This window comes from Elephas maximus, chromosome X, assembly GCF_024166365.1.
Source record: "Elephas maximus indicus isolate mEleMax1 chromosome X, mEleMax1 primary haplotype, whole genome shotgun sequence".
NCBI lineage: Eukaryota > Metazoa > Chordata > Mammalia > Proboscidea > Elephantidae > Elephas > Elephas maximus.
The window spans coordinates 26,579,739-26,696,372 of record NC_064846.1 but is presented as its reverse complement, the minus strand read 5'-3'; the positions used below and the strand labels follow the sequence as shown (position 1 = coordinate 26,696,372).

The window sequence follows — 116,634 nt, the reverse complement described above, 5'->3', positions numbered from 1 at the left end:
AGTGCTGCCACTTGGACCTCTACTACCACCGGGTCCAATCAGCCCCATTGTAGTTAGGTGTCTTAATTCAGTCAGGGCAGTTCCCACTATCAAATCTGACTTACATAAAATAGCAATCACAGCAGTCTTCCAGGATGCTGGGGCTCCTTTCACAAGTTTTCTTCCTCAGCCTTGTGGTAGAAGGGTGTCTTCTGGGCACTCCATGTGTGGGTCTCTGGGTCTAACCTGATAAATCCACTCTAGCATGTCAATTTCCCTAAGTTTTTGGATAATTTCTTCTACAGTGTACCAAGGCAGGTCTGGCACTTCAATTTGATTTAGTGTAGGCCACGCAGTAACCCATGCTTCACTGACTCAACCAAATAAACTATTAGATCCTTTCCTAATTTTCTGAGTTGAAAGATTGAATGAAGAATCTGTGCTTAAACTCAGACTGATCCATCTTTATGTTCCTTGCACCATTATCCCACACCCTTAATAGCCACTCCCACACAAATCCCCAGGTTTCTGTTTGTACATGTTAGAAAAATTAAGCAGTTCTTTTGGAGTGTAGTGTACCCCCTCCTGGGTCACACTTGGTACTTCACCTTTTGGGGCTCGCTGGAACTTAAGTCTAGTTATAGGTCTAGAAGTGAAAATTGGTGGTGGGCAAGTGTTTTGAGAATATTCAGCATTGTCTTTTAAAGCATCTGCCTCAGGCGATGCCCCAGGCAATGACTCAGGCAAAGGTTTTTTAGACACAGCTGGGTTAATCTCCTTAGATGGGGGTGGAGGGGCTAATGGTTTTAATGCGGAGGTTGGTTCAGCAGACAAACATGAAGTAATCTCCTCAAATGGGAGTGCAAGGGTTGGTTTTGTTGGCAGGATTGATTCAACGGAATTTAGGGGCTCAACGTCTCCAGCTTCCTGATTATCTGCCCATATGTCCCCATCCCAAGTTTCAAGATTCCAATTCTTTCTAGTCAATGCCCTCACTTTAACATCAGATACCTAAGACTCTGGGTTTGGTTTTCAGCAATAACAGCTCTGTCACTACAAGAAATAAGGCTTTCTTTCAAGGCACAAGTGGAAACTTTGAGGCCATTTACACAGCACTTGAGCTTTGACTTGGAAGCCTTGAGCTCATCTCTTTCTTTCACCAGTTTTTCTAGCAAAAGTGGGACCAATCAGCCAGCTTCCTTATACTTCTCATTATGACAAAATTGTAGAAAGTTATCACACATGCAATTACCCAGAGCCTCGCCTTTCACCAATCCCTGATCTATTGGTGGTGATATTTTGCGTATTTGAATTGCCACCTCAGGCCATGGATTAGCAGTGCCCTCTTTACTACTGGAAGCAGAGTCATCAACATCTTTAAGATTAACCAGACTTGAGAACCAATTTAGAAAACTCATCCATATTATTTTGTTTCTCTAGACCCCACTCTAGGTACCAAATGTCTTTGGTTGGGTTCTTTAGAGAAGCAAAGCCATGGGTCAGGATAGAGGTTTCTCTGGATTCACGTAGCCACAGGAGCTGGCAAACCCAAGATCAGCAGGTCAGACAGCAGGGCTCTTGCTCACAGGCTTCGAAGATCGATGAATCCCAACATCGGCAGGCAAGACCACAGGTTAGCTCCTAGCTCAAGTCCCAAGAACTGGACAGCAGAAAAACAGGAGCCAGCTGCAGGATCCAGAGTGAGAAAAAGCCCACGAGCCTTGCCAGAGTGTCCACTTATATTCAGTGTAGGCCAGATGCCCAAGGAAACTCCGTTTCGACTGATTAGCTACTCACAGCAGATCCCATCATGAAGGTGATCACATTATATCAGTCTCATCATGGAAGTGATCACAACATCATACAACTGCCAAACTACCTCACAACTGCCAAACCACTGAGAATCATGGCCCAGCCAAGTTGACACACAACCTTAACCATCACAGTATCATACTGTATTAGGGTGGGCCCTAAAACCAAAGACTGGTGTCTTTATTAATAGGCCATGTGATGAGACACAGACATACGGAGGTAAGAAGCCTATGTGAAGACGAAGGCAGAGATTGAAGTGATGCAGCTACAAACCAAGGAACATCAAGGACTGCTGGCAGCCACCAAAAGCTGGAAGAGGAAAGGAAGTATCCTTTCCTACAGCCTAAAGAAGGAACATGGCCCTGCCAACACCTTGATTTTGTACTTCTAGCCTCCGGAGCCGTGAGACAATAAATTTCTGTTGTTTTAAGTCACCTGGTTTGTGGATAATTTATTATGGAAGCTCTAGGAAACTAATACAGCCCCCTTTCCATCTTTGATGCACAGTTAAGTGCTCTACTACTAACCAAAATGTTGGCAGTCCAAACCCACCCAGTGGTGTTGTGGAAGGAAGGCCTGGCTATCTACGTCTGAAAGGTTGCAGCCATTGATAACCCTATGGAGCACAGTTCTACTCTGAAAGATATGGGGTCGCTTGACTTGGAATCAACTCAAGGATACCTGGTTTGGTTTTTACTGTCTTTAAAATGGTCTATTTTATCATATTTAGATGGATTGTAGAAAGCTGCCTTAAACTTGTTGTGGACAAAAGCAGAGTGTAAATACATTAAAAATAAAATCAAAATGAGTGGGTGGTTTCCCTCTGGGACCTACCAGGCTAGGTGAATCTCCATCATTGAGTCTGTGTGTCTCTGAGAAGCACTCCTCTCTGGAATATTCCCTCCCTTGAGCCCAAAGGCCTAGAGTTTTAGAGGACATTTAATAGGCGCCGCTTTGGTGCTGCAGCAGCTCTACCCTCTCATGCAGTGGGTATGGAGACAGCTTCTCTAATCTTGATTGAGGAGTGACCCACACTGCAAATCCCTGTCCTAAAAGCTATGGCAGCAAGGGCATTTCCATACAACCCATTGTGACCCTATAGGACAGAGTAGAGCTGTCCCATAGCCAGTGGTGTCACTAGGAGGGTATGGGGGATTCAAAATGCACCGGGTGATATTTTCAGAGAAGGTGACACTAAAATGACTGTCTATAAAATTTGTGTGCAGTGTTGCAGCAGCAATTTATTATTTTTTTATAAAAATATCCCTGCAGTTAGTTATAACAACAAAAAATTTTTTCATAAGCCCAGCTTACATGTATCAATATACTCACAAGGCTAAAAACTCCATGCTAATTTACTTTTTGAACCTTCTAATATACTTTTGTCAAAGCTATCATTACCCAGTTACAATGACGTTTCAAATCATGTGGTTTCATCTGTACATGCTGTTGTTTTTGTTGTTGCTGGTCTTTTTATAGTTGCTGATTTTATCAAGTTTTCTTGTGTTTTAGCTACAATATTGTTATAATTAGCATGGGGGGTGACAACATGAGTTACTGCACAGGGTGACACCAACCCTCGTGACGCCACTGCCCATAGTGTTTCCAAGACTGTAATCTTCATGGAAGCTGGCTGCCACGTCTTTCTCTGACGGAGGAGCTGGTGGGTTCAAACCTTTCAGTTAGCAGCCGAGTGCTTAACCACTGTGCCACCAGAGTTCCTTAGGGCATTTCTAGTTAACCAAATTTGTCTTCTGGGAGGCCCAAACTCCCCTTTCTGGATCTTCTTCCCTCTTCAGTGACATCCCCTGGTCCTTCCAAATAAAGGGACTTTCAGGCCTTCATTCCCTCTCACGTGCAAACGGGTTATAACAGCTTGGGTTTGCCAGAGTGCAGAACGTGCAGCTGAACAGGGCTTGAGAGCCTCCAAAGGAAGGGCAGCCTTGCCCTCTGTCAGTGGCTGGCAGCACTTTGACACCGTGGGCTCTCCTGAGGAGCCTCAAGGAGTTAACTCTCCAGTTATGATGAAGTTCCCCCAGGGGGTGCAGTGGGGCTTCTCAGGCCCTAGGGAGAGAGAGGACACAGGCTTTTCCTGAAACAGGCCAGCTTAGAGGAGAGGGAAGAGCAAACATCCATCCTGAGACACAAGCAGGGCTGTAGCCAGAGCCCTGGGTGGGGGAGCTAATGGGAAACAGCTTGCTGGGGGGAGGGGGACAGAATTCAGGAATGGCTGGAGGCTGGCTGCTGAAGAGGGGGCTGGGACAAGCAGGCTGATTGAGACCAGCTGTTGCTCCTGTGTCTCAGAGATCTTTGGACTCTGCCCTGGGCGGGCTCACACCCTATTCTGGCGACAAGGAGCCAGCAGAGACAGCCTGGGGCAGCCCATCGCTCCTCTGCCTGCCCTGACTCACGGAGCCCTCAGAAAGAAAGGACCTGAGGGGGGCCGCTCCATCTACCAGCTGGACACCTCCTTTTCAGCCAGTCCCACCCCCTGGCTGCTCCTGCCCAGGAAAGGTCTGGAGGAAGAGGCCAGGGAAGCAGCCCTGCCCACTCTCCCCAGCCCCTCCATCCACCAGCGCCTGCATCTGGAGACCCTATGGCCCAGGCTCGTTGTGGCTGCTGTCCCTGGCTTGTCCTCCTCTGTGGTATGTGCATCCCTGCCTCTCCCTCCCACTCTGGGAAGGGCAGGCCCAGCTGGAGAGCAGCTCTGGCCTCTCCCCTCTGGGCTCAGGGAGGGTTGGAGTGAGGGCTGGGGCCCAGGTTGTCTCTTCCTCTTGGTTCCCCTCTCTGTCTTGAGGAAGACGCATCCCAGGGCCATCTCTTTGGGGCCGTATGACTTGGATCAAGCCTGGCTTGGCATCTTTCCATTTCCCCCTACGGTGCTCTGTTAGTCCCCTTTGGTCACAACTAGGTGCCCAGCTCAGCGTCCCTCACACCCACCCCACCCCCAGCCTTAGGGAGGCCTCCCTTCCCTTTGCTCTCTGTCAGCAGAATCCTGCTCATTCATTCAGCACTAAGTTCCTGAGCACCTCCCTAGTGCCAGTGCCTCCGGTGTCCAGAGGGACATGGATTGGCCGTGTCCTGCTTCTTGTGTTGGCATCTTAAAAAAAAACAGTGTCTTAGTGCCACCATTTTGCCAGAGATGTATTCCTACAGAGATGGGTGTTCTTTTTCTTAAACCAACAGTAGTGGTCTCATCTCCCACCAAGAGAGACAGGTAGAATATTCAAGGTGTTAGACCCCAGCCACCTTTCTTCCCTCTGTAGCTCAACCCACTGGGAAGGTCAAAGCATATATAGGATCTCCCCATCCTCATGCCCTCATTACCCCCTGAGGAAATACCCCTTAAAAGGCAGAGGGTGGGGAGGAGGAAAGGACTATCAGAGACCCCGGACTTTCAGAGCAGTAAGGGACTTTATCTAACCCAACCCCCTCTTTTCACAGAGGCCTGGGGCCTGTGGAACTCTCAGCCCAGTGCTTGGTGCAGAATAGGCACTTAGAAAATGTTCACTCAATGAATATTGGGTGACACTCCTTGGGTCAGGTGCTCTGGTGGCACAGTGGTTAAGCACTTGGCTGCTAGCTGAAAGGTGGGAGGTTCGAACCCACCAGCCACTCCTAGGGAGAAAAGTCTGCTTCCATAAAGATTGATTACAGCCTTCTAAACCCTGTGGTGCAGTTCTAATCAGTTCTACAGCATCGCTATGAATTGGAATTGACTCAACGGCAACGGATTTGGTTTTATGGTCTCCTTGGGTCACACCGAATTTGGGGCAGAGCCCAAATTGGAAACTAGATCTCCAAACACTCCGTCCCTTCTGTGGCATCACCGTTCCAGGCCCACCTCCTTTGGCTGGCAGAGTGGGAGGATGGAAAGGGCACCCCCCCCTTTTGTACTCAGATGGTCTGGGCTCAAGTTCCTGTTCTACCACAGACTCACTGTGGCAGAGCTTGAACAAGTTACCAAACCTATCTGGGCCTCAGTTTCTCCTCTGTAGAAAGTGAATAATAATGTCCACCTCATAGGGTTACTGCAAGTATCATATAAGATTCTACGCATGAATTGCTGAGTTCAGTGTCTGGCATATAGCTGTGGTAGCGCCGTAGAGTCAGCCCCCAACTCATGGCTACCTCATGTACAACAAAACCATGACTGGTTGCAGATTTGACCCTTGTGATCCCTAGGGTTTTCATTGGTTGATTTTCAGAAGTAGATCACCAGTTCAGCATCGTAGAAACACACAAGCATCCATTGACAAACACGTGGTGGCTGTGCATGAGATACATTGGTCAGGAATCAAACCTGGATCTCCCACATGGAAGGCAAAAAAAGAAAAAAAAAACATTAGGAGAGGGGGAGTGGATACTGACCCATCCCTTTAAATGCTAACCCACCTTTCCCTACAAGGCACCTACTGCAGGCTGGGCTAACTTGTCTTACATATTCAAAATGAGCCTGGAATGATAGGCTGAGATTTGGGCTGTAAGAAATGGTACAAGTGGACCTTTAATTTAAGCCAATATATACAAAATTTGATTTATGAAAGGCTAAAACGAAGGTAGGGGGTGATGACTTAGTGAGCTCCTCTAGAGCATTTCAAAGAAATTTTGATTACAAAAATGTAATTTACACACAACTTTTCCAGTTTGGTAGACCCTGAAAAGACCCAATTAGATCAGAAGAAAAAAATTGATTTAATGAGCATGAAAACCTATCCAAAAGTGGCAATCACTAGTCGATGAAAGAGGTTTCTTTGATTGTGACCTAGCGTGCCATCCAATTCAGCCTGATTTCCTATGAAATGTGATTATTTTGATCCTTAAGTAGAGTTGGGCAACATCCTGTGCGTCTCAAAAGACGGAGGCCAGGGGAAGAGGGGGACCTGTGGAGCAGGAGGTGGCTAAGCCGCTCTCTAAGAGTTAGCTGGTCTCCAAGTGACCCTGGATTTTTCTCCGTTTCTAGCTTGTGCCTGGGGCCACCCAAAAGCAGCGGACCTTGGAGGACAGGATGTGAGAAACTGTTCCACTATCCCTCCGGTGAGGCCCTGGCTCCACCCCACACAAGCCTCCCCGCAGCTCCCAGCGCCCTCCCCATTCCCCATTGCTTCCCTCTCCCTCTCCCTCCCTCCCTCCCTCCCTCCCTCCCTCCCTCCCTCCCTCCCTCCCTCCCTCCCTCCCTCCCTCTCTTTCTCGCTCAGCCTTTCTCTGGATTTCCCCTGGCCTCGGGGCGGGGGGGTCCTGTTTCTGAATAACACCCCTTGGGGCAGGCACACCTTCTCAGGTGTCTAACATCCTCCCCTCCCTCCTATACACCCCATCTGTGCCCTCACATCCCTCCCACCCATTACCAAGTAGGTTACCTACTTCTGCTGCCCCCCAGGCAGGGCCAGGGCAGCCCTGCTCAGGGAGGGAGGAGGGGTGGAGGAGGGCGGGGAGGCTGCTAGCTGGCCTTTGCTGAGGCTAGGCAGAGGGGAGGGCAAGGATGGGAGGAGAGAAAACAAAAATCCTAGAGGCACAGGAAAGAAGGGGGCACAGAAGGGAGGAAGGAGGAAGCCAGAGGGCTAGAAGAGCCTAGAGAAGAGGCTTAGCAGGAGAAGACAGGCCCAGCAGATTGGAACTGAAGAGGATCAGCCAGTCAGCTTCCTAGCTGGAGACCTGAGTGACTTCCAAACCAGTGGTTGTTAGGTGCCACTGAGTCATTTTCAACTCATAGTGACCCCATGTGACAGACTAGAATGGTCCCATGGTTTTCTTAGCTGTATTTACGGAAGCAGATCACCAGGTCTTTCACGGAGTTACTCGGTGGATTGGAACTGCCAACCTTGGGGTTAGCAGCTGAGCATTTAATAGTTTGCACCACCAGGGCTCCTTTCCCAAACCAGAGTAGGGCTAAAGAGCTCCAGGCTGGGGTGGGCCAGGAGGTGTGAGGTGGTGTGTATGCCAGCAGCACACTAAGCCACAGGACAAAAGTGGTACATCTGTTTGTGATGTCAACTTTATGGGACAGCTGGGGCAGACAAGTGGGTGGGCAAACCACATTGCTTTTATATTAAAAAACAAACATGGGTATACATACTTGACTAGAAGGCAACACGAAGCAAAACCAAAACAAAAAAATCATGAATTTCATTTTAAAGATAATACAGCCTGCAAAGAAATGTCCAGCTTAGAGAAGATCTTTTTGGGCAATGTCCCAAATGGCTAGGGCTATTTGTTCACTCTGCCGTTTGGGTAGAAACCTGAAAAAGCCTCCAAGTTAGGGTTGCTAGATAAGATCCCGGAGAGCCAGTCACATTTGAATTTCAGATAAGCAATGGATAATATTTTAGAATTTCAGATAAACAATGAAGGATGTTTTAGTATAAGTATGTCCCAAGAATTGATGCTTTTGAATTATGGTGCTGGCAAAGAATATGGAATTTACCATGGACTGCCAGAAGAATGAACAAATCTGTCTTAGAAGAAGTAAGTACAGCCAGAATGCTCCTTAGAAATGAGGATGGCGAGACTTCGTCTCACATACTTTGGACAGGTTACCAGGAGGTGCCAGTCCCTGGAAAAGGACATCATGCTTGGTAAATTGGAGGGTGAGTGAAAAAGAGGAAGACCCTCAACGAGATGAATTGACACAGTAGCTGCAAAGAAGGGCTCACGCATAGCAACAATTGTGAGGATGGCACAGGATCAGGCAATGTTTCCTGCTGTTGTATATAGGGTCACTGTGAATCGGAACTGACTTGACGGCGCCTAACAACAACGATGTCCTAAATATTGCATGAAGCATACTAAAACATTTTTTGTCATTTATTTGAAATTCAAATGTAACTGGGCGTATTATAATTTGCTAAATCTGCCAACCCTACCCCAAGATATCCAAAGAGGAACTGTCTGCCTGCCCTGGACCAGTGTCAATGCTCAAGTCCCTGCAGCTCTCGCCCACACCCCAAACTCAGGGCCAACTACTGCACAAGGGGTCCCTCTCCTAGCTTTTCAGCACCTCCACTCAGCCCAGGCATCTTACTCTAGACTAAACCACAACACCAGAAGTCCCCCCAAAACCCCCATCAGGACATCCTAACCACCCCACCCCACTCACCTGCTGCCTCAGGAGAGGCTGGGGCCCCAGGCGCCATTTCCCCTAAGTAACATGTATATCTCTGTGTGTGTGTCATCGTGTCTTCCTGTCATCTGTCAGTACCTCCCGGTGACTGCAGTCAACACCACAGTGCAGCTTGCAGCCCTCCGCCAGCAGATGCAGACCCAGAATCTCACCGCTTACATCATCCCAGACACAGATGCCCACATGGTGAGGGACAGCTCCTTTCCCGCTTCCCCGGCTCGGCCTATGAGAACAAGCCGCCAACAGGAGGCTAAGACTCAGAAGACGACGGCAGAGAAAGGATCTGACAGACCAAGGGAGGGAAGTGGGGAGCTTGGACACGGTCGGTCGGTAGTTTGAGGGCAACTGAAAGAAAGTATCCTTTTACATAAGAGGGAAGCCACTGCCAAATCTCCTTGAACTCAAGAATATAAAAAACTTCAGAATTGATTTGGATCAGTTGCTAGATGGCAGTCAGATCCAGAAAGAATATTTGGTCCTTCCCTGCCCCAGAAGGTTAGAATGTGGGCTGGGGATTAGGCTGGAAGAATTCTAAACTCTAAGAACCTTCCAGCCCAGGCCTTCAGGTAACATGCTTTGACAAAGGTCTCAATGAACAGGTTGGATGGGGTGGGTCCTGAACTATATGAGCTTGGAGGTATAGGTTAGGGAGAGACAGACAGGAAACAAAGTGGCCTGAAGAAGAACTACTTTTCCCAAAGCAGCCCCCTACCCATGCAGCCCAGCCTTTCTCACCACTGGCTTCACCTCCACCCTGCCCAACTTCCCAACAACACTGGCCCAGTTAGAAGAGAAGGCATTTTCAGGTTCAGTAAGACTGCTTGAATTAGTCTTCCTACCTGCTGGGAAGAGCTAAGAACCTTGGGTAAGTGTCTGAACCTCTCTGAATCTCAGTTTCTTCTTCTGCAAAATGGGAATAATGAGATCTGTCTTCAAGGGTTATGAGGATTAAAAGATGATAATGTAGAAACCCAGACCGCTGGAGGGGAGGACCCCAAAGAACCAAAAGACAAGAGTCCAGACTGCACAGAATTTGCTTTCTGGCTAGGAGACAAGGCTGCTTTAGGGAATAGTGCAGTGTAACATTGAGTCCAGTGCTGGACTGTGGGATTTAGACTCCAAGAGATACAGTTGTTCAAAGAAAGGAAAGATACTGAGAGCTAGGGGGATTACAGAGGGCTTCTTGGAAGAGGTGCCAAGCATGCTTGGCCTTGTAGACTGGTTGGATCTGACCAGACAGAAGGAACTGGAATGTGGCCAGGGGTCTTCCAAGTGGGAACTAGCTCCATGAAAAAGGCTAATGATGGTGTTGATTTCCTAGAGTGAGTACATCGGCAAACATGATGAGAGGCGTGCGTGGATTACAGGCTTTACAGGATCTGCAGGTGACAGCCGTTACCCAGCCCCCATTGCTTCTGTTGGTAGAACCAGAGGCCCTGGCGTAGCTGGCTCTCAGTAGCCCAGACCCTAAGACCTACCGTCCAGAGGCCAAGCCACTTTCTCTCTCTGCCTCCCTCTGCTGCCCCCAAAAGGGTCACCCCTTCAGGTCCTCCGGGGCACACATCTCATAGCCCCAGGCTACAGTTTTGCATGGGGCAGATAGCCCTGCTGGCTTCCTTCCAGCGCTCACTGCCTCTGCCACAGCCTGGCCCAGCCCAGCACTCCCTGGGCTCCATTTCTGGGACAATTGCTACTTCCACATCTAGTCACTAGGGGCTCACTGAGTCCCTTGCCATGATGGCTTACTTGCGGACCAAGTTTTACTTGGTCAGTCCTTTTATAAGTAACATCACCTTACATGGCCAAATGAAACCCAAACATAGAGGTCAGTTTCTGAAGGAGCCCCCCACCCTGATCCTGGAGCCTTGAAAGAAATGCAAGCTCCCCTTGCTGTTCCTCAAACATTCCTGCCCCGGACTTTAAGTTCACCTGCCTTGCGCATCGTGGGCCCTTCATCTCTTTGCCAAATTTGCTAGGTTCGCTTCTCCACTTGTCTTCAACTAAGCCTCTGGCTTAGTGGCCCTATCAGCCACCGAGTCTTGACACCAAGTGCCATTTTTCCTGAGAGCACCTATATGTGGCATTGGCTCTTTCGGACTGCCAAAAGCAGACCTCCCCTTCTTTTCCTGCTAAAAGTCTTAATGACCCCCTCCAGAGGCCCTCAACACACCTGTAAAACAGAGATGCCTGCCTGACCCAGGACGCCTGTTCTGCCCACTTCCCCCCCCCCAAAAAAAAAACTTCCCCCAAGGCTCTCTTTAACATCTCTTGCCTCACTTCCTTCCAGTGAAGGCATGGAACTCTTTCCAGAAGCCCCTTGTGATATTCACACACTCACTAACTAAAGCCACAGTTCTCTGCCTTCACCATCACCTCCAAGCTTCTCTGTTCTGCCCCAGGAATCGCAGTGGTGACCCTGGTGAAAGCAGCTCTCTGGACCGACAGTCGCTACTGGACTCAGGCTGAGCGGCAGATGGACTGCAACTGGGAGCTCCATAAGGAAGGTAGAGAGCTCACAGAGTTGTGTCCCCCAAGCCCTGGAACTGGGACTAGGTTCCAGAAGGTTTAGGTGAGGCATACATACAAGACCATATGGGAAGCTCAAGGAAATGTGAGGCTACCATTAAACTTTGAGGTTGATATCTAAGAGGACACACATGGCCGGACCATCACAGACAGATGTGTGGCTAGAGGGCCTGAGGCTGCCCCAAAAGTGACCTCTGACTTTCCTTCCTGTCTTTCTCATAGTTGGCACCACTCCCATTGTCACCTGGCTCCTCACTGAGATTCCAGCTGGAGGGCGTGTGGGCTTCGACCCCTTCCTCTTCTCCGTGGGTATGTTCTTCCCTCAGTCCCTGAATTTGTCCGTGCCAATGAGGGTGACTGGGCTTCCCTGGGAAGAAAAGAAACCTACATTAGTAGAAGGAGAGGCAGTGTGACTATAAGGATGGAGTGTTTGACGTTGTGGTTGCAGAAGATTTTGCAACAAGAACGTATTCATAGATTGTGCAATTAAAATACGTTTTAAAGAATGAATACAATTTTTGTTCAAGTCATGGGTGCACAGACCCGACCTAGAAGACTCAGGGAATCATTACGATTTAGCAGATGAACAGGCCAGGATGTCCTTGAACCCAGAATCACTCTCTAGGCCCTGGAAATCTGCCAGTTATGACCCTAAAATCACTTGGTAGCCTCCTTCTGGAAAGTGGATTAGAAGGATCAAAGGAGTTGGGAGAGCCTCTAAGTAGAGAAGCACGGCCCTTTAGGGAATCCAACTCCCTGAGCTCTGGGGTTCCAGCTCAATAGCCAGTTCATGCTCCCCAAGGTGGAGTCCTCATGAATATGTACTGAAGAGCTCCTACTTCAGAACTGGCTTCTTTGCCAGCCTGTCCAATGGCCTGAACATCACATTGAAGCACTGTTAGAATGGTTAGTGCCCAAACTTGGCCAATTGGCTGTGGACAGCGCTGGGGTGGGCTCAGGGCAATTAGGCTTTGAAAGCAAAAAAGGAGATGGTGGGAGGACCCACCCCAGGCTAGGGCAAGCACTCCAGGAGGGCCAGACTCTTTGGGCAGGATCTGGGCTGCTGGGGCTGCAGGAGCGTGACAGGAGGCAGCGCGGACAGGACTAACTTTGCCGGAATCACAATTTTCCCTAAGGTATTAAATAAAAAAAAAAAATTTTTTTTCTAAACATGGACAGAGCACAAATGACTCCTTCCTGTTTCTGCAGGCTCCTGGGAGAGTTATGACCTGGCTCTCCAAGATTCTGACAGACAGCTAGTGTCCGTCACAGACAACCTTGTGGACCTGGTGTGGGGAGCAGACAGGCCTCCTGTTCCAAGTCAGCCCATTTATGCCCTGCAAGAGGCATTCACAGGTAGTTCCATTCTCCTTTCCAACATGTAGTAACATGGGTCCCCGCTGCTGCTCCTTGGGGCTGGAAAAATCTTCATAAGAGGGACCAGAGCAATGGCCCTCCAGCCTTAGTGGGCACCAGAATAGCTGGGATGCTTGTTTCAAACGCAGATTTCTGGGCTCCTCCCCTCAGAGTCTAAGTCAAAAGGTCCTCAGATTATATTTAGAAACATGCTGGGAAAAAAAAAAGAGTGTTAGGATTTGAAACGATAGGGAACAGGAAGGGAGGAAGCAAGGGAGTCAGAGAGAGATGAAAAAAAAATCTCTTTAAAGAGAGAAGAAACATAATATGAGTTGCTTCTCTGGTAGTGGAGACTGGTTTGTAGTGAATCACTCGAATCTTAACTTCTGGTCCCTCCTGTAACAAGGAATTCAGATTCCTGAGATTACAGAGGTCACGTAGGCCAGGGGTGGCCAGAGGGAGTAGACTGTTCGGGTCAACAGTCTGTGGCGCTGATTAAGGGTCAGATTTTGATTGGACAACAAAGGAACGTTAATCAACGCAGAAAAATCTAATATAAACAACCTTGATCTCATTGGCATCATCTAAATACTTCATAAAAGAACCTTCTGCTCTATGATTCTTGTAAGTAGTAACTAAAATTCTGACGGAGACCAGGCTACAGATTCTGAATCAGTGTCTTGGCTGTCACCACCCCTCCCTCCCCGGGAACTCTAAAGGAGCCAATGGTCTTAGATTCCTAGTAATATCCTTGGGCAATCAGAGGTCCCTTTCCACAGTAGGGTTCCATGCACATTTCTTGTTTGAAAAGGAGTCGAAAAGGCAGGAGGGAAATTTCAAAATAGCAAGTATGATGAAACATGTTAAAATAGCTTTATCGGTTCTGATGTAACAGGATCATTCCCTCTGTAACTTACCAAAGCAATTAAAGAAACTTGCTATCCAAGACTGTTAAATCAGAGACACACACACACACACACACACACACACGCAAACCTCATTTCATCCAGATAAAAAGGTCAGAGTTATGCCCGGAAGGGGAGGGGATGAAAGGGAAAAACCTTCCAGGGACTGGGAGAGAGTCAGTGTGGGTTGTCACTTCCCACAAGAGGAGGGATGCTGAGCAGTCATAGGCTGCAAATCAAGGAAAAGTCATCCGGAGCCAGAACTGGGCCTGGAAGCCCAAGAACAGAGTTCAGCTTAAATAAGTGTATAAAGACAAGCGAGCTTTTCTCTCCAGCCAGCCACTCACAGGTTTTAAAGGGGTTAAAGGACCAAAGGAAGGACGTGGAAAGTTAGTTACTCAAAAATACCTGTATACATCAGACAATTGAAATTCGGCTCCATTTGTTTTCTTGAAAGTGTATCACACCCATGAACACTGAAAGCATTATGCTAAGTGAAGGAAGCCAGACACAAAAGATCCCATATTGTATAATTTCATTTATATGAAATGCCCAGAATTGGCAAATCCAGAGAGACAGAAAGGAGATTAATGGTTGCTAGGGAGGGGGAAATGGGGCTTGACTACTAATGGGCACAGGGTTTCCTTATAGGATGATAAAAAAAAAAAGTTCTGGAACTAGATAGTGGTGATGTTTGCACAACTTTGTGAATATATTTAAAAAAAATAAAGGAGCACCGAACTGTACATTTTAAAATAGTAAGTTTTTTTTTATGTGTATTATACCACAATAAAAAAATGAAACAAAATCAACCTAAAAAGACATGTATCATACCCAAAGCTTTGGTTCTTGTTAAATAGTTTTATCTGTTTGCATAAAGTTACTTTTAAATAGTATTAAATTATTATTTATGCTAATCTATTGGCCCAATTAGGTCCCTGAGTAGTAAAAGGAGTTAAGTGTTTGGCTGCTAACCAAAAGCCTGGAGGTTTGAGTCCATCCAGAGGCACCTTGGAAGAAAGGCCTGGTGATCTACTTTCCAAAAATCAGCCATTGAAAACCCTGTGGAGCACAGTTCTACCATGACACACATGGAGTCGCCATGAGTCAGAATCCACTCGATGGCAGTTGTTTTCTTGCTTTAATGGATCCAACTAGGACCCTTAATGCTTATGGCCTCCTGCCAGCAAATTCCTAGCCCTGCCTAGGGGCAGACTATTTATATGCATTGCAGGGGGCAGGGATAAAAGATGAAAATCAAAGTCCTAGAACTGGAATGCAAGCATCCCAGAAAGAACAACTCTGTGACACAAAGGTTAAGGACAGATTTGGGGACTGACAATGTTATGAAGAGAGTGCGGTGTCTGTGCACATTGAGTGTGAGCCATTCAGTCAGACAGGCCTGGATGAAAAGCCCAGTTCTACCTCTTGCCAGCCGTGAAACCCTGGATAAGTCCTTGACCTCCCTGAAGTCTCTGTTTCTCACCTGTAAAATGGTACAAAAAACCAAAACCAAGCCCAGTGCCGTCGAGTCGATTCCGATTCAGAGTGACCCTATAGGACAGAGTAGAACTGCCCCATAGAGTTTCCGAGGAGCGCCTGGTGGATTTGAACTGCCGACCCTTTGGTTAGCAGCTGTAGCACTTAACCACTACGCCACCAGGGTTTCCAAAATGGTACAAGTAAGGATTAAAACAGTGTACACGAAGTGCTTAGCCCAGTACCCTTGGCTTAGTAAGCACTGGAATTACTGCAGGGCAGAGGCTTATCATGCATGGTCTCAGCCCTATCCTTTTGCCCTTGAACTTGAACTGCTCTCTTGATAACTGTTTCACATGCTTGTTTATTGATCAAAAAGTTATACCAAACTTACTATATGCCCAGGAGTCACTGGGTGGCGCAAACGGTTAAATACTCGACTACTAGCTGAAAGGTTGGCTGTTCAAACTCACCCAGAGGCACCTTGGAAGACAGTCCTGGAGATCTGCTTCTGAAAGTTCAGTGCCTTAAAAATCCTATGGAGCAGCCAGCCTCCTTTGCCATGAGACCAGAAGAACTGGATGGTGCCCAACTATCATTACGGAACATTTTGATCAAAGATTCTACAGAAGAATCCTGATCAAAAGGGGGAAAATGCAGACCAGAATTTCAAATTTTCATGGAATCCAGAATTTCTGGAGCCATGGAGGCTGGATGAATCCCTGAAACTGTTGTCCTGAGATAATCTTTAAACCTTAAACCAAAAATATCCCCTGAAGTCTTCTTAAAACCAAAGAATATTTTAGCTTAACTAGTAAAGAATGTCTGCTTTGAGCATTATGCTCTTTTAAGAACTATCTATACGGGATCAAATTGACAACAGCAACTGGAAGGATTAGACAGGATGCTTAGGGAAGAACAACTCAAAAAAGAAGAGTGAGAATGGTTGCACAACTTGAAGAATGTAATCAATGTCATTGAATTGTACATGTAGGAACTGTTGGATTGGTGTATGTTCTGCTGTGTCTATTCTCAATGACAGCAACGACAAAACAAAAATTTTTTTTAAAATGCTGTGGAGCAATTCTACTCTGCACACATGGGGTCGCCATGAGTTGGAATCGATTCGACAGCAATTAACAACAACTATATGCCCAAAATAACATTCTTCGTGTTTGTCAAGTATTTTTGCATTTGAGTCTCATAACAACCCAGTTGAGGTAAATACTATTATTATAATCCATCTCCACTTTACAGATGAGCAAAATGAGACAGAATGGTTGTACAACATTGTGCATATAAAAATGGCAACATTTATGTTAGATATATTTTACCACGATAAAAAAGAGGGGGAAAGGGAGAAGAAAATATACAATGCGTTTGCTTATAAGAAGAGCGCATTAAAGAACTTTGGAAGCTTGAACCAGAACCGTTAATGTTGGCTGCCTCTGAGGAGAGAGGCTGGCTGACTTGAGGTCAGAGAAGGAAGATTTTTCCTGTGCGCTCTTCTGTACCTTTAGAATCTTGAACCAGGTGAACTACCCAAAAATAAATAAAAATTTACATTAAAAAAAGAAAAAAAAAGTGAGACATAGAGGAGTTAAGTAACTTGCTCAAGGTCACCCAGCTAATAATGGCAGAGCCTGGAGTTGAACCTAGTCTGGCTTCAGAGCCCATGCCCTTAATAATCACACAAGCAAAGGGTTTGTTTGAAGAAACGGTTCCACTGCTTAAAAACACTATTGCCCTAAGGGAGCCCTCCTAGGTTTGCTCCTAGGTGGGGCAAACAGATTGCAGCTCAAATGCTAACCCAAAGGTTGGCAGTTCAAACACATCCAACAGTACCTCGGAAGAAAAGCCTGGTGATCTGCCTGATTACAGCCAAGAAAACCCTATGGAGCAGTTCTGCTCTGTAATTCTAACACAAGGGGTCGCCGTGAGTCAGAATTGACTTGATGGCAGCTAACAACAACAACCAGGGAGCCCTCCTAGGAACAGAATGCCAAAGGAAAGATGTAGAGGGTATATCACTGACACATTCTTTGGTCTCCTTTGCTTCTAGGGAGCACCTGGCAGGAGAAAGTCTCTGGCATCCGAAGCCAAATGCAGGAGCATCCCAAAGCCCCGACGGCCGTCCTTCTGTCGGCACTTGATGAGACAGCTTGTGAGTATGGATACGTGGACATGGGTGGCTGCCTGGGTCCCCCAGCCCCCAAGTGTCCTGTGCTCCCCTCAAATCAGCCATGTACCCACGTATTTCTGAGAGCTGTGCGGCCTTGGCCTGTGGAAACTGAGAAGGCCTAAGGGGGCAGCAGCTAGGGGGAGATAGTTATGCAGAATAAGAAAACCAGGGTACCTAGGGCAAGCTGCGGCCAGCCCATAGGCCACCAGAGAATGGACTGACCATGGTGACAAAGTGCCTCTGTCTCATTAAGGGTGAGCGGACCTGCAAATACCTCCCAACAGCCTAACCACTATCCCAAGCACTCACACGCCCAGCTTATCACCCAACGCAGCCCTACATGCCTCAGGGCTTCTTACCTGGCCCCCATGGCTGGGCTTTGGGAATTCTAGGAGCCCGTTGAGACTTGTGTGCTACCTTCTGGCTGGGTATTTGCATTTTTCTGGGGGCAAAATGTCCGCAACTCTCATCAGATCCTCAAAGACCCCCCCAAAAAAAAAAGAGACTGAAAAACACTCATGGGCGGAGGATGCAGGTGGGCTGCTGGGGAGTTTTTGGAGCCAAAGCAAAGGTATTAGAAATGCTGGATCAGGCAGATCAACCTCCAATAGCCAGTCAATCCTCCTCTCCAGGGCTCTTCAACCTGCGCAGCAGCGACATCCCGTACAATCCCTTCTTCTATTCCTACGTGCTGCTCACCGACTCTACCATCAGGTATGGCTTTGCCTTGGCTTGCTGCCACAGACTTCAACTTCTACCTCGTCACTGCCTGGCCGCTTACCCCTCCCCATCTGCAGCCTTGGGGCTGCCCCTGAGCTTGGTGCCTGCCCCAGCACCACCCTCTAAGGAGCCTCCAATTGACTTTTCCTGACTTCTTGACCTCTGTTCCAATTGTATCCCAAGTCTGGTCTGCTTGACTCCCTGGTGCTGGCTTCCTCTGGCCTCCAGGAATAAGGGGTCTATGCGCCTCCTGGTCTGCCTCTGGCCCTTTGTGTTGCCCTTACACATCCTCAGGACCCTTCTGGTCTTCCCTCCCCGCCTAGGTTGTTTACAAACAAGAGCCGCTTTAGTTCTGACACGCTGAGGTATCTGAACTCCAGTTGCACAGGCGCCATGTGTGTGCAAATCGAGGACTACAGCCAAGTCCGAGACAGTGTCCAGGCCTACGCCTCAGGAGATGTGAGGATCTGGATTGGGACCAGCTATACTACTTATGGGGTCTTTGAAGTGATACCCAAGGTGAGCTGCCCCAGTCCAAGCCAGGTACTCCCCTTTAGCCCTAATAAGTCTCAACCTGAAGTGGGGCTTTGGCCATTCAGTCAACATGAATCAAGGAAGCCTTCCTGGAGAATGGGAGGGTGGGCTAAGCTGAACCTGGAAGACGGGAAAAGACCTAAAGAGTCAGAAAGCACAGAAGGAGTGGGCATTGCTACAATAGGGAATGAGCAGACTCCCCTCGCTGGGACTTCCTGTCCGTCCTTTTAAAATATCACTGTGCCTGGGAGGGTTCTTCTATATCTCCTTTTTTGTCCTCCCACCCTCCTCTCTGTCCCCTGACAGGAGAAACTTGTGGCAGACACCTACTCCCCAGTGATGGTGACCAAGGCAGTGAAAAACAGCAAGGAGCAGGCCCTCCTCAAGGCCAGCCATGTAAGTCCACGTGCAGACAGACAGAGCTTTGGGGAGCTCTCTGTCTGATGGGCAAGGGAAGAAAATCCTTCCGAAGGAGCCTGGAGAACACCTGCAATGAAACAAAGACATGGACACCAAACTCCTGGCCACCTCTTACCCACAGTACCACAGTACATTGTTTTAGCGCCTGGACCCTGGAGCTGGGGTGTCTGAGTTAAAACCCCAGCTCCACTCACTAGCTAGCTGGGTGACCTTGGGCAAGTCAAGCTCACCTCTCTGGGCCTCAGTGAACTCATCTGTAGAATGGGGATCATAACATTAATGTGTAGCACAGGGTTGTTGTGAGGAGTAAATGACCTAGTATACACAAAGTGATTTAAGCACCGCCCGGCAAGTTCTAAGTGTTAAATTAGATGATTTACTCACTGTACCGATTTCCTCATCCCACCTAGAGGATGGCTCAGGCTCTTTGATATTCCTGTGAAAATCGGGATTGTTGTTGTTATGTGCTGTCAATTCCAATTCATGGCGACCCCATGTGTTTCAGGATAGAACTGCTCCATAGGGTTTTCAAGCCTGTAATCTTTACGGAAGTGGATCGCCAGGCCCGTCTTCCTTCCAAGGCACCTCTGGGTGGCTTCGAACTGCCAACCTTTCAGCTAGTAGTTAAGCACCACCCAGGGACTCCTTGAAGATCGGGATAAACCTCATGTTTAAAAACTTTGTCTTACGGAAATTCTAAAACATATGAGAAGGTACAAAAAATAGCATAATGAATGCCCAAGTACCCATCACCCAGATTCAACAGCCAACTCAGAGCCAACTTGTTTCATCTTTAATCCCACATTTATCACTTTCACCCTCACCCTCCACTGCTGGATTATTTCAAATCGTAGATATCATTTCTTCCTCAGTACTTCAGTAGGTACTGCAGTAAGTATCTCTAAAGATAAGAACTCTTTTAAAAACATAACCACAATGCTATGATCATAAATACAAGCATTAACAATAATCCCTTCGTGTCATCGAATAGACAGTCGAGCCCTCATGGTTTTAGAGCTGCAGATCCCAGACCCTCATCATCCCTGATCTCCTTCACCCCTGAGCCCGTGGCTGAGCCCACACCTTAGCCTGCTTCTCTGCTTCCCCTGCTCCAGGTGCGGGACGCTGTGGCTGTGATCCGGTACTTGGTCTGGCTGGAGAAGAATGTGCCCAAAGGCACAGTAGACGAGTTCTCTGGAGCAGAGCTTGTGAACAAGTTGCGAGGGTGAAGGACCACCGCCATCTTTTTAGTGTGGGAATCTGGGGGCAGGGATGGGACCCCTTGGGTGGTGAAACAGTAATGTGCTCAGCGGCTAACTTAAAGGTTGGAGGGTTGAGTTTCACCCAGGGGCACCTCGGAAGAAAGGTTTGGCGATCTATTTCCGAAAAATCAATCAATGAAAACACTATGGAGTGCAGTTCTCCTCTGACACTCATGAGGTTGCCAGGAGTCAGCCAATTCGACAGCAACTGAGTTTTTTGTTTTGTTTTGCGGAGGAGAGGAGGAAGGGTGGGAGGAAGGGAGGAGGAATTGATTTTCTTCGGTTTTCCTACTTAAGAGGGAAGATCTTCCTCGTATTTGGGGGATGTCTCTGGAACACGGAGTTACAAGTTCTTACGTGGTGTGGGAGCTGGGCAGGGAATGTTGGATGACATTCCCCAGTCCCTGCTCAAGGTGGGACAACTTAAAGGGCCACAACCCAACAGCGCCCCCTAGTGTCAGCTTCAGGCCTGGGCTCGCTCTCCTTGGTAAGGCTGGCTTAGGGTTGCCAGGGCCAAATCTGCCCCTGAACCACCGGAAAATACCAAGTTCGGGAGAGGGCACACTTGGCCCAGGCTGTGGAGCGGACTGCAGGTTCGAGGTGCAGGACGCTGCTGTAGGGCTAGGGACGTTTTCAGATACAGAGAGCTAGGGTTCTTCACTCTTGCTTAACCACTAACTCACTTTGGGGTGTGTAGCCCTTGGTTTTCCCATCTGTGAAACGGAGGTGAAGGCGGAATAATTGATGCCTATTTTTTTTTTTATGGTCCTTTCTCTGACTTTGACGGGATGGGGCTGGGGGAGATGGAACCAGGAGGTGGGGCTGGGGGAGTTAAATGGAGTCAGCCCCAGACTGCGGCAGCTGTGCTTTCATTTTGTTCTGGTTGGATATGCTGGGCCCAGCCTAGCCCCGGGCCCACTCATTGTTGTTGTTAGGTGCCGTCGAGTCGGTTCCAACTCACAGCCACCCTGTGTACAACAGAATGAAACAATGCCCAGTCCTGCACCATCCTCGCAATTGTTGTTAGGCTTGAGCCCATTGTTGCAGCCACTGTGTCAATCCAGGCTGTCAGTGAGTGGGCCCACCCCTTGATTACTCCTTATTCCTGCCTTGTGACTTCCAGAGAAGAAGAGTTCTCCTCAGGACCCAGTTTTGAAACCATCTCTGCTAGTGGCCTGAATGCTGCCCTGGCCCACTACAGGTACCTCAGGAGAAAGAATTTTCTAGGGTCCTGTAGGGGGCTCCTGATGGGAAGGTCAGGGAAGGGAATGCTCTGGGACCATTTCTGATTTCAGGCCTTCAGCACTGTGGGGGCTGGGGGATGGGTGGAGCTCAGTCCGGGGTTGGAAGTCTCTTTGGAATTAAAAGGTTTGAGAGATCTCTCCCCCTAACAACCTGGGACTCTGTGAGTACTCAGGGCTAAGGAATCTGGAAGGGAGGCAGGGATATACTTGGATGTTTTTCCTCAGCATCCTATTAGTTATTTATGTTAGCTAATTCTTAAAGCTCGTGAGCAACTGTAGAGAAAGGCCTATTTATTCAGCCCGAACCAACCATAATGGGCCCACGATGTAGGCTAGCCAGCTCTTTGGCCTCATAGAAAACTAACACCTGCAGGCCTGATGAAATTTTGGGGGGCAAGCTGACCAGATGCCTCAGCCTGATATGGGCACAGCAGGGAGAGGTCAGATACTCCTCCAAGGGATGACCTGGCATGTCCCAGAATTCTCTCCCAAGCCTTTTACTGCTCTGCCCCAGCCCTTTCTGCCTGGTAGAGTGGGAGGGTAGGTGCTCCTCCGCCCTACCAACTCTTGCTCCTCGGCCCCACCCTCAAGGGACCCTCCCTTCCTGTGGCCTGGCTTCTCAGGGCCTTTCTGCTCTCAGAGGCAGTTAGCAGGAAGTTCTAGAAAGAACACTAGCCTGAGCCTCTGGGACCTGTGTCCAGGCCCCACTCTGTCATTGTTCTACTGCAGGTCTTGTGAATGTCCCTTTGGCTCTGTAGGCTTGTCCCTCATTACGTAAAAGATGGCCAGGCCGGAGCCTACTAGCAGGATAAATGGGCATGAGCTGAGGACATTGGCAGCAGAAGCGGAGTACCCTCCCAGAGCCCTCTGGGAGATACTGACTTCCCCAAAGGAGTTAGCCTGGAAGCCCAACCCCAGGGGTGGGGGGGCTCCTCTCCTGTCACTCAGTACCCCCTCCCCACCCAGGGCAGGGTCAGGCTGCTCCTTTCTCAGCCTTGTCTCCCCTCTCCAGCCCAACCAAGGAGGTGCATCGCAAGCTGTCCTCGGATGAAATGTACCTGCTGGATTCTGGGGGACAATACTGGTATGTTCTCCCCACCCTCTCCCTGCCTAGCTGCCTCAGCTCAGACACCCTGGGTGCCAACCCCACCTGGCTGGGCCAAGAAAGGCCAAGAGCCTGCCCAGTCTTTCCCATCCTGAGCCACAGGTTGCTCACCTGAGAAAGGTGAGGCCTGTATTGAATGAACGCTGAGCAGCCCTCCCATTTCCACACTGGTGGATCCCTGCATCAGAGTCTCCGGGTGATGCAAATGGTTAAGTGCTCAGGTGCTAACCAAAAGGTTGGTAGTTTGAGTCCACCCAGAGGTGCCTCGGAAGAAAGGCCTGGTGATCTACTTTTGAAAAATCAGCCACTGAAAACTCTATGGAGCACAGTTCTACTCTGACACACGTGGGGTCACTGTGAGTCGAAACCAATGGCAACTGGTTTGAGTCCCTGCATAGCGGGAAACACGCAGAGACCATAACAGCAGGGCTGCCCATGCTGTACCTTCATGAGAAGGAAAATGGTTTTCTAAGTTTGCATATTATTACTCAGTCTGAACAACCGGGCTACACGGGCACCCATCTTCTCATCCACTCATGCACGCCCTGAACACGGCCCATGCACCACCAGCACCATGCACCCTCCTCCACCCCCTCCCACCCTGCAAGTGAGGCGACTACGTCAGGTTGGGGGAGCAGGATCAGGCCTGTAAGAGCATCAGGCCAGTGAGAGAAGCAATCTCAGGGGGCGCCCAGGGCATGGTTCGGACAAGGCACACCTATTAGCATGGGTGTGTGTCTGTGAGTAGATATATGTGGGTACTCCTCTGAGTGTGTGCATACCCATGGGTGGGGTTATGGAGAAGGGTGCTCTCCCCTGCACCAGGACTCCACAATCTGTGTGTCCACCTAAGTACACTCCTTCATATGAGTATATAACCATGAAGTGAACGACACCCCTTTAGATGTGTTACCAGGGCCGGATTGCCCAATAAGCGAGGTACGCCCAGGCCCAATTGTGCCTTCCCACCAATCCACAGTGCACAGTTTCACATGTCCCCCCACCACATCGATTGTGTGGTGAAACCGTGTGAAATTGCTCACCACAGATTAGCAAGTAAATACAATTAAACCCGTGCATATCCAGGGCATACCGTGCTTACTGGTTAACCCGCCCCTGGGTGTTGCCTTCATACCATGCACAGCCTGAATACTTGAACATGACCACCTTGCAGAACAAGCTAACCCTGTTCCTTACAAATGTGTGGTCAATCATTCACACTGGAGCTGAGCTGACCTGAAAGATTTTCTCTTATCGTCTAAGAAGCAAGTGGACCATGAGAAGCTTGGGGTGGGAGGAAGGCAGGGGCTTGCTGAACTGATGGAGTAGCAAGCAGTAGTAGTGGACAATTTCCCAGCCTCTACCCTATGGAAGGAGTCCCTGAGTGGTGCAAACGGTTAACATTCTTGGCTGCTAACTAAAAGGTTGGCGGTTCAAGTCCACCCAGAGATGCCTCGGAAGAAAGGCCTGGTGACTTACTTCCCAAAAATCAGCCATTGAAAACCCAGTGGAGCACAGTTCTACTCTGACACACATGAGGTTGCTGTGAGTCGGAGTTGACTCCACAGCAACCCTAAGCCCTATGGAAATGGCGAATGTGCTAAACGACAAAGGCTGTTTGCGTGGCGCTGCCCAGGAGCCAGCATGGCGGCGCTCCATTTAGCAACCTTCGCTCGGCATCACTTCGGTGCTGTGTGACTGAGAAGGCCGATGCACAAAGGGGAAGTAAACTTGTGGGGGCGTTGCTGGATCTGGGGCGTGTTCAGAACAGGGTGAGGCCGGGGAAATGGTCACCTCGCTTCCTCTTCTCTCCTTCTGAAGAAGGCGCTGTGCCCTGTGACCTGCTCCCGGTGAGGAGCCACAGGCCCTGGGGCCATTTCTCCTACCCCCTCAGGTGGCCACAGGGGTTCTCCTGGTGAAGAGCTGCAGCCACAGTGGTTGGGAGTCAGACCTTTTGGCTTTGACTCACTGTGACTCTGAGCAAATCAATCACTGGGTCAGATCCATGTTCACAGTGGAGAAAACTGCGTGGAAGCCAGGCCTGGCTTCACTAATGCTCAAAGAGGGAACTGGTCTCCTGACCTCAATTGCCTCATCTGTGAAATGGGAATAATAAGGCCTGTTCTGCTACCCTTCTGGGGGGGGGGTGGGCTGCAAAAGTGTCTATAAGTAGTAAATAGCTATCTGAATGAGTGAGAGTGTTAGGATCATGTAATCTCTCTGGACCTCAGTTTCCCTACCTGCAAAAAGGGGACAGTCCCTTCTGCCTCCCAGGGAGCCTGTGAGAAGCCTTGCTTTTAGAACCAGCTTGACTCAAGGACACCTGGGTTTACAAAACAGCTAAAATGGGTGGGATATGTATGGAGGGGATCGGAACTGTCAGACAGCATGGTGGTTTTTAACTTGATAGCAGGTGAGATTTTGATGATGGTAGCTAGCTTTTCCCTTCTGCCTCCTACGCCACCCCCATTCCGGCCTTGCCAGGAAACCACATGGCTGGGATCCCTACCCCCAAATGTTCGTCAGAGCTGGACATAGTGACTTTCCTTCTTCACAGGGATGGAACCAGATATCACCAGAACAGTCCACTGGGGCACCCCCTCTGCTTTCCAAAAGGTAGGCATTGGATCCCCGACGTCCCCTACCCACCTTCACCCAAGGAGTACCCAAGCAATCACTCTGCCCAAAGCCCTTTCATTTTACAGAGGCTAAAGCTGGGGCCCCAAACCAAAAGCAAACCTGTTGCCATCGAGTGGGTTCCGACTCATAGCGACCCTATAGGACAGAGTAGAACTGCCCCGTAGGGTTTCCAAGGCTGTAAATCTTTTTACAGAAGCAGGCTGTCACATCTTTCTTCCGAGGAGCGGCCGGTGAGCTCAAACCACCAACCTTTTGGTTTGCAGCAAAGCACTTTAACCACTGTGCCACCAGGGTGCCCTAAACTGGGGCCCAAACCCAACCCAAAACTAAACCTGTTGCTGTCCACTCATAGCGACCCTATTAGGACAGAGTAGAACTGCCCCATACGGTTTCCAAAGAGTGCGTGGTGAATTCAAACTGCTGACCTTCTGGTTAGCAGCTGTAGTTCTTAACCACTGCACCACCAGGGTTTCCAACTGGGGCCCAGAGATGGGTGAATCATTTGCCCAAGGTCCTGTTGCTGTTGTTAGTTGCCTTTGAGTCAATTCTCATGTGACCCCATGTGTGCAGAGCAGAACTGTTCCCTAGTTTCCAAGGCTGTGACCTTTCGGAAGCAGATTGTCAGGCCTTAGTTCCGAGGCACCTCTGAGTGGGTTCAATCATTCAGTAGCTCAGAGCTTAATCATGTGCACCACCCGGGGACTCCTGCTCAATGTCCTAGTGCCAGAAAACTCAGCACTCCCTGTACTTTCCCTGAGACATTTCATGTCACCAACAGTGCCTTGGAAACGTGGTGGTGTAGTGGTTAAGTGCTCTGGCTGTTAACCAAAAGGTCAGCAGTTCAAATCCACCAGGTGCTCCTTGGAAACTGTATGGAGCAGTTCTACTCTGTCCTGTAGGGTCGCTGTGAGTTGGAATCGCCTCGACAGCAATGAGTTTCGAGAGTTAACAGTGCCTCAGCCCAGCTTATCCTTCTCCCATTTTAATAAATCCATGAACACATCTTTGTTCAGTGCTGTCCATGTGCCTAGTCCTCTGCTAGGTGCTGAGGGGGCAAAAAGAGAAAACGACAGCTGAGCAGGAAGGAGGAAGAAGAACATTCCAGGTAGAGAAAACGTATGAGCAGAGGCTCAGGGGTGGAAAGGGGCTGGAGATTTGTAGGAAACAGTGAGGGCAGGTCAGCCCAGGGCAGAGGCCAGGCCGTTATCTGGATGCAGTAGGGAGCATCTGAGGGTGAGGCAGGTCCTTGGGTGGTTCAAACGGTTTTGTGCTCAACTACTAACCAGAAGGTTGGCAGTTTAAACTCACCCAGTAGTGTGGGTGGAAGAAAGGCCTGGCGATCGGCTTCCATAAAGATTATAGCCAAGAAAACCGTACGGAGCAGTTCTACTGTGTAACACATGGAGTTGCCGTGAGTCAGAATCCACTCTGCGACAATGGGTTTTGTTTGGCGGGGAGAGGGGGGTGGTGGTGAAGCAGGGGCTGCATTTATGTGTCCAGCAAGCAGAGATTGATTGCAAGTCAGACATTGTTCTGGAAACAAAGAAAAAACAATGCTGTCCAGGCTTCAAGGAGCTCACAGCTCAATAGGTTGAGCCCACTGCCCCAGGCTGTCCTGCCAAGATGACAAGCTTGTGCTCTGTCCCCTTCACCACATTGCCACATGGAGTGACCAGGAGAAGGGGCCGCTGTCGGCCTGCCTCCCTCCCCCTTTCCACAGACAATAGACCCAACAAAGGAGGTCTGGCCTGCCAAATTATCAGTCCCTAAACCAAACAAGGAAACCCTGGTGGAGTAGTGGTTAAGAACTATGGCTGCTAACCAAAAGGTCAGCAGTTCGAATCCACCAGGCGCTCCTTGGAAACTCTATGGGTCAGTTCTACTCTGTCCTGCAGGGTCGCTATAAGTCAGAATCAACTCAACGGCAACAGGTTTGGTTTTTGTTTTAAACCAAACAAAGCCCTGGTGGCGTAGTGGTTAAGAGCTCAGGTTGCTAACCAAAATGTTAGGAGTTCAAATCCATCAGCCACTCCTTGGAAACCCCATGGGGCAGTTCTGCTATGTCCTATAGGGTCGCTATGAGTTGGAACCGACTCAACAGCACCTAACAATAAGCCAAACAAAAGGCTTTAAGAAAAATGAAGGGTGATCACAGTAGTAAGAGTGCTGACCTCTCTTTGAGCACCTGTTCTGTTTGAAGCACCTTACATCCACTGCTCTGCCAAATCCTACCAACAACTGTGTGAGCTAGGTACTGCTATCATCCCATTTCAGATAAGGAAACTGAGTCATAGAGAGCTTAGAGTCACTTGCCCTAAGTCTCGGAGTTGGTGAGTGGCTAAGTCAGGACTCCAGCCCACATAGTCTGACTCCAGAGCCCCTACTGTCACTACCATCTACATGTGTCTCCTCAGCGTATTGTAATAACTCCTGTGGGCCATCAGAGTGCCACATGGACCAAGTCCCAGCTTTGGGAGGGTCCCCTTCAGCTGCCTTTGGCCATCTTCCAGAACCTGGGTGACCACATGTGAGCATGCGCCCGCCCATACACACACACACACACACACACATCTGGGCCCACCCAAAGGCATGCACGCAGGTAACATTGCTCCTCCCTGGTCCTCCACGTACCTCCTTCTCTCCCCACCAGGAAGCATACACCCGAGTGCTGATAGGAAACATCGATCTGTCCAGACTCATCTTTCCTGCTGCTACCTCAGGTGGGTTTTAGAAAGCAGGCTGGGCCCAGAGCCTCAGGCCCTGATGTCACTGGACGTGGACCACCACCCTGGGAGGCAGGGATTGTATCATCATCATCTCACCCATTATGTAAATGAGACAGCCGGCCCAGAGAGAGAAACTGACTTGCTCAAGGTCACACAGAGGGTTAACGAGAGAGCCAGACCTTGAACTCAGGTCTCCTGCCTCCTGATCTAATGAGGTAGCTCAGAGGTGGGGGGACTCAGTGTGGGCTGACGCAGTCATAGGAGGATGCCTGGAGGAAGTAGGTGCCAAAGTGCTGAGTCTTGATGGATGGGGAGAAAATATAGTAGAGTCAGCAGTCCAGGTAATGGGTACAAGGTACAATGTTCCAGAAATAGGGGCTGGGCCGGCTGGGGAGCACAGGTAGTAGAGCCAGTCTAGGCATCAACCATCAGCCCCTCTCCACCCCAAACAAATTTCACTGTGTCATTGCATGCTCACCTGCCTCCCATGGGCCCCTCTCCCCAGGCTCCACCCTGGTGGGGGGGTGACCCTGAGGCCAGAGGGCAGGAAAGGGCAGTGCTAACAGCACCGCCCTCTGGGTGCAAGGTGGACAGCCAGGGACCTAGCAGACTGACTGAGTGCCGTCTCTCTTCTAGGGCGAGTAACAGAGGCCTTTGCCCGCAGAGCCTTGTGGGACGTTGGTCTCAATTATGGCCATGGAACAGGCCATGGCATTGGCAACTTCCTGTGTGTGCATGAGTGTAGGTGTTTCCTCATCACCCCCTGGGTCCCCCCTGTGTGATACCCTTCTGTGAAGGAGGTAGAGCATTTCACAGGTTTCGGAAATAACTAAGACCCACAGAGGAGTAGTGATCCACCCAAGGTGATGCCCCACGGGGTAAATGGCATCCAGGAGGGCACCAGAGAGAGAGGTATGTCAGGCCAAGGCCTAACGCTGACTGACATAGACCCCAGAGAAATAAGAACCACAGGCAATCTGGTCTGTACCAGGCCCAGGTAGGCAATGATGTGATGGAAAAGTGCTGCTAGTGATTTCCAGGGATCCCCAGTTACCTGCTCTTCTCCCTGGGACCTCTTGGCTTCCAAGCTGGCAAGTACAGGACAGCTGACACCGTACCTCAATCTCCCTTTCCAGGGCCAGTGGGATTCCAGTCCAACAACATTGCCATGGCCAAGGGCATGTTCACTTCCATCGGTATGGCTCTGGGACTGCTGCACCCCCTCCCACAGCTCCTCCCAGCCCCAAATGGCTACTCCTACCTTAACCTCAAGCCCCTTCAGCCCATGCCCTCTTTTTGCCTTTGGGAGCTGGTTCCCACCTATACATCCAGACTCTGAAGTCTCCAATCAAATGCTGGGGTAATAGGAAGAAGGCACACAGGAAGATGGGAGTATCTCTAGGGCCCCAGATGGGTTCTTAGGTCTTCCCCGCTGGGCCACGAGGGAGGGAGGATGAATCAGCGGTGTGCCTGTGGGAGATCTGAGACTCAACAGGATGCTTCTACTGAGCCAATGAGCATCTACCAAGTGGCAGGTCTGCCCAAGTCAACAGCCAGGGGGAGCCAGGCAGCCAGGCCCTCCAGCCACTCATTAATTGGTACAGGAAGCCTGGGGTCGGGCCCTCCCCCTGCTTAAAGCCACCAGCACCTCTGTGTCTCCCAGAACCTGGTTACTATCAGGATGGAGAATTTGGGATCCGAATTGAAGATGTGGCCCTCGTGGTAGAAGCAAAGACCAAGGTAAAGTGTGGCTGAGATGGGCTGGCGACGTGAACAGCATAGCAGTGACTTCGGGGCTGCATGGGGGTGGGTGTGGGGGAAGGTCAAAGAGGAAGGTCATTTCATGTGTAGACATGAATTTATTGGGAATCTTCCTTAGCTCTGTAGGAATTCCCTAAATCAGAGTTTCTCATCTGGAGAGGTTTTTTTTTTTTTTTTTAATGCCAGTGCTTGAGCCCCACTCCAGACCAAGTGAATCAGTATCCCTGCCCTAGATCATTGGTTCTCAGCGCACATAATAATCACCAGGGGAACTTGTTAGAAATAAAGATTCAGTATAATAGCAACCAACAAGATGAAATACCTAGATATAAACTTAAGAGGGCTTACATGGAGAAAATCTCTACTGAGGGACATAAAAAAGATTTAAGTAAATGCTGCTCTTTGGAAAGAAGCTTCAGTATGGTGAAGATGTCATTTCTCCCTAAATTAATCTATAAATTCAAGGCAGCCTCAATTTCAATGCTAACTGACTATGTTAGCAACTTCACAAAATGATACTAAAGGTTATTTGTAAAAATAAACATACCAAGATAGCTAGGTAGCTAGGAAAATTCTGAAAAAGAAGAGTAAAAGGGGAAACTAGCCCTATCAGATATTAATATACACTGTGAAGCTACTATAACTAAAACAGTGTGATAGTAGAGATGAAATAGAGACAACAATGGAACAGAAGAGTTAGTCCAGAAATAGACCCCCTAGTTTCCATAAATTAAATAGAAATGTAGTTTATAATAAAACTGACATTTCAAAACAGTAGAGAAGAGAGGGATTGTTCAATAAACGGGTGGGAAGAGACAACTGGCTAATGGCAGGGGGGGTGGTTAAACAGAATAACCTCGCTTTTATACCAAAATAAACTTGTAGATGGATCAAAGATTTAAAGGTAAACAATGAAACCATAAAATATTTAGAAGAAAACCTATATGAATTTACTTATAATCCCAAGGTGGAAAAAGGTCTTTTTGTGCCAGACTCAGAAGCCATGAAGGGAAAGAGTGAGAACTCTGACTAAATTAAATAGGAAACTTCTCTGTGGAAAAAATACCATAAGCCTTCTGTGTGGAAAAAAATACCAATACCATCAAAAGATGCCCGCCAAATGTAGTACCTATGACAGAGAAGGGGTCAACTTCCTGACTTTACCATGAGCTTTTGCAAATCCATGGGACAAAAATAGGCAAAACAGAAAAATGGGCAAAGGACATGAAGAGGTAATTCCCTGAAAAATCAACATAAATGGTCCATAAACATGAGAAGATCCTAACTTCCATTCTGGAATAAAGAGATACAAATTGAAACAAGAAGAGAATATCATGTCTCACCTATCTGAGGATGCCCAGTGCTGGCGAGTGGGTGGGGGAACAGGCGCTGTCATATACATTCTTGGGGGGAGTATAGATTCCTACAACCTTGACAATATCTGTCAAAAGACCTATGAACAATGCCTGCGTCTTTTGTCTCCACAATTCCTCTGCAAGACAGGTACCTAATGGATGTAGTTTCAAAAGTTCACCAACATGCCTGTTGCACAATGATGTTGGGTGTAGCATTGATGGTAACAGTAAAACATCCGAAACAGCCTAAATACCCAAGACTGATGGAGGAAACGATGGTACACCCACAGACTCCGGAATCTTATGCAGCCCTTAAAAACAATGGGGAGATCTGCTTGTGCAATGTGGAGCGCTCCTCCTAAGTTTACTGTTTAAGCAGGGCTGGGGGGAAGGTGCAGAAAAATGTGTATGGTGTGATCTATTTTGTGCAAAGTTTTAAAATATGTAGATATATATGCTACGTATGCCTAAAATGTTTTTCAGGAAGGAAACCGAGGCAGGGAGGAGACTTTCCATTTTCATTGTGTATCTTCCTGTACTGTTTGAATTTTCTAAGCACATACGTGCAAGTGTTCTCTGGGAGATGGGAATTATGGGCTATTTTTCTTCTTTAAACATAGATAGGTAGATAGATTTAAAAAAAAAACAGTTGCTGTTGGGTCACTGCTGACTTATGGCGACCCCGTGTGTGTCAGAGTAGAACTGCACTCCGTAGGGTTTTCAGTGGCTGATTTTTCAGAAGTAGATCACCAGGCCTTTCTTCGGAGGCACTTCTGGGTGGACTTGAACCTCCAACCTTACTAGCTGAGCAAGTTAATTGTTTGCACCACCCAGATAGATAGATACAAAAACCTGTTTCAAAATGATTTAAATGTAGGTTCCCAGGCCTTGCCCTAGAGATTCTGATTCCAATAGGTCTGGGGAGCAAGCCCCGGAATCTGCACATTTAACATGCTCCCTAGCTGCTGATGACACACACACTTTGAGAAATACAGACCTAAATCTAAATTTCAGGAATCAGGAGGGAAGCACCAAAGGTGGGGAGTGCTAAGTGGTAGACCAGGGGGGTTGGCCAAGGGGACTCTGGAAGTCTGGAGCCCATCCTGAGTCTCCAAGGTTGACAAGGAGCAGTTCCCTCCCTCCCTCCCTTCAGCCTAGCTCCTCCTTCTCCCTCACTTTCCGGTTTTCCCACCTTCCCTGTGGGTTCTTAGTACCCAGGAACCTACCTGACCTTTGAAGTGGTGTCCTTGGTGCCTTATGACCGGAACCTCATCGATGTCAGCCTGTTGTCCCCTGTGCAGGTGAGTGCCCCATCCTGGGCCCTTCCCACCTCCGCTCCCCACCTCCCTCAAGACCTTCCATCCCTTCCCATCTCCCAGGAAGGCACACACTTGTGGCACCTGTAGGCATATACAGGGCATTCCTCCCAGATTACCAGAGACCCTAGAGCTTCTAGGACTCTCCAGCCAGACCAGCCTGCCCAATCCCAGGTACTGGACTCCTGAGGCATCTGAACCTGGGGCTCTGGGCTCTACCACTACAAGTCCTGGAACTGTAGGCGATCCCTTTCTTTCTCTGGGCCTCAGTCCCCTCTTCTGTAAACTGGGGGTACTAATGCCTGCCCTACTTACTCTCATTCCTGGGCCTGAAATCCACCCCACCCCCAAAGAAAGTCACTATGACATTAACAGCCATGGTGGGGGACTGCCTCTGGAAAGCCCCAGAGAATGCCTATGGCTGTTGGTGGCTGGGAACCTATGGGTACTTGGGCCAAGGTAGGGAGCTGGAATAGCCCATCAGGGGATTGGATGGCACCCAGACCTCACGTCTTGGCAGCTTGGTCTGGGATGGCCCTCACCCCTCCTACCTTTTGCAGCTCCAGCATCTGAACAGCTACTACAAGACCATACGTGAGAAGGTAGGCCCGGAGCTGCAGAGGCGCCAGCTGCTGGAAGAGTTCGAGTGGCTGCAGCAGCACACAGAACCCCTGGCTGCCAGGGCCCCGGACACTGCCTCCCTGGCCGCTGTGTTGGCTGCTTCCACTCTTGCCATCCTCAGCTGGAGTATCTAGAAGCTCCAGACTCCCATGCTGACCCTCTTCCTAGATGTGGGGCTCACTGGCTCAGCTCCCATCACCCTGCACCGTACACACCACCCAAGACTCCCACCACCGTCACCACCACCACCATCAGGCCATGGCCTGGAAGCTATTGCCCTGGCCTCCTTCTCCAGGACCAAGCCCAGGGGGACAGGGCTTTTGGCCCTGGGTGGGCCTCCTCTGGGCTTGTACACCTCACCCTCAGCTCCCAACCGCAGACCTCACGATAGGAGGGCCAGCTAGTCCCTTCCCTCCCATGAGCCCAGTTGGCCCTACCTGGCAGATCCTGCTGCCACTGCTCCCTCCAAAAACCCAAGACCAATGGGGCAGTGCCCCCACCTCCAGTGGCTCATGGCCCTGGGAGAGCCCTACCCTATCTCCACCTGCTGGAGTAGCCAGAGCTGCTCTCAACCAAATTAGCCCCTACTTTTGGTCTTTCCATGCCCTTGAAACAGCCTCTGGCCGCAGCCCATCTGTCCCCAGCCAAACAATGGCTTCCTGGCTATAGCCACAGGGCCAAAGGAACGAGGGCTCCCTTGGGGCTGTCTGCTGTGCCGCCGGAGAGAGAGGAAGGAAGGGTAGTTGAGGCCTTTCATTTGCAGACTGCCACCCCAGGGTCCGGGAAACAGAGTAGCGGGGTGTGGGGGGGGGGGGTGGGGGCTGTAGCTGGAGGGCAGCCAGGGAAGGTGCCTGTAGACCAGCCCCTCAGCATGTGAGCCCATCTCTCCTGAACCCCACGTAGGCTCTGTGCTGAGTGACAGGAGAGCTGGGGGGATTTGTCTGTGAGATGTGGCCCTACCAGAAATTGGGGGAACAGCTAGAACAGCCCCACCCAGTTACTATCCCGTACTTCCCTAGCCTGGGTGATGCAAGCGGTTTATGTTTGACTGTTGACCTAAAGGTTGGCAGTTCGAACCCACTCAGTAGCACCATGGAAAAAAGGCCTGGTGATCTGCTTCTGTAAAGATTATAACCAAGAAAATCCTATGGAGCAGTTCTACTCTGTAACACATGGGGTCGCCATGAATCAGAATCAACTCAACAGCAGCGGATTTGTTTTTAAAGTTCCAGGGCACACTGTGACAACACTATTAAATCCTCGCTGCATCGTTGGATAGCCATTCGCCTTGTCTGGTTCCCCCATTTTACAGACAGGAAAACTGAGCTCCAGGTAGGGGTGGGACTTGCCCAAGGACGTACAACATTTGCTTGGGAGATGGTGGAGCCACGATGAATCTACCAGCCCCTCTTTTGCCCTTCAGCACCAGGCAGAATCCTCTCTCCTCCTTCCCACCCTGTCCCCAGTTGATGAGCCCTCTGTTAGGGTGAGAAGAGTTGTCTCTAGGGGGGCGGCCGTTAGCCACCTGGGCTCACATCCTGCTAGATACTTAAAACACCCTGGCAACCACGCCTGCCTCTGGGTTTTGCATTGTGTCTGCTGTGTTGCTGGAGACTGCTGTTACCTGTGGTTTTTGTGGTGGGGAAGGTGGGGGCGGGGATGTGAGGTTCCCAGAAGCTCAGTTGGGGAGCACATGGGCTTGAGAATGTGCCTGTGAGCATGCGTGTGTGTGTATGCGTGTGAGCAGTGGTACACACACACACACACACACATGTCCAGCCAACCACCTGTGCTAAAGGTGTGGTGGCTGTGGAGGGGAGGGAGGGGCCAGAGGGGAGCCCCACACTGGGGGACTTGTCGAGTGTGGTCCAGAGAAGTTGTAGCCAGCACCTTTGCCCAAAGGAACATAGCCAGGGTCAGGGGTGAGGTGGCTGGGAAGGGGAGAACCAAGTCTCTGGGGCAGGGTACTTGCAAAGGCACCAGTCAGAGGAGTCCACCCCCAGGGCCACCAGGCCTAGTTTGCTGGGTGTGAGAGTGACCTTCTTCGGTTACCCCCACTGCTGCTTGCATGAAAAGGCCTTATCCCTGACCCCCTTCCCTGAGAGCTAGTAGGCCCCAACGGTGGGCCCGTTTGCTGAGTAGTTTGCTCTCTCATCTGCTCGCCCACAAAGACATCTAGTAATAATAAAATTAAAGTCGTCATCCTCATCATCATCTCTACCATTTACTGAGTGTTTAGTATGGATCAGGAGCCCTGGTGGCGTAGTGGTTAAGTGTTCAGCTGCTAACCAAAAGTTCAGCAGTTTGAATCCATCAGCTATGAATTGCAATCAACTCAACAGCAATGGGTTGGGTTGGGTTGGATTGGGTTGGGTTAGTATGGACCAGGTACTGTGCTAAAAGCTTTACATGCATTTTCTCATGTGATCCCTACAAGATCCTATGAGAAGTTACTTTTGTTGTTGTTAGGTGCCGTCGAGTCGGTTCCGACTCATAGCGACCCCATGCACAACAGAACAAAACACTGCCCGGTCCTGCACCATCCTCACAATTGTTGCTATGCTTGAGCTCATTGTTGCACCCCCCACGTGTCTGTCAGTTTGTCGTACTGTGGGGGCTTGTGTGCTGCTGTGATGCTGGAAGCTATGCCACCGGTATTCGGATACCAGCAGGGTCACCCGTGGAGGATGGGTTTCAGCTGAACTTCCAGACTAAGACAGACTAGGAAGAAGGACCTGGCAGTCTACCTCTGAAAAGCATTAGCCAGTGAAAACCTTATGAAAGTTACTTTTAGCATTCCCATTTTCAGGTTGAGGGGACTGAGTGAGTGAGGCTCAGAGAGATGAACCAACTCCTTCAGGGTCACTCACCAGGTCCATGAAAGAAGCAGGATTCAACCCACTTAGACGACTCCAGAACCCGCTCTCTCAGAGAAGGTCAAGTGATACGGCTCTCACCACTTTATGGATGGGAGTGCTGATGGTGCAACGGTTAAATGCTCCGCTGCTAACCGAAAGGTCAGCCGTTTGAACCCACCCTGTGGCTCTGTGGGAGAAGGACCTGGTTATCTGCTTCCATAAAGATTCCAAAAAAATCATTGCCGCCAAATCAATTCCAACTCATAGCAACCCTTTAAGACAGAGTAGAACTGCCCCATAGGGTTTCCAAGGCTGTAGTGGTTAAGAGCTCGGCTGCTAACCAAAAAGGTCAGCAGTTCGAATCTACCAGGCACTCCTTGGAAACCCTATGGGGCAGTTCTACTCTGTCCTATAGGGTCACTATGAGTCAGAATTGACTAGACAGCAATGGGCTTGGTTTTTTGGGCTTTAATCTTTGTGGAAGCAGACTGCCACATCTTTTTTCTGCAGAGCAGCTAGTGCGTTCAAACCACCGACCTCTCAGTTAACACCTGAGTGCTAACCACTGTACCATCAGGGCTCCTTCTGTAAAGATTACAGCCTAGAAAACCCTATGGGACAGTTCTACTCTGTCACATGGGGTCACTATGAGTTGAAAGTAGACTCGACCGAACCTAACAATTTCACAGATGAGGAAACTGAGGTTTGGCCAGGATCACACAGCTGATGAGAAGCAAAGACCCAACTCGTATTCCCTGCACCACACTGCCTCCCCAGGGCCTGCCAGCCCACACCTTCAACTTGGCACCCTGGCACTTGCTCCTGGGGTTTGGTAGGCCATGGGCAGCAAGAGGTCACTGGGTGCCTGACCAGGACTTTCAACCCAGGGCAGCTCACATGCTAGCCTTTTGTCTCTTCAGTGCAAGACCCCAAGCTCTGCCTGACGGCTGGTCCCCATAATTTAACTGCCCCTTCCAGTCCTCCATCTTGGGATCGAGACCTTCCACAAGCATGGCTGCAGAAGCGGCCGCAGCTACCCCCACTTCCTCTCTTCCTTGGGACCTGGATGGCCAGACTCTGGACCATGCAGGGAGAGGGGGCACACACAGCAAGACACCCACACACCGTTGTGAAGTGAATATAAATAAATGTCCCCTTGGTCTCTCATCCTTCATTTTTTTGCTGGAGGGTGGGGCTTACCAAACCGCTCCTCACCTACTGATTGCTGCTGTGGAGAGGGCCCTACAGAAGAGCCACTTTTCCTAGGAATTAGGATTCTGGGGTTTTAGCCCCAGCTGTGCCAGCTGTGTGGCCTTGGGCAAGTCACTTGACCTCTCCAGTCTTCAATTACTCTTTCTGTAAAATCCCTGTACCGCCTTCCTATTGCGATTGTGGTAAGAGGCTCACAAGACCCGGATGTGACAACCCTCTATAAGCCAGGAAGTCACACCGACAAGAGATAATGCTCTTACTTGCTCATCGCTAGTCCAACCCTTGCCTCACCTTTGGAGGTAGGTAAGGAAGGGATCTGGGATCCAAATTTTATGTGTAAATAGCCCAGACTGGAAAGGCTTTTTGTTGTCATTAGCTGCCATTGTGTCAGCCCAAATCACGGTGACCCCATGCACAACGGAATGAAATGCTGCCTGGTCCTTTGCCATCACCATGATGGGTTGTGGCTCAGACCGGTGTGATCCTCAGGGTTTTCATTGGCTGATTTTTGGAAGTAGATCACCAGGCCTTTCTTCCTAGTCCCAGGAAGTGCTGCTGAGATCTGTTCAGCAGCATAGCAACATGCAAACATCCACTGACAGGCGGGTGGTGCCTGTGCCTGAGGTTTCTCCACCATGGAAGGTGAGAATTCTACTACTAGGTCACCAATGCCTCAGAAAGGCTTTTCAGGGAATAGCTAACATATGTTTTTCCAGCTAGGCTCCCTGGAGCCCGAGGTTCCTCAGAAATGGCGCAGGGATTGCCAAAGAAAGCAGAGAGAGCTCCAACAAAAAGCAGCCCTTCTGGGCTTCCCATAGCACTTTATTTGAAGTTGTTGTGGGGCTGGCTTTATGGGAGTGTGACCTGTCCAAGCACACAGAGCCCCTCACTCAGAAGTGCCCAGGCTTGGTTTAATGTCCTGCTATCGTCGTCTTGAAATTCTTATATTTTGAACGAGGGGGCCTGCATTTTCATTTTGCACTGGGCCCCACAAATATGTTGCCGGTCCTGGATGGGAGCTCCATGACTCAACAAATAAATAAACAAGCAAATGAAAAACTGCTTCAATTCCTTCATTGTACAGATAAGGAAACTTCAATGGTAGCCCAGAAAGAGGAAGGGACTTACTAAAGGTCACATAGCCTGTTGGGGACAGAGCTAGTATTAAATTCCCAGCATCCTGACGGTGGAGTCTGTGGGTACTGCAAATGGTTAACTCGCTCTGCTGCTAACTGAAAGGTTGTAGGTTCAAGTCCACCCAGAGGTATCTCAGAAGAAAGGCCTGGCATTCTACTTCTGAAAAATGAGCCATTAAAAACCCTCTGGAAGACAGTTCTACTCTGACACACATGCGGCCACCGTGAATCAAAATCCACTTGATGGCAACTTGTTATTTTGTCACTCCTTTACTGCCTTTGATGAGCAAACTGAGGTCTAAGAGGACCTTTTTGAGGTCCCCCAGCAGTGACAACTGTAATGATGATGGTCCTTAACCACATTTCTTGACACTTTAAATCTTTTTTGGAATAGAAATGGGCATGGGCAAAATGATGCATACATACATACATATACACACGTGAATAGTCTGAAGAGTTCATTTTACAAACGATAACGAAGTCATTCCCTTCTCATTTGCCAGCCAGCTGGCTCAAGCTCTTCACTGGTTAGGCCCTCGGAAGGGGCTGGGCTGGCTACTCTTCACCCCGCTAAACCACGTCAGCAGTGAATTTTACCAACTCAGTGGACACTTCCTCAAACCAGTAGGTGGGCACACTCGCTGCCAAAGAAATAACAGAAATATGAAAGATGCAATAGCAACTGTTTCTTCCCTGTCTGTCCCTGCCCCCCATGGCTCATCACAGCTGGGAGCGGGAGGCACCCCAACTCAGCCAGCTCCTGCCCTGAGGCCGGCCTGGCTCTTCACTTCCTTGTTTCTTTGTGAAACAGGAACTGAGTAAGCAGCTCAAGTAGGGTAGGATGGGTGGTTGAGAAAGCCCCGGTGGTCCATGGTGAGGCCCAGGGTGAAGCGGAAAAGCTAGTTTCTCCCCTAGTGGGTCCTGGGTAGCTCTAGGCCCTGTTGCTTGTCACACCTTCTGTGTTATAGACTAGCTTGGGCTGACAGGCCCTGCCCTCAACACATGGGATATGGGCCACAGGGTCATGTAACAGTGTCAGATGGGCCCAGATGAGATGTAGAAGCAGGTGCCGACAGGCTGCTGAGGGGAGAAGGTGGCAGCCCCAAATCATCCCCAAGGGCTTCTTGGCTATGTCAATGCGAGAAACGCCCCAGCGGATCCTGAAGTGTACTGATGTGGTGCCAAGTACTTTCCATGAGCTGGGCACTGAACTGAGAGTGCTCTCTCTAAACGTCATTGGGACTGGCTCCACTTCCACAAGCAAAGCCCACATGGTTACTGTTTTTGTCTTGGCTGCTAACGAAGAGGTTGGCAGTTCAAACCCATCAGCCGCTCCATGGGAGAAAGATGTGGCAGTCTGCTTCCATGAAGATTATAGCCTTGGAAACCCTATGTGGCAGTCCTACTCTGTCCTATACGGTCGCTATGAATGAGAATCGACTCAATGGTTTTTGTTTTTTTTTTTTGGTTTAGGGCTCCTTGCAGGTGACATCACTTGTCTAACCAAGGTCATGCAGCCAGTAGGTGATTTTGCAACAATTTGAATCCAGGTACCTGACTTCATTTCTGGGAGGTGTCCTGCTCACCCTCTTCCCTACAGTCCTAGACAATTGACCCCTTGGGATCAAGGGTCCACTGCCCAGCGACCTTTGTCTTTGTCCTTGTAACCTTGGGACAGAGTCATAGGCTGAGTAGCCCAGCTCCTTTTGGTCTCCCAGAGCAAGGCGCTCCAGTGAGTCATCAGCATGTTTTTATCCTCTTCTGATGTTAATTGCCACAGCTGCCTGTAGGTGTTTTTTTGGTCTTTTTTTTTTAAAAAAAAAACAAAACTGAGACCTTCTCAGAAGTTTAGAGATTCAGAGATGATTGTCCTTCCCCCCATCAGGCCCTGCTATCAGTGACTCCGATTAAATATCATTTCCAAAGCTGAAAGTTCCCTGTGTGTGTGTATCGTACTTATACATGGAGAAGAGATGTCAAGATCCTCCTGCCATTTTTCTCATCGCTCTCTTCTGTCCTCCTTATCCCACCTGCGAGCTTCTTCTTCCAGCCTCCCTGCCTCAGATTGTTGTTATTAGATATCATCAAGTTGGTTCTGACTCATAGTGACCCCATGTAACAGGGTAGAACTACCCCACAGGGTTTTCTTGGCTGTTTTTTTAATCTTTACTGGAGCAGATTGCTAGGTCTTTCTCCCACAGAACTGCTGGGTGACTTTGAACCGCCAACCTTTCAGTTAGCAGCCAAGCGCTTAACCATTGCGCCATCAGGGCTCCTTTCTGCCTCAGATTACCACCATGAACTTTGCTAATAGGTCAGGCTACCAAGGCGGGCCTCACTTTGGAAATACCCAGGTATTGGCAAGGGGCTACGTGGTCTCTTCTTGGATATTTCTAGAGACAGGAAGATCACTATTTACCAGGGCAACAAGTACCATCGAAATATCCAAAATTACTTCCTTGGAATGAACCCAAACCTGCCATGTATCTGTTCCCCATCATTTCTAGCCACACAGAACAGATCTCCCTCCATTACACGACAGTCGTTTGTAGCCAACTTGCTTTCCCATCCCAACCCTCCAGACTCAATATTACAGGTGTTTAGTATCCTGGTGGTACAGTGGTTAAGAGCTACAGCTGCTAACCAAAAGTTCGGCAGTTCGAATCCACCAGCTGCTCCTTGGAACCCCTATGGGGCAGTTCTACTCTGTCCTACAGGGTTGTTATGAGTCGTAATCGACTCGACCGACTGCAATGAGTTTGTTTTGTTTTGTTTTAGTACTCCAAGAAGGAGCCCTGGTGATACAACAGTTAAGCTCTTGGCTGCTAACTGAATGGTTGGCGGTTCGAGCCCACCCAGCAGCTCTGTAAGAGAAAGACCTGGCAATCTGCTCCCATAAAGATTGTTGTTGTTAGGCACCATCGAATCGGTTCTGACTCATAGCTACCCTGTGTACCACAGGACGGAACAAAACACTGCCTGGTGCTTGAGCCCAATGTTGCAGCCACTGTGTCAGTCCATCTCATCGAGGGTCTTCCTCTTTTCCACTGACCCTGTACTTTGCCAAGCATGATGCCCTTCTCCAGGGACTGATCCCTCCTAACGACATGTCCAAAGTATGTAAGACACAGTCTTACCAACCGTGTTTCTAAGGGGCCTTCTGCTTATACTTCTTCCAAGACAAGTTTGTTGGTTCTTTTGGCGGTCCATGGTATATTCAATATTCTTTGCCGGCACCACAGTGAGAAGGTGTCCTTTCTTCTTCCGTCTTCCTTATTCATTGTCCAGCTTTCGCATGCATATAATGCGATTGAAAGGTTACATAAAGATTACAGCCTAGATTAAGGGGACTTCTAAGTCAATTGGCAAAATAATTATATTATGAAAACATTCTGCATCCCACTTTGAAATGTGGCATCTGGGGTCCTAGATGCTAACAAGCGGCCATCTAAGATGCATCAATTGGTCTCAACCCACCTGGATCAAAGGAGAATGAAGAACACCAAGGTCACATGATAACTATGAGCCCAAGAGACAGAAAGGGCCACATGAACCATAGACTTACATCATCCTGAGACTAGAAGAACTAGATGGTGCCCGGCCGCAACCGGTGACTGCCCTGACAGCAAGCACAACAGAGAACCCCTGAGGGAGCAGGAGATCAATGGGATAAGCAGACCCCAAATTCTCATAAAAAGACCAGACTTAATGGTCCGACTGAGACTAGAGGAATCCCGGCAGTCATGGTCCCCAAACCTTCTGTTGGCCCAGGACAGGAACCATTCCCGAAGACAACTCATCAGACATGGAAGGGACTGGACAATGGGGAGGAGAGAGATGATGATGAAGAGTGAGCTACTTGTATCAGGTGGACACTTGAGACTGTGTTGGCATCTCCTCTCTGGAGGGGAGATGGGAGGGTAGAGAGGGTTAGAAACCGGCAAAATTGTCACGAAAGGAGAGACTGGAAGGGCTGACTCATTAGGGGAAGAGTAAGTGGGAGTAAGGAGTAAGGTGTATATAAGCTTATATGTGACAGACTGACTTGATTTGTAAACGTTAACTTAAAGCTCAATAAAAATTATTATAAAAAAAAAGATTACAGCCTAGAAAAGCCTATGGGGCAGTTCTATAAGTCGAAATCAACTCCATGGCACCCAACAACAGTACTTCACAAGTGGACATGGGCTTCCCTTTGGACCCCCGCTTAATCAGCCCTAGCAGCTGGGCATATAATGCAACTTCCAGACACCCTCCCCATCCTGCTCACTCCCCTCTGGGCCTGCTTCAAGGTGGCACCTATGGTATAGCACCTGAACCAGCATAGGGTGCCAAGAGAGGGCTGTGAGCACAGGGTACCATAATTCTCTCACCTCATTCAGGAACTTGGAGCCTGCATCAGGGTACTTTAGCTTAGTGGTTAATAGCATGGGCCCTGGACCAAGACTAGACCTGCATTTAAAACTCAGCTCCCACCACTTACCAGCTGTGTGATCTTGGGCAACTTGCTTAGCCCCTCTATGCCTTAGTTTCCTCCCTTACAGGGTTGTTTGTAAAGCCCACCGCCTGTGTAGGGGAGAGAATAAGAAATATTTGGGACACTTTACCCAAATACATAGACATCCTCCACTGTCCAAACTCTTACTATTACAAATCAGGAAAATATCCATCTGGAGAGTGTGGGATGCTGTCTAGATCTAGGCATGTCTAGATCTAGGCAGAAAGGTCTGGAAATCTACTCCCCAAAATTAGCCAGTGAAAACTCTATGGGTCACAATAGAATATTGTCCAATACAGTGCTGGAAGGTGAACCCCTTAGGTTCGAAGGCACTCAGAATACACAGTAGCCGCAACAATGGACTCAGGCATACCAACATTCGTGAAGATGGCACAGGACAGGACTTTTCTTTCTGTTGTACGTGGGGTAACGATGAGTCAGAGTTGAGTCGACGGCAACTAAATATCCAACCCACGATCATCTACCAAATCAGAATTGTTGGGTGGAGGGTAGAAGCAGGGGGCTGCTGCACGTGAATACAGTCTTTGTGTCTTTGGCAGCCCCATGCCCATCCTCGGAGGGTTCAGATTGATCTCATCATCAGTAGAGACACCTCTCCCAGCCACCCCACCCCACCCCACACACACACCCTGCAATATTACTGCTAAATCAAGGCTCTTCTGCCCTGTGTTTATACTTCTGGGCACATTTTTGCAATATTTATCCCAACTTAGATTAAGGATATCTACTTTATAGGGTTGTAAACAAACAAACAAAAAAAACCAAACCCATTGTCATGGAGTCTGTTCCAACTCATATGGGGTTGTCCCAGTGCGATGAGGATTAAATAACGCTTGCAAAGTGCCTAATGTAGTGCTTGGCAAAGAACGAGTGCTGGGCAAACAGAAGCTTGCCACTCCACCTAGGATGTAAGCTCCCGGATGCAAAGGACCTTGACAACTATTCATTTTGTTATCTCCTCCAAGTGCCTAGCACAAGGCTGTACCCAGAGCAAGCTTCAAAGACCTGTCTGCTAGCCCACTATCAATTTTAAGGTATCCTTGTTCATTGAGAGGAGCCTGGATGGCTCAAGTGGTTTGCAACTGGCTGCTAACCTAAAGGTTGGCAGTTTGAACCCACCAGCTGCACCCCGGAAGAAAGGCCTGGCACTGCTTCCATAAGATTACAGCCAAGAAAACCCTACAGAGCACTTCTATTCTGTAACACATGCAGTTGCCCTGAGTCCAATCGACTTGACACAACGGGTTTGGTTTTTTATTTGTTTGTTCACTGAACTTCTGACCTGACTCGCTTCTTTAGTCCAGAGCTCTGTGTACCTGGAACACAATCTATAAAATGCAAATGTGTTGCCCTGAAGGGGAAACCCATTAAAAGTGTTTAGGACCCATTAGCCAGCTGGGGCTTGACCTAATGGACTCAGGCCAGGGTAACCTGCGGGGAGAGAAAAGTCTGGAGAAGGCAAGTCCGGATGGGGGAGCCCTAGATTCCCAGTGCAGGAGTTGCTGACCACAGGAGCCAGATCTGAAAAGGAGCTAGAAGGGGTGGGACTGAAAACGCTCTCTCTCTTCTGCCCTGGAGGCCGGCAGCGCAGGCTGCCCACCTCTACTTCTCTCCAAGGTCCCTTCGCCTCCCCTCGCTGCTTTTTCCCAGGCCCCAGCGAGGCCGCCGGGCCCGCCCAGCGCCCCGGTTTGCCCGCTGCTTTGAAGGCTGCGGTTAGTGTGTGAGCTCTGCTCGCTGCAAACAGGAAGCGGTACACATCCTGCGCGCCCGGTCGGGACTGACGCGGCGCCGCGGTGCAGGCCTGGAAAGTTCTGAGGGCAAGGGTCCAGCCACCCGAGCCCAGGGTGTCCCGAGCCTCTGCAGCCGCGTCCCCCGAGCTGGGACCCTACCGGGCTGCCCGCCTGCCCCTGTACACAGCAAGCCGCAACGGCCTGATGGGCCACAAACTCTGTCCAGGGCTCCTTAGTCAATTACAAGGCACCGCATGTAGCCCTGGACACGCTGGGAGGGACTGGCTGACAGGCAAGTGCAGGCCAGTGGGGAAGATTTGGGGGCGCAGAATCTTGCATTGAATCCATCCGGTAGGCTGAGTAGAGCCAAAGGAAGTATGGTTCCAGCTAGGGGGAGAAGGGCTTGTCTTTCCCAAGCTCATCCCAGGGAAGGTTGGTGGGAAGGCATGGGACAGGGGACTGGGAGGAGGTCACAGGAACATCTTGGGAACAGGGGAACTGTCAGCCTAGGATTTCATGAGTGCCACAGAAGCAAAAGCCTTAAAAAGGTGCATACCTTTTACCTTAGCAACTCCCCTTCTGCAAATTTATCCTAAGGGAAATGTTGTGCGCGTGAATTTTGTCCTTAAGGATGTTCGGGGAATAGTTAAAAAAATTCGAGCCAACCTGAGTTCATCAGTGGGGGCCAGGAATCCCTGGGTTTCACAAATGGGTAAGCGCTGCACCACTAATCGAAAGGTTGATGGTTCAAACCCACCCAGAGGTGCCTGAGAAATAAGGCCTGGCAATCTACTTCCAAAAGGTCACAGCCTTGAAAACCCTGTGGAGTGTAGCTCAACTCTGCACGCATGGGGTCACCATGAGTCGGAACCCACTTGATGGAAACTAACAACAACAACCCACACAGTGTGATGACCAGCAGTCATGACAAGTCACGTAGTTGAAGACTATTTCATAGCATGGGAAAATGTTAATGATACTGTGTTCAGCGTGAAAAGCAGGTACCGACACAGTTTGTGCAGTCTGATTTTAAAGCATCTTTGATGTTGTTGTCAGTTGCCATGAAGTCAGATTAGACTCACGGTGACCTTATGTACAACAGAAAGTGTTGCCTGGTCCCAAATCGTCTTCATGATTGCCGGTATGCGCAAGTCCATTGCTGAGGCTGCTGTGTATTTTTGAGTGCCTTTTTTTTTTTTCCAACCTAGGGGGCTCATCTTCCAGCACTGTATCAGGCAATATTCTGTTGTGGCCCGTAGGGTTTTCACTGACTAATTTTTTGAAGTAATTGCCAGGCCTTTCTTCCTAGTCTGTCTTAGTCTGGACGCTCCACTGAAACCTATCCACCACAGGTGACCCTGCTTGTATTTGAAATACTGCTGGCATAACTTCCAGCATGATAGCAACATGCAAGCCACCACAGTGCCACAAACTGACAGACAATAGTAGAAAGCAGCTTTTTTGAAGTATAATTGACATACAATAAACTGCACATGTTTAAAGTATACAATTTAAGTTTTGATTATATAAACACCCATGAAACCATCACCACAATCAAGATAATGAACGTATCCATCACTCCCAAAAATTTCCTTGTGCACCTTTGTGATTTCTCCCTCCTGCTTCTCCCCATCCACCCCCAACCATTGCTCTGTTCTCTATGCAGTGTAATTTTTGTGAAAAAAAAAAGTATGTAGAGAGAGATACTTGCAACAGAGAAGGTGATTCACCAAAACAATATAGAAGAGAATTTTTTTTCTTCTTTTTTTGAAAATCTGTATTGGCTAAATTGTATACAATGAATATGAATTACTTTTTAAATAAGAATAAGTCTTTAAGGTATTAAAATATCTGCCACAGATAATCCACAAAGTGAACAATCTAAATTTACTGCATAGGCACACAATGAATGTCTGTTGAATGGGACATTTGCTGGTGTTGTGGAGTTGCCTGCAAATACTTTTCATCTGTTGTGGTGATGGCTGTGATGGTGAAAAGGTATGTGTGATGGCTGAGGGATGTAGATGGTAGGGGTGATCGCTCTAGTGATGCAGGCTGTAGGTGTGTTAATGGCAACAGGGGCGACTGCAGTGATGACGGCTGTAGGGCGATGGCTGAGAGGTTATGGCTGTAGTGATGGTGGCTATGGTGATGATGCCCAAGAAGTGATGGTTGTAGGGGTGAGGGTTGTAAGGATGAGAGTAGCAGTGGGAGTGCTTGACTATAGTGAGTCTCCATAAGGGCAATGGCTGTAAGCCTGATGGTTATAGGGGTTATGACTGTAGGGACGATGGCTGAGAGGTGTTGACTATAGAAGTGATTATTCTAGTGCTGATAGCTGCGGGTGTACTAGTGGCAGTGGGGATGGCTGTAGTAACAATAGCTGCAGGGGTGATGGCTGTAAGAGTGCTGGTAGCAGGGGTCATGGTTGTAGGGGTGATTGCTCTAGTGCTGATGGCTGTATGTGTGCTGATGGCAGTGGGGATGACTGCAGTAATGATGGCTGTAGAGGTAACGGTTGTAAGGTGATGGCTGTAGGAGTGAAGGTAGCAGTGGTGGTGATGGTTGTAGGGGAAATGACTGTACAGGTGATCACTGTAGAGGTAATGGTAGTAGTAGTGATAGCCGTGGTAGTGCTGCAAGGTAACCAGGGGCATTGACGCAACAGGCAGAAAGATGGTCCAACTTCTGGTTTTTGGATTCTAGTCAATGAGATCAAGGACTTGAGTAGGTCATATAAATCTAGTACATTGGCCACCTCCGGGGAGTCAGAGCAGAAGTACTAGTGGTGATTGACGTGAGGCGGCAGAGTAGGGACTTTTCTCTGATTGTTCAACCCAAGAGCTGTCTGCATCAGAATCTCTGGAGAATGAAGCTGGGACTTCCTTCCTCCCCAGGGGCCGGCAGGGGCTGCGATTGCTGTAAGACTAGGTCACGTGGCAGGGCTTCCTGTATGCCGCTGCCGCCGGGTGTCCATGGCCCGCACCCCCAAGCTGCCAGTGCAGCAGTCAGAGTGGCAGCCAGAGGTTCGGTCCATGCCGGACCCCTTGGACGGTGCTGGCCAGGCTGAGCAAGAGGCCTCTGCTTCTTGACACCTAGGAGAGCAGGGACGGAGTCTCACCAGGGCACAGGACCATGTTGCGCCGCAAGCCCTCCAACGCCAGCGAGAAGGAGCCCATGCAGAAGAGGAAGGTGAGGAGCATCTGTGGGAACTCACTTTTCCCTTTCCCCCTCAGCTCTTTCAACCCCATCCCCTCCAGGACCCAGACGTGGGAAAAGTCAAAGGCCATACGTCCGTCGAGTCTGTAGGTGAGGGCCATTCTACCAGAGGCCAATGAAACAGAGGCCCAAAGCTTACTAGACTAACAGAAGTCCAGAAGAGACTTAAAATTCTAGAGTAACAGGAGTTACAGAAGAGACTCTCCAGAGTCTAGAGTTAAGAGAATTGAACCCTACCATGGTGGGATGGGTAGAGACCTAAAATGAGAGGCTAGAATCTTAGACTAGAATTCAAGAATTACCAAATACGGCTCTTGAGTTGAATCCTGAGACTGCGCTTTATTCCCTCTCCCCTATGCTGATTTTCTGCCCCTTCTGCCAGAGCATGGCCATCTCACTCAAAGGGCCCCACCAGGTGCCCATCTTGGAGCCATGATGCTCTCAGGCCCCCGCCCTTTTGCCGTCGCCCAGACGCTGCCCATTTGGCTCAGCTCTATTGCTGCTCCCCAGCATCCCCACTGGAGAGGGAGCTACCCCAGCCTGCTGGCCCCAGGTGATTTCTCGACTCAGGAAAAGGGTCTCCAAACCTGCAGAAGGATGTGGGGCAGCATAAAGTTTCTTCCTAGGTGAGGAAAAATTGTTTGCCAAGAATGAGAAATGAAGCCGGTGAGGTGGTGAGTAGGAGTGAGGGTTGAAGAGGGGAAGTTCAGTGAGGCGACTTTAAAGGTCAGGAAAAAAGTAACTGTCGTGGAGTGCTCAGGTGTTCATCTTCTTGGGGCAGAGGTCAGACTAGAAGATTCCTTGAAGGCTCTGGCAGATCTAAGATTCCTAGACTTAATTGTATGATTTGATTCTAGGATTTTCCCAGGCCATCAACAAATATATCCTTCATATACAGCAGGATTCTAGAACCACCCAAAAGGAGGCCTGAACCACCGGGTTCAAAAAGCCCATCCCCAGGCCAAGGTCTGGGGCCTCCAGGCCCTCACTGTACCCTGCCAGTTTCCCCTGGAGCTCAGCCCAGGTGCCCTGTAGGGGAGCCCCCCTGTCGGGGAAGCAGCTCCCAGGTGGAGGCTGAGACAGCTGAGAGGCTGAGCCCCAGGGCACTGGGGTGTACATCCTGACCCCTCTCAGGGTCTGGGGTGGCTGCCATTTCCGGCAGTACTCTCCCCAACCCAGCTGCTTCTCTAAGGTTGCAGCGGAGGTGGGTGTGGGTGAGATTCATGAATCTTCACACGGGCTCTGTCACCCCTCCCCAGCGCTAGACCCAGCAGGCTTGCCATTGGCTGCCGCTCCTCCTTGAGTGAGCCAGCAAGCAAGCAAGCGAACAGGCCACTTCCCCTTACTCTCTGGCTGGTGGGGGGTGGGAAGCAGAGAGTGCTCTAAACACTGCTGGGCCCCAAACCACAGGGGAGCTGAGCTGGGGGAAAGAATCCGAGAAAGAGCTGACACTTTGACACTGGGACCCAGTGCCACCTCAGGCGGAGGTACCCAGGAGCACACAGAAGCCAGAAGTCCCCTTCTACTTTCCCAACATCGATAAATTACCCAGCTCCTGTGTTGGGAGGGTGGGTCTCTGGGATTTCCCCCGGGCCTCTCCCAGGAGAAACCAGGCCCTTGTTGCGTTCTGAGGTCCACGTCCAACCCTGTAGGGAAGATAACCCAGGCAAACCTCACACCACCTCATCCCACCCCAGCCGGAGCCAGGAAGAGTTTGCCTCCACACACTCTCAAACCCTCATGCCATGGAAATTGCCTTAGCCTGAGTGACCTTCCAGGCAGCTGAGCAGAGGCGCAAGCAGGCCCTCCGTGGTCATGGGGTTGGGACGGGGCACCTAATCCGGATCAGGAAGGACTGGGGAGGCCCCGGAGCAGGGGGCGAGCATGCCCTTTGGCTGATTTTTTGGGTACGTTTTGCTTCCTTCAAGGTCTCTCCCCAGCTGAGATTTCATAAGGTGGAAATAGCATCTTCCCAGGCCCAGAGACAGTGGGCCTAGCCCTATCATGGCTTGCACCGGTGACCTGGGCAAGTCCCTTCCCCTCAGAGCCTGGGGTGACATGGGGAGGGGAAAGTACACAGGCAAGAGAAACCTCTCTCCTGCCCCTGCTTCTCTTCCTGTGCCTGCCAAATGGAGAATGTGCTGGGCAGGGGGCAAGAAAGCTGAGCTGGAACCCTGCTGCTACCACTTTCTAGAGAGCTGTGGAACCTTGGACAGTTCATTTACTCTCTTCGGGTTTCAGTTTCCTCATCTCTGAAAAAGGGGCTAGCTCCTGATCTGCTCACCTCGGGAGGTTGTATGGCTGGCTTGGGACAACAAATATGAGAGGACTCTGTGGCCTGCATGCATGCCCACACAAAGGAGTGCATACTGACCCTCTGGGCAGGCTGGGAGCACACTGCAGAGAGGAACGAGCCATGGTTCTAGCCCTGAAGTTGAATAAACAAGTAGGTACTGGGTTTTTTTAATAGCACTAAGGAAACCCTGGTGGTATAGTGGTTAAGTGCTACGGCTGCTAACCAAAAGGCCGGCAGTTCAAACCCACCAGGCACTCCTTAGAAACCTATGGGGCAGTTCTACTCTGTCCTAGAGGGTTGCTATGAGTCGAAATTGACTTGATGGCAACGGGTTTGGTTTTTTTTTTTTTTTTTAATAGCACAAAGAACCACCACTGAGTGAGGGCTCCTCAGGAGGCAGGCACTGTGCTCTGCACTTTCTCTACCTCTTAGCTCGTTGACTCTTCATGACAACCTGAAGTCAGGGCAGGTACTGGTATTATCCTTATTTTACACCTAGGGCTCAGAGAGGTGAAGTGACTTGCCCAAGACCACAGAGCTAGTAAGCTGCAGAGCAGGGGTTCAAGACAAGATTTGTCTGACTCCAAGGTCTTAACACTTTCTCTCTCCACTCTCTTGTCACCTCAGTGATCTCAAAAGTTCTAGAAAAGTCTGAGGAGCATAAAAGACTCAACTCATCAGTGGGAGAGCTCTGTAGGGCAGATCCAGATGGCAGTGGAATGAGTGATCTTCCAGACAGCCAAGCAGAGGTGGGAGCAGGCCCTCCAGGATGGTGGGGCCTGGAGGGGGCACCTATCCTGGCTCACGAAGGATTAGGAGGCATACCCCTCGGCTGCCCTTTAGAAATGTTTTACCTCCTTCAAGGTCTTTCTACACTCCCTTTGGTCTGAATTCCCCCAAATGCTAGTGTTGGTGTGTAGGAAGCGAAAGAGATTTGTCCTGAGACTTGCCTCCCTTAAGGAAGGTCCTACCCCACCTCACCCCCACTTTCCATCACACACCAGACCTCCCACCAGGGGAAATGGAGAGGAATGCAGGCTTCTGTTACAGTGCTCAACTCTTCCCCCTTTTCCAGTCTTTTCTTGCCCTTGTCTTGCCCATTCCCACCACACTACTTTCCCCATGATTCCCTTCTTACAGCATCCCTTCAGCCAGGACACCCACCCCACCAGCATGCACTTAGTCTTGTCAGTAGCTCCCTATTGCCCACTGGGTAAGGCCCAAGATCCTTAGCATCACTGGCACAAGCTTTCATGGCCTACCTGGCCCCTGCTTACCTTTTCTGCTCCACCTGCCACCACTCCCATTGGCATACCCATCATTCCCTCACACGAGGAATGGCCCAACTCTCTCTTGTTCAGACCCTTCCACACTCCACCCGAAGAAACCCTGGTTCCCCTTCATGGCACAGCTCAAATGTGCCTCCTCCATGAAGCCCCCCTGAGCCCTTCCTCCTCCATGCTCTCACTTGCTGTCCTTGTACCTCTGTTCAAACGTCACCCACATTGGCACTGCACTCAACTCACTTCTATACGGTGGGCTACTTCCTGAGCTCTGAGGGGGTGTGAGCACAGCACCATGCACAGGCTTCCAGAAACACAGACCTGGGTTTGGACCCCTGCTCTTCCTGCTGATCATTTCTCTGAGACTCAGTCTTCTCAGCGATGAAGTGGGAATGGAACAAGGGGCTGTGTGAGCGGGTGCACCCTGAAGTGCTTAGCAGAGTTCCGGGTACGGGGGAGGTGTTTAACCCCCTCAGATTATCTTCCTGGGAATGCCATAACAAAGGACCACAGATTGGGTGGCTTAAAACAACAGAAATTTATTCTCTCACAGTTCTGGAGGCTAGAAGCCCAAATTCAGGGTGCTGGCAGGGCCATACTCTCTCTGAAGGCTCTAGGGAAGATTCTCCCTTGTCTCTTCCAGCTTCTGGTGGTCCCAGGAGTTCCTTGGCTTGTTACAACATAACTCGTCTCTGCCTCCTGGCCATCTTCCCTTTGCATCTGTCTGTGTCTGCATCTCTTCTTCTCTTTTTATAAGAACACCTGTCATATTGGATGGCACAGTGGTTAAGTGTGACAGCTACTAACCGAAAGGTTGGCCGCTGGAATCCACCAGGCGCTCCTTGGAAACCCTATGGGGCAGTTCTCTGTCCTATAGGGTCACTATGAGTCGGCATCTACTTGATGGCAATGGGTTGTGTGTGTGTGTGTGTGTGTGTGTGTGTGTGTGTGTGCGTGCGTGTGTGTTTTCCTATTCTGGTCTGATGTCCTGTTAACTAAGTACATCTTCAAAGACCCTATTTCCAAATAAGATCACATTCACAGGTACTGGAGGTTAAGACTTTTTTTTTTTGAGGTAAAATATATATAATATAAAATTTGCCATTTTAACCATTTTTAAGTGTACAATTCAGTGGCATTAATTCCGTTCATGATGTTTTGCAACCATCACCACTATTGAGCATGTCTTTTTGGGGGACACAAATCAATCCATAACAGCACTCATTTCTGGATTCCTCCCCCTACACATAGGCCAGTGCCGGCACCCAGAGGGTGCTGGGTGTATGACTGTTACACTGAAGTAGCTGAGCGGGGAGTTGGGGAGAGACCTGGAAGAACCAAGATTGCTTAGGGGGCAGGAGAAGAGGGTGCCAACCATGCAGCGTGAGACTCAAGGGCGTGTCAGGGGAGGCCGTCTGCAGGGGGCAGTGCCTTTTAAACTGGATTTGAAGAATGTTTTTTAGATTTACTATTTTTACTATAGTAATATGTATAAAAAAATTTTTTTAATATGTATGTATATGTGTGTGTGTGTGTGTATATGTATAGAATAATGAAAATATATAGGAGTCCCTGGGTGGTGCAGTTAAGTACTCCACTACTAGCCAAAAGGTTGACTGTTCAAATCCACCCAGAGGTGCCTCAGGAGGCAGTCCTGGTGATCTGTTTCCAAAAGGTCGCTACTCGGTCCCTTACTCCAAGGGTAGCCACTATCCTGCCTTCTAACAGCACACATTAGCTTTCGGCCTTTTTTATTTTTTAATTGTGCATTAGGCGAAAGTTTACAGAGCAAATTAGATTCCCATCTGCTAGTTTGTACATAAAGCGTTCCATGACACAGGTTTCATTCCCCGTAATGTGTCAGCACTCTCCCCATTTCCGCCCTGGGTTCCCCGTTGCCTTTCGTCTGGATTTTCTACCCCTTCCTGCCTTCTCATCTTTGCTTTTGGCCAAATGTTGCCCTTTTGATCTCATATAATTGATTGTTCTGAGGAGCACATTCCTCTCAGGTGTTATTGTTTTTTTTATTGGCCTGTCTACGGTTTGGCTGAAAGGTGGTCTCAAGGAGTGGCTTCGTTTCCAGTTCAGAAGGCTGTCTTAGGGCCATAGTCTTGGGGGTTACTCCAGTCTCTGTCAGCCTAGTAAGTCTGGCCTTTTTTGTGAATTTGATTTTTTGTTCTTCAGTTTTTCTCCTGCTGTGTCTGGGACCCTCTCTTAAGATCCCAGTCAGAGCTGTTGGTAGTGATAGCCGGGCACCATCTAGTTCTTCTGGCCTTGGGGTTGTGTAGGCTGTGGTTCATGCTGTCCATTAGTCTTTTGGACTAATTGCTCCCTTGAATCTTTGGTTTTCCTCACTCTTCTTTGCTCCAGATAGGAAGAGACCAGTAGTTGTATCTTAGACGACTAATTGAAAGCTTTTAAGACCCCAGACGCCACTCACCGAAGTAGGATGCAGAACATTGTCTTTATGAACTATGTTGTACCAATTGATATAGATGTCCCCCGAGTCTATGGTCCTTTGCTTTTGAGCCTAGGAACTTCATTCCACGAGGTGTTTGGTTGGTTTTGCCGTTTTTAAAACTTTACATGTGTGGAACCACATGATCTGTGCTCTTTTGTGGCTGGCCCCTTTGCTCAACATCCTATTTGTGAGACTCATCTGTATTGTGGGCGACAGTTGTACTAATCTCATTGCTGTGTACTGTTATATGATTGTACCATAATTAATTTATACATTCTACAGTTGATAGGCATCTGGGTTGTTTTCAGTTAAACTGGATTTTGAAGGAGGGGAGAAACCATGGTTGACAGAGGGAAGGGACAACTGTTCCAGGTGGGGAAATGCGCTGGTAAGAGCCTGGAGGTGGGTCACATGAAAGGCTAAGTTTAAACTCCCATCTGACAAGGGATAGTTATGTACCAGGCACTGTTCTAAGTGTTCTGTGTGTACCCACTCGTTTCATCCTCATGATACTCCTATGAGGTCGATGTTACTGCCTTTGTTTTACTGATGAGGAAACAGAAGCCCAGAGAAGTTAAATACCTTACTCAGATTTACACAGCTAGTAAATGGCAGAACCAAGATTTGAACTCTTGCCATCTGAAACCATGTGAAGAAACTGAGGTTCAGAGGGATTAGGTAACTCGCCTGAGGTCACACATCCCAGAGTTAAACACAGCAATGTAGCTCCATCCAAGAGACCCACATGCTCCCCTTAGAACATAGAAGAGGAGCCGACAGTGTATGTGACCTCTAAGAAGCCCTCACCCCAAAGGAAGTTCAGACAGAAACAAAAAGGGACTCCAGGATTTCAAGCTATCCTTGCATGGGGTCACTTCAGGGTCACTGAAAGGCACTTAGGACATTTGGGGCTGCCCCTGAGGTTGGAGGTCCAAAACCAAAAGCCAAACCCAGTGCGGTCAATTCCGACTCATAGCGACCCTGTACGACAGAGTAGAACTGCCCCATAGAGTTTCCAAGGAGCGCCTGGTGGATTCAAACTGCCGACCCTTTGGTTAGCAGCCGTAGCACTTAACCACTATGCCACCAGGGTTTCCTGAGGTTGGCAGTAGGCCCATTAAAAGGACACCCTGGCTGCCCCCTACCCTTAGTCATCCAAAGAGCCTGTGTAGCCTTTCCATCTCCCTGGGCTGAGAAGCGGCCAGCTGGGCTCAAGCCATAGCACCATCTCCATGGCCCCTTTGATTGTCCCCTCCTAATTTGTGGGAAAGCTGGTAATGAGGGGCCCTAAAACAGGATCCTGGGAGCCATAGGCCATTCCTCCCAGGCCCCAGGCTGCGGATTAATGACAGGAAAAAGCCAAGGGAAAAAGGCCCAATTAGAGGGTAGCCAGGAGGTGAGTTTACTCTTCCCCAACAAAGCCTACTTCCGGCTATATGCCTGCCCTCCAGCTTGCTTTCCAGGCTCACCCATCCCTGGGGCTTCACGGGTGACTCCCAACTTCCTGGTCTACAGAACAGTCTGAGGGGTGGTGGAGGGAAGGCCACAACAGCCCCATCAGTCTATAAAGAGCAGCCCAGCTTGCCCTCCTTGGCCTCAGGCCAGCCCAGTGCCCACCCTCTCTCTGTTCCCTCTTTTCCATGCAATAAGAGGAGGAAGTTATCCAGGCAGCTGCATCCTACCTATACAAGGGGAGGAAACAAGTAGAAGGTAGTGGAGAGAAGGGGAAAGAAAGGGAGAAAAAGAGGAAAGACTTATGGGAGGAGAAAACCAAGGAAGGAGCATGGAAGAGATGCGTGGGAACCAGAGCGGTCACCCCACGGTCAGGCTTACCCCTTCCTACCCCCATTCACAGCCCTTTTTCCCAGCTCCCCACTATAGTGCATAAGGGCTTTTCTGACTGAGGCCATAGGTGCCCCACCCATGAGTTCCTCGTGCTGGTAGTGTTGGCTTGGCCTGACCGCTAACCTAGTTATTGGTCAACTAACTTGCTGGGCCCTCTAGGAATGTGTGTCCCCTGAGCTCTGATAGCTGATTTGGCTTTAGTCAAGACCCACCGAGAGTACTAAACTGCTACACTGTAGTCCCCAGGAGTTGGGACCAATTGTCTGTATGTTGGGAGCAGGGTGGCAGGTGACATTGCCCCTGCCCCGGGGGCTTGTCATTGGACCCTTCCCTCCCCTTTAGTAGGAAAGAGGATGTGAAACTTTCAGCTTTATGTGGGTTTAGGGCTTCAGTTCCTCAAGCCCTTATCTCGGGTGTCTGCAGTCTATTCCACTGTATCTGTCTGGCCATCTGTGAACCCTGGTTCCTGTGTGTATCTTCTGGTCTTGACTGTTTATCTTGATACAGGCTCAGCCTCAACCTCTTGTGTCTAAAGCCTGCCCTCCTTACCTACCTTGCCCTGGTTTCCAGCTACTTTCTTGGCATGTGCGTGAATATACAGTTAACAAAGCACATTTCCTGAAAACAGTATCATCAACAAAACAATCGGTCATGCCCAAAAGTTTGAACACAGGAAAACACCAAGAGTAGCCACTCATCACAGTAGTGGCTAAGGTTAAAAGCTGAGATGAATAAAGAGAAGATGGTGATTTTCTTTTACTAAATTAAAAAAAAAAAAGCCCCAAGTCTTTGTGTCCCAAGTCTTTGGACACCTTCTGTGAATAAGCCTCTACTGTGCTATGAGTCGGAACAGGCACAGGTTTTTTTTTTTTTTTTAGTGCTATGAGTCGGAACAGGCACAGGTTTAGGTTTTTTAGTGGTTTACCAGTAAGTGTAATGCCAGGTCTTGCTGGCTTCTAGTGAAATTGCCATGCTCTTCTTGGGACACAGATTTATCAGACTGGAGGCCCCAGTATGTTTAGCCCTATCAATGATTGGAGACCATGCTCAGAGCATGCCAGAGCCACAGGGTTTGGGAGGGATTTACTCTTAGTTATGTAAAGGTAGGAGTCGCTGGGCAGTGAAACCGTTAACATGCTCAGCTGCTAACCAAAAGGTTGGAGTTTTGAGTCCACTCAGAGGCAGCTCAGAAGAAAGCCCTGGCAATCTACTTCCAAAAAATCAGTCATTAAAAACCTCATGGAGCACAGCTCTACTCTGACACACATGGGGTCACCATGAGTCGGAACTAACTCCACGGCAATTGGTGACTCGTATGTAAAGGTGATATTCTCGTATGTGCTGAGCCATGTCTTTAGTAATAGAAATATATTTACTCTGACTCATTTAGGCTTTCACTCTAGGGTTCCATGGTTATAAAAACCCAGATTCAGGTACTGGTGGAAATGTGGGCTTAGTCTGAGGCTTGGGCAGGAGCTTGGTCTATAGCCAGGGTCAGGGGCCCATTCAAGGCTGAAGAACAGCAGGAAGCCAGGTAGCTATAAGGACGTCTTGGTGCTTCACCTCATTTAGCTCTGTGCCCTCTGGCCACATGTGGCTCTGCCCAGCCCTGAGGTATGTGTGTGTGAGTGTGTGTGTGTGAGTGTGGGTGTGGATGTGGGTAGGTGGGTAGGTGGGTGATGGGAGGGACAAGAGCTTTCCTGGGGCAGCCATTTCAACGCCACTGATTTCAACACCTCTGCTTCTTCCAGCTCTCACTTCAGCGCTCCAGCAGCTTCAAGGATTTTGCCAAATCCAAGCCCAGCTCCCCCGTGGTGAGCGAGAAGGAATTTAATCTGGATGATAATGTGAGTTTCAGAACCTCCTTGGGGGACCTGGCTGCAGGCCCTGGATGGGGAAGTGAGTGGAGTGGTGGGGGGGTGGGAGGAGAAATGAAATCTTAGGACTGTTGGGACAAGGCCTCCCTGAACACAGAAGCCCACCTCTCCCGCCCACCAAGATGCTGGGCCCTAGGAGCTGACCTACATTCTTTCATGTTACAAATTAAAGAGGCCCCTGGCAGTGGATGGAGGCTGAGGACAGGGCTTGTTGTTGTTGTGTGCTGTCAAGTTGATTTTGACTCATAGCGACCCCATGTGACGGAGTAGAACTACTCCATAGGGCTTTCTTGGCTGTGACCACCAAGTCTTTCTCACATGGAGCCACTAAACAAAAAACCCACTGCCGTCGAGTCGATTCCGACTCATAGCGACCCTATAGGACAGAGTAGAACTGCCCCACAGGGTTTCCAAAGAGCGCCTGGCGGATTCGAACTGCCGACCCCTTTAGTTAGCAGCCGTAGCACTTAACCACTACGCCACCAGGAGCCACTAGGTGGGTTCAAACTGCCAACCTTTAGGTTAGCAGCTGAACACTTAACCATTGCAGACAGGACTAGCATTAAGGTATAAAGGAATGGGGGCCACTCATTCCCATCCCCTCTAGCCTCTGCTATGAACAGAAAGACCTCCTTCTGCCTCCAAGTTCTAGACCCAGGCAAGGCCACCAAGGTCCCTGGACCTCTCTCTTTGTTTCCATAGATTCCAGAAGATGACTCAAATGTCCCTACTCCGGAGGATGCGGGGAAGAGTAGCAAAAAGCTGGGGAAAAAGTGGAGGGCAGTGATTTCAAGAACCATGAACAGGAAGATGGGCAAGATGATGGTGAAGGCCCTATCGGAGGAGATGGTGAGGCCTGGGGGGCAGGGGCGGGGTGGGGGGGGTAGGAGATAGGCACCATTCTGGCAGGATGTGAACGTGGCCACCTTGACAGCCACTGCTCAGGTATGACACCTGAAAACCCTATTAAATACAAGAAGGAAGGTCACATGGCGGGGGAGTTCACACTTTGCTGTGGACATCAAAACAGGGCACAGTCCTGAGGGGGCAGGACTCTGGCTGGAAGGGGTGGGGTTTGAGGAGAGATCAAAGTCTGGAGAACAAAAGCTTCCTGGGAAGGCAGGCATGAGGGGAGGGGCTGCTGAGAGGGAGATGAGATTGCCTGAGGCCAATTCATCCACCAAAAAGTTTTGCTTGGAGCTAGTTCCTGGGATTGAGAGGGCCTGACCTGAAGAGAATCCCTGTGCGAGAAAGGAGAGAGCCTGGTTTCTGTCCAGGGAGAAAGGGTGGCACAGACATAGCTGTCGGGCAGGCATATCCCAAGTAGCTTCAAATCCCACAGTGAGTCTGGTGTGCTTGTGGCTCTTTTAGAAGACATTGAGGCCGTGGTGTGCTGGAGCTGGCTCATACCAGCTCCTACCAGCTCTTGAGAGCCATTGGTCAAATTTTCAGGAATTTTGTGAGCCAGTTGTTAAACACAACCGTTATGAAAAATTAAAATTATATATACACACAATTAAACTAATTATATTAAAAATTAAGATAATAAGTACTCAAAACTCATCACTTCCTAATTCTTGTACTACATGTCTTATCATCTACGCTCTTGAGAGAAACCCTGGTGGCACAGTGGTTAAGAGCTACAGCTGCTAACCTAAAGGTCAGCAATTCAAGTCCACCGGGCGCTCCTTGGAAATCCCATGGGGTAGTCCTATTCTGTTCTAAAAGGTCGCTTTGAGTCGGCATTGACTCAACAGTGACAGATTTTTTTATGCTCTTGAGGTTATTTGCATCCATAGTATCTGTGTGATGGAAACACTCTATAATGATGCGCGCTGCGCGTCTCTTCCCACCTCCTCCTTCAGTGTCATCACAATGGGAGCGTGACATAGGCCATGGTGGGGAGTATTTACAATTGGAAATTGGCAAACGCTACAAATCAGGCCTTTGTAGAGAGCCAGTTGTTCAGAGTTCCCAACACACCACTGCACTGAGGTACGTCGACGTCGAGGGGGTAGGAGCAATGAATTCTGGAGTCAGACCAACTTGGTTGTGGAGTCCTGAGCTACCGCTTACTGCTGATCAACCTTAGGAATTTAGTCCTCCTCTATATAAACTCAGGACAAGCATAGCACTTACCTTAGAGTGTCACTGTGACGATGAAATGAAATGACAGGCATACACATTGTTAGGAGCACGGCCGAAAATAGTTCCTCTCCAGCACCACTGTCTGCGTGGCTGCTCTAGCACCAGCCCTGAGTCCAGGCTCTGCCATCAGGACCTTTTCTGCCTGAGCACTAGCACTTTAAGCCGACAAAGAACATTCATTCACACAGTACCCAGGCTGAGCCTCATGCCATAAGATAGGCAGGGCAGGGACTCTCGTTCCATTTTACAGAAGAAACTAGGGATCAGAGAGTAGCATACAGCACTGAGCCAGGCCCCAGCTCCTCCACGAGCCTGGGCCCTTTTCTCTGCACTTGGGGCTGCCCCATGTGCCCCCAGCCCAGGCTGCTCAAGACTTCTGCTTCCCCTTCCCCTGCAGGGAGACCCTCTGGAGGAGGGCTCAGCCTCCCCGACATCTCCAGACTGCGGCCTGGACAGCCCCGGGCCAGAGAAGATGGCTCTGGCCTTTTCTGAGCAGGAGGACCGAGATCCCTCCATACTGAGCCGCGAGGCATCCACGAGTGAGTAAGGGGTTCAGGGGACTCCTGCTGGTCTAGAGGAAAGGACTGGGTTAGGCCCATTCAGGTGGGCTCTCTGGGAGAGGGGTAAGAGAAAAATGAACCTTTACTCTTTGCTCACTGGGAACCTTCCCAGTCCTCTTCATGTTCAACCTTCACAACAACCCCATGGGGCTGGTACTATTATTATCCCCACTTTATTGGTAGGGAAACTGAGGCTCAGGGACGTTAAGTGGCTTCCCCAAGGTGACCCAGCAGGTGAGTGGCAGAGCCGAGACTTGAACTCAGTTCTGCCCTAGAGAAGCTTCTACTTGCTGTCCCCAGGCCCTGCATGGGCCCAAGGGCAGAGGAAGAGCCTCATTGCCCTCTTGGACTAGGCCATCCCCACCCATTTCCTTCCAGGGGGAGCTAGAGGCTACAGCTCCCTGACCCTCTGACATCCTGGGCTGAGGGTGGGAGTGGGGCCTCCAGCTGTGAAGACTCAGCCTCTTGGACCTCAGACCTTGGTTTGCGGGGCTGAAGGTGCCACTTGGCATGTTCTAGAAGTCATCGGGGCTGGACACGAGGCTCCAGCAGCCCTGCCTGGAGGAGAGCTTTGGGCCCTGGGCTGCGGCCCTTTAGGGGTACTGTCTTTCTCACCTCTCAAGGCCTGGCCTGTGATCGCATTCCAAGTTCACTGCTCTTTCTCTGGCTCCACGAACTCCTCCCTGCCCCCCTGAAAGCCACTTAAAATGCCCCTCATCCTGTCCTTCCCAAGGAGAAAGAGCCCATCTGAGTTTCCATGTGACATTGTGCCTAAACACTGAGTCTTTTCAAGCAAAGGAAGTAAAATGTTAATGCAGAGTGTGGCTTCTTGGGTGGAAGGAGCACTGAAGTGGGTGTCAGGAGGCCTGGAGTCTAATGGACACAGTGCTGCCAATTACAAGGCGAGAGGCCTTGGGCAGGTCACTTTGCCTGTCTGGCCTCAGTTTTCCTCATCTGTTCACTGGGGTGTTGGCCCAGTTGGTTTCCGGAGGCCCTCCCAATTTGCCCATTCTTTGGTCTGTGAGCTGTTTGTCCTGTTGTCGACTATTTCCATGTCTGAGGCCCTAGAGGTGAAGCTGTGCTCCCATAGGGCAGCCGAGGGGATGGGTCAGAACCAGTGGCATCTCTAGGGAGGTGCAGGGGATGCAGACTGCACTGGGTAACACTGTCAGAGGGGGTGACACAAAAAGGAATATCTATAAAGATATCCCTGTAGTTAGTTACAACAACAAAAACATTTTTCATAAGCCCAGCTTACGTGTATCAATATACCTACCAGGCTAAAATTCTATGCTCATTTACTTTTTGAGCCTTCTAATATAGGGTCGCTATGAGTCGGAATTGACTCCATCGCAATGGGTTGGGTTTGGTTTGGTTTTAATGCACTCCAGTCAGAGCTGTCATTGTTACCCAATTACAATGACACTTCGAATCACGTGGTTTTGTCTGCACCTGCTATAAGCAAGCGCTGCTGTTTTCATTGTTGCCGGTGTTTTTTATAGTCACTGACTTCATCAAATTTTCTGGTGTTTTAGCTACAATATTGTGGTAATTAATATTTGTGAACTTGTATCAATAACTTTTTTGTAAATGAAGTAGCAATTAAAGGTAAAGAAGGGGTGATGTATGGGGATTACGATTTACAAGTAACATTAGTCCAAAAAACATGACTAAGGATTCTGGATGGTCTGGTATGGGAGGAGGTCCATGGGGGAGGGGTGACACCATGAGTTACCTCATTGGGTGATACAAACCCTAGCGACGCCACTGGTCAGGACCCCTTCCACAGCACGAGACTTGCCAGAGCTCAGCTTTCTTCCGGAGCATGTGTCCTTGGGATTTCTAGCCAGACCCCCTGGGAGGCACCTGCTGGGCACTGAATCAAAGACAACCCTCCTCCCTGCCCCATCTCCTACAGGCAGTGAGCTCTGCAGCCCCAGCTTCGGGGAGGACCCGCCTGCCCCCCAGTACACAGGGCCCTTCTGCGGCCGGGCACGCGTCCACACCGACTTCACCCCCAGCCCCTACGACCATGACTCGCTGAAACTGCAGGTAAGGTTGGCCTCTGGGCCTCTCCTGAGCCTGGCAGGCTGAGCCCAGAAAGGAGACCAGACGGAGCAGGGCAGGACAGTGTCGGCAGAGGCCAGGGGAGCACCCGTCCTCTCTCAGACCCTGCTCTCCTCTCCCCGCACAGAAAGGAGATGTGATTCAGATCATCGAAAAGCCACCTGTGGGCACGTGGCTGGGCCTGCTCAATGGTAGGCTGGGCTCCTTCAAGTTCATCTACGTGGACGTGCTGCCTGAGGAAGCCATGGGGCCTGCCCGCCCGAGCCGCCGGCAGAGCAAGGGCAAGAGGCCCAAGCCTAAGACCCTGCACGAGCTGCTAGAACGCATCGGCCTGGAGGTGCGAGCTCAGGATGGCCTCCCCGGGGCCCTGGAAGCCAGTACCAAGGGAGGCCAACTTGCCTCAGGGATGGGGGCCCAGGGACGTCAGCTGTGCAAGCCCCTCAGCAGGGGTGGGTGTAAGTAGTGGCCTCTCTTCTGCCTACAGGAGCACACGTCCACCCTGCTGCTCAATGGCTACCAAACACTGGAGGACTTCAAAGAGCTTCGAGAAACACACCTCAATGAGCTGAATATCGTGGACCCACAGCACCGGGCCAAGCTGCTCACGGCGGCCGAGCTGCTACTGGATTATGACAGTGAGTGGGCCCGGGAGCGGGCCGTGGGCACGGGTGCCGCTGCTATTCTCTGCCCCCAGACTGCACCCCGCGGTGGGGCTCTCCTGTGGTGGCGAGGCACTTGCTCCACTTCAACTTCAGCCTCAGAGATGCTTTGTGGAGCAGAGGGCTTTAGGGATTATCAGTTCCAGCCCTGCTTTGATCAAAGGGAACACATAAGGCCAGAGAAGGCAAGGCATGTACTCAAAGCAGCAAAGCTAAGTAATAACAGAACCAGGATTCAAGCCCAGGTTTCCTGGCTCCTAGCTTAGTGCTGATGACCTTTGGACTCCTGGGCCATGGAAGTGACCTGGAAACCACCCCAACTTGCTTCCAAGCAGTTGTGGGGAGAAGGGCAGGGGCGGTGGTGGGTGTCCAGGAGAGAGACTGCCAACAGTGGGCTTCCCAGCATCCCCACCCCCACACAGGGGCTCCCCAAGGCTTTCGACCCCCCCAGCTAAGGACCAAGCCCCCCTATATTCTGTCTCTCCTCCCTTGCCCCTGGCAGCGGGCAGCGAGGAGGCGGAAGAGGGCGCTGAGAGCAGCCAGGACCCAGCGGTGTACATAGCGTCAGAACCCAAGGTGGACATCCCACGAGACTCGGGCTGCTTCGAGGGCTCAGAGAGCGGTCGTGATGAAGCAGAGCTGGCGGTCACCGAGGAGCAGCTGCACGGCCTTTCCTTGGCCGCGACATCTTGAGGTGGAGGCAGCAGCGCAGGCCAAGGCTGGGCCCGAGCTGCAAGGGCCACGGGGATGGGCCTGGCCTCCTGTGATGGCCTGGGCCCTGAGGATTGACTCCAAGCCTAGCCCTGCTTCCCAAGGGGCGCTAGGGCTGCAGAGGCCCGGCCTAGGCCTTACAGCCTCTGTTGAGTGGATGAGGGGCCACCTGAGGGCACACTGCACTGCCAGGAGCTCTCTCTTCACCAGCTACTGATAACAAAGCCCCTCCTGGCACCGTCCACTCCCCAGCCACAGCCATGACTACATCAAGTGGGGCGCCGAGGGACTACCCCCATGTCCCTCACCATCAAGGCGTCCAAACCCTCCTCACTCCTGTCGCACTGCTCCTGAAAAGGGGGCCAAGTCAGTGTTTTGGGTCAGTCTCAAAACACAGGGGAAGATGGCTATCGAGAAGGACTTGAATTTATCATGGGTAAATCCGGATTTCTCCAAATAAGGTTTGAAGAAAGCCATGTGTGACCACTCTCCTACTTAACTTTCTTAGAGGTTTGACCACTAAATCACTATGTGAGTTGAGCTGAGTGCCTCTGGGCTTAGGACTGATGAGTTGGAATGGAGAGTCTCTGAGGGCCTTGCCAGCTTGTGACATTAAATGTCTGCTCTCCTGTTACCTGTGGCCCAGGACACCAGTGGGGTTTATTGAGGGGCTGGAGGAGCCTGTGGCTCCCAAATGAAATGGCTCCTCCTGCTCACCCATTCCATACTCCCCCCTGCCCACTAACTGAGGCCATGCTGCAACTCCCCCAGCTTGAAACCATGCTTATACCTCAGACAGTGCCTATCCTCCTCTTCCATTCCTGGTCCCCTCAAGTGTGACTTCCCCCCAGGTTGATAGCAGATGCTCAGACCTGTCTTCTAAGGACAGAGCTGCCCCTTTGCACCAGATGCAGATCTGGGCCTAGACTTGGCCACTTGTGTGGGTCCTTAACAAGCAAAGAAAGCACTAAGCTTGACATTGGAGAGCCCACTACCCCAATTTTACTTTGCTAAAGGTTTTGGTGTACCCTGAGCTCCAGAAAGGAGCCCTGGTGGAGCAGTGGTTAAGAGCTCGGCTGCTAATCAAGAGGTTGGCAGTTCAAATCCACCAGCTGCTCCTTGGAAACCCTATGGGGCAGTTCTACTCTATCCTATAGGGTCACTATGAGCCAGAATCGACTCGACGGCAACGGATTTTGAGCTCCAGAAGGGGAGGGAGATTATCTGTTGGTGGGGACCCCCTTGACCCCAATACCAAGTCTTTCCCCTGAGTTCCCAAAGTATCCCTTCCCCAGTGTCCAGCCAGCCTGCAGACAAACAGTGTCCGCTACATCTAGGACTGCCTGCTTAGTGGACACACTTCTTGACCTATTACCAGGGACTTCAGTAAAAGCTAGCTTTGGGAAAGGGCTTGAGTGTAAATATGAGGTGGGTGGTGGAGGGAGAGAGGTTAGTACCAATAAAGTACATAGGTAGAACTGAATTATTGTCTCCAGTTATCTTCCTAATGGAGAGAGGTTGGGAGGGACAAACCAGTCTCCTTCAAAGCTGGCCTTCAGCAAAATGTTTCTCCATTGTCCTTTCAGGCCCATTTTCCCCTCCCTCAAGATGCTGAGTCCTTGACCCTGCTAACCAAAAGCTCCAGTTTGAAGCCCTTGCTGGCTCTGCCCATCCCTCTAACCAGCCCTCCTCAGAACAGGGCTCTGGCTCCTGTGGCCCCAAGGTCTGGCTGAGATCTGAGAGTAGAGGTCACTAATTCCCTCTTCCCATAATTGTTCATTTTAACAAGAGCCCTGAAGACCTTAACCCCAGTGAGGAAGGGCCTGCAATGGAGGCCTGCCCAGGGTCCAAGGGGAGACTTAGGTTCAGCAGGGGCTTTCCTCTGAGGCTGCCTTTTCCTGGGCCTCACCCTATGCCCACTGAAGCTACACCATCTCCTGGGAGGTGCCATGGAGACAAAGACGTCTAGCTTCCTTTATTTGCCGGCATTATCTGCACTTGTTGCTAGCTGCTGTCGAGTCAGCCCCAACTCATGCCAACCCCATGCACAACAGAAGAAAATGCTGCTTGGTTCTTCATCCCCAAGATCAGTTGTAGATTGGGCTATTGTGATCCACAGGGTTTGCACTGGCTGATTTTCAGAAGTAGATCACCAGTCCATCTTAGACTGTTAGATCCACTGAAACCTGTTCAGCATCAGAGCAATACGCAAACCTTCACTGACACATAGGCAGTGGCTGCACGTGAGGTGCACTGGCCGGGAATCAAACCCAGGTCTCCCTTATGGAAGGTGGGAATTCTACCACTGAACTTGCTGTAGAGCGGACTCCGACTCATGATAACCCCGTGTGTGTCAGAGGAGAACTGTGCTCCATAGGGTTTTCAATGGCTGGGTTTTCAGAAGCAGATCACCAGGATTTTCTTCTGAGGTGCCTCTGGGTGGATTTGAACCTCCAACCTTTCCATTAGTGGCCAAGCACGTTAACAGTTTGTACCACCAAAGGACTCCCATCACCCGAGCGAGCTGCCACTAGAGTGAGGGAAGGCAACTCTGCTCCCAGGCCTTACTCCTTAGCTGTACTTATCCCACTGTCCTTAGAGACTGTGAGGATCAAGAAAATGGAGAATAAAAGTGCAATTCTCATCAAATAAAGAAGGGAGCCCAAACAGCCTCAACTCCCAAATGCCACTGAATAACTGCCATCATTTAGTGAGCACTGACTGTAAAAAAAAAAAAAAAAAGACATAACCATACATTATCTCACATAATTCACATTGGACCCCTGTGAGGTAGGCACTACCATCATCCCAGTTTACAGAGGAGAAAAGGAGAAAACTGAGGCTGAGAGATTAAAGAAGTTGACTAGGAAGTCACAGAGTGCGGAGTCTGCCTGACTTCAGAGTCAAGGCTATCAAGCTCTATACTAAATGGCTTCTCAAAAGGCCTCATGTGACAAGCTTTCAAAGGCACAATCTGACCCTCTGTAATGTTTAGACCCTGTGACCCAGCCATTCTCCTTCTAGGATTTGATCTACAGAAATAGTCACACAAGGCTACAAAGATATATGGGCAAAGATATTCATGACGGTTTTGTCTATACTAGTAAACAACTGGAAACAAGGCAAATAAGGAATTAAATACATTAGGCTGGGTTCTCTAGTGAAACGAAACCAGTGAAGCGTGTACGTATATATATATATATATATATATATACATATACAGAGAGAGAGAGAGAAATTTATCTCAAGGAAGTGGCTCACACGGTTGTAGAGGCTGACAAGCCCCAAGTCCATGGGTCAGGCGTCAAGCTGGAGCTTCTTTGACTCACATAGCTGCAGAGGCTGATGAATCCCGAGCTCAGCAGGCAATACGGCTGGCAGCTGGCTCAACTCCAAAGAACCAAAGGTCAGATGATGGTGAGCTGGACGCAGGATCCAGCGCAAGTGAGCGACCTTTGCCAAAACATCCATATATATATTGGATGCAGGCCACACCCCCAAGAAAATTCCCCTTACAACTGATTGGCTGATCACATCATATCACATCATGGAGGATGACTCCATCGTTACATAACAGCCAAATTACATCATTACATAACTGCCTCACCACTGAGAATCATGGCTCAGTCAAGTTGACATACAACCTTAACCATCACAGGGTTCATTCATACAATACCATGCAGCCATTAAAAATGGTGTAGAAAAAGATTTAGTGACATGGGGAAAATCTTCGTGTTTTTTATTCTTTAAAATGTTAAGATTATACAAATACTGTACAAATATTCTTGTTGTAAAAGAATTTCATGCTATATCAAGGGGAAAAGCAAATACTAAAATATGACTTATATGGTGATTTCATTTTTATTTAAGAAAAAAAAAACATATACACAGAAAAAAGACTGAGAGGCTGTGCGCCAAATGGTTAACAACAGTGATCTGGTGAGGGAGTGGATAGGGTTAGGGGAAGTAACGGAGAGAAATGTTCACTTTCTATATTTTTGTTTTATTTGAATTTTTAAAGTATTATTACCTTTATATCTATAAAAAGGAACAATATTTCAATTAAAAAAATTAAAGCAAATAAGGCCCAAGCCACTGGCCTACCATTTGGGGTAACAGCAAAGCCACTATCCTGCTGGGTACCTTTTGGCCGGGGCTTCTGGAAAGATAGTGGGGAGAAGGATAATGCCCAAAGTGCTTAAAATCCACACACGCCAGAGGAGATTCCTATACCTTTTAAAATCCCCACGTAACGCCTATCTAAAGAATACTGGTGGTGCAGTGATTAGAGCTCAGCTTCCAACTGAAAGGTCGGTGGTTCAAACTCACCAGCCTCTCTACGGGAGAAAGACGTGGCAATCTGCTTCTGTAAAGATTTACAGCCTTGGAAACAAACCCTATGGGGCAGTTCTACCCTGTCCTAAAAGGTTGCTATGAGTTGGAATCAGCTCCACGGCAGCAGGTTTGGTTAATGTCTATTAGCTCTCAGCTGAGGAAAGGAAAATAATCAGATAAAGAGGAATGACTGAGAAAAAGATGTTCTGGAAATCTCCCCTGTCCTGGGGGATAAGAGTATCTAAGGGCTTGTGGGTAGGGGATAAATACAGGCTTAAATTAGTTTGTTGTGCAAGGGCACCAAAATCACAGGGCTTTGGGAGGGGCAGTGAGAAGGGGCAACAAGGATTGTAAACCACAGGCCAGGCCTTGAGAGGTGAGAAAGACAGTACCCCTACAGGGCCGCAGCCCAGGGCCCAAAGCTCTCCTCCAGGCAGGGCTGCTGGAGCCTCGTGTCCAGCCCCGATGACTTCTAGAACATGCCAAGTGGCACCTTCAGCCCCGCAAACCAAGGTCTGAGGTCCAAGAGGCTGAGTCTTCACAGCTGGAGGCCCCACTCCCACCCTCAGCCCAGGATGTCAGAGGGTCAGGGAGCTGTAGCCTCTAGCTCCCCCTGGAAGGAAATGGGTGGGGATGGCCTAGTCCAAGAGGGCAATGAGGCTCTTCCTCTGCCCTTGGGCCCATGCAGGGCCTGGGGACAGCAAGTAGAAGCTTCTCTAGGGCAGAACTGAGTTCAAGTCTCGACTCTGCCACTCACCAGCTGCGTCACCTTGGGGAAGCCACTTAACCTCCTTGAGCCTTAGTTTCCACATTGATAAGTTGGGGATAATTGTACCAGCTCCATGGGAGTGCTTTGAAGATTTAATGAAATAGCGTATATAAAGCACTTAGCATACTGCCCAGCACATAATAAATGTTCAGTGAATGATTGCATGCCCCATCCTCTAAATTTGCACCACCTGTTACTTCCATTTCACTCCCTTCGAGGCCCATCTCACCTATGATCCCTAGTTAGTGTAGTGGGCAAGAGCAAAGTCTTCGGAGTTGAACTAATGTGTTTGCAAATCCTGGCTCCACCACTTACTGGTTACATGACGTCAGGTAAGTTGCATACATACACATTTCTGTTCTGTAAAATAGGAATAATGACCTAACAATACCTACTCCCTGGGGTTGTTAGAAGAAATTAGATAATGTAAATGAAGTTCCTGGCACATAGTGACAATAAATGGCAACCAATAGACATTTTTGTAACCTCCAGGATACTGCATTCCAGACTGGGCACAAAGAGTTAAGAGCCCAGCCAGCTTACCAACTCAGAGCTCAAGGTCCCTCCCTCCTCCCCATTCCACCAGGGGAAGCAGCTTGGGGCCTTAGCTCATCCCAGCTGACTCTTTCTCCCCTCTCACTCCCTACCTCTCATTCTTACAACCTTACCTTAGACTACTCCAGGTAGGTTCTGATCGGCTCTCCCAGCGCCCCCCACACACAAAGGCTGCTGCCTCCGCAAATGCCCTCTCCTCCCCTTGAACCCTATAGCAGCCTGATGTGATACATGGCACCAAGGCCCCAGCCTCTGCTAGTCACCTTCCAACCTCTCACTGTGTGAAGGTTTTTCACAGAAGTCGGAGGCTGTAGTAGGGCCATTAGAGACCAAGGGCATTAAAACAAAAGCCAAAATGAGGTTTCTGGAGGTGGGGAAAGGCACCGACCACCATAGGCTCAGTAAGGTCAAATACCACCAACCCCCTCAAGTCAGGAAATTCAGGATGAGGTCTGAGGTTTCCCAGCTGGGGAAAAGAAGTGGCTCTCACACCTCTCCTTCACAATAGAGGTTACCTTACCTTCTCACACCACAGCAGCCCGCACTACATATTATTCAGCTACCAACACAATCAAGTGGGAAGGAACTGCCTCCCCTCTAGACGCAGCCAAGACTCCTCCTCCAGGAAGGCCCTAAATAAACGGAATTCTATAGCACTTGATGCGTAGGCTTCACTTTTCCTATAACTTCACAGTTACCAATATAGCATTTGTATACCATTGCCTCTGGGACCTGCCAGGGATAGCTCGGAAAGAGTCCAGGGCAATGGCCCTCACAAAGGGACAGGCAACTTGACTGTGGGAACCCAGCAAGGCAATTTCCTGACTTTCTGTGCTAATGAAACCCCACCATCAGTTCAACCGAAGTGCAGGGGTCTGGAGAAAGATTTAAGAGACTGACATTTAAAACAAAAACCAAATCACCATCCCCCTATATCAGCCCAACTCTATGCCTAATATGGAGGGATCACTGATAAAATTAATCCTAAATGGCAAGTAATCCTAAAATCATTGCTGTTTCTCAATTTACAAGATAGTGAGATCTGCAGTGTAATTTCTTCTAAAGTTAATCCAAGCACGTGGTCAATATTTAACATGTATTTATTGAATACTAAATCAATGAAAGGCTCATTTCATGCAAGTGACATTTGGAATTATTCAAACTCCCTTATCTGTTTACATCTACTTGACAAAAGGGGCAGTGGGTTTTGCCAAGTTCTCTGGACTGGGATTAGGAGATCTGGGTTCTGGCTTTGGCTCTACTAGTAAACTCTCTGTGACCTGGGGTAAGTCCCCGTATTAGTTTGTCAGGGAGAGAAAGAGACTGTGCAGCATGGATTACATTTTCAATATATCCCTTTCAGTATGTTGCACGACACTGTATTTTATGACAAATAATCATCATGTCTCTTATTTGGGCACAAAGCTATAACCCCTTTAGCCGAGGTGGCACAGCCAAATAGCTGCAGATGAGCAGTGCTGACAGAAAAGGCAGTGGGAAGTGGTGGAGGGTTGAAGAAAGAGTAAAGGGGCATGGAATGTTAGGAAGATCATTCTATTTTAAGTTCCAGAGTTGTGAAACGCCTTCTAAGTTAAGGGTCCCCTCATTTCCTGCCCCATGGTAGAGTGTGAGCTCTAAGCTCTCATTAATCAATTAGAAAACCCCATAACACCAAAAGAAAAATAGACCAAGGACTTGAAAGACAATCCACAGGAGAAATACAAGTGGCAAAAAACATAAGGCAGAGGGGAGGTACAGAAAACGCATAATCTTATTATTAACCAAAGAAATAGAAAGTAAATGACACTGAGATACCATTTTACAACTATCAAGTGACCAAATTTTTAAATGAGATGTGCTAAAGTGGGCTGTCTGATACACTGCTGGCAGGACAAACCAGGCCAGCCTTTCTGCAAAGCAATTTGGCCATATTTTTCAAGAGCATTCCCTTTGACTCAACAGTTCCACTTCTAGGAATCTCTCCGATGGAAATAATCACAGATACGCCCATATATAAGGGAGTTCATCACAGCATCATTTATAATAATGAAAAATTAGAAACTCCTAGATGTCAGACAGTAGGGGAATGGTTGTGTACATATTATGGAGTCATTAAGAAGTTTTCAAATAATTTCTACTGATAGAGAAAATGCTAAGTAAAAAAGCAGTATTACAAAACTATATTTATTAGAACAGAACTCAAATTCTTAAAAAGTCCAGGTCTACTGGACTAGTTGAGACTAGATGACTCCCGGAGACTATCACCCTGAGATACTCTTTAAGCCTTGAACTGAAACTATCCCCTGAGGTCACCCTTTACGTAAATAACAGATTGACTCATAAAATAAAGATAACACCTGTGAGTACTGAACTCCTTTAAAAAAATCATCTACATGAGACCAAATGGTCAACAATTACCTAAAACAAAGATGAGAAGGTGAGGGAGCAGGGAAACTAGATTACTGGAAATAGAACAACCAGAATGCTATTAATGAGAATGCTGACACATTGTAAAAAATGTAGCCAATGTCACTAAACAATCTGTGCCGAAATTGTTAAATGCAAACCTAAATTTGCTGTGTAAACTTCTACCGAAAACACAGTATTATTTTTTAAAGAAACTATTTATAGTTGGATTCCAGTTATGTTTAAAAACACACATGTGCAGAAAAAAAAAAGACTAGACAGAAATACCTCAAAACATTAACAGCGATTATTATGTCTTGGTGATGAGTTCATGGGTGATTTTTTAAAAAATCTTTACTTTTCTGCACTTTCCCAGTTTTCAGCAGTGAACATGTATTACTTTTAAAATTAAAAAAAAAAGCAAATAAAGGTGTGAGGGGAGGGGACTGTTTATTTTCTAAGCTTTCCAAATATTTAGAGTGAGAAAGGGACCTTTGAGATGATCTCATCCAGTGGTTCTCAATCCCATCAGACCCAGCCCTCCCTTGGTATACTCAATATTTTGTAATGCGCCCCCTACCACTTTAAAATAAATTTCATATTTAATACAACTTGCTTATGTACATAATTTTTCTAGAATAGAAATACACTAACTATAATACAAAGGAGAAATAAAGGGAAAGTAATTTATAATACCGCCACCCATCTGTCAGTCTGTTGTACTGTAGTGGCTTGCATGTCACTATGATGCTAGAAGCTATGCTACTGGTATTTCAAATACCAGCAGGGTCACCAATGGCAGACAGGTTTCAGTGGAGCTTCCATACTAAGACAGACTTGGAGGAAGGGCCTGGAGTCTACTTCTGAAAATCAGTCAATTAAAACCTTATGGATCACAGCAGAACATTGCCCAACTTGTGTCCTTTGGACATGTCACCAGGAGGGATCAATCGCCAGAGGATGACACCCTGTGTAGTGATGCAGAGGGCCAGCGAGGGTGAGAGAGACCCTCAGTGAGATGGACTGGCACAATAGCTGCAACGATGGATTCAAACATGCCGGTGATTATGAGGTTGATGCAGGACCGGGCAACGTTTCATTCTGTTGTACGTACATAAGGTTGCCATGCATCAGAGCTGAATGGATGGGAACAATCTATCTCTATCTAATTTATAAGTACGTAATATGCATTTCAATACGCAAATAACCAGGCAAGACTATACTAAAAGACAGAAAAAGGTAGTCAGGTGTTTCCACCTATATACAGAATCACTGCAAATGCGACCGCTACAAATGAAGACTAATACAGGTATGTTGTATTGACAACTTAAATACATATGAATGGCACTGCCATCAGTGACATGATTTTCAAAAGTCATGAAAAACTCTTGGTAAAATTCTGAACAAAATAAAGTTCCATCTTCCCTCAATTGACATAGTTGTTACATTCCTGAAAATTCAGTGTATATATTAAAACTATAAAAACGTATTTTGTGTTTATTTGTAAAATAATTAACCAGTTGCTGTTGGGTCCATTCTGACTCATGGCGACCCCATGTATGTCAGAGTAGAACTATGATCCATAGGGTTTTCAATGGCTGATTATTTGGAAATAGATCTCCAGGGCTTTCTTCCAAGGCACCTCTGGGTGGACTCAAACCCAGCTGAGCATGTTAACCGACTGCACCACCAGCTAATTATACCAGGGTTTTCCACCAACATTAATTCAAAAGTTTTACAGGCGCAGAGTCATAGTTCCTATTCTCCTTTCATATTTATCTAAAACATGAAATCCACCATTGCTCTCCTTTTTTGTGAACTGGGTTTGCCTCCTTTGAAACGAATGATAGTCATAGTTTTAGCCTTGGACACTATTTCTAAAACCTACCTCCTAAGAGCAGAAAGAGATTTCTAGAATGTATTCTCAAAGCAGACACAAACACTTCGTGAATTATGAGAAACAGTGCTCTTCTTTAGTAGTACCAAGGCACAAGAGCAAATTATCTTTTTTTTTTAAAGCCATTTACTGTAATCCCTCAGTGATTTTCCCCAGCCTGGCCCCAGCCTCAGAAGTATAAAATGAACTGAGCTAGAAGAAAAGGACTAACAGGGCTAGTCTATGGAGAGAGGGCGGGGGGCTACGTTGCTAGGTTACTGCTTTAGCCAATCCAAGTGCTCCCAGAGGGGTACCAGATACAGGACAGGTCTCTCCCTCTCTCTGCCCCACTAAGTTGAGGGCCCTCAAAGAAAGGGGTCAAAAGATGGCGGGAGGGGCAGAGCACTCACACTAGGCACAAGTAAAGAAATGAGGCAGAAGCACAAAGAAACAGACATCCCTGTATTTCTAAAACCATTCAAGTCTCCTTCATTAATTGGCTTCCCCCAAAAAGAAAGATTTCTTTATTAAGAAATACCAGAGAGTGAAAAAACCCAGCACATATACATTTGTAGGCTCACAAAAAAGTGCAGAGATTTACATATTAAATTGCATTTAAGTTCAAAAATAGATTTAAAAACAAAATACTTTTTTCCCCCAACAAGGTAAAGAGATTTGGTCAGTAGTAAAAGGGGCCAGTAAAAGGCAGGAAGGTCAAGACAGGAAGAATGGAATTTAGCTACTGTAGAATTAGAAACCACCTCTGCCATTGGGGGACAAACAAAGGGGGAGATGATGACCTCAGCCAGGGCAAGGGACATGAAGAAATGGCCCAAAATAGCCAACTTCCACCCTCCCTCAGAGATTTTGGATCAGTGCCAACCATCCTGGCCTGGGGAAGTGAGGAGCACAGGAATCTTGAGGAATGGGGAGGAAAGGAAGAGTTGGAAAGAGTGTCAACCATTGAAAAGGCCAAACAATTTACAACCTATTCCCATGGGAAAGATTAATTCTTCAATCTCCCCTCTGACCAGGACTGAGACTAGGGACAGTCCCAGCTCGTTCATGGTATGAATGGGACAGATCTTCTGGTCAAGGTCTTAAACACAGAAGAATTATAAAGGAAAAGAAAGAGGGCAGGGAGTATGGAAAAGCAGAAACTAATAATAATTTCACACCAGAGAGAAGAGATATCCATCTTGGCCCTTTACGTCAGAAAAGGAAAGCTGCTTTGACCGACCAAGGGTCAGCAGGACAGTGGTTGAGGTAAGTAGAGGGAGATCAATCCAGCCTAACCCAGGAGAGGAGGTGGTCTGAGCTAGGATGGGCTAAAGGCGTTCATAGGAGTGGCAGGTTACCTGGAAAAACCTAATAACTTCCAAGCCCTCCTGGATTGGCCTTTTTTTGAACTAGCCAAAATCTAACTACAAGAACAAAACTGAGAGAGCCAGAAAAAGAATGGGGAAGTAGAGGCAGATAAGCGAGAAATCTGAGTCTCTCTCTCTGCCTCTCCCCATTAGAGAAGGATTGCTCTATTCCAATCATGCTACAAGGAAAATCTGGGAGCAGTCAAATTTCATTAATTCCAATTAATTAACGGGAAGGGTGAGATGGGAATTGGCAAGTAGTCTTGATTATAGACTATTTAAAAAGAAATACATACCATCACTTGAAAAAGACCTCTAACAAAATATGTCTAAAGGAAGGCCTTGGTGAGTCTGCTTTAATAACCAAGACTCATTTGCAATGAACAGCACCCATCTATACAAAAACAATATTCTAAGAAAGAATTTGTTTCTGTTCAGTAGAATAAATATAACTCCCCACCCTCCCAATCTTGTTAACACTATATACTGCCTTAAAAGCCCCTTCTTCATAAACCAGTAAAAGCTGAGCTTCAGCTCAGAAATGTAGTATAGATCAATGGAGAGTCTGCAGGCTCTCTTGCCAACATAAAGGGCCCCCTGGAAAATGGAAGTATGGCAAGTAAAAAGCAACCCCTTTTAACACCCACCCCCATCCCCACCCCACACACCAACACATTCACACCCCATGGTGGTTCTGGAAATGGAAGGGGGAAGGAGGAGGCAGGCAGTTTGCATTAGACACAGTTTAATTGCCTTCGAATAGATTAAAAGTTCTGGTTTACACTTTCCCCCCTCCCCATAAGTCATCCAGACAGGACCCTGGCTTAGAAAGAGAAAAACACAGGTGCTCTAGGAAATATAGCCACATATAATACATAAATCTTCTTCCCTGAAATAGAGCAGGTCCTGAGCAGAGTGGACTGGGGGCCACAGCCCACCCCCAAGGTGAAGTGGCTCTGGGACTCTGTCGGTGGAAGTGCTGGAAGAATGGGGCTTGGAGGAAGCCCCGGTGTGGTTACCATAGCCCGAGGTGGGCAAGGCCTTGGAGTGGGTTACCCGGGAGGGCAGCAGTGCTGGGCTTTCCCTCCTCACTCAGCCTAGGCTTAATGGAAGTATTGGTTATCCTTTTTTTCTTTTTTGCGGGGACATAGGGGGAGAGGAGAGGAGAGGAGAGGAGAGGAGAGGAGAGGAGAGGAGAGGAGAGGAGAGGAGAGGAGAGGAGAGGAGAGGAGAGGAGAGGAGAGGAGAGGAGAGGAGAGGAGAGGAGAGGAGAGGAGAGGAGAGGAGAGGAGAGGAGAGGAGAGGAGAGGAGAGGAGAGGAGAGGAGAGGAGAGGAGAGGAGAGGAGAGGAGAGGAGAGGAGAGGAGAGGAGAGGAGAGGAGAGGAGAGGAGAGGAGAGGAGAGGAGAGGAGAGGAGAGGAGAGGAGAGGAGAGGAGAGGAGAGGAGAGGAGAGGAGAGGAGAGGAGAGGAGAGGAGAGGAGAGGAGAGGAGAGGAGAGGAGAGGAGAGGAGAGGAGAGGAGAGGAGAGGAGAGGAGAGGAGAGGAGAGGAGAGGAGAGGAGAGGAGAGGAGAGGAGAGCCTCTCTGTGCCTTGGATTCCCCATTTGTGCATTCCAGGCCTCTGCAGGCCTCACACAGGGAGTCTGATGGGGTAGTGTTTAAGTGAGCACTCGGGCTTCATCTGAGGAAAAGAAACCACCAAAGTGCAGACTTTTATTACTGCCATTACTGCTCCTAATGGGAGCACGAGTCAAAACGAAAAAGAAGAGGCTAATGAGAGAGGAGAGATGAGACAGAAAGTGTGAGGGGCTATACCACTGGCATCTCATAAATTCTTATTGAGAATGGCACCGGTATTAAAAAAAAATTTCCAGGTAGTCTATGAGAAATGTAAATTGTTATCTCTACTACAACTACTTACACATATCTAAGTGGAAAAGAGGAGAGCTTGAGTGTTAGTGAGTGGAGGGGGGACAAAGGAGCAGCTACATGAATAAATACAACAAGTGGAAGGTGCCTGCCCCATTCCTGAAAGGATTAGCTGGAAATGTTGGCACTTGCGTAGCTGGAAGACTCCTCCAACCTCACTTTCCATCCTCTTCAATCCTGAAGGCCCCAAGAACTCAGTTAGCATTTCCTGGCCAGAGGTCTCCATGATTGCCTCTGGACTCATGACATGCAGCAGCTTGAAAGGATTTTAGCCAATCTCAAGAAACTTTAACCCCAGAATTAGACCAATGACCCCAATCAGGAGAGCTAGGATTTAGAAGGAAGAGAGGGAAGTCCAAGGAAACTCCGTGGTTGAGGCCATGGAGAACCAGTGCCAGGGCCCAAGAGACCCATTTGTCCAGTTACCAGAGGTGACTGACATCTTCTGCTACTGTCTTGAGTTCAGAAAAAAAAAAAAAGCCTGCAGCAAGAAAATGCCAGTGTGCAATTGGGTGGATACGGATCAAAGAAAAACAATAAAAGGGGCAGCTTACTTGCTCTCTGTCTCAGGTTAATCTTCTCCCCTTAAATCTCTCATAGCCCTAATTAAACATAAACAAAAGTCTCTTCCATAGATAGGCTACTTCTCAGCTTCAGCCATCTCCTGTGGTGGCTCTGGGGGTTCTGGGGGTGGCATCTCTTCAGGAGTGTTGGTTTCCTCCGGCATTTCGTTTGAGCTCAGGTGTTCTGTTGGGAGCTGAGAAAGAAAAGATATCAAATACAATACAAAGCTCTCCCTCAAAATCCAAATGGAGATAATCCATAAACACTGCATTCTTCCTCTGAACCCACTGACCACACTGTTACTACAGATATGTAGCCACCAACACCAAACTCAGAATCAAGACCACACTCTTCTCAGAGGGATGCACTGGAGTTTATTTGAGTTTAATTTTTAACTGTCTGTTGTGGACAGATGTTTCCATTATTATTTGTGGTAATAATAATAGGGGCCACAAATAATTACACAAATGCCCCTTCACAACAGAATGTTGTAATGTATATGTCTAGCAAACCCTAACCCAGTGGTTCTTAACCTTGTTTCTGCCCTTGATACCTGCCTCATTGGAAGAGTGATTCTAAACTAAAGAGGGCGGTATGTGTCAAAATCTTCAGATGATCAGATGTGGTTTGAAAACGGCCCCTGAGGGATTCTAATATACCACTCTTCCCCACATTCAACTGAGAATCATTCGCATAGATTGCTATGATTTAAGACCACACTCCTCAGAAAAATGATATTCAAAAATGATGACGATAATATATAAACATGGGTTTGTTCTACTTCAAAAAGAAAAGGCAAATTAAAGAACAATTACCAACCTTTCAAAAAGCATTCACTTACAAGTAGGATTCTATTTTAAAAGAAAGTTTAAATCCACTAAAAAAAAAAACTATTAGAACTAATAATGACTTCAGCAAGGTTGCAGAATACAAAATTAATATACAAAAATCAATTGTATTTCTACATACTCCCAATGAACAATCTGAAAATGGAATTAGGTAAACAATTCCATTTAGCTAGGATCAAAAAGAATAAAATACTTTGGAATAAATTAACAAAAACGTACAGCTTATATTCTGAGAAGTATAAAAAATTGTTGAAAGAAATTAAAGACCTAAGTAAATGAAAAGGCATCCTGTATTCATGGATCAGAAGACAATATTGTTAGGACGGCAAATTGATCTATAGATCCCAAATTGATCTATAGATCCAATGTGATCCCCATCAAAATTCCAGCTGGCTTCTTTGCAGAAATTGACAAGCCAATCTTAAAATTCATATGGAAGTTCAAGGGACCCAGAATATTAAAAACAAGTGTGAAAAAGAAAAACAAAGTTGGAGGACTAACACTTTCTGATTTCAAAACTTACTACAAAGCTACAGAAATCCAGACCATATGATACTGGCAAAAGGATAGACATATAGACCAGTAGAATAGAATTGAGAGTCCAGAAATAAACTGTCACATTTATGGTCAATTGATTTTTTACAAGGATGCCAAGATAATTCAATGGAGAAAGAAAAGTCCTTTCAACAAATGGCTCTGAGACAACTAGATATCCATAAGCAAAAGAATGAATGTAGACCCCATACCTCACACCATATACAAAAATTAACTCAAAATGGATCAAAAACCTAAATTTAAGAGCTAAAACTATAAAACTCTTAAAGAAAACAGAGCCATAAATATTCACGATCTTGGATTAGGCAATGGTTTCTTAGATCTGACATCAAAAGCACAACCAACAAAAGAAAAAACAGATAAACTGAACTTTATTAAAATTAAAAAAAAACTTTGTGATTCAAAGGACACCACCCAGAAAGTGAAAAGGCAACTCACAGAATGGGAGAAAATATTTGCAAATCATATATCCGATAAGGGAACTGTATACAGAATATATATATAAAGAGCTCTCACAACTCAACAATGACAAGACAACCCAATTAAAAAATGGACAAAAGATCTAAATAGGCATTTCTCCAAAGAAGATATACAAATGGTCAATAAGCACATGAAGAGATGCTCAACATCATTGGTCATTAACCCATTGCCATAGAGTCGATTCCGACTCACAGTGACCCTACAGGATAGGGTAGAACTGCCCCATAGGGTTTCCAAGGAGCAGCTGGTGGGTTTGAACTGCCAGCCTTTTAGTTAGCAGCCATAACTCTTAACCACTGTGCCACCAGGGCTCCTCATTAGTCATTAAACAAAACAAAAAAAAAAACCCAAACCCGTCGCCATTGAGTCAATTCCAACTCACAGTGACCCTATAAGACAAAGTAGAACTGCCCCGTAGAGTTTCCAAGGAGCACCTGGTGGATTCAAACTGCTGACCTTTTGATTAGCAGCCATAACACTTAACCACTATGCCACCAGGGTTTCCACTAGTCATTAGGGAAATGCAAATCGAAACTACAATGAGATACTACTTCATACCCACTACAACGACTACAGTTTTAAAAAACAACAACAAAAAAAAGGAAAACAAGCATTGGTGAGGATATAGAGAAACTGGATCCCTCACACACTGCTGGCAGGTGTGTAAAATGATGAAGCCTCTTCTGTGAACAGGCTGGCAGCTCCTCAGAAGGTTAAACAGAGTTCTCCTATGACCCATCCATTCTAATTCCGGGTATACAGCCAAGAGAAATGAAAACATATGTCTACACAAAAACCTGAACACGAATGTTCATAGCAACATTATTCATAATAGCCAAAATGTGGAAACAACTCAAATGTCCATCAACTGATGAATGGATAAATAAAATGTAGTACATATCTATACAGTGAATAATGGGCCATAGAAAGGAAGTACTGATACATGCTACAATATAAATGAACCTTGAAAACATTATGCTAAGTGAAAGAAGCCAGTCCCAAAAGACCACGTATTATATGATCCCATTTATTTGAAATACCCAGAGGAGGTAAATCTATAGAAACAGAAATTAGATTAGTGGTTGCCTAGGGATGGAGGTGCCGGGAGAAGTGGGAGAAAAAGGGGAATGATTACTAATGGGTACAGGGATTTTGGAGGAGTAATGAAAATATTTTAAAATTTGTTGTGATGATCATACAGCTCTGTGGGTATTCTAAAAACCAGTGAGTTGTACATCTGAAATAGATGAACTGCATATTATGTGACTTATATCTCAATACAGCTATTATAAAAAAGAAAATTCAAGTAATAACTTTTTAGGAACATGCCTACTTGATAGAGTGTATCTTAGGCAAGACAGCTGAGATAGTTTCCACAACATCTGCATATTCCAGTGAGGGAGCCCCCTCCTACAAAGGTAAGCACCTCGCTAACTCCAACATTATCCCCGGATCCCACTCTTTGCTCCTATGGCATATTATGCGTTCCTTATCGAGGCACTTTTCACAACACTGAGCAATGGCCTGTTTTCTTGTCTCTTGTCCCCTCCCCTAGACAATGAGCTCCTTGACAGCAGGGACATCATTTGCCTTGCTCACTGTTGTCTCCCTAGCACCCAGCACAGTGGCTGGCACAGAGTAGCTGCTCAATATATGTTGAATAAATGAATAAATCTTCATCTGCCTCAAGGGCACAAGGTTCTGAAGACAATGTCAGGGCAGAAGCAGAGACAAGGAAGCTGGGGTGATGAGGATACAAAAGTGCCTAATTATGTTTCTAAGTTGTAAATTTAGCCTACACCCTGTCTATTACTGAGTCAGTCTGGAAGTCAGGAACACTCACCGGGCTCTGTGGCAAGAGGCTGCTACTGGTCTCTTGAGTACTGGGAGGTCGACTTCCACTTTCCTCCAGTGGCAAAATACCCCTTCGATCCAGCACACTGAAGGGTCAGAAGATGGGAGAGTTAACAATGCACTTTGCATTCACCCCTCCACCCGCCCACTCCACTGAACCCTGTTGTGTAGACTGGAAACATAAGCCTGTCCTCCGGTAGGATAACCTGATCCTAGCAGCTGCCTCCTACCTTCCGGTCACTACTTTTCCCACAGAGCAGGGAACAAACAAATGAAACAAGAATGCAAGATCCATCCCTCCAAAACAAACTAGCTTATGGCCTATGGTCTGTGCCATGTAAATATGGCACCAAGGGACAATCCCTGGGAAGACCCATTTGACACTAACAGGTCACATTTAGAAGAATGCATCACACCAGGTAATAGGGTCCAGTCGAGTTACTCATCCCAAAAGCCCCAAGACCTCCTAGTCCCCCGAGTACCTGGGGGGCAAGGGGCCACACAGCACTTCACAGCAGTTCTTCACGATGTTGCCATGGCTGTAGGGATTCTGGACACGATTCTTCCCTGTCCATGAACCTTTGATCTGCAGGATAAAATCCAAGACTTACAATAAAATCATGTCAAAGAAATACAATACAGAGACATAGAAAAATGTTCACAAATAGAATGAGTGGAAAAAGCAAGTAACTGAATGATATGTATTATTTTTATTTTAAAATTATATAATATATACATAAACAAACACTGAGAACAAGTCTAAAAAAAAAAACCCATTGCTCATCAAGTCGATTCCGACTCATAGCGACCCTATAGGACAGAGTAGAACTGCCCCATAGAGTTTCCAAGGAGCGCCTGGTGGATTCAAACTGCCGACCTTTTGGTGAGGAGTTGTAGCTCTTAACCACTACACCACCAGGGTCTCTTCTAGGCAAGTCTAGAAGACTATAAATCCTATCACTAACAATGGTGATCTCTAGGAGGTGAAGTTACAGGGATAATTTTTGCTCATCCGTTATTTTCTGATTTTCTACAATGAATATGGATTCACTGGTAATTGTCAAAATGCAAACATTAATCAGTGCAACTGTCCCTTTCCATTCCAAATCCAGAGGCCCCAGCAAGCGTTTACGGACCTATGAACACCTGAAGACCTTGTACCCACCCAACTTTTCGATCTCTTTTTCCTAACGCCCTACAAACATTTAGTTCAAAACAAAGCAGTCTGCTTTCTGCTCCACACACATGTATCTGATTCAACAATCCCCCATGTCAGGTTTTTGCTCGCCTCAGCCTTTCAGGCCCTGGAGACTCAGTTCTCTAGCAGGTAACAAGAGAATAGGCTTTTAGGAGAAGAGGAATATGTGGTGAGGAGGAAGAAAAATGGACTCACGTCTTCATTGGTTGTCTGGTTGAGAGCCACAAGGAAAGTGTGAAATCCAGTCAGTCCCACGACAGACCAGAGTGTAAAAAAGCAAATGAGTACTTCTAGAACAGTGAGTGATGTTAAGGAATGTTGAAGGACCCACACCAGGGGACTCAATGCCTTAGCCCACGCTGGTCACACCATTTTTACCTCTTGGAACAAATGTCACAAATGGTCAAGTATCTATATATAACAACAGATGAATTCTAAACTCGCTGGATTTGTCCTTTACGAAAGGTAAAAGATTCCTGTTCTCACCAGCATCTCTACCATAGTTAAGTGCTTGTCTATTTATTCATCACTAGTTTGTTGCGGGGAAGTTAAGGAGGGAGCCAAAGCTAAACATTCTTGCCCATCACTGCCAATGCAAAACCCATCAATAAATAAACTTTATAAATAAAAAATTGGTGGAGAAAAACAGAATGTGATTTACAGAAATCTCATCTGAATCTCCTTTTCAGAAATGCAGCTCCTGTACAAAATAAGCCTTTGCTGTAACAGAAAGGTGGGGCTTCCAGAAAGGGACGTAAGAGGTGTACTGAGGCAAAGTACAGCCCACTAGAGGAGGCAGGACTGAGCCTGAGATCAGAAGGACTTGAGAGTAAGGCAATGGAGGAGGGGCTACAGGAAAGGCCTTCCTTTAAGCCATGGCCATCTTCCCCCTTCTGGTTGCTACCACTAAGACTACATTATTTATTTTAGGCTTTGGCACTGCTTGATTTCTGAAAAATTGGATGGTTGGGGAGCTGCAGGGAGAAAGCATGCTGAAGAGTAATTTAAGAGGGCTTCACAGGGACATCCTTCCCAGGGAGGATATGTGCCAGGAGTTTCTTTCAACGTCTCCAGGAAGCCAATTTTCAAAGATTCTGTGAGATTGAGAAGAGGAGCAGAGAGAAAGGTTAGTGACTTTAGTAAAAAAAAAAAAAAAAGCACACTACCCTAATGCCTGCTCACTTACTTCCCTCCTTAACACTTGTTAAACATTAGCAGAAGATAAGCTCTCACTCAGGCAAGGGACACTCACCTCCAAGCTGGTCGTCTCAGACTAAAGAGTTCACATTTCCAACAAAGGACCAGGCACTGGACTAGCAAGTCGGGCAGAAGCCAAGCATCGGCCCCCTTCCCTTTTCCCTAGCCCCTAACTATGGACATGTAAACACAAAAACCAAACCAGTCGCCACTGAGTCAATTTTGACTCATGGCAATCCCATGTGTTGCAGAGAACTGCTCCACAGGGTTTTCAAAGGTTGTGACCTTTCAGAAGTAGACCACCAGGCCTTTCTTCCAAGGTATCACCTTGTGGATTTGAAACTCCATCTTTTTAGTTAGTACCCAAGCCCTTAACTATTTGTGCCACCCAGGGACATGTAAGGGGATATAAACAGTTGAGAAAAAAAAAATCCAAGAAAAATCTTCTCTCATCACCAATCTGTGTCTCTCCTTTGTTAAAAATCCAGCTCAAAACCCATCTCTTCCCTGGAAGCTTTCATGATTTAGGCTATTCTTTTAACTGTATATCCCATGCCCTTAGATGGTTGTGTGTGGGTGTGCCTGTGTGCACATGTGTGCACACACACAGTGTGTTTCTCTATCTCCCAAAGTAGATCATGAGCTACTGAAAGGTGTTTCGCTGGTATAACCCCCTTCTACCACCTCACGGCAGGTCTTGTAAGGCAGAAAAATAGAGGATGCATATAGCCAAAATACATCCCCGACCTTTGGAATCAGCTCAGAAATGCCCAGTACACTAGATCAGTGATTATGACCCTAGTCCCCAGCACAGGGCCTGAGAGAAGGCCAACACACTCAGTAAATGCTTACTGATGTGAGCTGAGGTTTGGAGTCCCACTCAAGGGCAGGTGGTAGTGCTCATTCTAATTTGTCCTAAAGGGCATTCATAATGGTAAAGTCCCATCAGGAAACCCAACCAATCCCCTAGGCCATCCTCAAGTCCTCTTCCACCCCCATCCTCACTCCAATAGCAGACACTGCCCTGCATACTCACTGAGGGCCACATAGACGATGTTGAAGGCGAAGACATAGATTGTGAGGAGGGAGAGAGAAAGGATGAAGAGGTAGAAGTAGCGGTAGTTCCTCTTTCCAACACAATTCCCCACCCAGGGACAGTGATGGTCGAAGCGCTCTGTGGAAGAAATAGAGTCCAGCTTCAAAGCCTCCAGAACAAATAGCAACCCCACCATGCATATAATACCTAATTCAAATACCCTCAGGATCACTGCCTATTTCAATTATAAAAAGTGCTGGTTTCATAGATATGTGAGACGGTGGCGAGATGAAAGGGCAGAAAGGGACAGGAGCTGCTTGAATGGACATGGGAAATCCAGGGTGGGAAGGAGGAGTGTGCTGTCACATTATGGGGAGAGCCACTAGGGTCACATAGCAATGTGTGTATAAATTTTTGTATGAGAAACTAACTTGAACTGTAAACTCTCACTTAAAGCACGATAAAAAAAAAAGCGCTGGTTTCTATTGTTTATTTTTTCAAAATGTTTTCATATTCACCTTGTTTGATTACTGCAATCACTCAGAAAGTTGGGCAAAAGATGATATTCTTTTTTTTATTGTACTTTAGATGAAGGTTTACAGAACAAACTAGCTTCTCATTAACAGTACACACGTTGTTCTATGACATTGGTTAACAACTCCATGACATGTCTATACTCTCCCTTCTCCACCATGGGTTATGGGTTCCCTATTACCAGCTTCCTGTCCCCTCCTGCCTTCTAGTCTTTGCCCCTGGACTGGTGTGCCCATTTAGTCTCATTTTGTTTTATGAGCCTGTCTAATCTTTGGCTGAGGAGTGAACCTCAGGAGTGACTTCGTTACTGGATTAAAAGGGTGTCCAGGGACCATACTCTTAGGGTTTCTCCAGTCTCTGTCAGGCCAGTAAGTCTGGTATTTTTTTACGAGTTAGAATTTTGTTCTACATTTTTCTCCAGCTCTGTCCAGGACCCACTATTGTGATCCCCGTCAGAGCAGTCAGTGGTGGAAGCGGGGCACCATCTAGTTGTGCTGGACTCAGTCTGGTGGAGACTGTGGTAGTTGCGGTCCACTAGTCCTTTGGACTAATCTTTTCCTTGTGTCTTTAGTTTTCTTCATTCTCCCTTGATCCCAAAGGGGTAAGACCAGTGGAGTATCTTAGATGGCCACTCACAGGCTTTTGAGACCCCAGATGCTACTCACCAAAGCAGAATGTAGAGCATTTTCTTTATAAACTGTACTAAGCTAGAATTTCCCCGAGACCATGGTCCCCACAGCCCTCAGCCCAGCAATTCAGTCCCTCAGAGAGTTTGGATTTGTCTATGGAGCTTCCATGACCTTGTCGTGTACAAGTTGTGCTGGCTTCCCCAGTATTGTGCACTGTCTTACCCTTCACCAAAGTAACCACTTATCTACTGCCTATTTAGTGTTTTTCCATTCCCACCTCTCCCCTCCCTCATAACTATCAAAGATCGTTTCTTTTTGTGTGTAAACCTAAAAGGTGATTTTCTTGTCCCCATTTTACAGATGAGGAAACTAAGGTACTGAATGGCTAAGTTAGTGGCAGAGCCAACGCTTTTCCAAATAAAATTCTTAATAGGTGTGCGTACTAAGTTCAGGAAAAATAAATAGGTGGTAATAGCAAGGGAAATTTGAAAAACGAGTAGTGGGATTTTTCTTGAACTCCAGTTACTAAAAGTAGTATAACCCACCACCCCAGTGCTGTCGAAAATAGTATAAAACTACAATAATTAAAATGGTGTGGTGTAGTTCAATGGAATGGAAAGAGCTCAGAAACACACTCTTGAATATATAAGAATTTACTGTCCACTAGGCAGCATTACAAAAATCAGTGGTAAAAGGAATTATTATTCCATAAATAATTCTGGGACAACTGGCTATTTGGGGGCGGAGGGGAGAAGGTTAGATCCTTTTTCCACACTATCAAAATAAATTCCAGGTGAATTAAAAAGTTAAATATAAAAGCAAGGTGAAACCATAAAACAACTATAAAGAATAAATGTACATTTACCCTTTATATGAAGAAGGACTTTCCAAGCATAAAAGTAATGAAAGAAAACACAGATACCAAATAAAAAATAGATTTGACTCCATAAATTAAAAAAAAAATTATCAATGGTAAAAATACTATAAAAATTAAAAAGCAAAAAGAAAATGGGAATATGTGCAAATATTGTACCTTGTTAAATGAAAAGTCCTTAGAAATCAATAAGAAAAAACAAATACTCCTTCAAGAAAATAGTCAAAGGGCAAAAACAATAAATACCATATAAACATATATTGAAAGACTTTACAGATTCATAAATAACTCAGTGCAATGCCAGTATAATAGTGAGAAACTGTGTTTTGTTCATCTGTTTTGTTTTTTTGCCTATCAAAATAAGAATACAAAAAACATCCAGTGCTAGTGAGACTAGGATAAAAATGGACATTCTCATATACTGCTTGTGGGAGTATAAACTGAGAAAACCTTTCTGGAAAGCAATTTGGCAATATGTATCAAGAGTCTTAATAATGCTCATACCTTTTTGACAATAAATGTATTTCAGTAATTTATCACAAGGAAACAGAGATGTACCCAGAAATTTAAGTTCAATAACTTCAATTGCAGAGTTATAATAATGAATAAAATGGAATAGTGGATAATGTCTAATGATAAGCGATTGCCTAAATAAGTCTATAACCGCATGATGGATTATGCAGTCATTAAAGTAAAATATTCAAAAACATTAGAGACACAGAAAATGCTCATGATATAAAGTTAATTGAGAAAAAGCAGGATTAAAAGTTCTATCATGTATGATTCAATTTAACAAACAAAAGGGAGACTGGGAGGCAACACAGCAAAATGGATAGTGAGTTTAAGTTTTACTTATATTTTCTGTACTTTCCATATTTTCTACAATGAACATGTATTATTTTAATGAATGCAAATAAACAAAGAATAAAATATATCATTTTTACAGAAAAATGAGCTGTGTACTGATCAAAAAATAAGGCTATAAGAATGGTATGTCTCCTCAGGCCCATAAAACGAAATGAGACTAAAGGGGCACACCAGCCCAGGGGCAAGGACTAGAAGGCAGGAGGGGACAAAAAAGCTGGTAACGGGGAACCCAGGGTTGAGAAGGGAGAGTGTTGACATGTCGTGGGGTAGTTAACCAGTGTCATAAAACAATATGTGTACTAACTGTAAACCTTCATCTGAAGTACAATAAATAAAAATTAAAAAAAAAAAGGAATTGAAGAATGGTACGTCTCCTGGTTAGAGGGTCCCAATATACCTTTTCAGAAAAGGGAAGGAAGCTGTAAAGAGGAATGACATGCCCAAGAGGTTAGGGCAATGTCTGGATCAAGAATTATACATATTGCCTCATTTTAAGCCAACCTGCCATATGAAAACACTACAAAATACAGATTTGTATAGATACATATTTTTACAGGTTTTTAAATCACATTTTCCTTATAATACAAGTAATACACACTCATCATAGAAAACGTGAAAGAAATAAAAAGAAAAATGAAAGAAACACTATTACTCATAATTCCATACCTATAGATAACTAATTACAAGCATTCTGGTGCATTTTCTTGAAGATTTCTTTATACATACTTAGAATTTTTTAAAACAAGTAACTGAGATCACACTGCAAGGGTAGCCTACCTCCTGTTTTATTTCACTTAGCTTTCTGGTATGAGCTTTTCCCATAAAATTGTATTATATGAATATCCCACTATTTGACCACTCATCTATTGGTGGACATTGGCTTCTTTCCAATTTTTCACTCTTATAACAATCTTGAGGTAAATGATTCCATACCTAAATCTTTTACCACATCACTGATTATTTTCTTGGGATAGATCCCTAGAAAAGGAATCACTGGCATTAAAGGGTATCCATGTTTTAAGGTTTTTGATGAATCTTACTAGGTTGCTGTCCAAAAACATTCTTCCAATTTACACTCCTACCAGTGTAACACTAGGCATTATCACTTTTTCCTTGCTAAGTTTCTAAGTTACAAAAAAGGCATCCTGTCCTTTAATAGGTGACTGGATAAACAAAGTATGGTACATCCATGCAATGGAGTATTATGCAGTGATAAAAAGAAATGAGTTATGAAGCCACAAAAAGACATAGAGGAACCTTAAATGCATATTGCTAAGTGCAAGAAACCAGTCTGAACAAGCTACATACTGTATGATTCCCACTACATGACATTCTGGAAAAGGTAAAACTATACAGACAGTGAAGAGATCAGTGGTTGCCACAGGGTCAGGGGTAGGGGTGAGGGATAAATAGGTGGAGCACAGGGCATTTTTAGGGAAGTGAAACTCTTCTGCATGATACTATAATGCTGGATACATGACATTACGCATTTGTCAAAACCCATGGAACTGTATAACACAAACAGTGAACCGTAATGTAAACGATGGACTTTAGTTAATAGTAATATATCAATATCAGTTCAATTATAACAAATGAATCACAGGAATGCAAGATGTTAATAGGTGTGGTGCAATGAATCACTTTTATTTGACCTTTCTAGTCATGGTCTTGTAACTCCCATTAAATGACTGGTTGGGACTATGCAAATGAGGTGTGTGGAACCCTTGCAGGGATTGGACAGTCTGTTAATGCAAATAAGATGCATGGAACCCTTGTAGGGGATTGGACAGTTCATGGTCTTGTTGGGGTGAGGGGACACGCCTTGGAACTGATAAGGAGCTTGCTATATATATAACCATCTTCCCTGACAGAGCTTTTAGAGAGAAACAGAGAGAGAAGGAACTTTAACACTGAAGACAGCAAGAGATGGCACGGCAGGAACAAGAGTGATAGCAGCACAAGACGGCAGAAACCAAGCGACCAGCGCGAGAAGGCTGCGGTGGGGTTCACTGACCCACAGAGCTAAGGGCTGTAACACTTGCCCAAGCAGGACTCAGTGGCTTCAAGACTCCAAGCAGGGCCCGGGGGCAGCAGCCAAGATGAAGCTATCCTGATGGAATGAAGAACCACATCCTGAATTGTTCCTGTTACTTCCGAGTTGATCCTGGTCCTGAGTTGTAACCTGTTACTTCCCTAAGAAACCCCATAATGATAGGTACGGTTCATGAGTTCTGTGAGATGTTGCAGTGAATTACCGAACCCAAAGACGGGCAGAAGAGTACTGAGGCAAGGGTGAGTAGTTGGTATTAGAGATGACGGAGTGGTACAGCAGTTTGGAGAAGTTGGACATCTTTTACCTCTGCCTCATAGGAACTAGTTTTGTGCTGATTTTTACAAATTATTCATTTAATAGGAGAAATACGAGCCCTGGTGGCATGAATGTTAAGCGCTCAGCTGCTAACCAAAAGGTTGGCAGTTCCAACCCACCCAGTGGCTCTGAGAGAGAAAGACCTAGTGATCTGCTGTAAAGATTACAGCCTAGAAAACCCTATGGGCCAGTTCTACTCTGTTATATGGAGTCACCATGAGTTGAAAATGTCTCGACAGGACCTAACAGTAATAGGAGAACTAATGTGCGAGAGGGAGAGGGGTATATTGGAGCTCTCTGTACTTTTTCTGCACCATTTTTCTGTAAACCTACAACCGCTCTAAAAAATAAAGTTTATTACAAAAGAAGGAATCCTGTTTTAATTTTTATTCCTTTGATTATCAGAAGAGATAAATATGTATTTATCTCTAACTAGCCAATTGTATTTTCCTGTTCGATGAACTGTCCTTATTTCTATTGGAGTGGTAATGCTTTTAAAAAAGCCATGTGTATGAATTCTTTATATTTAAGAATATTAACAAGGAGAGGAAATTTTTTATGAAAACCTTCACATCGGATCTCCTTAAAATACCAAGTTTTCTGGTTCATTTAAAATGGGTTTCAATTTATAAAAATCCTATCTACAAATAGCTTTTTACCATATGAAGTAAGCTGGATTTTCCCAACCCTTGCCTATAGACTTGGGTAGTAAGAAGAAAGCAACGTGCTCAGACATGCTATATGGCGTATATAAGGAATGTTATACATATGCCAGTTGACAGTATAAGGAATTTCATACATATGCCTACTAATACCCCAAAACCAAACCAAACCCATTGCTGTCGAGTCGATTGCAACGCATAGCAACCCTCTAGGACAGAGTAGAACTGCTCCATACGGTTTCCAAGGAGCGCCTGGTGGATTTGAACTGCTGACCTTTTGGTTAGCAGCCGTAGCTCTTAACCACTGCACCACCATGCCTACTAACAGGCATGTTTATTGCCTGTTTCTGATCTTTCCCAGGGTTTAGCACACAGTAGGCAGTGAATACAACTAAGTCACATATATGCAGATGGAAGTACAGAACACGTATACTCTCCTTCCTTAGAGCAGTGGCACAGGTAGAATAAATGAGTTTTAGAATCAGACCTGGGCCAGCTCCTTCTCATCCTAATTACATGGATCAACACAAAGTTTCTTCACCTACTTCTTCATCTGTAAAATGGGGACAATACCTAGCTCGTGGGGTAGTTATGAGTCTTAAATAAGGCAAAGGGAAAGCACTTAGTACAGGGCCTAGTATGTAGCAGAAACTTAGTAAACGCTAGCAACTTTCTTCTTCTAGAGAGTACTACTTCTTACATAGATAGCCCTTCCTTCCCCGACACTGCCCTCCAGTGGACTAGGTTCTCCTCCCCTATGCAAGGTGGGCCCCAGTTGAAACAGATGCAGCAGAAGAAAATCTAGATTTCTAAAACAGGCCGATTAAAGAAGTTTATTTTCCCATTTACCAAAGAACTTTTCATTTTAGACTAAAGGATGTTTAAATGAAGATTTGATCTACACAATTGATTGACAGTTGTTCTGGAGCTTGTTTCTTACGTAAAGTGAGTTATAATCTATCTTCCCCTTAGTTTTACTCACCCACACAGTTGTCACAGATGCTGCAATGGGAGGCCCGGGGAGGCCGGAAGATCTTGCATGTATAACAGTACTTCAGTTTCACAATCTGGTTATTTATCTGGAAATTCTTGATACGAGGTGGTGGTCGCTGACCCTGGGGTACCGCACCATTGGTAGCTTCTGTAAATCAGTAAAGACAGTTAACATCACAGCTGTCCATTATTTGAGCTCAAATGTCTCATCACCTCTCCAAAAGGAATAGGGTAATCAAAGGTTCCCTGGACCCACTGTCTTCTTCAGACTAGCATTTCCAGACAACATTCCGTATCACAGTGTATCCCCCCAAATTCCACTGAATGCCATGCAATTCTTTTGCATACATGTGAAAAAGTGTTCCTTCAAGATTTTTTGTCTGATTACAAAAAGAAACATTCATAAAACAAGAAACAGAAATGGCCACAATACATTATGGAACAAAAACGTCCAACTTCACTAATAACGAAAGATATAAAAATGAAAACACAAAGATACCACAGCTACCTATGATATTAACAAATACATAAAAGAATAAAAATACCCAGTATTGGCAAGGGTTTGGGGGAAAGGTCATTCTCATACATTACTAAGAGCAATATGGAAGCAGCTACCAAAATATTAAATGTGTATATTCTTTGACCTTCTAGGAACTTACCAAAATTACAAACAAATGTACAAAAGATGTTTGTTTCTACAAGGATACTTGTCACAGGATCACTTTTAATAGTGAAAAGCTGAAAATAACCTTGATAATTAGTTAAAGAAGGTTAAGTTAGCTAACTTAGTTGTTAGTTAATGTGAGGTACTACTACTAAATTACGATACATAGACTGAAATATTATATAGCCATTTAAAATGATGCAGATGAATGGTGACAGGAAAATAGTCACAATATATTGCAAAATGAAGATGCAAGCTAAAAACAAATGTATAAAAGTCCACTAATTTGCAAAAATAAAATATATGCATAGAAAAAACAATGATAAAACTTATAATTAGAAAAAATTCTTTAAAAATTAAAGTAATACATGCTTATTGCAAAAGATTTGGAGGAAAAAAACAGAAAATATACTGAAGAAAAATAAAAATCACTGATAGTCTCTCAACTCAGAGACAGTCATACATTTTAGTATATTTCTTTCTAAATTGTATTTAACACTTTGAGGACTATGGTGCACCTAAGCCAAACCATGGTGTTTTCAATCGCCTGATATGCACTTGAAAGCTGGGCAATGAATAAGGAAGACCGAAGAAGAACGAATGCCTTTGAATTGTGGTGTTGGTGAAGAATATTGAAAATACCAAGGACTGCCAGAAGAACGAACAAATGTCTTGAACACGTACAGCCAGACTGCTTCTTAGAAGCAAGGATGGCGAGACTTCATCTCACATACTTTGAACATGTTATCAGGAGGGACTAGACCCTGGAGAAGGACATCATGCTTGTTAAAGTAGAGGGTCATTGAAAAAGAGGAAGATCCTCAGCGAGATGGATTGACACAGTGGCTACAACAATGGGCTCAAACACAGCAACGATTGTGAGGATGGCGCTGGACAGGGGAGTGTTTTGTTCTGTCGTACAGAGGGTGGCTATGAGTTGGAACTGACTCAATGGCACCTAACAACAACAAAATTTAACAGATAACCATTCATGATTTTTTGAAACTTGAGATCATATTAAAAACACAATTTTGTACTCGGTATTTCTCACTGAACATTATACTGTGAACGTTTTCCCATGGTCGTTCATTTATTTTTAAAACATCCTTAGTGGCACTATAATACTCCATCCTGTGGACGCACTGTGATTTCCTTAACCATTCCATATTGTTGGGCATTTAAGCTGCCTCTAGTTTTTTACTGTTTAAATGATGCTGCATGTAAAAACTTAAAACATTACACTCAACAACAAAAAGACAAACAATCCAATTAAAAAATGGGCAAAGGACATGAACAGACACTTCACAAAAGAAGACATTTAGGCAGCTAACAAACATATGAAAAGATGCTCACAATCATTAGCCATTGTTGTTATGTTGTTAGGTGCTATCAAGTCAGTTCCGACTCATAGTGACCCCATGTAAAACAGAACGAAACGCTGCCATTCCTGCACCATCCTCATAATTGTTGCTATGCCAGAGCCCATCTTTGCAGCCACTGTGTCAATGCATCTCATTGAGGATCTTCCTCTTTTTTAATGACCCTCGACTTTACCAAGCATGATGTCCTTCTCCAGGGACTGACCCCTCCTGATAACATGTCCAAAGTATGTGAGACAAAGTCTCACCATCCTCACTTCAAAGGAGCATTCTGGCTGTACTTCTTCTGAGACAGATTTGTTCTTCTTCTGGCTAAAGCCAAACCTCTTGCTGTTGAGTCGATTCCAACTCATAGCAGTCATGGTATATTCAATATTCTTTGCCAAGACCATAATTCAAAGGCATTAATTTTTCTTCAGTCTTCTTCATTCACTGTCCAGTATATGAGGTGATAGAAAGTACCATGGCTTAGGTCAGGTGCAACTTAGTTCTCAAAGTGATATCTTTGCTTTTTAATGCTTAAAAGAGATATTTTGCAGCAGATTTGCCCAATGCAATATGTCGTTTGATCCCTTGACTGCTGCTTCCATGGGCACTGATTGTGGATCCAGGTAAAATGAAATCCTTGACAACTTCAACCTTTTCTCTGTTTATCATGATGTTGCTTATTGGTCCAGTTGTAAGGATTTTTGTTTTCTTTATGTTGAGGTGTAATCTATACTGAAGGCTGTAGGCTTTGATCTTCATCAGTAAGTACTTCAAGTCCTCTTCGCTTTCAGCAGTCAAGGTTGTGTCATCTGCATATTGAAGGTTGTTAATGAGTCTTCCTTCAATCCTGATGCCGCGTTCTTCCTGATATTGCCCAGCTTCTTGGATTATTTGCTCAGCACACAGACTGAATAAGTATGGTGAAAGGATACAGCCCTGATGCACACCTTTCCTGACTTGAAACCATGCAGTATCCCCTTGTTCTGTTCGAATGACTGCTTCTTGGACAATGTACAGGTTCCTCATGAGCACGATTAAGTGTTCTGGAATTGTCATTCTTCCCAATGTTAGCCATAATTTGTTATGATCCATACAGTCGAATGCCTTTATATAGTCAATAAAACACAGGTAAACATCTTTCTGGTTATCAAAACTACAATGAGATACCATCTCACCCCAGCAAGAAAGGTGCTGATCAAAACAACAGAAAACAACAATTGCTGGCAAGGTTGTGGGGAGATTGAAACTCTTACACACTGCTGATAGGAATGCAAAATCGTACAACTACTATGGAAAACGGTATGGTGCTTCCTTAAAAAGCTAGAAATAGAAATACCATACGATCCAGCAATTCCATTCCTAGGAAAACATCCTAGAGAAATAAGAGCTGTGACATGAATAGACATGCACACCCATGTTCACTGCAGCATTATTCACCATAGCAAAAAGATGGAAACAACCTAAATGCCCAGCAACAGATGAATAGATAAACAAACTGCAGTACATACACACAATGGAATACTACAGAACAATAAAGAATAATGGTGAATCCTCAAAACATCTCACAGCAAGGATGAATCTGGAGGACATTATACTGAGTAAAATAAGTCAATCACAAAACGACAAATATTTTATGAGACCACTATTATAAAAAGTCAAGAAAAGGTTTACAACATAGAAAGAAATATTCTTTGATAGCTACCAGGGATGGAAGTGGGAGGGAGGGGAAATCACTTACTAGATAATAGACATGTGTTAATTCTGGTGAAGGGAAAGGCAATATGCAATATACAGTAAGTCAGCACAACATGACCACAGCAGGGGGAAGACACTGAGAGGTACGCAAGTCTAAAAAGCAACTACAGTAAATACTATAACAGACAATCCTACAAGGTGTGGGAGGATGTATGGGAGTACATCCACGTGCATATATAGATTTGGCTATGGATATTTCTACATACATATTTGTACGTGCTGCATGTATATTCATATATATATATAATAGACCACACAGGGGGCACAGTCATGGAAACTTCCTAGACATAGCCAAACACCTCTGGGGACTGAGCTACTGGGCTTGAAGGCTAAGGACCATAATCTTGGGAAACATCTAGCTCAATTGGCATAACATAGTTCATAAAGACAATGTTCTACATCCTGCTTTGGCGAATAGCATCTGGGGTCTTAAACGCTTGTGAGGAGCCATCTAAGATACAACTGTTGGTCTCTTTCCATCTGGAGCAAAGGAGAGTCAAGAAAACCAAACAGTCAAGAAATCAATTAGTCCAAAGGACTAAAGGACCACAGAAACCACAGCCTCCACTAACCTGAGACCAGAAGAACCAGATGGTGCCTGGCTACCATTACTAACCGCTCTGACTGTGATCATAATAGAAGGTCCTGGTTAGAGTGGGAAAAAAATGTAGAACAAAACTGAAATTCATAAAAAAGATCAGACTTACTGGTCCAATAGAGACTGGAGGAATCCCTGAGACTATGGCCCTTAGATACCCTTCTAATTTGGAACTGAAGTCACTCCTGAAGGTAACCTTTCACCCAAATGATAGACAGCCCTATGAAATAAACAATAATACCCGTGAGGAAAGCGCTCCTTAGGACAATCATCTATATGACAACAGAAGGACAACATCTGCCCAAAAGCAAATATGAGAAGGCAGGAAAACAGGATGAATGGAAATGGGGAACTCAAGATGGTAATGGGGAGAGTGTTGACACATTGCAGGGATTGCAACCAGTGCCACGGAACAGCTTGTATATATATAAATTATAAATTACTGAATGGAAAACTAATTTGCTGTGTAAACCTTCACCTAAAGCACAATAAAATGTTAAAAAAAAAACCCATTACAGATAAAGTTGAAATTCCTTTTGATCACCAACCATCCCAACCCCATCCCCTCCTTCCTTCTCCAAAAATAGATTCATGTGTTAAAATTAATTTCTAAAACAGAAGGAGGAAAAAAAGCCTGTTGAAGTCTGAGCAGTAATATATGAAGTTGCTGGCATTAAAATAGCCATGCCCTTATTAAAAAGAAAGACAAAATGATGCAATAAAAATCCTTCTACAGTAATTTATGTAAATCTCTGATTATTTCCTTTAGGCTAAGTCCTTAAAGAAGTAGAATTATTGGGTCAAAGGATATGAACCCTCAAAGCCCAAATGACTTATTGCCAAATTGCTTCCCCAACAGATTGTAGCAATTTGCAGGCACGCCCCTCTGCAGCAGATGAGAGTGCCTGTCTCGCTGCATCCTCACTGTGCAGTATATTTCTAAAAACAGAATTTTTTTGATTCGCTTTGATTTTAAAAATATCTGCCATATGGAACATTTTTCCTTTTTTTGAGGAGGGGGGTGGATGCTGTGAAATCAAACAATAACAGTGTGCCACACATCTGAAAAGGATGGCGACAGCTATTCATGAGAGGTGATGGAAGTACAAGCATGCCACCTTAAGATTCCTTTGCATATGCTTCAAATAAGGACACCTGGGAAAGAGTTCATGGTTCACCCTCCCCCGCCCCAGGAGCTATGAGGCAAGGAAATCATGTGTCTTCTTCTTTTCCCACCTCCCAGCCCCCATCAGAAACCCTGGTGGCATAGTGGTTAAGTGCTACAGCTAGCTAACCAAGAGGTCAGCAGTTCGAATCCACCAGGTGCTCCTTGGAAACTCTATGGGGCAGTTCTACTCTGTCCTATAGGGTCACTATGAGTCGGAATCGACTCGATGGCAATGGGTTTATGGGTCAGCCCCCATCGACAACAGACCCAGTACAGGCTGAATACAAGTTGATAAAAACTTGCTAAGATAAACATAGGTATGAACTCCAGAAACGTGTAAATGCAGAGGTCACAACAGAATTACGAGAGTCTGGGTCCCCAGTTCAGTGATCTGGCCCAAAGAGCGAAGCTTGTCGGCAACCTACCGGGGGATGCAGGAAACTCATCAAAGCACGAGCTTGGCCCTCAGTTTCTCTATACATGACTGGGAAGGTGACTATAAAAGAATAATCCAGGTGGAGAAAAAGTAGCAATCACAACTCTCCCTCACTATCAGGTCTCCCCAGAACTCCAGCTGTGCCAACACATCTAGCCTCTGCTTTCTTCCCATTAGTCCCACCCTCACCCCACCCCTAAAGAGTTCTAGTTCAGACGTGCACAAGCCAATTTTCCCTCTGCTCAATTAACCAAACAAACCCACTGCCGTCCACTTGATTCCAACTCATAGTGCCCCTGCAGGACAGAGTAGAGCTGTCCCATAGGGTTTCCAAGGCTGTCATCTTTACAGAAGCAGACTGCCTCATCTTTCTCTTACGGAGCAGTTGGTGGGTTCAAACTGCCAACCTTTCAGTTAACAGTGAGCACTTTGACCACTGCACCACCAGGGCTCGCTTGCTCAACTAAGAGAGGCTAGAATTTTTTTTCATATCATTATTTTTTTAATAGGTTTATAGAAAAAGAACTCCAACATATCCCCTCCCACCTGTCCACTGTTTGTCCTATGAACATCTTGTATTCCTGTGGTACATTTGTTCCAACTGATGAACCCATTGACACTGATGCATTGTTATTAACTCCATAGTTTACATTAGGGTTCACTCTTTGTGTTGTACAGTCACCTGGGTTGTTGACAAATGACTGATGTCATCTATCCACAATTACAATGTCATACAGAACAGTTTCGCTGCCCTAAAAATGCCCTGTGCTCCACCTGTTCAGCCCTCCCCCCTCCCTCTGAACCCCTGGCTAGAATTTCTCAAAAAGAAATCCACTAAGAAGCTAGGGGGAAAACACAGCCAAAATAAACAAAAGAAATACAAAGCATAGAAGCCTTCAAAGTACCGTCAAAGAACTAAAGGCCAGCCACAGATTGATTCCTTGGCAGAACTTCTTAGTCTTACAAGTCCCGGGTCCCTTTCTTTAATTCCATCTGGCTCGGATGCTGAGCCAAGCTACTTGGGTACCTAACTTGAGAACAATTTAGGTAGACACTGGTGTTGGATCTGGTGGACTCAGAGTCCCTTTTAGTATTGGCATCATAACCTTCTCTTCCAGTGTTAGCTCCCAGAATCCCTCCTTCTTTAGCCCTAGGATGTTCTGCTTTAAGTCCTGAAGAAACCCCGGCTCTGGGTAGTGTAACACCTTATCTATGCCCCAAAGATTCCTACCCTGAGGCGCAAACTGCCCTGTACTGCTCCTATATAATTGCTTCCTTTATTCCTCCTAGAATTCTTGTGGCTCCTGGCATAACAGCTGCTCCCCTTTCACCTTCCGTGTTCCCCTAAAGCAGGAATTCTTGATTGGGGTGGGCCATGAATGAGCTGCAGAAGATCTATGAATTCCTGAAGTTATGCCCCAAATTGTGTGTATAAGCATGCAGACAAGAATATTTTGGGGGGAAGACAGTTGACAGCTTTCATCAAAATCTCAAAGGGGTTGGTGACCCCCCCAAAAATTTTTAAAAATCATCCTGTTAGGAACAATACAGCAGGCTCTTGATAACAAATCCCTCCTGAAATGCAACCCACCGCAGAGAAGAATGAAGTACATGACTTTAGAATCTTGCTACACCTACCTTACCCAATTCACAGCATGGTTATGATCTCAGATTCAGGATCTCAGAGGGAAAGGCTAGAAGTGATTGTTAATCTGTAACTACTATTCTGAATTCCTTCCCTTACTGATCAAGGCCACCCACAACACGGCAGCTTGCCAGCTGTTTGAGAAACTCACCTATCTCCATCTCTATGAATGCTGCTTCATCTGGCAGGGCCCGAGGAATCACGCCAGGGTCACTAAAGCTGGTCCTCAACAATGTAGCCATGGAGAAAAGGAAAAGCATGGCAGCAAACACAGGGATGGCAGGAGACAGCTGAACAGCCAGGTAGCGGCACCTAAAGAAAACCAGCAGTTAACATTTAATTATACTTACCCTACATTGATCTCTGAGCCCTGGTAGCACAATGGTTAAATGCTCGGCTGCTAACCAAAAGGTCAGCAATTCAAACCCAACAGCCACCCCATAGGAGAAAGATGTAGCAGTCTGCTCCCATAAAGATTACAGCCTTGGAAACCCTACGGGCCAGTTCTACTCTGTCCTATAGGGTCACTATGAGTTGGAATAGGCTCAGCACCGATGGGTTTGATTTGGGGTTTTGGACATTGATCTCTAATTGTTGCAAGAATGTCAATCTGGTCTCCACAACAAAATCAACAGTGCCTCAAGGGCAGGGGCCATGTTTTATTTCTCATGAATCACTCACAATTCCCAGCATATGTTTCTGCACATAGTAGGAGCTCAACAAATACTTGATTGATTGATGCCACCTATAACATACTGAAGACAGCCTCAAGGGACCTCCCTCACCCCCAAGCCCAGTCCTTCCCATCAGCCTGCTGGGAGCCACATTTCCTCTCTGCCTCGGGGAAGGTTCAGACCTATAAGCGTCACAGGTCAAACTCACTCTGGGTGGGAATGTCTAGGATTTTCCATGTCCACTCATCTGGCATTAGGCCTGAGCTCCATGGGGAGGAAGCAAAGGTGAGGCCCAGTCATGGGCAGGGTCACAGTGCAGCAGGTATCTCAGCATGCTTCAAGGCTAATTTAAAAGCTTTAAGGCTGTGAATTGACTTTGAAACATCCATTCCTCTTCTCCCCTCAATTAACTCAGCAAGTAAGTGACTAGGAGCCCTGGTGGTACAGTGGTTAAGCACTTGGCTGCTAACTGAAAGGTCGGCAGTTCAAACCCACCAGCCACTCAGCAGGAGAAAGATGTGGCAGTCTGCTTCCATAAAGATTACAGCCTTGGAAACCCTTTGGGGCAGTTCTACTCTGACCTTTGGGATGGCTATGAGTCAGAATTGGCTCAACGACAATGGGTTTGGTTTTTTCCTTGTTTAGTAGGTGACTATGAGGCAGTGGTGGTTTGGTGGTAGAATTCTTGCTTTCCATGCAGGAGACTCCAGGTTCAATTCCTAGACAATGCATCTCATGCATGGCCACCACCTGTCTGTTAGTGGTGGCTTGCATGTTACTACAATGCTGAACAGGTTTCAGTAGAGGTTCCAGACTAAGACAGACTAGGAAGAAAGGCCTGGTGATCTACTTCCAAAAATGAAAACTCTATGGATCACAATGGTCTGTTCTACAACCCATCACGGGGATGGCACAGAATCCGGCAGGATTTTATTGCTCACGAGGTCTCTACAAATTGGGGGCTGACTCAACAGTAACTAACAACAACAACGGTAAGTGACTAATGACCATAAGCAAGGAAAAAAAGAAAACTGTATCTCCTTCCCAACATCAGATTCACTCCCACCCTTTCCTCATAATTCACCTGGAAGGCCATTCCTCTTCCTCTTGGTATATCCCAACTCCACTCATCTTTCAGGTCCTGGAGGTATCAGTCCCGCCATCGTCATCACGGCAACTACAACATACTGAGCACTCGCCATATGCCAGGCACTGCACTAAGCTCTCTATATGCATTACCTCATGCATTTCTCACATTAAGTCTATGAGGTACCATCTATTATACCCATCTGATAGTTAAAGAATCTGAGACTTAGAGAGGTCTTGCCTCCTCCAAAAGGCCTATCATAAGTTGTAGACTGCATTAATCTCTCCCTCTCTACCCCCTGTAGCCCTCACTGCCAGAGCCTTGTATTGTTTTCTAGCTGTTCCTCAATGTGTTGAACTCATCTCCCCCAACTGGCCTGTGAGCTTCATAAGAGAAGGAACCTTACCTTATGGGAGCAGGATTGCTTGGGTTTGAATTCTGACTCTACTAGCTCCTAGTGTGTGAGCTTGGGCAAGTTAGCTAACCTCAGTCTCCTTATCTGTAAAATGCAGATAATAATAATACTCCACGGGGTTTTGTGGATTGTGTGTTAGTGTCAATAAAGCACTTAGAACTGAGCTTGACACATAGTAAATGCTAAGTAAATGTAGCTGTTAACATTATTATTGTGATTCTCTAGCTCCCAGAGCCTAATACAAGTGTGGGAACAAAGAAGGTATCAACAAATACTTGTTGATTTGAACTGTGTTTCAAACCAAGTAAATGGGAATATGTGATGACAGTTATCACTGGCCTATTTTTATTCTCCTCCTCCTGCGGCACATTTTCTCCTTCAAAACAGAGATCTTCTCTTGGAGGCTGACTGTAAGTGGATGAACAAGGACCAAAGGGAGAGCAGAGAAAGTAAGCTAAGGAAAAAGGCTTACCTCATCAACATGGAGATTAAGCAAGCTGCTGTGCGTTCAGAGCAAACGGTTAACCCTGGTTTGTATATTCGCTGCAGTTTTAGAACAACCCCCATGGGATCCTACCCCTGCCTCCCTACCACACACACAACTGCATGAGGGGACGCAAGCCAACTGTAATATTAGGCTAAGCAGTTTATTATGAAGAGGAACGCATGTGTTGAAACTGGAAGATGATTCTCGGGGCTGTTTTGTTTGCTTGCTTGCTTGTTTGTTTTTAAACAAAATCCTTGGTCTTAGCTTAGTTTTTTTTTTTTAAGGTTACTTTTTTTAATGAGTTACTTCCTTCTCCTAAAAGCCAAGGGTAGGAGAAAAAATTCCAAGAATTGAAGACTCTGGCTAGCTGAGTTCAGGGTAATTATGGTTCTGGCATATCACTAGCTTGTGGAGTATCCTCTTTTCCATCATTCCACTTCACTGGTACATATAATCAAGAATTGAATTCAGAAATGAATGTGACCTCCACTTATCAGAGACCCAAAGGACACAGGGGAAACATGAGGCTCCACTTCATGAACAAGCCGAATGAAATTACTGCACTAACAGAAAACAGCTATCTTTCTCGTCACTGCCCATCATTAAGCTCACTTTGGAAACAAAGAAGGATTCCAGGCTTCAAACTGCCCTGTGTCTACAGTCTCCAATCAAATGTCTTAGAAAAATCAGAGCTATCTGATTGGCCACGGAAAGGAGTTTAAACTTTTTGGATTAAAGGGAAAAAGGCTGGAGAGAGAGCAGAACAACCACAGAAAACCAAAATTAACGCTGCCCCCGTGCACAGAAGGACCCAAGCTTAACTCAATCCAGTTCCAACACCTGCTTGTAAGGCCACACAAAGGACAACTTAGATTTGAATTACGCGACACCACCAAGGATAAAGGACTCTGTAATCTCCACACAGACTATCTTCTGCACCTGCTAAAACAATCCACTCTGTATGTCAACAAGTGCACAACAGGCCCATTGTCTTGTTCTCCAAAGATGAGGCTGCTGGCAGCCAGTTGTCACTAGTGAGTGGGTGTGGCTGGGAAGGCAGATGTGGGACCAGCAGGCCTTTCTACTCTAAGTAAGAGGGAATTCAGAAAGCCAGCAGCTGAGACTATTGTGAACTACAAGCCAGTGTCTGTCTTTACTACTTATGATCAGAAATGCCTCCCCCAGGTTAGCCTTGTAATTGCAATAAGCTGGGACAGGAATAAGTTATGTGATAATTTGGTGGTCATTGCCAATATTGACCTCAAAAGTCAGCCGCAAAGATCACTAATTTGTCACAGTGAACAACTGGATTTGTCAGCCACAAATGCAGTCAACTGTTTTTCATATCCCTTAGTACTTTCCGTCTGTATCATTTCTTTGAATAATGATATCCATACTCTTCTTGGAGCCCTGGTGACACAGTGGTTAAGAGTTCGGCTGCTAACCAAAAGGTCGGCAGTTCAAATCCACCAGCCACTCTTTGGAAACCGTATGGGGCAGTTCTACTCTATCCTAGAGGGTTGCTATGAATCAGAATGGACTCAATGACAATGGGTTTGGTTTTGGTTTTTTATACATTTCTTGACACAGAGCTCTCCTTTGTTTTCAAAGTACCAAGAAGCTTCCTCCTTCCAGGGGGTTAGATGTTTCTTTTCTCCCTTGTAATTTTACAAATGCAATCATGTTCCCACTAAGTCTTCATTTCTGCCACCTGAAGAGATGTCATCATTTTAAGCCATCCTCTACCAACTTCTTGACTGGCCTCAGGCTGCCGTAGCTGGGCTAGATGACTGGACTCCCACATGTCTCCATGGGCCACATGGTGGTACTGACTAGCTGTAACCAGCAGTGCCAGGCTGGGCTGGTGTGTCACGTCCCATCCCCCATCCCCAGCATGCTAGCTCATGAGAGGGATAACGATAATGACAGAGACTTCAAGTCACGCCAAAAAAAAAAAAAAAAAAAGACTGGCAGCTTGGATTGGTGGTCTATAAAATACTCTGCTTCTAAGTCTCCCTAATAAGCTTTCTTTGTATGTTTTTTTCCTTTGTTCTTTTATTAGTGCTATCAATCAACCAATGAGTATTTATGGGCCTAACAAAAGAACAAGAGAAATCAGAGTTGATTTTGTTGGGGGAAACATAACTAACACATAAAACAGCTAACGAATAAGATGAGGCCAATACGCAAGTGTTTGAACGGTGATTCAGACTCTTAGGACTGACTGTAACTGGTCAGAGAAGAACTCTCTTGGGGATCTGGTGACTGCTTGAAACTGCTCCAGTTATAGCTGTTAAGGATGGCTCTAAAGAAGAGCTACACTAGGAACAGCAGGAAGGCCCAAGGATCAGAGCCCCATGAGAACCTTTGGCCCTACGTGATAGAAACAGCCTTTGATCTAAGTCCTCCGTGATATTATGGCTGTCTGTCCTCTTACATACTACCTACCTCTAGAGCAAAGTAAACATGTAGAATCACCCATACGACTGCTTCAAAGTTCTTCTGATGATACTCACAGTCTGCAGAGAGGAAAAGTTTTCTTGGACACTAGAAACCTAGTTGAGTATCAGCCTCCAAATTGGCTGCTATGTGAAGGTCAGAGGAAAGTGCACAAGCCTGTTTTGATCCGGTGGCAATGGAGCAAAAATGAATCAAACAAGGACATTTTCAATTCTGAGGTGATGATTCATTTTCTCACAGAAGAGATTCAAAATCTCTATCCAGACAAACCTGCTCAGTAGTTGCCAAATTCCAGAGGGTATTATAATATGCTCCTGCTCAGGCACTTAGAACAGTTCCCTGCTGCTCCAAACTCCACGGGCCAGCATTAGAGGCCCTCTATTAACTGGCCTTATCCAATCATTATCATAAGGTTCCTGCCTTCTCATTGTTCCAGTCCAGAAACATCTCACTAATTACCCTGAATGAGCCAGCTTCTTGCTATTGCAAGAGGCATAAGGTGCTTCCTTTGTTCTTAAGCACAATACCAGCTCTGGCATCTCTGAGGAGGAAGATTTAGGAGGCCTCTTTTCTCCCTCAATAAACATCTCAACTGATGTCAGCATGCTGGGGGACATCCCTGTTCTTTGTGCTCGCCGTTCCCAAAATAGAGGATCACTATACTCAATTAAAACTCTTTCTCAAAAGATGGCAGATGTATTCAGTGGAGACCGACAGTGTAAAACTCATTACCACAAAAGGTAGTACAGGCTGAAAATATACAGAAAAATTCTGAATGATAGAACTGTAAAGAATTATTAAAGGGAAGCAAACTGTTCAGGAGACGTAACCCAACACTTTCATAGGGAACGTGCTTTATCAGGAAGTTGAGTTTAGCTACGTACTGTAACAGATTGATATCAAAAGCACTGTGCCTTTCTAAAACTGGCATTTGGCTGACCAAGTCACAGGCAGAATCTGAGGCTACATGAAGCACAAGGCTGACTTCCAGATAGCAATTCTCCAGAGAATGCTCTCGTTGTTAGAGCTCATGATAAAGTCACTTTTTCCCTCTTTCCAATCTCACCTAAGAATTGGGTTTTTAATATTCTGTTGTGTCAAAGTTGGGCTTTGGTCCACCTAGCTCTATGTCTCCTCAAACCTCATCAGTTTGGAGGGTCAGATCTGCCTTTTCTATTCCATCTGTCCGCAAGGACATGGTGTCCCCTTTCATCAAGATCACACGTGGAGGAACAAGGTAGAGAGCACACGTGGAGTGATTTTTCTCCAGGCCATCCTCATCCTGGCAGCAGGGACTAGGAGTGGCCACAGAGGCAATGGTCCCTTGTTAACTCTCAAAGCTGCTTACTTTCTAAGTTCACATTTAGACATGGACTTCCCTGTTCCTGCAAGGTAACCAACCAGAATGCCATGCCAGAATGCTCTTGGTTTTCCACAAAGATGCCTTCATTTTCCTAGAAGCATGAGCTTGGGAGGCCCAAATAACCCAGATGCCACCAGGAAACACAAACACTGTCTAGCAAAAACCTGGAATATGCTAGGCTCGCATCTGGCATTTTGCACATATTCAAAAGGTAATGATGAGATGAAAGGCAGTGTCATATAGACATTAGTGGGACAACTTGATATTGATGAAGAAACCTCCTTCTGTGGGCCCAGTTTCTTCACCTGCAAAATGGAAGGGAGAGTCTCCAAAGGCCCTCCCAGCTCTATCATTCTATGATTCTGTGAGTCAAGACTGTTAAATTCTAAGTACACCCAGAATATGTAAATCCAGCAACATTTACTGACTACCTACTCTAGGTAAGGCCTGGTGGAAGGCATCGCGGGAGCTATAAAGACATAGGAGATAGTATCTGACCTTAAAAGAGCCCACATCTAGCTGTTGGAGACAAAAACCAGTGAAATGTAAAATAACAACAGAATTCAGAAATATAAGTAATGTCATATGATTATTTGTTTAAATGGGTGGTATATCTAATTAATCCTGTGAATGCGGAAATTACTGGAAAGATTTCATGAAGGAAGACTCAAGAAGGAACTTGGAAGAGGTAGAATTTGAATAGGCTATGAGAAGTGCAACACTTACTAAGCAGTGCTACAAAGCTTTGAAAGTTCATCCAATTCGATGACTCCTCTGCCAATATGAACATCAAAGGCACCCATGAGGATCAGTCTGACAGAGACAGGTCTGACACTTTCTTGATATGATTTCCTCTGTATTTTGCACAGTGATAGAATAAGCACGAATCACAGCACCAAGCTGCTTCTATTTCAGGGGTCAAGACTCGCAAAGTCATTCTTGGGCCAAAATATGTCTGAGGAACTTGGCCCCACTAGTGATCTGGCCACAAAGTTTCCAAAAAAAAAAAAGCTAGAAAGCCAATTCTAGAAGACAGTATACTTGGTCCTTTCCCCAGGACCATACTTTTATCAGGAAGTGGAGTTTGAAAAAAGACCACAGTAGCCTTTCAGTAGCTGGACAGCTCACAGGTTGTCACTGTCACTCTGCTATAGTGTCCTGACATTCCCGACCAAGCTAGTGACTGTGTGTCCATTACACAAGCTGGGCAGGGTTTGGGCAGAGAGGCCTAAAAATGGTTCGTGTGCTCCATGGTATGTGCACTCACATTTCCTCAGCACCTCATGCTAAGAATAAATCAGAAAATCTTATTTTTTTAAAGCACCGTATGATTTTCACTCTGCTTTTAAATTTAAACACATTGAGCTACTTATTGGTAATCTTCCATACTCACTTTTTTGCTTTCTTTCTTTGTTTTGGTGGGGGGAGGGTGTAGTGTTTGAGTCTTTCAGATGTGAACAGAGTTATACAGAATTTCATAGTTTCTCAGAGCTGCAAGAGGCTTAAGCGATAATGTAGCCCAATTTCCCATGCTGGGCAAGAATTCACTCTATGACAGCAGCCCTGAGATATGGCCACCCAGTTTCTTCTGAGACACTTCTAACAATATGGAGCTAAATAGTTACTGGATGGATAGCCTTTTGTTTTAAGTATTCAACCTGCTATCTCTCCTGAGGCCTCACCAGTAACCAAGGAACCTAAACTCTATCCCCCAAACCCTACCCCCCACTGTGTGGCTGATACAAAGAAAAATATTGACCAGAGAGAGACTCAGTCCCTTAGAGACATGCTGGTCTCTCTTGTGTGGTCTGTCACTGGCTAAGCACAAGGCAGCCACCACCTAGAGAATCTGTGTCTGTATATGACAACAGACACATACATACACACAAATGCACATTCACAAACACAGATTTCACCATTCTCAGTAAAAAGGACTCATTACCAGGGCCCTCTCTTCTTTGGTCAGATTTCTACTTCCCCATTCCACTTCTCAGTGAACATATTAACTTCCTTCTCCCCTCCTCCTCCTCCTGCGACTCCCTCTCCAAGCCCTCCTTCAAAAATATTTACTCTACCATACAGACAGCTGGAACTCTGGGAAGTTTACAAACTTTACCTTTCATACCTGAGGTGTAAGTGCAAGAAATAACTTGGGGGAAAATGTTATCTCAGAAGACTTAACCTGCCTGTCAAAGAGTAACTTGGCTAATTATAAGCTTCATCCTACAGGCAGTCTTCTTCAGAGGCCTTCCGGGGCCTAAGGGGAACAGATCCAAATCAGGCTCTTTTCTGGCTCCTAGACACAAAAAGGGCCAAATGCCAATAGCGTCCGATTTCAAGTTCCCATGGCCAAACCAGAGGTTTCCTGGGTCCAGAACTACCAACTCACTCGGTGCCTGGAAACAAGTCTTATCTCTGTTTTGAACGGTTCCAACCATAGAAAAATTTAACCATGGACGGGGGAGGGACAACAAAAAGAGCTAGTGATTCAGCAAGGGAAGGAGCAAAAGCCAGGAAGAATGACAAAGAGCAGAGTTCAGCTCTGTAATTCCAAGAGAGGTGAGACAGGAACAAAGCAAAGCAAACTTGGTGAGAAGCGGGAGGGGAGGGAGACTTTGTTTTAAATGTTAGGCATCTGCCTGCCTGGCTGCACGTGCTCACCTGTCCCACACACAAGTACACACATATGCTCTCAGCCATGAAACTCAGACTGGAACCCAGCTAAGAAGCCTTCGGCAACCTGCCTGACTTTGCCAAATGCTTCACATAAGCAGCAGCAGCCCAAGGGCCCTGAACAAAGAGCTCCTCTGCCCTTACTCCTATTACTCAAGCTGCAATCATCAAAAAGTCTGGCAAAGCAGCCCGAAATTCACTCTTGATGCACTGGAAAAGTCTGAAGCCCTTACAGAGGAAGGACACAAATGATTCCCCCAGAGACCAGAGCTCATTCTAATTATCTACAAAGCCTGGCCAAGTGGCCACCTCCCACCTGCCACAGCCATGCCCCAGCATAGGAACTCCATTTCCAGGTCACCTGTGTACATGAACTATAGCAGGCTGGTATCAGGCATGGCTCGCAGTCGACACACACACCACGTGGCTCCTCAAGGCCCTCCTCACGGTAATCCCCAAACAATTAGCATTGCTCCCATCTCTAGAGTGTACAGCATTCTCAGCACATCCTGTCATCATGCCACAGTACCCTAGAATCCACACTGGCCACCTCCCTTGAGAAGTGACCTACAAGGATTTCAAACAGTGACTCTACTATTGGTTATTACTTCATGGAAAAAAGAACTCCAAAGCCAGTATCAGGCATACACAGACTAGAGAGCTGATTCTGTTGAGCGATTTTGAGGGGAGGAAAGAGCACCTTACATTTAATAAGCACATATGTGCCAGGCACACAGCTAGTTTGCGGCACAGCTGAGGGGGCAACCCCAGTCTGTAGGTTCCCAATTTAGTTGGCTTTTCAATTAACAGCTAGCTGAGAGCTGAGCCCTAAGGAAATAGGGCACAGAATAACAGAATAGGTGAGTATATTTGGGTGGAGTTATTACAGTGAGGTCTAGGCCTGTGAGGGGTAAGGAAGAAGCAGTTTAAGCTCCTAGGAGACCAGAGGGGAGAAAAAGACATATTAAAAAAGGAGGTGTATAATATAAAGACCAACCCTCTTATTTCCCAAGTTTGCCAGGGATAGCTCCAAATCAGTTCTATAAAACTGGTATCAAAGATCTTAGTCGTTTGAGGAAGATCAAGGTTTCCCTCGACACTTCTCTGCAAGCAATGAAGTCACAGTGGCATGATCTATAGACACTGCTCAATAGGACAGCAAAAGCCATCCAAGGCCCACCCACAAACTCGCTAAAAAGAAGGTTCTCTCCCTGGACCCAAAGTAACGGTTATCAGGCAACTCTACTCAATGGCAACTCACTCAAAGGCGAAGAAGAGCGTACATGTCCCCAGGATGAGGAAGAGGGTCAGGTAGAAGATGCCCTTCTGCCGGGCCATCATGACACGGCCATCACAGCAGAAGGTGTTCCTGCCTGGGAGTTTCTCCCATTTCCGTGTCACCTTCTTTCTCACCACCATCACAGACATGATTGGAATTCCTGGTTCAAAATGAGCTTGATGACTACAACACAGAAGAACCAGAGACTGAGCCCAGCTTGGAAATCACGTTGCTCACTATTGCTGCCGCTGGGTCAAACATCATCAAATGTCCAATTTCTTGCCCTAAGAAAAAGCACAAAAAGAAAACAATATGAGACACGAAGAAAAATGCACTTCAACCCTCCTTTCCCAGAGACAGAAAAATGAGCAACACCTGAAGAGGCAGGTGTGGGCAAGTGAGAAAAGTTTATTTCCAATCCATGCTTCCCCTCTAAAAGGAGAAAAGGCTAAAGATTTTTCCTAAAAGAAGGAGTATTTCTTTTTAAATAAATCCGTATGCTTCCAATATAATCACTGATGATCTGATCGCCATAAAAACCAAACAGCCACTGCTGTCAAGTCAATTCCGACTCATAGCAACCATATAGGGCAGGGTAGAACTGCCCCACAGGGTTTCCAGGGCTGGAATCTTTATAGAAGCAGACTGCCACATCTTTCTCTTGCAGAGCAGTTGGTGAGTTTGAACCACAGACATTTTTGGTTGGCAGTCGAGCGCTTTAACCTGTGTGCCACCAGGGCTCCTTCTGATCATCATAGAACCTTGAAACCAGAAGGGATTTTATAGGTGATGGTCCCAATGACTTTGTCCTATAAATGAGTAAACTGAGGACCAAAAAGGAAATAACTTATCCAGGGTCACACGATGGCAAAGCTGAGATGAGAAGACATGACTGCTGACTCCCAGTCTAGTACACTTTCCACTAGACCACACTGTTCTCCAATCACCATTAAGAGGGTTCTAAAAATAATAGTGCCTCAATGGTTAGGAGCTCCGCTGCTAACTGAAAGGTTGGTGGTTCGAACGCACCAGCCACTCCAGGGGAGAAAAGACCAGGGCTTCGAACCTATTTCATTCCAGTGCCAACCCTTGCTGAGAGTTTGCATTTCCACCCTAGACATACTGAATCAGAATCTACATTTTAACAAGATCTCCAGGTGATCCTTATGTATAATACATTTTGAGAACCACTGCTCTACTAGTGGTTCTCAGAATTGGTCCCTAACCAGCAGCATTAGCATCTCCTGGGAACTTGTTAGAAACGCAAATTCTCAGCAGGGATTTGAACCTTACTAAACCAGTTGGAAGCCCTGGAAAAGACCTGGCAACCTGCTCCTGCGAAGATTACAGCCTGGGAAACCCTGTGGGGCAGTTTTACTCTTTCATATAGGGTTGCTGTGAGTCAGAATGGACTTGATGGCACACAACAACAACAAAAATAATAAGAGTTTCTGTCCTTAAGAACCCACCCCCCCCTTCTTCTTCACCATCTTTCTTCAATTAGTCACTCAAATTTGAATCCCTCCAGGGGCCAAGTCACCCTCTAGCAGGGCTAGGAACTCTGTCCACACTTACACACATCACATTTACTCAAAACAGATTTCCCCTAATCAAACCCTCTGTAACTTCCTGAGTCCGGCAAATGAAACCATTTTGTTGGTCTAGCCAAACACTTGTGGGAATCTTAATGAAACCACATCACAGACCTTTAGGTAAAAGGCTGACTTAAGCAGGAGGGACTCCGGAATGGTTGGATAGCCACAGGGAGGGTGGGGGGAAGAGATGGCAGCAGCTACGAAAAGTCATAAAGGTGCTTTCTGAGCCATTCCAGAGGGTCCTAAGTATCATCTCTACTTGGCATCCTGAATTGCCAGGCCCAGTTTTTCTCAGTAACTGCCACCCCTCTCCACCTCTCAGGTGTGGTGCTGTGGCCTCTATTTACTGCCACCACATGCCCCGCGCTGGCAAGAATGAGGCGGAAGCCTGCAGCCGGGTGGACAAGTATGAACGGACTGGAGATCATTGCCGGGCTGGAGAGGGCAAGGCTACAAAAGGAGAGCTGGAGATGCACTGGGCAAGGAGCACACCTAAGGCTAGAGCCAGGGGAGGGGGCCCCAAGGTGCAGAGAGCACTTCCTTTGTGTGAAACTAACCTGGAAAACAATCTCCTCCTGATCAACCGGCCCAGCGGGAGAAGTGACACCAGGAAGGGGAGCAGGGCCTGGGAGAACAAAGATCATAATCCGCCGCGAACCAACGACCCAGCCACCCGTGGGGTGCCCGAGGCCGGGGCCGGGCGCGGCCGCTGTGGGGCCCGCCCTGCCGCCGCCACGCCGCGGACCACCGCCCCAGGAGGCTGGGGCGCGCGCCACGGCCACCCGCACACACGCCTGCCACGTGTAGGCACCGGGCCGGGGGCTCGGGGCTGCCGAGTTGACAAGGGCAGTGCCAACGCCCCCAGGTCCCGGTGGAGCCCGGGGTGTAACCCACCATGCAGCCAAGCCCAGGAACCCCCCGCCCCCACCCCTCCTTACCTGAAGGAGGGAGCCCAAACTCTGCCAAGGATGGACGCCAGGAAGTAGCCAGTCCCAGGGGACCGCGGCGGCCGCCAAAGGTGGCAGCGACTTCTCCTCCCCAGCCGGGAGGCGGCCTCCTCCTGACAAGGGGCCCTAACAGTCGGGGCCCTAAACCAGCTGTGGCAACCGCCCACCGCTGGTCGAATAGAACGCTCCTTACGTCACCAAGTCGCTCCAGTAGTTGCTCGCCCTTCATTGGCTGATAGGCCTCAGCGCCCCCGCCCCTGCCACCCCTGCCCCGAACTGCCACTGGCTACCGACAACGCCACTCGACGATGCCTCCGCCCCAGTCCTCCACCCAGCTCCCTGCTACTTGCCCACCTGCCAAGCCACTACCAGCCTCCCTTTGAGGTCCGAGCGCCAATACGTGGAGCGCTGCCTTGTATTCACAGTTCAGCCAAGACGGAGGCGAAGGGTAGTGCCGATGGGATGGAGAGGGCGGAGACCAGCCATCACCCCGACACACATGGGGAGACACTGAGACAACACCAGCTTACTCCAAAGTAGGTCTGCCCTGGGCCTCTCCAGTCCTGTTGTTGTTAGGTGCGTGTCCAGTTTATTTCGATTCATAGCGACTCTATAGGACAGAGTAGAACTGCTCCACAGGGTTCCCAAGGCTGTAAATCTTTACAGAAACAGACTGCCACATCCTTCTCTCAAGGAGCGGCTGGTAGGTTGGAGCCACCAATCTTCTGGTTAGCAGCCAAGCTCTTAACCACAACGGCACCAGGGCTCCTTTCTCCAGCCCTACTTGCATCAAAATCAGTGGCAACTCAAGTGGGTTTTACTCTTTACCGGCATGAAGACAAGTCTTCTGCCTCAAAAGTCACTTTCATTAGCAAGGAATGCCACATCAGTCACCCTGGTCTGCACCTCTAAGACTTTCAGAACAAAAGAAACAAACATAACAAGGAAATGGAACAGGACAAGTGTTCCCAGGAACATAGATACTATTTTGCAGTACCGAAAACAGTAATTGACGGTGGGGTTAGAAATTTTTTTAGACGGAAGTATGGTGAAAAGATACAACCCTGATGCACACCTTTCCTGACTTTAAACCACACAGTATCCCCTTGTTCTGGTCAAACGACTGCCTCTCTCTTGGTCTATGTACAGGTTCCTCATGAGCACAATTAAGTGTTCTGGAATTCTCATTCTTCACAATGTTATCCATAATTGGTGATGATCCACACAGTCAAATGCCTTTGCATGGTCAGTAAAACACAGGTAATTGTCTTTCTGCTATTCCCTGCTTTCAGCCAAGATCCATCTGACATCGGCAATGATAGCCCTCATTACGTTCCGCGTCCTTTCTGAATCCGACTTGAACTTCTGGCAGCTCCTTGTCAGTGTATGCTGCAACCACTTTTGAATGATCTTCAGCAAAATTTTACTTGCATGTGATATTAATGATACTGTCCGATAATTTCCGCATTCTGTTGGATCACCTTTCTTGGGAATGGGCACAAATATGGATCTCTTCCAATCGGTTGGCCAGGTGGCTGTCTTTCAAATTTCTTAGCAGAGAGGAGTGAGCACCTCAGTCACAGCATCCATTTGTTGAAATATCTCCGTTGGTATTGGTCAATTTCTGGAGCCTTGTTTTTCACCAATGCTTTCAGTGCAGCTTGGACTTCTACCTTCAGTCCCATAGGTTCTTGATCATATACTACCTCCTGAAATGGTTGACCAATTCTTTTTGGTACAGTGACTCTGTGTCTTCTTTTGATGCTTCCTGCATTGTTTAATATTTTCCCCATAGAATCCTTCAATATTGCAACTTGAGGCTTGAGTTTTTTCTTCAGTTCTTTCAGCTTGAGAAATGCCAAGTATGTTCTTCCTTTTTGATTTTCTAACTCCAGGTCTTTGCACATTTCATTATCATATTTCACTTTCTCGAGCTGCCCTTTGAAATCTTCTATTCAGCTCTTTTACTTCATCATTTCTTCCTTTCCCTTTAGCAAGCATGGCAAGACTTTGTCTCACATACTTTGGGCATGTTGTCAGGAGGGACCATTCCCTGGAGAAGGACATCATGCTTGGTAAAGCAGAGGGTCAGTGAAAAAGAGGAAGACCCTCAATGATGTGGATTGACACAGTGGCTGCAACAGTGGTCTCAAGCTTAACAACAATCGTGAGGATGCTGCATGACCGGCAGTGTTTCGTTCTGTTGTACACAGGGTGGCTATGATTTGGAATTGACTCGACAGCACCTAAGAATAATAATAAGTTAGAGAAACTCCACTGGCAAGACATAAATTCTTCCAGGTTGATAGAAGTACAAATTGCCAGAAAGGTTGTAAATTACTATTAGAATTGGAGAATTTATGATAATTGTGGGGAGGGAGGATTCAAAACAGAATCCCCACCCACCAAGCTGATTGATTCTTTCCTTTGCCACCCCTCCCCCAAGTCACTGTCCCAAGGAGCTGCTCCTACTGATCCGAGGGAGTTGCATCCTTTAGAAGTTTGAGATGGAGTAGAAGAAACAGTTAAGAACCACATACTAGATTTTATGATGAACTTTAAAGGGCAATAGGTATGTTTCAAGGAGACTGGGTGGCACAAGCAGTTTGTGATCAGCTACTAACTTAAAGGTTGGTGGTTCGAACCCACCTAACGGCTCCTCAAAGAAAAGCCCTGGCAATCTGTTCCCATAAAGATTAACGCTAAAGCAAGCCAAATCTGTTGCTGTTGAATCAATTCTGACTCATAGTGACCCTGTAGGACAGAGCAGAACTTCCCCATAGGGTTTTCAAGGCTGCAAATCTTTACGGAAGCAGATTGCCACATCTTTCTCCAGAGGAGCTGCTGGTGGGTTCTAACAACTGACCTTTAGGTTAGCAGTCAAGCACTTTAACCAGTGTACCACCAGGGCTCCTCCTCCATAAAGATCACAGCCAAGAAAACCCTATGGAGCAGTTCTACTCTGTAACACATGGGGTCACCATGAGTCAGAATCCACTGGACAGCAATGGGTTGTTTGGTTAGGTCTGTTTCAATTAGTATGGCTCTTGGCTCCCAAATGAATGGGAAAATATGAGAAAGGCTGAAGGTGGCCTCTCCTTGCCTGCCACACTGTTGGGAGACAGTACCTAGACTGCCATCTTTAATAAAGTTTTTCTAGAGTGAGGGTACTTGGAATGAATACTCTCAAAGCTCTTCCTGAAGCAGTTTTTTAATGCTAGTCGAAGGATCACACACATGGTCAAGAACTATTTCTCCTTTACAGTATTAGCATCCCATATGCTATGAAGCCAGGAGTTACATAATGATAATTATATTTAACACTTTCATGGCACCCTTCAATCAAGATTTTAAGAGGATTTAAAAAATCATCAGGTAATTCTCTAATGAAGAGAGATGTTATAATTAATTTGTAAAAACAAAAAACAATCCTGTTGCCACAGAGTCGATCCTGATTCATAGCAACCCTATAGGACAGAGTACAACTGCCCCATAAGGTTTCCAAGGAGCAGCTGGTGGATTCAAAACTGCCAACCTTTTGGTTAGCAGCCATAGATAGCTCTTAACCATTGTACCACCAGGGCTCCAATTAATTTATCAAGGAAAGTATATCTTTATAAAGCTTCTAATGCTTCTTAGAACTCATGCCACTAATTTATTGTTTTTGTTGGATGCCATCCAGTCAGTTCTGACTCATCATTGGCTTATTCTTTATAAACCTTATGGTCTGATTCATGACCTCCAACCCACCCCCTTTGAATTGTGAAGGGCGCTAGCCATGTACACACTCGGTGTGGAACGGAGAGGACATTTCCTTGGCCCACCACCAAACACAAACCCATGGCAGTCAAGTTGATTCCAACTTATAGTGACCCTTCTTTTATAGGACAGAGTAGAACTGCCTCCCTAGGGTGTCCAAGGCTGTAAATCTTCATGGAAGCAGACTACCACATCTTTCTCCCGTGGAGTGGCTGGTGGGTTCAAACAGTCAACTTTTTGGTTAGCAGCCAAGTGCTTAACCACTGCCCCACCAGAGCTCCTCCTGACCAGCCCCCTGGACTCTCAAGCTTGTATATGCCAGACCCCCTTGGGAAGAGCCTGGCCACCCCAGCTGCCATCCTCCTGACTGTGGAGCAATCAAATATCAGCCTCTGTGGCACCCAAACATACTTTGTCCATAGCTCAGATACAGGTGAGGCCAGGGGAGTCCTGGAATCAATGTGTCAGGGTGGCACATTCCTGAGCTCAGCCCCTCCCTGCTCTGGGTCACATTCCCTCTGGGATAAAGTGGCAGTGTAAATCAGGCTTATTTTCTTGCAATCTGTTATTATTTGTGTTCACCACTAAAACGAAAACAAGGAAAACTGGTATGGGCAAACATTCCATAGCACTTCCTGCTATGTACTTACACCATTTCGTATAATCATTGAAGTCTTCGTGCACATACAACTAAACTGTGACCATAAACTGAGTTTTTTTCT

General features: G+C 46.8%; 3 protein-coding genes and 1 long non-coding RNA gene across 5 annotated transcripts; 2 read left to right on the top strand and 2 right to left on the bottom strand.

The window, feature by feature from the left end:
- Nucleotides 1-4,024: 4,024 nt before the first annotated feature.
- Nucleotides 4,025-33,857, top strand: XPNPEP2 (X-prolyl aminopeptidase 2). The gene is given in 22 exon segments (XM_049872381.1): nucleotides 4,025-4,436; nucleotides 6,755-6,828; nucleotides 8,987-9,097; nucleotides 10,233-10,296; nucleotides 11,311-11,415; nucleotides 11,660-11,746; nucleotides 12,647-12,793; nucleotides 17,240-17,341; nucleotides 17,992-18,073; nucleotides 18,403-18,598; nucleotides 18,920-19,009; nucleotides 20,149-20,258; nucleotides 21,419-21,496; nucleotides 22,552-22,623; nucleotides 25,202-25,210; nucleotides 25,212-25,260; nucleotides 27,935-28,004; nucleotides 28,647-28,751; nucleotides 29,147-29,206; nucleotides 29,674-29,750; nucleotides 32,338-32,427; nucleotides 33,003-33,857. Coding segments are annotated over 22 exon segments (2,022 nt in total). The 5' UTR covers nucleotides 4,025-4,387; the 3' UTR covers nucleotides 33,198-33,857.
- Nucleotides 9,048-32,419, bottom strand: LOC126069244 (uncharacterized). Its single transcript, XR_007515891.1, has 3 exons — nucleotides 32,353-32,419; nucleotides 11,682-11,804; nucleotides 9,048-9,134 (listed from the first exon to the last, which is right to left on the bottom strand). It is a non-coding gene; the product is annotated as an uncharacterized LOC126069244 (long non-coding RNA).
- A 13,588-nt stretch (nucleotides 33,858-47,445) lies between the features above and the next one.
- Nucleotides 47,446-65,127, top strand: SASH3 (SAM and SH3 domain containing 3). Its single transcript, XM_049872330.1, has 8 exons — nucleotides 47,446-47,710; nucleotides 57,374-57,469; nucleotides 58,202-58,348; nucleotides 60,045-60,186; nucleotides 62,126-62,259; nucleotides 62,402-62,611; nucleotides 62,759-62,909; nucleotides 63,436-65,127. The coding sequence occupies exons 1-8, from the start codon at nucleotides 47,654-47,656 to the stop codon at nucleotides 63,624-63,626; spliced, it is 1,128 nt and encodes a 375-aa protein (XP_049728287.1). The 5' UTR covers nucleotides 47,446-47,653; the 3' UTR covers nucleotides 63,627-65,127.
- An 11,383-nt stretch (nucleotides 65,128-76,510) lies between these two features.
- Nucleotides 76,511-112,340, bottom strand: ZDHHC9 (zinc finger DHHC-type palmitoyltransferase 9). Of its 2 annotated transcripts, XM_049872366.1 has the most exons (11): nucleotides 112,145-112,340; nucleotides 111,764-111,831; nucleotides 109,594-109,895; nucleotides 99,325-99,485; nucleotides 91,530-91,688; nucleotides 84,614-84,751; nucleotides 83,429-83,474; nucleotides 82,576-82,681; nucleotides 81,665-81,768; nucleotides 81,172-81,268; nucleotides 76,511-77,638 (listed from the first exon to the last, which is right to left on the bottom strand). In XM_049872366.1, exons 3-11 carry the CDS (start codon nucleotides 109,758-109,760, stop codon nucleotides 77,522-77,524), a joined length of 1,095 nt encoding a protein of 364 aa, XP_049728323.1. In that variant the 5' UTR covers nucleotides 109,761-109,895; nucleotides 111,764-111,831; nucleotides 112,145-112,340; the 3' UTR covers nucleotides 76,511-77,521. The 2 variants fall into 2 exon arrangements, with proteins under 2 accessions (XP_049728323.1, XP_049728324.1); XM_049872367.1 differs by lacking the exon at nucleotides 111,764-111,831.
- Between the last annotated feature and the right edge of the window lie 4,294 nt (nucleotides 112,341-116,634).

Coding starts and splice junctions, on each gene's coding strand:
- SASH3 (XM_049872330.1), top strand. CDS start 47,654: ATGTTGCGCCGCAAGCCCTCCAACGCCAGCGAGAAGGAGCCCATGCAG. Junction 57,470..58,201: donor AATTTAATCTGGATGATAAT/GTGAGTTTCAGA, acceptor TTGTTTCCATAG/ATTCCAGAAGATGACTCAAA. Junction 62,260..62,401: donor ATGACTCGCTGAAACTGCAG/GTAAGGTTGGCC, acceptor CTCCCCGCACAG/AAAGGAGATGTGATTCAGAT.
- ZDHHC9 (XM_049872366.1), bottom strand. CDS start 109,760: ATGTCTGTGATGGTGGTGAGAAAGAAGGTGACACGGAAATGGGAGAAA. Junction 83,475..84,613: donor CATCGTCTATGTGGCCCTCA/GTGAGTATGCAG, acceptor TCAATCTCACAG/AATCTTTGAAAATTGGCTTC. Junction 81,769..82,575: donor ACCAGACAACCAATGAAGAC/GTGAGTCCATTT, acceptor TTTATCCTGCAG/ATCAAAGGTTCATGGACAGG.